At 41.9% G+C, this 144,179-nt stretch overlaps 1 pseudogene; it reads left to right on the plus strand.

Moving 5' to 3' along the window:
- Positions 1–10,620: 10,620 nt before the first annotated feature.
- LOC105615957 (hydroxyacyl-coenzyme A dehydrogenase, mitochondrial-like) lies at positions 10,621–64,325 on the plus strand (annotated as a pseudogene).
- The last annotated feature ends 79,854 nt before the right edge of the window (positions 64,326–144,179 follow it).

Genomic DNA, 144,179 nt, shown 5'->3' on the forward strand with positions numbered 1-144,179 from the left:
TTAAGAAAAAAAAATTAGCAAGCAAAGGAGCAGTATGGCAATGTAGGAAAGAAAAAAAAATTCACTAGGCTGAATATAAACTTGAATTCATTTTCCCCTTAATTATCTCTGTCGCAGAGTATAAGCCACGTTGCACTCTGTGCCTCCGCTTACTCATCTGAAATCTATGGGACTAGATCAGACCCAGAGCCAGGACTGGGGGGACTCAAGTGAGGTTAGTCACCCCCTGTGCAAAATGCACAGGACCACCAAAATTTCAGTGTGAAAGTGTTAGTCACTCAGTCATGTCTGACTGTTTGCACTCCATGAACTGTATAGCCTGTCAGGTCCCCCTGTCCATGGGATTCTCCAGGCAAGAATACTGGAGTGGGTTGCCCTTGTCTTCTCCAGGAGATTGTCCCCACCCAGGGATCGAACTAGAGTCTCCTGCATTGCAAGCAGATTCTTTACCACCTGAGCCACCAGGGAAGCCCGTGTATGCAAAAGATGCATGATGAACAAAATAGCAAATGCTTAAATAAAGACAGGCTGGGGATCGCTGATTTTCCTTCGGTCTCGGCACAGCTCTGTTCCTTGTCATGATTTTGACCATCTCTAAACTCCTCTCTCTCACATCCTAGTACCAGGCTTCTTGTCCCCACTGGTAGCCTGGACATGCATTACCACTGCCACCCCCAAACCTGGGAGAGTCACGCCATCGCAGCCCAGGAGGAGCATCTCCAGGGTGACTTGTGACAGTGGCTGGCGCCTTCCTTTTAATTCTCCTCTTGCTGTCCCAGAGACATGGTGACTTCATGTGGCTCCACCTCAGGATGTCTGCTCATGATCAAGATGGAAATCACAATCTCATTTCCCTAAGAGCCCCGGGAGGGCCCAGACTTCCAGCAAGCCGCCTTAGGCACCACCCCGCAGCCCAACCTGCTCTGACTGGATTAAGATGCAGCTTCAGACTGAAAAACCGTGGAAGAAACGCAGAAATTCTGGAAGGCTGTCCCCTACCTCCTCTGCCTGTTTCCCTGCCCACCCAGCTTCAGGAAAGGGTGACATCCGTCAGGGCAAAGCTTCCAGTCCTCCAGAGTACATCAAACCATCTCCTTTTGCTCCTGAGAGGGCAGGAGTGGGGATGGGAGTGATATGCCAGGGTAGGGACCCCCATAACATGACTCAAAACAAGTAAGGCAACTTCGTAGAGATCCCCCAAGCTCCAGAGGGTTCCAGAAAGTGGTAGGAGGCCTTAGAATGCCCTTGAGACTAGCAAAGGAGCAGTAAAATGATCTCCATGCTCCTCTAAGGGCAAGGGGGTCTCTGAATTGGAAATGCTGAGTTATTTGCCCAGATAAAGCAAGCTGCATTCTTTCTCAGGGATTTTAACAGCTTACTCGCTGTCTCTTCCCCAGCTCTCCATCAAACCCCGTCTACACAGCACAGTGTGGAATAGGAGTCCATGACAATCCGTTTTTGTATAGAAGTTTAGGGTGGATGAAGGCAGGAATCGGGAAGTACTCTCAAGGATGCTTCCCTGGTGGCTCAGATGGTAAAATCTGCCTGCAATGCAGGAGACACGGGTTTGATCCCTGGGTCAGAAAAATCCTCTGAAGGAGGAAATGGCAACCCACTCCAGTATTCCTGCCTAGAGAATCCCATGGACAGGGGAGCCTGGTGGCATACAGTCCTTGGGGTCACGAAGAGCCAGACATGTCACAACACAACTGAGCAACTTTCACTTCACTCAAGGATGCCAAGGTACCACTGTGCCTCTTCCAGGCTAGCACCGGTTTGCTGTTCTTCCAACAGAGGTGACTCTCATGAAACTAAAGATGTCACTTTTTTACTAAGACCATAGTTACTTAGATAACTTGATCTGCTCCCTCTGCTTCTCCAGTAGGGCTTCCCCGGCGGCTCAATGGTAAAGAATCCGCTTGCCAATGCAGAAGACGCAGGTTCGATCCCTGCGACAGGAAGATCCCCTGGAGAAGGGCATGGCTACCCACTCCAGTATTCTTGCCTAGGAAATCCCATAGACAGAGGAGCCTGGTGAGCTACAGAGCCTGGTGAGCTACAGTCCATGGGGTTGCAAAGAGTCAATCATGACTTAGCGACTAAACAACAAAAACAATAACAACAAAATGTCTCCAGTAGTGTTGTGCCTTGTGATTTACAAGGGCTTCAACATCCTTGTTTCATATTTAAACCCTTATGCAAATTCTGCCAGCAGCCCAGCAAACTAAAAGTTTTGCATTAATGCTCCATATTATTCACATACAAAAATTCCATTTAAATCTCATTAAGCTTGTGACATAAATCCAAACAAACTAGAAAATGCCCCATGAAGGTGGAAAAGTGACATATGTTTTCCAGTCCCCTGGCAGAACAAGGCAGAATGAAAAAAAAAAATGATAAAGGTGCTCCCCATTTGGGACAATACACCAATGAACACATATGTTACTCTTCCGCCTTTAACTGTTCACAGCCTTCCTGCTTTTATCTCAATACCATTTAAATGAAGTATTCGTCAGCAAGTGTTTCTGGTAATGTGACGTACGTGATTCAGTGAGACTGTGAGCTGTGTTTCTGGAAACACAGCAGTATCCTGGGAAAATCATAAAAGGTCTGTCTGCTAACGGCATTTTTTGATTTCCCCCTAGGCATTTCTTGGGGTTCGCAATATAATTTATCTGTCATGTAGTATTAACAATATACCTTTCAGGGACTTAAAGATTAGTGGGGCCCCTGAGCTGCCTGTCTCAACTTGCCGAACACTGAACGTCCTTCATGTCATCGTGTCTCATCTCTAATCCAGTTTTTCCTTGAAAAACAATTACAGTAATATCCGCGGGTTATGGCAGCTTTGCAGTAGTGCCCGGCACTCTTTAGGACCACTGCTAATTACCAATTATTCAACATTTTAATTCTGTAATGTGTTTAGCTTAGAGATTTGGGGGGTTGGGGAGGATCAGCTTTGGCCTTTTGCAATTGCAAATCTGAGTTATCTCCCCTCTTGATGTGAATAAGCATGAGTTCAGACTGGTACATTGAATGACACTATTACAATATCATAATCATTTACATATTTTCTCAAAAAAAAACTGGATTTGGACGTAACTTTCAGCAGCTGCAGGAATCTCTCAGAAGACTTAATAAGAGTCTCTATATATATATGAAAGACCCTGCCTGTTGAAAGTAGAGTGGAGTCTTCAGCCAATGTTTATAGCTCTCCAATCACTCTTGCCAAGCCTCCAGGGCTCCACCAGGAAAGATGACATGGTTGCTTCCAGCACCCACTCCCTTCATCTAGTTCTACACCCGGTGGTTATCAAGAGCTATGCATATACAGTTCCCCATCCCCATGCATTTTAGAGAAAGAAAAGTGAAGAGACAGAGCAAGAAAAATGGAGAAAGTAACCAGATAGGTAAATATGGGCATAGAGTCTCGCACGCCTACAGCCCAAAATGCACTGCCTTCCCCTGTGTGGCTCCTACAGGTCCCTTCTCCACTGCAACGCAGGTCCACCAGCGGGCCTCTCCTCACCCCTCCCATCGTACATTAGGTGACACTGTCTTGTGACCTGCCATCCCTGCATTGTGCACACTTCACACCCCTCACCTTGTCATCCTGAAGGCAGAACAGGGAGGACCATGACATCACAGCCACAGCGCCTGGGTTTGCATCTCAGTTCTGCCCCTTACTGAGTGACGCTGGACAAGTGACACTGGGCACTTCTTTCTCTTTGCCTCAGTTTTCTCATCAGTAAATAACTGGTTATATGTTGTTGTTGTTTTTTAATGTTCAGGAGACAGAAAGGTTTCACTAAGTGTTCAGTTCAGTTCACTTCAGTCGCTCAGTCGTGTACAACTCTTTGCGACCCCATGGACTGCAGCATGCCAGGCCTATCTGTCCGTCAACAACTCCCGGAGTTTACCCAAATTCATGTCCATCAAGTCGGTGATGCCATCCAACCATTTCATCCTCTGTCGTCCCCTTCTCCTCTTGCCCCCAAACTTCCCCAGGATCAGGATCTTTTCCAATCAGCCAACTCTTCACATGAGGTGGCCAAAGTATTGGAGTTTCAGCTTCAACATCAGTCCTTCCAAGATTGAGCTCCTTTAGGATGGACTGGTTGGATCTCCCTGCAGTCCAAGGGACTCTCAAGAGTCTTCTCCAACACCACAGTTCAAAACATCAATTCTTTGGTGCTCAGCTTTCTTCAGAGTCCAACTCTCATATCCATGCATGATCACTGGAAAAACCATAGCCTTGACTAGAGGGACTTTTGTTGGCAAAGTAATGTCTCTGCTTTTGAATATCCTGTCTAGGTTGATCATAACTTTCCTTCCAAGGAGGAAATATCTTTTAATCTCATGGCTGAAATCACCATCTGCAGTGATTTTGGAGCCCCAAAATATAAAGTCTGACACTGTATCCACTGCTTCCCTATCTATTTCCCATGAAGCGATGGGACCAGATGCCATGATCTTAGTTTTCTGAATGTTGAGCTTTAAGCCAACTTTTTCACTCTCCTCTTTCACTTTCATCAAGAGGCTTTTGAGTTCCTCTTCACTTTCTGCCATAAGGGTGGTGTCATCTGCATATCTGAGGTTGTTGATATTTCTCCTGGCAATCTTGATTCCAGCTTGTGCTTGTTCCAGCCCAGCATTACTCACGATGTACTCTGCATAGAAGTTAAATAAGCAGGGTGACAATATAGAGCCTTGATGTACTCCTTTTCCTATTTGGAACCATCTGTTGTTCCATGTCCAGTTCTAACTGTTGCATCCTGACCTGCATACAGATTTCTCAAGAGGCAGGTCACATGGTCTGGTATGCCCATCTCTTGAAGAATTTTCCACAGTTTATTGTGATCCACACAGTCAAAGGCTTTGGCATAGCCAACAAAGCAGAAATAGATGTTTTTCTGGAACTCTCTTGCTTTTTTGATGATCCAGCGGATGTTGGCAATTTGATCTCTGGTTCTTCTGCCTTTTCTAAAACCAACTTGAACATCTGGAAGTTCACAGTTCATGTATTGCTAAAGCCTGGCTTGGAGAATTTTGAGCATTACTTTACTAGCATGTGAGATGAGTGCAATTGTGTGGTAGTCTGAGTATTCTTTGGCATTGGCTTTCTGAGATTGGAATGAAAACTGACCTTTTCCAGTCCTGTGGCCATTGCTGAGTTTTCCAAATTTGCTGGCATATTGAGTGCAGCACTTTGACAGCATCATCTTTCAGGATTTTAAATAGCTCAACTGGAATGCCATCACCTCCACTAGCTTTGTTCGTAGTGATGCTTTCTAAGGCCCACTGGACTTCACATTCCAGGATGTGTGGCTCTAGGTGATTGATCACACCATCGTGATTATCTTGGTCGTGAAGATCTTTGTTGTACAGTTCTTCTGTGTATTCTCGCCATCTCTTCTTAATATGTTCTGCTTCTGTTAGGTCCATACCATTTCTGTCCTTTATTGAGCCCATCTTTGCATGAAATGTTCCCTTGGTATCTCTAATTTTCTTGAAGAGATCTCTAGTCTTTCCCATTCTGTTCTTTTCCTCTATTTCTTTGCATTGATCGCTGAGGAAGGCTTTCTTATCTCTCCTGGATATTCTTTAGAAATCTGCATTCAGACAGTTATATCTTTCCTTTCCTCCTTTGCTTTTTGCTTCTCTTCTTTTCACAGCTATTTGTAAGGCCTCCTCAGACAGCCATTTTGCTTTTTTGCATTTCTTTTCCTTGGGGATGGTCTTGATCCCTGTCTCCTGTACAATGTCATAAATCTCTGTCCATAGTTCATCAGGCACTCTGTCTAACAGATCTAGTCCCTTAAATCTATTTCTCACTTCCACTGTATAATCATAAGGGATTTGATTTAGGTCATACCTGAATGGTCTAGTGGCTTTCCCTACTTTCTTCAATTTAAGGCTGAATTTGGCAATAAGGAGTTCATTATCTGAGCCACAGTCAGCCCCCAGTCTTGTTTTTGCTGACTGTATAGAGCTTGTCCATCTGTGGCTGCAAAGAACATAATCAATCTGATTTCGGTGTTGACCATCTGGTGATGTCCATGTGTAGAGTCTTCTCTCATGTTGTTGGAAGAGGGTGTTTGCTATGACCAGTGCTTTCTCTTGGCAAGACTCTATTAGCCTTTGCCCTGCGTCATTCCATATTCCAAGGCCAAATTTGCCTGTTACTCCAGGTGTTTCTTGACTTCCTACTTTTGCATTCCAGTCCTCTATAATGAAAAGGACATCTTTTGGGGGTGTTAGTTCTAAAAGGTCTTGTAGGTCTTCATAGAACCATTCAACTTCAGCTTCTTCAGCATTACTGGTTGGGGCATAGGCTTGGATCACCGTGATATTGAATGGTTTGCCTTGGAAATGAACAGAAATCATTCTGTCGTTTTTGAGATTGCATCCAAGTACTGTATTTCAGACTCTTTTGTTGACCATGATGGCAACTCCATTCTTCCAAGGGATTTCTGCCCACAGTAGTAGATATAATGGTCATCTGAGTTAAATTCACCCATTCCTGTCCATTATTTTACATAAACAATTGTCTCACTCCGCATTTGGACTGGAAGGCAGTAATGTCAGGAACTCAGTTTTGCTCAGTGCCTAGCTTAAAAGATACTGATGGTGAATAGACAACAGTGATCTGAAAGCATTTTTGTAATCTGTTAAAATGCACATTTTAAATATTTCCCTACGACCCTTTTTAAATTTTTCAAAAAATGTTACTGAGTTCTAATTGACATGTAAAAACTACATACATTTAAAGTGTACAATTTGATAAGATTCGACATAGGTAAATATCTGTGAAAACATCATCATATCAAGACAGTAAATCCTGAGGGAGAATCCCAAATAATCCATGTTATTAATTTGCATTGTCAAGAGTTTTTTACATAAATGTGCTCATCATTATGTACTGATATTGGTGTGTTTCTTTTACTCAGCTTACTTATTTTGCAACTCATGCATATAGTTATGTACATCAATATTTTGTTCTTTTTATTGCTGAGTGGTATCATATTGTGTGAATTGTGACGTAATTTGTTTATCCGTTGTTGATAAATAATTGGGTTGTTTCTAGGATTGGGCTATTACAAAATATCTGCTAAGAACATTGGACATATACCTTGTTTTCTCTCAAATGAATACCTATTAGTGGAATGGTCCCATCATTCCATGGTAAATAGATGGAAAAACTGTGGAAACAGTGTCAGACTTTATTTTGGGGGGCTCCAAAATCACTGCAGATGGTGACTACAGCCATGAAATTAAAAGACGCTTACTTCTTGGAAGAAAACTTATGACCAACCTAGACAGCATATTCAAAAGCAGAGACATTACTTTGCCGACTAAGGTCCGTCTAGTCAAGGGTATGGTTTTTCCTGTGGTAGTGTATGGATGTGAGAGTTGGACTGTGAAGAAGGCTGGGCACTGAAGAATTGATGCTTTTGAATGGTGGTGTTGGAGAAGACTCTTGAGAGTCCCTTGGACTGCAAGGAGATCCAACCAGTCCATTCTGAAGGAGATCAGCCCTGGGATTTCTTTGGAAGGAATGATGCTAAAGCTGAAACTCCAGTACTTGGTCACCTCATGCGAAGAGTTGATTCATTGGAAAAGACTTTGATGCTGGGAGGGATTGGGGGCAGGAGGAGAAGGGGACGACAGAAGATGAGATGGCTGGATGTCATCACTGACTCGATGGACGCGAGTCTGAGTGAACTCCGGGAGTTGGTGATGGACAGGGAGGCCTGGTGTGCTGCAATTCATGGGGTCACAAAGAGTCGGACATGACTGAGCGACTGAACTGAACTGACCATTACATAATAGGTATAAGTTTTAACTTTTTAACAAACTGCCAGACTGCTTTCCAAAGTTATTCGGACATTTTACATTTCCACCAGCAGTGTATGAGAGTTCCAGCTCTTCTACTTCCTTGCTAATACTGGATATGGTCAGTCTATTTAATTTTTCATTCTAATAGGTATGAAGTACTATCTTTCTGTGACTTTGATTTACATTTCCCTAATGACTACTGTTGAGTATCTTTTCATTTGCTTATTGATCATCCATATATCTTCTCTGGTAAATTGTTCAAATCTTTGTACAATTTTTTAATTGGGTTGTTTTCTTACTGTTCAGTTAAAAGATAAATCTTAGGCATATTAAAATTTTTTAAGAGTTTATTTGAGAAAAAAATCAATTCAAATCAGGGAGCACTTTAACTTGAAAGTAGGAGCGCTCCCTCTGCAGAAATAAGAGGAAAGACTTTCATAGAGAAGATGCAGAATCAAAGGTAGGAAACCATTTGATTGGCTATCACTTAAGTGTTGGGTTTCCCTGTGGCTCAGCAGCAAAGAATCCACCTGCAATTCAGGAGACACGGGTTCAGTCCCTGGGTCACATAGATCCTCTGGAGAAGGGCATGGCAAGCCACTCCAGTATTCTTGCCTGGAGAATCCCATGGACAGAGGAACCTGATGAGGCTGTAGTCCATAGCATCACAAAGAGTTGGACACGACTAAATGACTAAGCATGCATGCACATGCAGCTTAAGTGTTTACTTTATTCTGAAAAGGTTTGTTGATTGGCAGTCCTTAGGTTTTTATTTCTTAACCTTGAGGTATTTGTAGGCTTAGGTTTTGGTTTGCTTACATAGGTTGCTAAGGTATTAGAAAGCACCTCAATCTAATGGCCTCCTTGTTCACTTTATTTAATAACTCCCCCATTTTGAACATCTTTGCATACATGAGAAATTGACCAAAAATTTGTTATTAGCAACATTCCCACTCAGCATCAGGGTTGTTTTTGTCTCATCATGAAACTCATAGGTTATAATGTCAGATTCATGGAAAAATTGTCTTTGCTGTTCATCTTGTTTCTGTTTGTCCAGGCACAGAAAGATCATCTGATTCACTGCTGATGGCTGCAAATGGGTATTTAAGACCCTTGAGAGAATACCATGCACCAGAGAGACTACAATAATGACTATCAGGAGAATAAAACCAACAGACTGAATTACTACTCTTAGCCAGAAGGCCTTATGAACCAAATCAGTTCATTACCAAATAAATCAGGAAATATACCTGAAGGAGTGTGAACTTGATTTAGCCAAATGGTGTGTTTGTTAATTTCTTGTATTTTGCTACAGTACCAGAGGTGTTGATGCAGGCACAGCAGGTGATATCTGCCACAGCACAGACTCCTCCTTGTTCAGCCAGTAAGTGATCTAAAGCAATCTGATCATCTAAAACCACCTTAGCAAGAAAGTCTAGTGACTTCTGTTGTACAGATGTGGCCTTAGCAATAGATTCAAGGATAATTTAGAGTTAAGGTATATTTTCTGCCCAAGCATTGACAAAGAGAAAGCACACACTGGGAAAAGGCAAAAAGAAATAAAGGTTTCATATTGAAGATGAAAATGTTGCTCTGAGATCTTTGGAAAGCTATCTACCTCAAGATGCCATCTGCATCTGAGGAAGAACATCTCTAGTCAATTTTAATATTAGATCTCTAGCTGGTATATAAGTCCAAGAATCTGGAGAAGCCATTTGTAATTAGGCCGTGCAGACACAAGGTTCAAGTCTGACTGCAGTCTGAATAGTGAGGAGGACAAGGTACAGCCCTTCCCAACAAAATTCAAGGGCAAATATTGTTCTTAGTGATTCCAAATCAAAAGGTGGGAGAAAAGTCAGACACATTAGTTTGGAGAGTCATAGCCAAATATTTAAGGAAATTAGAATAATTCAGGACCTAGTTTGGTGTACAGGTATATGACAAAACAATTGATAGGACCAGAATTTAATATCCACCAGACTGTGCTATAGTTTCCTACCGACACTTAATTTTCTTTTCTGTACAATCACCATCTTTTTTATCAGATACTCATAGTAAGACTAATTTGTTTTAAACTTGACCTGACTATTTGCATAAGTGAAGCAAAAATAGTGATTGACCCTATAGACTTTGTTTAAATCATCTTTGCTGGAATCTCAAAGGAATCTCCTCTCTTTTCATGAGGAATCTCAAATTGGACTTCTAAAATCTCTTCAGGCTAAGAAGCCAAGCCCAGAACACCATCAGACTTTGCCTGTGATCTCTATAGAGAGATACAGATAGAGAGATTTGGGTTAATTCCACTTTTCTCAAGGTCCCCAAAATATCCTGAGAGTTTTAGGGCTTCCAGGAAGTGACCTTTCTTCCTCACTTTGTAAGGCTCGGAATTCTGTAAACTAGTTTTCCAAGGGTCTTTATTGTTTCCAGAAATTCAACCTTAGTTCCTTTAAATTATCTGTACATTTGTGATTTTATGCACATCATTTACAGAGAAGACATTCCAGTCAAAGTCTTAGTAATGTAATCAGTGTTTCTAATTGTGTCCTGTTACAAGTAAAACAAGTTCCTATTAAACTTATGCAAATAACGATATTACCCTGAAAATAAGAATATTCAATAATTTCTTGAATTCTAGAGGGATCAGGAAGGTGAAAAAATAAATGTTTCAATTCTGTTAACAAAATATATATGCCAAACTACTATAATTCGTAGATAGATTAAGAGAAGAGGAATCATTCTCTGCCAGGTCTTGTCCCTGTTGTTGCCTTCACCATCTGCACTATGGCTTTCATAACCAGGTGATTCATGCATTCCATGTCCTCCTCCTCCACTGCCACAGCCTCAGCAAATAAAATCCTCGTCAAGCATGTGATGGTCATCAACGGTGGGCTGATGGGCTCCAGAATTGCCCAGGTTGCTGCAGCAACTGACCACACAGTAGTGCTGGTGGACCAAACAGAGGACATCCTGGCAAAATCTAGAAAGGGTATTGAGGAAAGTCTTCAGAAAGTGGCCAAGAAGTTTGCAGAAAACCCCAAGAGTGCTGATAAATTTGTAGCAAAGACCCTGAGCAGCATATCGCCCAGCATGGATGCAGCATCCGTGGTCCACAGCACAGACCTGCTGGTAGAGGCCACTGTAGAGAATCTACAGGTGACGAATGAGCTCTTCAAGAGGCTAGACAAGTTTGCTGTGGAACACAAGTCTTTGCCAGCAACACTTCTTCATTGCAGATCACAAGCCTAGCCAACTTCACCACCAGACAGGACCAATTCACCAGGCTCCACTTCTCCAACCCAGCGCCTTTGATGAAGATTGTGGAAGTCATTAAAACACCAATGACCAGCCAGAAGACCTTTGAATCTCTGCTAGACCTCAGCAGAGCCCTGGGAAAGCATCCTGTTGCTTGCAACAGAATAAAATACTTAGGAATATATTTACCTAAAGAAACAAAAGACCTATATATAGAAAACTATAAAACACTGATGAAAGAATCAAAGATGACACAAATAGATGGAGAAAATACCATGTTCATGGATTGGAAGAATCAATATAGTGAAAATGAGTATACTACCCAAAGCAATCTATAGATTCAATGTGATCCCTATCAAGATACCAATGGTATTTTTCAGAGAACTAGAACAAATAATTTCAAAACTTGTATAGAAATACAGAAAACCTCTAAAAGCCAAAGCAATCTTGAGGAAGAAGAATGGAACTGGAGGAATCAACCTGACTGACTTCAGACTATATTACAAAGCAACAGTCATCAAGACAGTATGGTACTGGCACAAAGACAAAAATATAGATCAAGCGAACAAAATAGAAAGCCCAGAGATATATCCATGCACCCATGGACACCTTATCTTTGAAAAAGAAGGCAAGAATATACAATGGAGAAAAGACAATCTCTTTAACAAGTGCTGCTGGGAAAACTGGTCAACCAACTGTAAAAGAATGAAACTAGAACACTTTCTAACACCATACACAAAAATAAACTCAAAATGGATTAAAGATTAAACATAAGATCAGAAACTATAAAACTCCTAGAGGAAAACATAGGCAAGGCACTCTCTGACATAAATCACAGCAGTATCCTCTATGACCCACCTCCCAAAGTAAAGGAAATAAAAGCAAAAATAAACAAATGGGGCCTAATTAAACCTAAAAGCTTTTGCACAACGAAGGAAACTATAAGTAAGGTGAAAAGACAGCCTTCAGAATGGGAGAAAATAATAGCAAATGAAGCAACTGACAAAGAATTAATCTCAAAAGTATACAAGCAGCTCATGCAGCTCAATACCAGAAAAAGAAAGGATCCAATCAAAAAATGGGCCAAAGAACTAAACAGACATTTTTCCAAAGAGGACATGCAGATGGCTAACAAACACATGAAAAGATGCTCAGCATCACTCATTATCAGAGATATGCAAATCAAAACCACAATAAGGTACCATCTCACGCTGATCAGAATGGCAAAGTCTACAAACAGTAAATACTGGAGAGGGTGTGGAGAAAAGGGAACCCTCTTACACTGTTGGTGGGAATGCAAACTAGTACAGCCACTATGGAGAACAGTGTGGAGATTCCTTAAAAAATTGGAACTCAAAGCCATACAACCCAGCAATCCCACTGCTGGGCATACACACTGAGGAAACCAGAATTGAAAGAGACATGTGTACCCCAATGTTCACCGTAGCACGATTTACAATAGCAGGACATGTAAGCAACCTAGATGTCCATTGGAAGGCAAATGGAAAAGAAAGCTGTGGTACATAGACACAATGGAATATTCAGTTCAGTTCAGTTCAGTCACTCAGTCGTGTCTGACTCTTTGCGACCCCATAAATCGCAGCACACCAGGCCTCCATGTCCATCACCAACTCCCGGAGTTCACTCAGACTCACATCCATCAAGTCAGTGATGACATCCAGCCATCTCATCCTCTGTCGTCCCCTTCTCCTCCTGCCCTCAATTCCTCCCAGCATCAAAGTCTTTTCCAATGAGTCAACTCTTCGCATGAGGTGGCCAAAGTACTGGAGTTTCAGCTTGAGCACCATTCCTTCCAAAGAAATCCCAGGGCTGATCTCCTTCAGAATGGACTGGTTGGATCTCCTTGCAGTCCAAGGGACTCTCAAGAGTCTTCTCCAACACCACAGTTCAAAAGCATCAATTCTTTGGTGCTCATCCTTCTTCACAGTCCAACTCTCACATCCATACATGACCACAGGAAAAATCATAGCCTTGACTAGACGGACCTTAGTCAGCAAAGTAATGTCTCTGCTTTTGAATATGCTGTCTAGGTTGGTCATAAGTTTTCTTCCAAGGAGTAAGTGTCTTTTAATTTCATGGCTGCAGTCACCATCTGCATTGATTTTGGAGCCCCAAAAAATAAAGTCTGACACTGTCTCCACTGTTTCCCCATTTATTTGCCATGAAGCGATAGGACCAGATGCCATGATCTTCATTTTCTGAATGTTGAGCTTTACGCCAACTTTTTCACTCTCCTGTTTCACTTTCATCAAGAGGCTTTTGAGTTCCTCTTCATTTTCTGCCGTAATGGTGGTGTCATCTGCATATCTGAGGTTGTTGATATTTCTTCCGGCAATCTTGATTCCAGCTTGTGTTTCTTCCAGTCCAGCGTTTCTCATGATGTACTCTGCATAGAAGTTAAATAAGCAGGGTGAAAGTATACAGCCTTGATGTACTCCTTTTCCTATTTGGAACCAGTCTGTTGTTCCATGTTCAGTTCTAACTGTTGCTTCCTGACCTGCATACAGATTTATCAAGAGGCAGGTCAGGTGGTCTGTATTCCCATCTCTTTCAGAATTTTCCACAGTTTATTGTGATCCACATAGTCAAAGGCTTTGGCATAATCAACAAAGCAGAAATAGATGTTTTTCTGGAACTCTCTTGCTTTTTCCTTGATCCAGGGGATGTTGGCAATTTGATCTCTAGTTCCTCTGCCTTTTCTAAAACCAGCTTGAACATCAGGGAGTTCACAGTTCACATATTGCTGATGCCTGGCTTGGAGAATTTTGAGCATTACTTTACTAGCATGTGAGATGAGTGCAATTGTGTGGTAGTTTGAGCATTCTTTAGCATTGTCTTTCTTTGGGATTGGAATGAAAACTGACCTTTTCCAGTCCTGTGGCCACTGCTGAGTTTTCCAAATTTGCTGGCATATTGAGTGCAGCACTTTGACAGCATCATCTTTCAGGATTTGAAATAGCTCAACTGGAATGCCATCACCTCCACTAGCTTTGTTCCTAGTGATGCTTTCTAAGGCCCACTGGACTTCACACTCCAGGATGTCTGGCTCTAGATGAGTGATCACACCATCGTGATTATCTTGGTCTTGAAGATCTTTTTTGTACAATTCTTCTGTGTATTCTTGCCACCTCTTCTTAATTTCTTCTGCTTCTGTTAGGTCCGTACCATTTCTGTCCTTTATCGAGCCCATCTTTGCATGAAATGTTTCCTAATAGTATGTCTAATGTTCTTGAGATCTCTAGTCTTTCCCATTCTGTTGTTTTCCTCTATTTCTTTGCATTGATCACTGAAGAAGGCTTTCTTATCTCTTCTTGCTATTCTTTGGAACTCTGCATTCAGATGCTTATATCTTTCCTTTTCACTTCTCTTCTTTTCACAGCTATTTGTAAGGCCTCCCAGACAGCCATTTGGCTTTTTTGCATTTCTTTTCCATGGGGATGGTCTTGATCCCTGTCTCCTGTACAATGTCACGAACCTCATTCCATAGTTCATCAGGCACTCTATCTATCAGATCTAGGCCCTTAAATCTATTTTTCACTTCCACTGTATAATCATAAGGGATTTGATTTAGGTCATACCTGAATGATCTAGTGGTTTTCCCTACTTTCTTCAATTTAAATCTGAATTTGGTAATAAGGAGCTCGTGGTCTGAGCCACAATCAGCTCCTGGTCTTGTTTTTGTTCACTGTATAGAGCTCTCCATCTTTGGCTGCAAAGAATATAATCAATCTGATTTTGGTGTTGACCATCTGGTGATGTCCATGTGTAGAGTCTTCTCTTGTGTTGTTGGAAGAGGGTGTTTGCTATGACCAGTGCATTTTCTTTTCAAAACTCTATTAGTCTTTGCCCTGCTTCATTCCACGTTCCAAGGCCAAATTTGCCTGTTACTCAAGGTGTTTCTTGACTTCCTACTTTTGCTTTCCAGTCCTCTATAATGAAAAGGACATCTTTTTTGGGTGTTAGTTCTAAAAGGTCTTGTAGATATACACAATGGAATATTACTCAGCGATTAAAAAGAACACATTTGAATCAGTACTAATGAGGTGAATGAAACTGGAGCCTATTATACAGAGTGAAGTAAGTCAGAAAGAAAAACATCAATACAGTATATTAACACATATATATGGATTTAGAAAGATGGTAACGATGACCCTATATGTGAGACAGCTAAAGAGACACAGATATAAAGAAGACTTTGGACTCTGTTGGACAAGGCAAGGGTGGGGTGATTTGAGAGAATAGCATTGAAATATGTATATTACCATATGTGAAACAGATCACCAGTCCAAGTTTGATACATGAATAGGGCACTCAAAGCCAGTGCACTGGGACTGCCCTGAGGGATGGGATGGGGAGGGAGGTGGGAAGGGGGTTCAGGATGGGGGACGCATGTACACCCATGGCTGATTCATGTCAGTGTATGGCAAAAATCACTACAATATTGTAAAGCAATTAGCCTCCAATTAAAATAAATAAATAAATTTTTAAAAATATAGAGAAGGGATCAGGTTGGGGAAAAAAAATAAATGTTTCAATTCTGTTAACAAAAGTATATATGCCAAACTATTATAATTCATAGATAGATTAAGAGAAAAGAGGAAAAGATTTCCTTAAACTTAGAAAGCCAAAACATTAAAGAAACAGCAATCTTTCTAACAAAAACTCATGAAAACTTACAATCATCCTTATCTATTCAATCCAGGGTTATTAATTCTTGTGCTTGAATCTAGTTTTTCCTATAAGGTTCTAGAAATTATTACCCAGTTCAGCGATATGATCATAAAGTTATCAGAAATCTGTATTCTAGGATATTTAGCAGAGTCCTTTCAGTAAATCTCTCTGAAAACAAAGTCTTCTACAAAAGCATGAAAATAAAACAATAACTGTCTACAAAAACTTTGAAAAAAACAGCAATGTTTAAACATATGATGAGAGTTTGATATAAAACTATAGTTATTTCTATAGCATACAACAGTTTAAAATAACAATTGACCAATGAGAGTATTGACCAATTTCTATGAACTGCAATTTCTGGAGTATCTATATTAGTAACATATATCTGTACACATATAACCTGAGGTTTATCATCACTTCTTATTTGATAATGCCTCTTTGGTAAATTATTAACATACCAAATAAACCTAATCAGTTCAATATCTGTCTTGCACAAGGTAAGACACAAATCCTTTGAGATTCCTCAGGGACCCCCCAGGAATTCTCAAAGTTAGTTTATTGTCAAAAAGATTCCATTTAGAATATAATTTAGGGAAGTTGTCAAGATGGCAAAAGGCTTCTATATATGATTATGTAAAACCACAGGTAATTATGAAATAAGACTCAATTATTTATTTAACCAAAATGACAGTGCTGCTGCTGCTGCTGCTACGTTGCTTCAGTCGTATCCAATTCTGGGCAACCCCATAGACGGCAGCCCACCAGACTCCCCCTGTCCCTGGGATTCTCCAGGCAAGAACACTGGAGTGGGTTGCCATTTCCTTCTCCAATGCATCAAAGTGAAAAGTGAAAGTGAAGTCACTCAGTCGCGCCCAACTCTTAGCGAACCCATGGACTGCAGCCTACCAAGCTCCTCCATCCACAGGATTTTCCAGGCAAGAGTACTGGAGTGGGGTGCCATTGCCTTCTCCAAAAGTGACAGTAGAAGATCTTAAAGGCAAATACAGAAGGTTATATGGTTGTTAAAAAAATTTTTTTTTCTCTTAATATTGAGAAAACTCAGTTCTCCCAAGTAATCCAAGTCTTGATAAAGATGGTATGAAGCCTAGAAAAGTTATTTTGGTAAGACATTCAAAATCTATGCTTTTCAAGCAGACTACTCAAAGGGTAAAGAAAAACCCTTTCAGAATCACTGTCAAGAGCAGACCAATAGTCCAAATAAACTATTCTTTTAACATAGAGACAACCAAATTCTAATTTTATACCAGGATATTTTTATATTAAGACTCATTCTTAAAATACTTAAACAAATCTAACCCAATCTTTGCCATCTTGACCATTCATAAAATTTCTTTTCCAAGACTCCTTTTCCATAAATCTTCTATAATCTTTTTATATTCATTCAGGTTATTGTCCTATATTTTTTCCTCCTTCTTAATCTGGAACAACAAGTCATCCTACTTAGGGCAAAACGATTTCTTACCTTAACAACAACATGCCGTTTATACCTTGGCTTATCCAAAAAATGTGTTCGACTTTTCTTATGTATTTTTCATACACAGTTACTTCCTTTTATCCTTTTTATTTCTAGAAGTTTTAATTACATGTATTGATTATAATTCTTGGCTGTCAGAAACAAAAATATCTTAAATTCCTCTAACAAAATACCAAAAGTAGATTAACTTTTGTTCAGTAATTAATGCTTCAGTATTTTATTTTTTTGGAAACAATCTAGACATCCAATGAATATGCTTTATTTAACTTAATATAACTTTAATGTTTCAAGTTACCAAAAAGATTTTGGAAACTATTTTTATATAAAGATACCATAAAACATAATTATTATTGTAAAGTTTTTAAATGAATGTTTATTTTATTTACTCTTATTTAAATTCTTATTCTTAACAATTACATTTGGGTTACTCATAAAAATTTCATGAGACAGTAAACCACCATCATCATAAGTAATTTTTCTTGCTGACAAACTTTATAACACATAACATGAGCTTATCTGACTTTTGGGAAATCCAAGTAGAACAAAAGTTTCATGTCTGCATTATATTTAATCTTGATAACTCTGAAGACATGCCTATTTTAATTAAAGCAACACCTAAACCAGTTTTTATTTGCTAAAGATTATTCCAAATCATGAGAACTTTAAAGTCATTTGAGTTATTTTCTATAATTCAGAGGGAATACTTAATTTATATACATGTTTATTTTTCCCTAAGCCAATTAAATAGAGCTCTTTTACAAATTTTGGAAACACTATCCATGGGTAGAAAAATCACACATCTATAACATACATATATAGACATACATAAACATATAGACAGACTCAAACAGAGATCCTACAGATTTCATTTTAAAATTTTAGTCATGAGACAAGTACAATAATGCAAAACTCACTAGTTTATAAAAGAACAGCTGGATCTGAATTATGTTTCAGGAAGATGAAAATAATTTGAAGTTTCCTGCTCAAAAGGCTTAAGCTTTCTACTAATATTTGTGGAGAAGACTTTTAACAATTTTATTCACCTAGTTTCCAGATAGCTTCCTTTTTCCTTCTGATAAGAATTACCCCCACAGAAGTTTGCATTTCAAAGAGATGGCTCTTGGTTCTTAGAGAAGACCTGGTAGAACATTTACACCTCAAAGGCACAGAGAAAGGATGTAAGTTCCTCCAAAAGGACTTTTGTTTCCTAAGTCAAGACCTTTTTTACAATATCTGCAGACCTTTGAGATGAATAGGGGATGTTTGGGGATTGGTAAAAAGGATAGGTGAGCTTTGAATTGCTCCTAGAGCTACAATTCTGTTCTTCTATAGAGTTAGTCCATTTGTAAGGCAAGTACTGCTGCTGCTACTGCTGCTGAGCCGCTTCCGTAGCGTCCCACTCTGTGAGACCCCAGAGATGGCAACCCACCAGGCTCCCCCATCCCTGGGATTCTCCAGGCAAGAACACTGGAGTGGGTTGCCATTTCCTTCTCCAATGCATGAAAGTGAAAGTGAAGTCGCTCAGTTGTGTCGGACTCTTCGCGACCCCATGGACTGCAGCCCACCAGACTCCTCCGTCCATGGGATTTTCCAGGCAAGAGTACTGGAGTGGGAAGGCAAGTACAGTTGTTTTTAATTCCTCAGAGACTTGAGTTGCAACCTGGATGATATCAAGGAATTGTCCCACCCAAGGAACTATATTATCTTCAATTTGCTTATATATAACATAAAAGAATTCCATCTAAGATGGGAATCAAAAGATTTCTGTGTTCTAGATTTAGAGTTATGTGTCTTTGGAATGCTTCAGTAAATTGTTTCACAATGGCTTCAAAAGTAAATTCTTCTTCAGTGGTTTTGTTTTGTTTTCCCCTTGTGGGCATGTAATTTCTCTCTAAGTTAGGGGGAAAGCCCTTTAAAATTTTTCTATCAAACTTTGAATATCAGTTTCCAGTTTGCCCAACTTCTGCCCATAGAATTCATGTTTAAAAAAGCTTTCAAATATGTTTTTACCAGGTTTTACTTGGGACAAACAGTAAATATTCCTGGCAGTATTGAACTTTTTTCTTTTTCTTTTCTTTTTTTTTAGTTTTTTATTTTTTAAATTTTAAAATCTTTAATTCTTACAGCATTCCCAAACATGAACCCCCCTCCCACCTCCCTCCCCATAACATCTTTCTGGGTCATCCCCATGCACCAGCCCCAAGCATGCTGCATCCTGCGTCAGACATAGACTGGCGATTCAATTCACATGATAGTATACATGTTAGAATGTCATTCTCCCACATCATCCCACCCTCTCCCTCCCCTCTGAGTCCAAAAGTCCGTTATACACATCTGTGTATCTTTCCCTGTCTTGCATACAGGGTCGTTAAAAAAAAAAGGTATATATTTATTAAGTGACCCAAAACCAAACCAAGTAAGGCTTATCCATGGATACAAGAGGCATTACCTAAGAGGGTGCAAAAGATGCAGCCTCCCCAAGATCCAGAACCACTGCTAAAGAGAACCAAAAGGAGGCATGACTTAGCCGTTTCCCATGAGATGGGCAACAGTTCACAGGGTACTAACCACAAATGGCAGAAAGCCAAGTTCTAAGGACACCAAACAATACAAAGAAGAAAAGATAGCCCTCCTTGGGAGGGAAAGAACCTATAACCAAAAGATACTCCAAAAACAAGTGTCGGGAGTCTGAATTTGAAAAGAAAAGGACAACATGAAATTTTACCTTCCTCTCTCAACCAGGCCCTATAGACAGAGATTTGAAACAGCCGACTTTCATAAAAGCTCTTACCCTTCACCAGCTTCTGCCAGTTTTCCTCGGATTCCATCTGCAAGCTCCAGACCAAGTGGGATGTCTCAGCAGGATCCATCTTGGTCACCAGAAACTGTAGAGGAGAAAAAAACATTTTTCTCTTTACCCTTTACATTGAATCCTTGGCTAAGATCCCTGTTTCTCTAGGGCATCAAGTAAATTGATAAGCTTATCTAGGTTAAAAGTTTCCTACTGTGGCTACTGTAATTAAGATTATCTTTAGTAAGTTTAATCTACTTGTTCAAACACAAGTGGAGCCATAATTTTTATACAGATAGTTAGCCAGAGTCCCAGCTGGAGGAGTCTCAGAGACTTTGTACTCATAGGAACCCATATTCTCTCTCTCTCTCTTTTTTTTTTTTTTTGCCCCCCTTGAAACAAAGTTTTGATTACCTGAGGCCTAACACTGGACCAAGTACATTTTAAGTTAGATGCAGCTCAATCTTGGATGCTGCTCAGAATAAGAAGTGTGCATATAAAGTCTGAGAGCTCAAAATCTGTGGGGCTCAGTGAAACCAATGACTCTGTGGGACCCTCCTAGGCACAAACACTTTCTGTGTCCTCCATTTCTTATTTTCAGGGAAACGATTTCAGCCTTCTTCCCTGAGCTCCAAAGGGCAGATTCAAAAGGCTGCTCATCAAGGAATGGAGTGAATGCAGGAACAAGGGAAGAGCAGCCAAGAAATAAAAGTGCAGCCTTGAGACAGGGTCCTGGTTTCTCTTCAAGGAATATAGACAACTATATCTTTGAGTTCTTCTGTTGGAACGAAGGCCCCCATCCAGGTCAAGGATGGTGACTTCAGGCTGAATGCAAGATTCTTGGAGCACAACCCTGTTAGCTCACCTCCAACCAATGAGAAGAAAGTTACACACCTTATAGCCCTCACCCCAAATTTTGCCTGTAAAAACTTCTCCCCCCAAGAAAAGGGAACCCTCTTGCACTGTTGGTGGGAATGTAAATTGATACAGCCACTATGGAAGACGATATGGAGATTCCTTAAAAAAAACTAGGAATAAAACTAACATATGACCCAACAATCCCACCACTGAGCCTATACCCTGAGAAAACCATAATTGAAAAAGACACATGTACCCCAATGTTCATTGCAACTCTAGGACATGGAAGCAACCTAGATGTCCACTGATAGAAGTATGGATAAAGAAACTGTGGTACATACAGACAATGGAATATTATTTGGCCATGAAAAGCAATGAATTTGAGTCAGTGCTAATGAGGTGGATGAACCTAGATCCTATTATACAAAATGAAGTAAGTCAGAAAGAGAAAAACAAATATCATATATTAAGCCATATACATGGAATCTAGAAAGATGGTACTGATGAACCTATTTGCAGTGCTATAATGGAGACGCAGACATAGAGAACAGACTTATGGACATGGGGTTGGGTGCGGGGAAGAAAGAGTGAGACAGATGGAGAGAGTAGAGTGGAAATATATACACTACCATATGTAAAAATAGAGAGCCAGTGGGAATTTGCTGTATGACTCAGGGAACTCAAACTGGGGCTCTGTAACAATCTAGAGGCAGAGTGGGATGGAGTAGGAGGTGGGAGGGAGGTTCAAGAGGAAAGAGACATATGTATACCTATTGATTCATGGCTGATTCATGTTGATATACAGCAGAAACCAACACAATATTATAAAGCAATTATCCTTCAAAAATAAATAAATAAATGATTTTTTAAAAAAACTTCTCCAAACTCACTGGGGAGTTAAGAAGTTTTGAGCACAAGCCACCCATTCTCCTTTCACGGCTCTGCAATAAACCTTTCCCTGTTCCAAACTCTAACATTTTGGTTTCTTTGGTCTCACTGCACATCAGGCACAAACCTGTGTTCAGTAGCACAAATATCCGGAAAGGACTTACTGTGATCTTCAAGAGCAGGAAGAGAACAGTGGGCACAAAGGGCCCAGGGACTTTCTTATGCCTGCTCTATGCTTGTTGCTGCTGGAGGCCATCAGGGCTCTCCACTTACGGCACCAGAACAATGAAAAGATGAACTGAAGCATACTAAACATTTTAAAGGTTTACTTAAGCAAAAACCTATTTAAATCAGGTGATGCCAAATGTGAAGTGCTTAGGAATATTCCATCAATAAGAGCAAGGGTATAGACTTATAGAGAAAGAGCAGAAGCAAAGCCATGAAATTACTTGATGAGACAATGGTTAAGCCTTTGCCTCATTTGGAAAAAGGTTAGTTGGTTGTTTGTAACGGGTAGTTCTTAAGTGTTGATTTCTTAACCTTGAGGCATTTATAGGCTTAGGTTTTGGTTTGCTTATGTAGGCTGCTAAGGCATCGAGACCAACTCAGCTTAATGGCTTTCTTGTTTAATTAAGCTAACAATATATTCCACTTACAAGTTCTTTATCAGATATGTGGTTTGCAACTATTTTCTTCTAGTCTGTGACTTTTATTTTCCTACTCTTATGAAGGAGTCAAAGTTTTTTATTTTGGTAAAATGCAGTGTTTTAATGGATCATGCTTTTGGTGATATATCTCAGCAATCTTTGTCTAACCCCAAGATCATAAAGATTTCTTACAGAAGTTTTATAGTTTTAGGTTTCTATTGGTATGACTTCAAGTTCATTAATCTTAGTTTCTTATTATCACTGCCATATCAAACTATTATATGTATAATGTCAGGGTAAAATAACAATAGATTCAGGAATGCAAGGAATCAGAAGTTTTACTTCCCATGCATCTGTGTTTAAGATGCTATCATAGGACATGGAATTCTGGGGAAAGGAGCCAACACAGAGTAAAAATAACAAAAAGTCCTAGATTAAGCCTTGTTCAAAAGACCTAGCCTAGATCAGAGCAAGAAGAAAGAGTGAGAAGGAAGGTTTCCAGAAGAAAGGGGGAATAAGGGAGTAGAAGGATGCTAAAAGATGATTGGACATACTGGATTATTTGAAAAATATTATAGTTATACGTTGGATAAGTTTTTATATCAAAGGAGAAAAGTTTATAAAGAACATAAAGAAAGAAAATTTAAAAACTGAGCAATAATTAACTGCACAAAAAAGCAAAATTTTGTACAAGAAAGGAAGTCTAATAATACTGTGACATATATTTTGACAATGAAAAATATTTACTAACTTGTAATAATATACAAACTGTCAGGTAATTAACCAAAAAATGTACTATAGCTCAATTTGGAGAATGGGTAAGTTGGGAAAGGAATTCTAGGGAGGTAAATCCTCAAATATCACCAGAGAACATGAAGAAATAGTGTCTAAAATTTTAAAAACAAACAATGTAAGTGTACTTCTTAGAAATACAGATGTAAATGCCCGAAGTTAACAGCCGGAAGTATCTGAACTGATTGCTTCCGGGCTATGGGATGGCAGGGAGGAGGTTTCTGTGGAAGGCTGGAACTAAGGAACTCTCTCAGAGAGTGAAGAAAGAAAACCAAAGACTGGAAGGTGCTTTATTTTTTCAATGGTGTACATATATTACTTTGTTTTCAAAAATTCATTTTTTAAAAGAGTGGCTAATTCAAGCATTTACTTTTCAACTGCTTGCCACTGAGTCTTATAAAAGAGCCTTTGGCTAAAGAAAATCAACAGGGCAATATGGCCACCCAGGGTGAAGCCACTTCCACAGTGTTCGCCTCTTCCTTCAACTTGTGGGAACATCTCATCTTCCATTTCCTCTTCTGGCCCTCTTTGACTTCTATTCCCATCTCTGCAATCTTCCCCACCCTAAAGGAGTCCCTGAGAGGCCACTCGGCTCTAAAATTGGAACAAATCACTGCCTTCAAAGGGCAAGTTATGCTTCTGACAGGGTGAACTGCACGAGCGCAGGGTGTGGAAGTTGTGGATTATACTCAAAATGCAGCCAGTTTATTGGAAGTGGTGACATCCCAGGAGATGCAGTTCTGCTGCAGGCAGATGCAGTTCTCTTAGGGTTGCTGGGTGATGGGAACTTCACTATGGTCTTGTCTGGCTACTCTGTTCAGGCGGGGTGGGGGTGGGGGGGTGGTTGGGAAAAACAGCCCAGTTCAGACAATGCAGCAGCTGCCTTGACTAAGAATAGAATCCCATGTTTGATTTGAATTAGCCATTTGAAACAAGAGCAAAACAGCTCTGAAAGTACTACCATCTGTTTTCCTTTAAGGCTGGGTCATAAATAACAAGATGAAAATATATTTCCTGTTCTGGATTTGTGACCTGAACTGCCTTCTGCTGTGTTGTCACTGACCGCTTCTGCTATCCACGCATATGACATTCAACAGGCAGCTGTTGGCTGTTGGCTGTAAGGTGGTTAGAATTTGTTGGTTTGTTTTTCAGTGTCTATATATGAAGACCTCCTTAGTTCACTCCTCACTTTTTAAATAAGGAAATATAAATAAATTGTCCTCTGTATATTTTTTAAAAAGCAATTCATACCAAATAGCCATGTGACCAAACTGCTGCTATTGCCAAGCACAACACTTTTGCTGAAGATTCCTGCCTGGTGGAAGGGTATCTTCCAGGTCAAGGTTAAAGTGAACCAGGAAGTAAGGGAGAAGACAGGGAACTCTTTTTGCATCTAGAACTCACTAGCATTGACCTGCCAATCCCAGTAATATGAGGATGCAGAGAACAGAGAAACATCAAGACAGAGAGAAAAAGAGGATTCAAAAAAAAAAAAAAAAACAAGAATATTTCTTCTTTCCATGCAGATCATCACATAGTATTTGTATCCTTCTTAGCTGGGATTTCCAGTAATTATAAACTGTGATCTACCAGCTCTTTCTCCAGTTATCTTTTTAATTTTCATACACACACACACAAAAAAAAAACCTACCTCTTGATTTTGTTTCTTTGATAATTCAAAGGAAAAGGCCATGAAGGCTGGCAGGCCATCCCATTTATGTGCTCAGCCTGGTGAGCTGCCAATATATTCTGGGAGGCATTTCAAATGACAGACACGCAAATATGAAATGTACCATAAAGGGCTGTGGTTTCTGCAAGTTTTAGATCGGCCAGCTGTGAAAGAAACTGTACCTAACAGTGAATATCTCCACATGTTTAAATGTCCTTTTTAAATGATTTCGAAGCAAAAGACTTTTTAGAAGACATAGAGCAACAGAAATGTTAGAGGGCATATCCCTGAGCTAACAAAGGCACTGAATTGCAGACCTGGTATAAATGCTGGGTGCCCTTGATGAAGCCAGACACTTGGCAGTGATGCATCCAAGCACAGCAGTCATCACACCATCATCAGCTGAGACTTCATAATAGAAAGACAAGGTTGGGAAACCCGGTCATCTGATGCTTAGACTAACCCCAAACCTTCTGATGAGCTTTTCTGCTGCAGACGTGGCCCATCCAGACCATTCTGGACCATGCTGTCAGACTGAAAAGTGAAAGTGAAGTCGCCTCAGTCGTGTCCGACTCTTTGTCACCCCATGGACTGTAGCCCACCAGTCTCCTCCATCCGTGGGATTCTCCAGGCAAGAATACTGGAGTGGGTTGCCATTTCCTTCTCCAGGAGATCTTCCCAACCCAGGAATCGAACCCAGGTTTCCCACATTGCAGACAGATGCTTTACCATCTGAGCCACCAGAGAACACTCTTGAAAAAAGAAAAATTCTGAAAACAAAACAACAACCCTCATCAACAACAGCAAAACCTTCCCCTTATCCGCTGTTTTGGCCCACAAGTCCCAAGTCTACCCTTTCCGTCTGATCTCCCGTGGGGCACCCTGCCCCAGCCACTACTCCCGTACCCTTGCCCCATCTCCCTCCAGAAAGCTGCCAGTCCGTCCTCCAGACAGGGTCCCACCACACTTTTCCCAGAGTCTGCTCCACCACCCAGCCTGTGAGAACTCCATGACAGAACAAAGAGATAAAAATGCTTGAGAAACACAGCATGTTGAGTTCCTTTTGGAGAGTTATTGTGTGTTCATCATAAAAAGACCCTGAGAAACAGCGCTGTGAAAAAACTCATTTAACCTTTCTAGCCAGTGATTCGGAGAAGGCAGTGGCACCCCATTCCAATACTCTTGCCTGGAAAATCCCATGGATGGAGGAGCCTGGTAGGCTGCAGTCCATGGGGTCGGTAAGAATCAGACATGACTGAGCAACTTCCCTTTCACTTTTCACTTTCATGCATTGGAGAAGGAAATGGTAACCCACTCCAGTGTTCTTGCCCGTGGAATCCCGGGGATGGGGGAGCCTGGTGGGCTTCTGTCTATGGGGTCGCACAGAGTTGGACACAACTGAAGCGACTTAGCAGCAGCAGCAGCAGCCAGTGATTCCTAAATGTCTCTGCCTGTAGGACCGTTTCGTGTATGTTAGCTGCTCAGTCATGTCCGACTCTTTGTGATCCCATGGACTATATCCCGCCAGGCTCCTCTGTCCATGGAATTTTCCAGGCAAGCATACTGGAGTGGGTAGCCATTCTCTCCTCCAGTGGATCTTCCCGACCCAGGGATCGAACCTGGGTCTCCTGCATTGCAAGCAGATACTTTACCATCTGAGCCACCAGGGAAGCCCCAGGATCATTTTACTCCTAACAAAAGAGGGATTATTTTAGAAACCACTCAGGAAAACATGAACTCAAACTCCATTTCTTTCAGAAAATAACTTCTGAATACTCCATCCCATTGCCCTCATCCCTCTGAACCTAGTAAAATTATTGTTTGCACTTCTAGTTTCATATATTTGTAATGGCTGGTTATGTATGGATGTCAAAATAATATTAATCATAACCATAATAGATACCATTTAAGAAGAACCCTTTACTTTCCAGCTATCATACCAGGTACTTTGCAGATATAACCTTAGTTTATTCAGCTCTACCTACCTGGAGGTAGGTGCCATTATCCCCATTTTACCGATAAGGAAACCAAAGCTCGGAAACTTCAAAGTCTGGGTCACACAGCTAGCAAGCCAGTTCTGGGTCTTCGTGTAATCCATACACCAAGCTCTCTTCTAGCATTCTATGCATTCAGCTGGATGGGTCATCCTTAAGAATCAGAGACTGCCTTGCTTTTCTGAGTATCAGGCATTTGGTAACTTCTCAGCATACATGTCCATTAATAAGATCCGCAATAAAACAACAGACTATTCAGATTTATGAGCTTTGTAGATTCAATGTATATTACCCTATTTCCTCTACTGCTCTTTTGAAAAAATCTTTTAAATGTTTATTGAAGAAAATCCTGTATCCCCTAAGGTAAATTCTTATTCTGGAATGAACTACCTAATTCTTAAAGGTGTTTGAAGCCATTACAACTTACTGGCATTCTTAGTAAGGGATAGACATCTTTTTTTAAAAAAAAACAAAAACAACTTTGAGCATCCTGCCATAGGCTGGTACCCCGTAATGGGGCATGCTCAGGACACTCAGTATAGACTAGGAGATGATGACTGCTAGCCTCCTTCCTCTCTGATACGGAGTAGAATCATAATTGGGTTAAATGCCTCAGTTATGGAGTTGGAGTCCTGGATGGCACAGAATGGTGACCAAAAGCCAGATACCAGCACCAGACTGCCTGGGTGGAAATCCTAGCTCTTATACACTGTGACTTTGCACAAGTTACTACACTTCTTTCTTGGCTTTCCCCACAGGTAACACGGGCAGAGCCATGGTGTGAGTAGTACATAAGGTAATATGTGCCAGGTACTCCCAAAGAATGTTTGGCATACAGGAAACAGCGGTGGTTGGATATTTTTACTCTATTCACGAGGTAACAGGAGCTCTTGGTTGATCAATCCCATAACTATTTTTACCAAAAAAAAAACAACAACAACAATAATAAGCTAAATAATATTGAATATTTCTACATGTCAGATACATTCTAAGTGCTTGCTATCAACAGATATCCTCTCATTCAGTCCTCTTCACAACCTCTAGGTAATCATTATTTTCGTTTTCATTCTACAGATGGGAACTGAAGGCCAGTGATTAAATAACTTGCCCAAGGCCATTTCATAAGTGACGGTGCTGGACTGAAACCAAGCTCTGACTTGGTGCAAAGCCCACACTGCTCATCACCATTTTGTATGTCAACATATACGTATACATACAAGGTCATCAGTTATAACAAAGCTATTGTGATGGTGCCTTTGGCCGTGCCCTTCTCTGGGCTGCTAAGCTCACCTTGTATTGTCCCCACCAACCCAGAATCTCCTCCTCAGTGAGTGAGACTCCTCCTGAGCACCTTCCTGGACACCTGCCTCTCATGTCTGAGCCACATTTAGCATCCCTGGACTCAAACACCCCATCAAGCTCTTTACTGGTTTCATGTCTCTCCAATTCCATGTTGCAACCAAGAGGGAAAAATATCAATACATTTCATATTTCTATGTCACACAGTCCTCAACAAATATTCATGGACTGATGAGCTCATTACTTAATATATTGAGTTTTAGCTTCCATTTGGGTTTAAGACATTGTCAGGGACAATATTTGGGAGAAATAGTCTTCCTTATCATTTCCGGAAAGACCAGTATAATAAGACCAAGTTGTTATACTTGTGGTTCATCTCTACCATGAGTATAACACCACCGTAGTCCTTTCTCTACATTAAATCTTCCTGTTTTGTTAGGAGGTGTTATATTAAGAGCCATGTGTCCTTCATATTCACTTTTTGTCCAGTTTAGTTTCATTTCAGCATATAAACTGCATCTTATATCACTGGTAAAAGAAAAAGAACAAAGTTATAGCAGTGTTATTTTTAAAGATAAAGAAAAAATGAGGATTTAAGGATAGGACTTCAAAGTTAATTTACCAAAATCCAACTACATCCTTGACCTGTACAGACCCCAATAAGGCATTAATTACAAAAGGATTAACACTTTTCTCCACTGTAATAATGGAGTCCTCTGTCAATGGAAGGTGATAACAATATTTGCATTCATCCATTAGCATGGGATTCATAGATTATGAGAAAGGTCTTAACACTCTTCCGAAATGAAGTTAAGCAACCGGTGAAGGGAAAGAGCTACTTTTATAGTTTAAACGGACTTAAACAATTTTGAAACAGTCTAGCAACACTTTGTGCTGTGCTCTCTGCAAAACTAGTAGGGGCAGGATGAACGTATTAACTGGCAATAGTTATCCGACTTGCTGGTGACACTGCACGGCAACTGAGTCCAGCGGTATCATACAAGAAACAATTTCCTTGTTCTTTTGCACTCTATACCCAGCCTTCCCCTTTCCTCTGCCCACTCTGATGACTATCCAAATTCAGACTGACTGCAGTGACTCAGTGAGCGAGATATAAATAAACAGTTTCTTCCCTGAATGATTCAACATGTTACAGCCATGTTGGAACAGAGAATGCCATCAGCGTGGTAAACTTGAGTTATAAACATCTAGAGTTATTTTTTCTTAACTAAATTCTGACACCAGTTCTCCTGCCTATCCCTTGAAATAGGATTTTGCACTTTTTGTGGAATGACACGACGCTTTAAAAATGTAACAAATATAAGAATACTTGGGCCAGGGAAAGAAAAAGGAGGATTTATGAATAGTATACACACCCTCAGTGGAATTTTTCTTACTCTTTGAAGTATGCCTTCCCATCTAGGTCAAGTCAGTAATGCTGCCAAAGTCTTTATGGGCATAAGGAAGCCTTTCACATGCTTATAACCTTGAAAGATGAATGGGAGGCTATCTAAGAACTTTCCTTACATGTTCATTTTTTCCTCCTTGAAAAAGATATTTGATTGAAAATAAAACAGAGTTGACAAAAGTGCCAAATTCCACCATATTTCTGTCTCTATTTAAACTAGGCTCTTTTTCCTCACGCATCTGAGTTCTTAGGTAACAGAAGGGGACGTGGCAGCAGAATGTTAGAGGCTGGGTGTGGGAGGCTGGGCTCTATGTTGACCCCTCACAATCTTCATCTCCTTGTGTTGTGAATGTGATTGTTACATTTCATGGAGAAAAGAGATTTTGCACACATAATTAAAGTCACTAAGCAGTTGACCTTGAATTAATCAAAAAAGGAGATTATGTGCAAGAGCCTCAACTAATCACAGGAGACCTTTACAAAAAAAAAATAATAATAATAAGTTTTCTCCAGCTGTAGCAGAAAAGGAAGTAAGGGAGATGCGAAGAGGGAGAGGGATTCAATGTGAGGGAGGCTGGCTATCCCTGTGATGGAAGGAACCATGAGGTGAGGATATGAGTGTGCCATCTAAGAGCTGAGGGTGGTACCTCTCCAGTAATTAGCAACACAACAAGGATTTCAGTCCTGCAAGCACTTGACCTGCAAACAATCTGAATGAGCTTGGACGTGAGATGGGAGAGAAGGAGTCAGGGCACAATCGGTAAAAGAATGACATGACCATTGAGGATGAGACAAACACTGGTTAAAACCAACTAAGGGCCAAGATGGCAGAAGATTCAAGTTCCAGCAGACCTTAAGCTTCATTGTACGCTTATTGTAACATATTAGCATGCTGAATGACACACTCATAGGTGCCACTGACAAATTCCAAGGCTGACCGTAAAAGGCCAAAAAGTGGGCAGCGGCCTGATTCCTGGAAATCTCTCCCTTCTTCCCCCAAATAGTTGAAATAATCCTCCCACTTGTTAGCGTATGAAATTACCTGTCCCATAAAAACTAACCATCCCACACCCCTTCTGAGACAGACCTCATTCTGCCTACAGAATGTGTATCTCTCTAAATAAACTTGCTTTCACTCTACTCTGGCTCTCTTGAATTCTTCCTTTGTGAAGCCAAGGACGCTTTCTTGGTGGCCTGTTCCAGGAACTCACCCAAGACCTGGGGTATGACTGCTTTCTCTCCGTTCTTCTGCAACAGAAGCATTCTCTTCAGAATCTCTGGTTTAGCCCACTTGGCCCCTTGACTTTGATTTTGTGAGACTCTAAGCAGAGAATCTAGTTGCACCTACACAGACTATTGACCTATAAGATTATGAGCTAATAAATGGGTACTGTTTTAAGCTTTTAAATTTGCAGAAGTTTATTACAAAGCAATAGAAAATGAATTCATGTGGTATTAATTGAGAATCTTTCTCCAAACATTCCCACTATTCTCCTGCTCCAAGTTTCCTTTCCAACCAAAATATCTTCTTTGCTTCCTGAACATACCTTTTGCTTTCTGCTAGGCAGCCTTCACACACATTAACTTGCTATCTTGAAAGGTCCCTTTGCTGTTTAACCAAGGCTTTTGAGACCAACTTGTAGCTTATAATCTGGAGAAAAGAGCCTGACACAGTTTTCTTTCCAAAATCAAGTCATCTTCACCTGAATAATTCAACTGACATTCAATCATGTCCTGCTCTGTGGCACCTTTTTCTGTGTGGTCTGTATTCTTTTATTTTTCCTGTTTATTTTCTTGTTAATTAGATAGTAAAGCTCTTAAAAGCAAGTGCTTCTAGTTTGCATGCCCTATTCTACCTAATACATCCCTTGTACATCACAGACACCCAATAAATATTTGTTCATTTGTTTTGTTTAAAGCATCTCTCTTTAATCTTAATGAGATTAAATGACACCAACAGTCCAACGAAAACCTCATTAGCTAAGCGACGGGAATCTCAGCAGTGACCTGCCCCACATTCTACTTGGCCTTTCACTACCATGAACCCCAAACACACTTAAACTGTCAAAATTAAAAATGTAAGTGCAAAAACAAGATAATCACAGAAAGTAATGTTTGCCAATTGATTTGTGCGACTTTCAATGACATTGTAAGCTCCCAACTATTCCCTGAGCAACCAATTTGCATAGAAAGGGTTGCTCTCTCCATGGACCATATTTACCATGAATACACTCTTCGCATGACTGTGCAGGAGAGGGGAAGACCAGCAGAAAACATGAAGCATGTTGCGCTGAACATTGTGAACAATTAAGAAGGATCTACATAACAGGCGTGAAGAAGCAGAGGCCGGAAGTCACCCACGGTGCTGCAAGCCAGGCAGATTTGTTTAATCCCCTGAAACACAAATAGGGCTTAAAATCTCAGCTAAGACATTTACTAAACTAAGTGAACCTATTTTAAAGTTTCAGGGAAAAGCAACAAGAATGCAATTTGGAAAAATAATGAAAGTCAACCTCATCACAGCCCAGCGCCCCTCCTCTGCTGTGACTATCCAACCCTAAGCAACACGTTGCTCTGTCACAATCTGAAAATTCGACTCAGACTTTGAAAATATCACTATATTTTTCTTTGTTTCTCAAAGGAAAATGTGAAATAAAAATCAATTTTACATGTAATTTATGTGCTCTCTGTTCTATATAGAATCATAGAACCTAAGGGCTGGCTAAGACTCTGACAAAGCTATTTTGTTTATTCTTCTCCATTAGGCAGGCCCACACTTAATCCTTCCTTGATAGGAAAATCTCTTATCATTTTTAAAGACTTTCAGAGAAGATTTCTTAGACTCTCTCTAACCCACTAAGGTAGTTAATAACTTTTCTTATTATCTAGCCTAAATCCTTCACACTATGCTCAAGACTCATTTCTTTTTGTCTGACTGTTCACTAGAGGTACAGGCAATAATTTATCACTCTCTTTCATATAAGAAATACTCACATACTGATCATAATTATGGAATTAACTCTGCAATCTCATAATGCAATATCCCAAGGTTGTTGTGGTTCTCTGCTAAACACTCTGCAACTTCCCTTGCTTTCTTTTACCTATCAACCTCAAAAATGGTTGCTACCCTCTGTTAAGAATTTAATTACTTGGTTCTGAAGGCCTTGGTAGTTCTTGCATGTTACACCTCGGGCATCTGTCCAGGACCATATCTCAGGACTATGGGATGAAATAAATCATCCAAGGCTGTCCTCATACCTACAAATAATTTTATGAAGATAATTTGGTTGGAATGAGTATTGAAGGCAGCTGTGAAAAGTGAAAATAAGTCACAGAAAGGTTGTCCATATAGGAAAAAAAAAAACTGAAAGGAAATATATCACAATGCTAATAGCAGTTATTCCTGGATGATGGTAGGATTCTGTGGGTACGTGTTTTGTCTTTCTTTACACCTTTCTTATTTTCCAAACCTCTTGTAATGCAGTATTTTTTAATGAGAAAAAAGAGTAAATGGTATTTGCAATGTGTGTGTGTGTGTGTGTGTGTGTGTGTGTGTGTGTGTTTGTGTGTGGTGGAAAGGGTAAGAAGAAGCTGCCTAATGGGCTTACATAGGGAAGAGGTGGTGAGCAGCCCACCATGCCAGTTTTCACACCAAAAACTGGTTGCAGAAAAGCCCTCGGTCCCAACCACATCTGGATGGCTGGTCACCCAATAGGAAAGCAGGTGAGGGGACGGCATAGATGCTGCTGGGAGGGGGAATCATGCCAATGCCATTATAGTTCTCACCAACTGGGAGCCACTTGACTCTTCCTGATGAGCTGCTCAGGATACTTAGATTTGTGGAATCCAGGCAACACCCTAGATGCATGGAAAGGTAAGAGCAACTCTATGTTCTCACCATATTCTTTTTTTCATATACAGAGGCATGTTGCTGATTCAGGGCATCTTTTATTCTTAAAGAGATGGGAATAGCAGACCACCTTACCTGCCTCCTGAGAAACCTGTGTGCAGGTCAAACAGTTAGAACTGGACATGGAACAACAAACTGGTTCAAAATTGGAAAAGGGGTATGTCAAGGCTGTATGTTGTCATCCTGCTTACTTAACTTTTATGCAGAGTACATCATACAAAATGCCAGGCTGGATGAAGCTCTAAAGGAAATCAAGATTGCCAGGAGAAATATCAGTAACCTCAGATATGCAGATGACACCACCCTATTGGCAGAAAGCAGAGAAGAACTAAAGAGAGTCTTGAGGTGAAAAAGGAGAATGAAAAATTTCACTTAAAATTCAATATTCAAAAACAAAGATCATGGCATCCAGTCCCATCACTTTGTGGCAAATAGATGGCAGTGGAACAGTGGGGGGAATGGAAACAGTGGCAGACTTTTTATTGGGCTCCAAAATCACTGTGGACAGTGACTACAGACATAAAATTAAAAGACGCTTGCTCCTTGGAAGAAAATCTATGACAAAGCTAGACAGCATATTAAAAAGCAGAGATATTATTTTGTCAACAAAGGCCCATCTGGTCAAGGCTATGGTTTTTCCAGGAGTCACATATGGATGTGAGAGGTAGACCATAAAGAAGCCTGAATGCCAAAGAATCGATGCTTTCAAACTGTGGGGCTGCAGAAGATTCTTGAGAGTCCCTTGGACAGCAAGGAGATCAAACCAATAACTCCTAAAGCCCAAAGGAAATCAGTAGTGAATATTCATTGGAAGGACTGATGCTGAAGCTGAAGCTCCAACACTTAGGCCACTTGATGCAAAGAGCCAACTCATTAGAAAAGACTGTGATGCTGGGAAAAGCATCACTGACTCAAAGGACATGAGTTTGAGCAGACAGTGAAGGACAGGGAAGCCTGGCATGCTGCAGTCTATGGAGTCACAAAGAGCTAGCTACAACTGAGTGATGGAATGACAACAAAGGATTTTAGATTGGATCAGAATAGTAGAGCTCAGACAGTAAAGCATCTGTCTGTAAAGCAGGAGACCTGGGTTTGATCCCTGGGTCGGAAAGATACCCTGGAGAAGGAACTGGTAACCCACTCCAGTATTCTTGCCTGGAGAATCTATGGACAGAGAAACCTGGCAGGCTACAGTCCATGGGATCTCAAAGAGTCGGACACAACAGAACAACAAACACACACAGAATAGAAGATTCTAGGCTTATGTGTTTGCTTTGCTTTCTCTTCTCCTCAAGGCTCTGGAACTATGAATGCCAGGCCCACACATTCAAGAGCCAACTTAAGACACAGGTGTGGCTTCAGGTCAGCAAGGTGACCTGGCACCACATCAGGTTCCACACTCAGAGCCACTCTGGGCAGAACTGTGGGGCAGGAAAATAGCGTTGGCTCTGAACGGGTCTCCACTCAGATCAGAATCACCCTTTCCTTCATCAGGAGCCTGCCACCATCCCAGGCCTTTGCTGCATGAAGTACATTTATTTCCAAGTGTTGTGTGGTTATGGTGGAGCCCCAGGAGACAGTGTAGCTAAGTTGCTTCAGCAGTGTCTGACTCTTTGCAGTCCCATGGATTGTAGCCCACCTGGCTCCTCTGTCCATGGGATTCTCCAGGAAAGAATACTAGAGTGAGTAGCCATGCCCTCTCCAAGGGATCTTCCCAACCCAGGGATCAAACCCCGCATCTCCTACAGCTCCTGCACTCCAAGTAGATTCTTTAATCACTGAGCCACCAGAGAATCCCTTAGGGGACAGTGTCATAGCATTTAAAAGCAGAGGTTTTCGAGTAAGGCACATGCAACTCAGCAAATCCACAGGCCAATCTTACCTTCAAGCCTTCATATATACCGTGTAACAGCAGTAATGATGGGATTATCTACCTCATAGGGAATGCATATAACGTGCCTAGAGCAGGGCCCAGCATTAGTGAGCAGAGGCACACACACACACACACATGTACCAGCAAGAAAGAACCTTAAATCTAGCCTTCTTTACAAAACCAGCCTCAATCATTCATTAAATATTTACTGAGCACTCACTGAGGGTCAAACTGGGCTAAATAACAGGATACAAGATAATTAAGACATGGCTTCTGTCCTCAAGGAGTTCACAGCCCAGCACACGGAACAGATGTGAGCACAGCCTGGACTGTTCTCTGAGCAACAAAGCACGTGAGTGGTGAGTGCTGGGAAGAGTCACATTAGGGAAACTTACACAGGGAATAGTGCTTTAGGATCAAATCTTTCAAATAATTTTTAACTTTTTAATTTTAGAAGTATTCCACTTCAGAATTAAAAAATTCAAAACACATAAGCAAAACAGAGAAAAATAAATTAAAACCATGTGTGATACCCAGTGCCAACAGATAAATGATTTTTAGCACTTTTATATACTTGCATAATCTTTACATATATATGGTATGCGTGGCAAGTTGCTTCAGTCATGTCACACTCTTTGTGACCCTATGAACTGCAGCCTGCCAGGCTCCTCTGTCCATAAGATTCTCCAGGAAAGAATACTGGAGTAGGTTGCCATTCCCTCCTCCAGGGGATCTTTCTGACCCAGGGATTGAACCTGGGTCCCTTATGCCTCCTGCCTTGGCAGGCAGGCTCTTTACACTAGTACCACCTGGGAAGCCATATATATATATATATATATGGAAAATATTTATGTGTCCCTAGTGAGGAATTGGAGAAAGAAATGGCAACCCACTCCAGTGTTCTTGCCTGGAGAACCCCAGTGGTGGGGAAGCCTGGTGGGCTGCCGTCTATGGGGTCGCAGAGTCGTACACGACTGAAACGACTTAGCAGCAGCAGCAGCAGCAGTGAGGAATATCAGAGATGGCAATGGCAAGCCACTCCAATATTCTTGCCTGGAAAATCCCATGGACGGAGGAGCCTGGTGGGCTGCAGCCCATGGAGTCGCTAAGAGTCGGACATGACTGAGCGACTTCACTTTCACTTTTCACTTTCATGCATTGGAGAAGGAAATGGCAACCCACTCCAGTGTTCTTGCCTGGAGAATCCCAGGGACGGGGGAGCCTGGTGGGCTGCCATCTATGGGGTCACACACAACTGAAGCGACTTAGCAGCAGCAGCAGTGAGGAATATATGATACAAACTATTTTGTAATCTGATTTTTTTTCACTTAAAAATATAGCCTGAACTGTCTTCCGTATCAAGAAATATAAAAATAAGTACAACTTTCAAAGTGACTGCATAGTATCTTACCATAAATGCATATGTAATTGGGGGGGTGTGGCTTCCCTGGTGGCTCAACAGTAAAGAACCTGCCTGCCAATGTAATAGGTGCAGGTTCAATTCCTGGGTCGGGAAGATCCCCTGGAGAAGGAAATGGTTACCCACTCTAGTATTCTTACCTGGAGAATTCCATGGAGAGAGAAGTCTGGCAGGTTGAAGGCCATGGGGTCGCAAAGAGTCAGCATTACTCAGTGACTAAACAACAAAAACTATCTTTCTTGTTGCCTGATTGTTTCCTTACAATAATATCATGCCACTCTCCTTCTTAAAAAGAAAACAAACCTTCTAGTTCCCATTAAATTAGAATGTCCAGCATAACTAAGTTGAAAACCACCAGAGGGGTTGGTTAAAACAAAAACTGCTTTTGTTGTTTAGTCGCTAAATCATGTCCAACTCTTTCAAGACTGCATGGACTGTATGTAGCCCACCAGGTTCCTCTGTCCATGGGATTTCCCAGGCAAGAATACTGGAGTGGGTTGCCATTTCCTTCTCTAGGGGATCTTCCCAACCCAGGGTTTGAGCCCACCTCTCCCGCTTGGCAGGTGGATTCTTTATCCCTAAACCATCTGGGAAGCCCAAAAAGGAGGATAAATCCCAGCAAAAAGAACTCCAAGGGCATCAGAATTCTAGTTGGAGTCAAAGAGGGGCTGAATTAAGGCAGCAGTGGCCAGACGGGGAAGGACCCAGCTGGAGACTCAAGGATTTGAACTTATATGACCTGGGGGCTGACCATGGGGCACTGAGTCAGAGGATGGTTGTGCCTTGATGGGGTGTTATCGAGAGAGAACCCAAGAACCCTGGGTTTGGGGACACATGAATATTATTAATTTCTTTTAGAACACATTGAGGTGGAAGAGCATGGGAGGTTCTGACCTGGGGATGATCTGTTGCCAAGCCAGTGTCTCCAGATCATGTCCAGGGTGAAGTGGCTTTGAAAATCTTCAATGGGATGTACACAGTGAAGCCTTGGGCATTAAGAAGACCATCCAGGAATGGTGTGTTAGGGTACTGACTCATAGGTGAGAACGGGTCATATGAGAGGAATGGTACAAGCTAAGAGGGACCTAGAGGTCCCTCAAACTCTGCTAGAGTGCACTCATAAAAAATGGGGGAAAAGACTTCTATAGTCACACAAATTTGAAAACACAGAGGTGAGATTTTAAGTGGGATTCTTTACTGTAGGACAACTCAGAGGCTTTGCTGCTCATTAGAATGGTGCTTCTTCAAGAGATAAAGGTGGTGGGTGGCATCTCCCAGACTTCTGCAACCACAGAATTCTTTCCACATAGGAAACCTGCTAACCACTGGGAGATCCCCTGCGTTCTGCAGAGGCATACAGAAAACGCTGACCAAGAGAACCACGGCAGGCACTACGCACAGCCCCAAGCTCAATTACTCACAGTAACAAAACAAAGCAGCTAATTTACTTTGTCTGCAGAATAGGTCAAATACCAAAGGGAGAAAAGCAATAAAGGCGAGGAGTCCTTTAGCGCCATATTTTCATTAGTTCTGAGAGTCACACTTCTTTACATTTTACTCCCTGAAATCCAAAATCAGGATGTCTCTAGGTGGTATCTAACAATCTCTGTCTGACCTGTGGCAATCATGACAGGGTTCTCATTGCCCAGATGTGACCTAACATCAACAACTTGGAAAAAAATTCCTGGAAAATGAGAAAGGCACTCTTGTAAAGAGCCTACAATCAAATGTTGGGGGTGAGTTGGGTCTGGGGTGATAACTAAATGATGAGCCCCATTCCTGACCTAGAAATCAAAGCCAGGTGAAGGGCCCTGCACCATGGCTTTGGGTTATCTTACAGATTCTTTAAGAAACAACAATCCTCAATGTCTTCCTCTTCAAAGGAAGAGGCTGATATACACACAAACAAGGACATTAATGACGATGAATGAATAGGGATGCAGAAGAACTGGCCTCTGGATGGGAAGAAACATCAGAATACCACAATTACTCAGTTCCCTTCTGTTTTCCTTCCTTCTGTAGGCAAAAGAGTGATAAATGATTAATTTAAAAAAAAAAAAAAACAAACCTATATCTAAGTCCGAAGACTTCAAATGAGTATAAAATGAATTCTAAGTGGTAAGAAAGCATTGCATCAGTGTTTCGTGTTTCTTTCCTTCTCAGTGGCATATAAAATAATGGAGAATTTTAAGTCAATTGTGACTTACAATTAATGAAATGGATAACTGCTTTTTAATAAGTGTATTTTAGCCAATCCTTTCTCTCTAAAACATTTTGCAATTCATTCTTAAATGGCTAAAATTCCCAAGGAATTTCAACTGACTACCTTTAGAGTGAAGTTTTGAGAATAGCCCTTGGTTCCCTTATTCTTCAGGATTTCAAAACCATCCATCTCCTCTTCCTGGAAACCTCAAGCCAGTGACCTCCTAAAGCAACATCTCTGTAACAGGCTTCTCTAAGCTGTCCTGGACAACAAAGCTCTGCGCTAGACCAATTCCCTGAAGAAAGCCCAGCTTCCCCTCCTAAGTTTTTGTTTTCCTCTGCAATTCTCTTTTTATAGTTGGAGTCCGTGGTAAGGCCATTCGGCTTCAGCTGATCTCAATTAAACCCTCTGTGTGAAGCAGGGGGTAGGGGTGACCTGGCGCTATCTCTTGCCTCTTCATTTCCTTTCTATAAAACAAAGGGATGAGATGAGACATTCTCCAGGTCCCTACAGCATTAACATTCTACACTTTATGTTGACTTCTCAAAACAATCAAATGTATTCTTGATATTTAATTTGCATTTATACAAACAAGTATATTATACTCACAATTAACCATTTTGCATTAATAAGCAGATACCATTCGTTAAAACTCTCAGAGCATACTGCCAAATATGGAAACACACTGCATATTAAGATTTTTCAGAAGGTCATGTAAGATATGCTAGTGCCTTTCTGAATTATTTGACTTCTGTGTTTTAAAATGGTATTTGTTCTCACCTTGAAAGTAACTGGAGTGCCAGGTCTTAACAAAAGAATCATTCCAAGTTGAGATGGGCAGTTATAATGATGTTAACTATTTACATGATTAACAGGCAATAGCCCATAAGATTGTGAAGTCAAGTTCTTGTCCATCTTCTTTGCTAGCACAGATCATGGTGCAATCATGTAGTAAGCGTCCAGTGTGTGTGCATCTCAGTTGCTTCGATGTGTCTGATTCTGCAGCCCCATGGACTGTAGTCCGTCAGGCTCCTCTGTCCATGAGGCTCCTCTGTCCATGGGATTTTTTCTGGAAAGAATACTGGAGTGGGTTGCCATTTCCTTCTCCAAGGAGTAAATGCCCAACACCTAGCTACTAAGTGGGGAAAAAAAAAGAATGATTCAGTGGCATTGAAACAGGAAATGATGGAAAAATGAAATTTTAAATGCCTATTACAGGTGTATTAATAGTATAAACTACTATAAATAAGAACAGATGATTTAAGGAGACTTATATTCCTTCTGAATGTTGTTCCCTTGGGACATAGTTCAGAAACATGGTAACAAAACACACATCATTATTGATCCTAGGGAAACAGGTGATTGATATTGAACTTTGTAGGACTATTTATCCCATACACATATAGGCATCTTCTCAATCACTAATTATAAACTGGACAGCCTCAACTGTAGCAAAAGGAAACTCCTAAACTGAATATTTGAATTTTTTTAATTGTTGAAGACTCATTAGCACCTTGGGAGAAATCCTGGAAAAATATCAGATGGAGAACTGAACCTCTAAAGCCCAGAATTAACTCTCCCAGTAAAATAATGTAAGCAGCTCCCCAAAGTCTGGTGGGAGGTGTCCTTTGAAGACAGAGAATTTGCTTTTGCTAAGGAATAAGATCTCTTCAAGAAAATTAGAGATATCAAGGGAACATTTCATGCATAGATGGGCACAATAAAGGACAGAAATGTATGGACCTAACAGAAGCAGAAGATATTAAGAAGAAGTGGCAAGAATACACAGAAGACCTATACAAAAAAGATCTTAATGACGCAGATAACCACGATGATGTGATCACTCATCTAGAGCCAGACATCCTGGAGTATGAAGTCAAGTGGGCCTTAGGAAGCATCACTGTGAAGAAAGTTAGTGGAAGTGATGGAATTACAGTTGAGCTATTTCAAATCCTGAAAGATGATACTGTGAAAGTGCTGCACTCAATATGCCAGCAAATTTGGAAAACTCAGCAGTGGCCACAGGACTGGAAAAAGTCAGTTTTCATTCCAATCCCAAAGAAAGGCAATGCCAAAGAATGTTCAAACTATCACACAATTGTACTCATTTTACATCCTAGCAAAGTAATGCTCAAAATTCTCCAAGCCAGGCTTCAACAGTACATGAACCAAGAACTTCCAGATGTTCATGCTGGCTTTAGAAAAAACAGAGGAATCAGAGATCAAATTGCCAACCTCCATTGGATCATAGAAAAAGCAAAAGAATTCCAGAAAAGCATCTACCTCTCCTTCATTGACTACACTAAAGCCTTTGACTGTGTGGATCACAACAAACTGTGGAAAATTCTTCAAGAGATGGGAATATACCAGACCACCATACCTGCTTCCTGAGAAATCTGTATGCAGGTCAAGAAGCAACAGCTAGAACTGGACAAGGAACAACGACTGGTTCCAAATTGGGAAAGGCTGTATATTGTCACTCTGCTTATTTAACGTCTATGCAGAGTTAAATAATATCATGCAAAATGCCAGGCTGGATGAAGCACAAGCTGGAATCAAGATTGCTGGAAGAAATATCAATAACCTCAGATACACAGATGACATCGCCCTTATGGGAAAAAGCAAAGAGGAACTAAAAAGGAAAGTGAAAGAAGAAAGTGAAAAAGTTGGCTTAAAACTCAACATTCAAAAAACTAAGATCATGGCAACTGGTCCCATCACTTCATGGCAAATAGTTGGGGAAACAATGGAAACAGTGACAGACTATATTTTCTTGGGCTCCAAAGTCACTGCAGATGGTGACTGAAGCCATGAAATTAAAAGATACTTGCTCCTTGGAAGAAAAGCTATGACAAAATTAGACAACATATTAAAAAGCAGAGACATTACTTTACCAACAAATGTCCATCTAGTCAAAGCTATCATCTTTTCCAGTAGTCATGTACAGGTGTGAGAGGTGGACTATAAAGAAAGCTGAGCACCAAAGAACTGATGCTTTTGAACTGTGGTGTTGGAGAAGACTCCTGGACGTCCCTTGGACTGCAAGGAGACCAAATCAGTCAATCCTAAAGGAAGTCAGTCCTGAATATTCATTGGAAGGACTGACGCTGATACTCAAACTCCAATACTTGGGCCACGTGATACAAAGAGCCAACTCATTGGAAAAGACCCTGATACTGGGAAAGATTGAAGGCAGGAGGAGAAGGGGACAACAGAGGATGAGATGGTTGTATGGCATCACCGACTCAGTGGACATGAGTTTGAGTAAACTCCAGAGTTGGTGATGGACAGGGAGGCCTGGCATGCTGCCATCCAAGGGTTTACAAAGAGTCACACACAACTGAGTGACTGAACTGAACGGAAAGAATAAGCTGAAGACCTTGAGGTCTTATCTGATGGGGAGAGATGTGTGTGGCACTGGGGCATGTACTCTAAGAGCCTCTATTCTGCCCCTGGAAGTTGATCAGGAGAGAAACAGGAAGGCTGAGATGCCTGCCCCATTGTAAGCAGAGAGCAAGGAGCCAGAGTAAAGCGGCCCAAGACTGTGGGGATGCCAAGACCATCAGGAAAGTGCCAAGGCACCCAGAGAAAAGAAGGACAAGGCGGTGTTTGAATTCCAGTACTTCCACTCGTTTGGTACTTTGAGGTCAAAAACCACCGGCATTTTTACTCAGGGACTTATTTATTCCTGATTTTGTATGTCTTGGAAAAAGGAGAATGACAGAAAAAATTACTTAACATTGGAGATGTACACTCAGATTTTTTTAATGTTTCCTGACTAGTTTGCTGAAATCCTAGAATTTTTATAAATCATCTTGCTCACCAAAGCTCAAGAAATTCCTCTACTGAGCTAATCTGGAGACTGTCAAAACAAGCTCCTTCTCATATGTCAGCAATCATAGGTCTTTCCATACTCAAAGTATATATATATTTAGGTGCAGAAAAATAAAAGAAATTGAGAGGTGGTGAGCAGAAGAGAATGTTATTTTGATATTTTTCTCTGAAGAAACATTTGAATTGGGAATACTGCATCTATCACAATGATAGAAATGCGTACCTTTCTATTTCTATAATGTATAATCTCTAAATTATACCAATATATTTACCATTTAGAGGTACTATCCTATAGACTTTTTGTCAGATTGGGTAATTTCATTGATCACATGTAATTAAATACTAGGGCTTCCCCAGTGGCTCAGATGGTAAAGAAACTTCCTCCAACATAGGAGACGTGGGTTGGATCCCTGGGTCAGGAATATCCTCTAGAGAAGGGAATGGCAATCCACTGCGGTATTCTTGCCTGGAGAATCCCACGGACAGAGGAGTCTGGCGGGCTACAGTTCAAGGGGTCGCAAAGCATTGGACACGACTGAGCAACTAACACACTGCTGCTGCTGCTGCTAAGTCGCTTCAGTCATGTCCAACTCTGTGCGACCCCATAGATGGCAGCCCACCAGGCTCCCCCGTCCCTGGGATTCTCCAGGCAAGAACACTGGAGTGGGCTGCCATTTCCTTCTCCAATGCATGAAAGTGAAAAGTGAAAATGAAGTTGCTCAGTTGTGTCCGACTCTTAGCAACCCCATGGACCACAGCCCACCAGGCTCCTCTGTTCATGGGATTTTCCAGGCAAGAGTACTGGAGTGGGGTGCCATTGCCTTCTCCAACTAACACATATACACAACTAAATACTACAAAGTTGAGTGACAGTTGTGACTTGATACTGTTATTCAAGTCATTGCCATACATCAGACAGTCATATATGAATATATGCATATTCAGGATCGTAAAGGCAGCAGCACAGATTAAAAATTATGAGGCTAGTGGTAGAGTTGGAGAGAGGTATGGGCTTCCCTGGTGGCTCAGCAGTAAAGAATCTGCCAGCCAATCTAGGAGACGTGGGTTGGATTCCTGGGTTGGGAAGATCCCCTGGAGAATGAAATGGCAACCCACTCCAGTACTTTTCCCTGGGAAATCCCATGGACAGAGGAGCCCGATGGGCTCCTCTGGAGCCCTCTGGAGACTCCCGTCGGACATGACTTAGAGACTAAACAACAACAACAAAATAGAAAAAAAGATTTATCTCATCGAACAACTCTAGTACTCATTCATCCTGAGGAAAAAAAATTCCACTACTCTATTGATCATTATTTCATAGGAGTCTAGGACATATATCTTCACCAAGAGCTTCCAATTCTTTTGTCGGAGTTAAGTTGGATAAGGGAAGAGATGCATGCAAGGACATGATGGCTTTCTGTCACATGTGTCACCTTTTCATCCTCCCTGCCCCTCTTCTGATGTGTGCCCTAGACAAGTTGGAACCCATGCTGTGCTGAGGGCTGGAGGAAAAGGTTTAACTGATGGCCTCAGATCAGCCCTACAGTCTTTTGTAAACTTGTCTCTGTGTCTCCCCACACATGTCAGCTCAGAGAGGAGGAAAAGGCTGGAGCAGAGCACACACTGAATGGAAACTCAGCATGCTAGTCTCTTTCGACCCTGGCCTCCACCGAGGAGATAAGGTAACCTTCCAAACTACCCCTGAAAAACAAACGTGATGAATACTAACACATCTGAGCTAGAATAAGTCAAACAGAAAGACTTCATCAGTTCTGAGAGACCAGGTATTTCTACACATAGCATCTCCTAAAGAGCTTCAAGTAAAGGCATAACAGATAAATGGGTAACCATGAGGCCAATATTATTTATCAAACTGGAGGAAGGGAAATTAGGATACAAGTCAGAGAGGAAATTGAGAAAATTCAGAGCTTAACTACAACTCAATGCAGAGAGATTTATTTCTTTGTTCCCCCAAAATCATAGCTTAACCCAGTAATGGATTTTGTACACACATATATAAAATGTACTTCAACTGAGTAAAGCTTTTCAAATATGCAAATAAATCATGTCATTAAAAATAAACCCCTCTAGGTGCTCAAACCAGGAGGAGAAGATTCCTAATCACTGATGAAAGAGCATTCCATGAGTCAGCAATAGCTATTCTTTGGGCAAAAGATTAATTAAAGGTAAATAAAAGTCCTGACTAGCTGCATGTATATGCATAATTATATATTGTTGTATTCTACATTATACAATTATATACAATTACACAATATACAATTATACAATAATTATATACAATTACTTTATTATACTATTTATATATTAATATTATAATTAATATATTGTTTATTATATATGATTGTATATAGTACAATTGCAATTGTATAATATATATTATATACACAATATGTCTTTAAAGGCAGACCATGCCCAGAACAGTGTGGGAAATCATATGACATATGAATGTCACCCACTTCCCTCTAGTTATGTTGTTGCATGCTTGTGCTAAGTCACTTCAGTCATGTCCAACTATTTGCAACCATATGGACTATAGCCCACCAGGCTCCTCTGTCCATAGGATTCTCCAGGCAAAAATACTGGAGTGGGTTACCATTCTCATCTCCAGAGGATCTTCCCAACCCAGGGATAGAACTTGCATCTCCTATGGCTCCTGCCTTGCAAACAGATTCTTTGCTGCTAAGCCACTGGAGACACCCAGTCAACTCAATATAGATTTGGGACACTTCAGGTTCTTTGGGGGCTTCCCTGGTGGTTCAGCCAGTAAAGAATCCAGTCTATTTCATATTTAATATTACTATTAAATATTACCATGATTGAAAAAAAAGATATTTTACATTTCAGTTTCTTTAATCTTTCAGGGATTTTCAAAACATCTGAACAAAACAAGCAAAATGATGAAACACTTCAAAGAAGGCAAGCTATAGCTCCCATTTCTTAAAAATATCACATGAGGAGCTCTACACAATGAAGCAATTAATTTTTGGAGCAGCCTAGTTCAAAAAAATGCAACTGCTATAAAATGTGCAGTGATGTTTCTCTTCCATTTATTAAAGAGAAACTCTTGTGAAATGAGAATTAGATTATCGAGCTATGAATGTAAAAAGGGAGGTGGAGGAAGATCTGAGCATGCATATGATCCAACGTGACTCTTGATATCAGATGACTATGTGAGCCTAGAAATGGCAAATTGTTCTCACTTTTTTGAATGGAGTTTTTTTAATGTCACGTATTAGAGCAGCAAAATGCAAAATGAATGATGTTTTGTATTTCTATATATATTGGCTCCTAATAAAATATAAAGGATTAAATTTACCTAAATTTTGGGGTTTTTGTTCTATTTTGATTAATTCAATTTTATTTCTTACAGCAATTAATTTATGAGAAAGCTTTTATTGGTATTTTAATCCAAACTCATATTGTATCTAATGAACTCCTACTGAAGTTCCCGCAGTAGATTATAATTTTAAAACTGCATCATATTCACAATAGTGAGTCATCTTTGCCTTGAACACATAGCCAAAGTAGCTGTGTGTGACTCCAGCAAGTAATTAAAAAGTCCACAGGACTATTGGTTTCCAGTCTAATTTGTAAGGAGCTTGGTAGGTGTCACTTCCAATAAGAGGTCAGAGACCTGAGGTCACAGTGCAAACTGCTGTCTCAAAAATGGGAAAGATGCTGAAAATCACAACTTACAGAGCAGAAAATTTCACAGCAACTATTACCGGGTTAGAAAAGCCTGATTAATCATTGAGAAATTGCTGGACGTTCATTGTAAACAACTCTGAGAGACAGAAACTCTAAGGGGGCTCAGTCATGGAGGGGCTCCACATTTTTGTGAGTTTTACCTCCAAAAGATGGACCAGGCTCTGACTATCAGAGGAAAAATTCCTTGTATCTGGGAGGTGGAGGGAAGAAGAAACCGTTTAGGAACATGCTAGAACATTTTGGCTTTCTTAACAAAGCCTTTCCTCAAAAGAAAACTATGTAAAGATCCTAAAATACTGGGGTTTGATCAGAGCTTAAGTGACCTGGGAGAAGGGAAGTACTAGCTCATTCAGGCTATCACATCCCATCAAAAGTGGTAGGAAATTAAGAAGCACTTGTGAAGTTCCCAGCCCAGAGGAACAGGCTCACTGAGAGACTAAAACCTAACCAGAGGGCAGCGGAACACTGCCCTCCCTACACCTCCCCTCCACATCACTAAAGGTCCATCTGCCACAGCTCCTCCTCCCTAATACACTGCCATGTACAGTCATCAAAAAATACTAGAAAACTGAATCCAATAATGTGTAAAAAGGATTATACACCATTCCCAAGTAGGATTTGTTCCAGGTATACAAGGCTGGTTCAACATTCAGTTATCAACTAATGTCATCTATAACATCAACAGGCCAAAAAGGAAAAATCACATGAATGGATCAAAAAATTCATAACAAGCATTGAACAATATGCAACACTCATTCATGATAAAGATTTTCAATAAACTAGAAACAGAGGGGAAATTTCTCAACTTGATAAAGATATTTCTAAAAACAAAAAAAAAAAACCTATAATTAACATCAGACTTAATTATGAGAAACTCAAAATTATCCCACTAAGTTCAGGAACAAGGCAAGGATGTCCCCTCTACAGCTCCTTTTCAGTACCATCCTGGAAGTACTAGCTTAATGCAATAAGAGAAAAGAGGAAGATAAAAATATACAGATTAGGAAGGAGGAAATAAAACTTTGTTCACAGATGACATGATTGTCTATGTAGAAAATTTTAAAATTAATAATAGACAAAAAGTACTCCTGGAGCTAATAAGTGATTATAGTAAGGTTGCAAGATACAAGGTTAGTACACAAAAGTCAACTGCTTTCCTATATACTGACAATGAACCAGTAGAATCTGACATTTAAAATATAATATGTTTTACATTAGCACTCCAGAATTGAAATACTTAGGTGTAAATTTAATAATCTAACAAAAATTTCCACATTCACAGAAATAGATAGAAAGGCAATATTGTCAAAATATCAGTTCTTCCTAATTTGACCTATAGATTCAATGCAATTTTTCCAGTAGTCATATATGGATGTGAAAGTTGGACTATAAAGAAAGCTGAGTGCCAAAGAATAGATGCTTTGGAACTGTGGTGTTGGATAAGACTCTTGAGAGTCCCTTGGACTGCAGGGAGATCCAACCAGTCCATCCTAAAGGAGATCAGTCCTGAGTGTTCATTGGAAGAACTGATGTTGAAGCTGAAACTCCAAGACTTTGGCCACCTGATGCGAAGGGCTGACTCATTTGAGAAGACCCTGATGCTGGAAAAGATTAAAGGCAAGAGGAGAAAGGGATGACAGAGGATGAGATGGTTGGATGGCATCACCAACTCAATGGACATGAGTTTGGGTAAACTCTGGAAGTTGGTGATGGACAGGGAGGCCTGGTGTGCTGCAGTCCATGAGGTTGCAAAGAGTCGGACATGACTGAACTACTGAACTGAACTGAATCCCAATCAAAATCACAGCAAGTTATTTTCAAATATTGACAAAATGATGCTAAAATGTATGTGGAAAGGCAAGAGATCCAGAATAGCCAACACAATATTGAAGGAGAAGAATAAAATTGTAGGACTGACACTACTCAACTTCAAGACTCACTTCATTAAAGCCACAGTAATCAATACAGTATTAGCAAGAGAATAGACAAATAATGAAACAGCTCAGAGAACCCAGTAACAGACCCACACAAAATGTTATTCAACTAAATGTATTTATAGAAATAAAGAAAGAAAAGTTACCACAATGGAGCAAAGATAGTCTTTTACAAATAGTGCTGGAGGAGCTGGAAATTCAAGTGCCAAAAAAAAAAAAAAAAAAAAACCCTCTAGACAGACCTTTCATTCTTCACAAAAATTAACTCAAAATGGTTCATAGATCTAAATGTAAAATGCAAAACTAGGAAACTGCTAAAGTATAACAGAGGACAAAATCTAGGTAAGTTAACTTTGGATTTGCCAGTGACTTTTTAGATACAACCCCAAAGGCATGATCTACAAAAGAAATAATGGATAAGCTGGACCTCACAAAGTAAAATCATCTGCTCTGCAAATGACTGTGCTAAAAGAATGAGAATACAAGCCACAGACTGGGAGAGACTATTTGCAATCGATGTATGTGATGAAGGACTGCTATCCAAAATATAGAAAGAACTTTTAATTCAGAAATCAGAAAATGAACAAACCGACTTTAAAATAAGCAAAGTACCTGAACTTATGTTTCACAAAAGAAGATATACTGATGGCAAAGTAAGCATATGAAAAAAATGCTCAATATCATATATCATTGTGGAAATGCAACTTAAAACAACAGAGATACCACTACATATCTACTAGAATGACAAAAATCCTAACACCACCAAATGTCGGTAAGGATGGAGTAGTAAAAACTCTTACTCATTGCTGGTGGACATGCAAAATGGTACAAGCTAGAATCAAGATTGCAGGGAGAAATATAAATAACCTCAGATATGCAGATGACACCACCCTTATGGCAGAGAGCTAAGAGAAACTAAAGAGGCTCTTGATGAAAGCGAAAGAGGAGAGTGAAAAAGCTGGCTTAACACTCAACATTCAAAAATCTAAGATCATGGCATCCAATCCCATCACTTCATGGCAAATAGATGGGGAAACAATGGAAACAGTGACAGACTTTATTTTCTTGGACTCCAAAGTCAGTGCAGATGGTGACTACAGCCATGAAATTAAAAGATGCTTGCTCCTTGGAAGAAAAGCTATGACAAACCTAGACAACATATTAAAAAGCAGAGACATTACTTTACTGCCAAAGGCCTATCTAATCACGGAGAAGGCAATGGCACCCCACTCCAGTACTCTTGCCTGGAAAATCCCATGAATAGAGGAGTCTGGTAGGCTACAGTCCAAGGGGTCGCAAAGAGTCAGACACGATTGAGTGACTTCACTTTCACTTTTCACTTTCATGGAGAAGGAAATGGCAACCCACTCCAGTATTCTTGCCTGGAGAATCCCAGGGACAGGGGAGCCTGGTGGGCTGCTATCTATGGGGTTGCACAGAGTCAGACATGACTGAAACGACTTAGCAGCAGCAGCCCATCTAGTCAAAGCTATGGTTTTTCCAGTAGTCATGTATGGATGTGAGAGTTGGACCATAAAGAAAGCTGAGCAACAAAGAATTAATACTTTTGAACTGTGGTGTTAGAGAAGACTCCTGAGAGGCCCTTGGACAGCAAGGAGATCAAACCTATCAATCCTAAAGGAAATCAGTCCTGAATATTCATTGGAAGGACTGATGCTGAAACTGAAGCTCCAACACTTTGGCCACCTGATACGAAGAACTGACTCATTGGAAAGGACCCTGATGCTGGGAAAGATTGAAGGCAGGAGAAGGGGACAACAGAGGATTAGATGGTTGGATGACATCACCAACACAATGGACATGAGTCTGAGCAAGCTCCAAGAGTTGGTTATGGACAGGGAAGCCTGATGTGCTGTAGTCCATGGGTTCACAAAGAGTTGGACACAACTGAGTGACTGAACTGAACTATATAGCTATTTTGGAAAAATACTTTGGCAGTTTCTTACAAAACTAAATATACTCTTACCTCACAATCCAGCAATCACACTTCTTGGTATATAACCAAAAAAGTGAAAAATTAGGTTCACACAAAAACATGGGCATGAATGTCCATAGCTTTATTCATAATTACCAAAACTTGGAAATAACCAAGAGGTTCTTTGATAGGTGAATGGATAAATAAACTGGTACATCTATACAATGGAAAATTATTCAGTACTAAAAAGAAATGAACTACTGAGCCGTGAAAAGACATGGACAAATCTTGAATACATTATCGGTAAGTGAAAGAAGCCAATGTGAACTGTAATGTATCGCCATTATGATGGCGATAATGCAAAGATCAGGAGCTGTAAGAACTGGGGTTGGGAGACGAATGAGCAGACAAAGCACAGAGGATTTGTAAGTGAAATCCTAAAAGCTTTCATTTTTATTTTAGTGAAAATACTCTGTATGATACTATAACAGTGACTACATTTGCCTACACCAAGAGAGAACCCTAAGGTAAACTACGGACTTCGGGTGAGAATGCTGCATCAGTGCAGTTCCACCAGCTGGAACAAATGGAACACTTGGCATAGGATGACAGTAGTGGGGAGGGCTGTGTGCATGCATGACCAGAAAGAACGGCAAATCTCCGAACTTTCCACTTGATTTTGCCATGAACCTAAAACTGCTCTTTGTTGTTGTTTTTTAGTCGCTAAGTTGCGCCCAGCTCTTTTGCAACCCCATGGACTGTAGCCTGCCAGGCTCTTTTCTCCATGGGATTTCCCAGGCAAGAATACAGAGTGGGCTGTATTTCCTTCTCCAGGGGATCTTCTCAACCCAGGGATCAAACCCATGTCTCTTGCACTGGCAGGTGGATTCTTTACCACTGAGTCACCTGGGAAGCCCAAAACACTGCTCTGAAAATAGTCTACTTTTTAAAATTTTCTTTCAATAAATGTGTGGTTTTTTTTAAAGGGGGGACCCACCATGAGCCCTTGACCTTTCTTTCACTTTGATCTAATAAATGCTTATTAAGCATGTGGTATTAATTTCTTAGAGCTGTCTTAACAAAGTTCCACAAATTGCATGGCTTAAACAGCAGAGTTGTTTTCTTTTGGGGGCTTTCAACTTTTTATTTTGTATTGGGATATAGCCAATTAACAATATTGTGGTCATTTCAGGTGAACAGTGAAGAGCCTCAGCCTATACATGTATCCATTCTCCCCCTAACCCCTCTCCTCTCCTGGATGGCACATGACACTGAGCAGAGTTCCATGTGCTATATAATAGGTCTTGATGGTTATCCATTTTAAACATAGCAGTAGGTACATGACCTTCTCAAAGTTCCTAACTATCCCTCCAACCCTGACCCCAGTAACCATAAGTTGGTTTTCTAGGTCTTAAACAGCAGAAATTTGTTGTCTCTCAGTTTTGGAGGCTAGATAGTCCAGATTAAAGTGTTATTAGAGCTGGTTCCTTCTGAGGGCACTGTTCCATGTCTTCTTCCCAGTTTCTAGTGGTCTAATGGCAATCTTTGACATTCCCATTCTCTGATTTCATGTTCACATGGTATTTTCCCTGTGTATGTGTCTGTCTCCAAATTTCCCCTTTCTCTAAGAGCATCAGTCACCCTGACTGAGATTCAAATACTACTTACCTGCAATACCCCTATTTCCAAACATGGTCATGTTTGAGGTGCTTAATGTTAGGACTTCAACATAGGAATTTTGCTGAGACACAGTTCAGTTCATAACACTCTATGTACATAACACTGTGCCAGGCTCTGTTGGGAATTCAAAATATTTTGAGGTCGTCTCATAACATTTGTCATACTTGAGAACATGACAAAACGTATGCATAACCATAGCCAAGTGCACAACTGATATTACGGCAAAGTAAGAGAGTAAGGGTCAACCGAGAAGTACTTGTACCTCTGGCACAGCTTCAAAGGAGCGGTGTGCGACCACTCACCGGGTGGGTTGCACCACTCACGGGTTGGAAGTTTATGGACAAGCTCCCTAGAAGCAGGAGGGATCAAGCAGAGGCGCAGCTGAGATCAGTAAGTGGGAACAAGTGAGAAAACAACGGCTCTTGGCCTGCACTTCCTTCCAGGAGTCTGTGAGGAGCTGGACGTCTAGCACAGTAGGGGGCAGACCTAGAGAAGCAGTTGAGCAGGTGGTCAAGCTAGAAAATCAGAGTTGGAGCCAAATTGCACAGAACCATGAAAGATAAATGTGGGCTCTGGGTGAAGTGAGGCCTCTGAAGTTTTGAAAACAGGAAATGAAGTAATGAAAGCAACATTTAAGAATGGTTTTTCTGGCAGAGGGATGTAGACTTCACTGGAGAGGAATTCATTCATTCCACATACACCTGCTGAGTCTGCTCTCTCGGCGTGAAAAGAGCTAATATACAACAAACATACTTTCTAGAGTAAACGATCAAGTACACTCACAATACCCATTAAGGGAGACAGGTAAGACTGAGATTTGCCTCTGTCTGTGGGATTTCCCAGGCAAGAATAGTGGAGTGGGTTGCCATTTCCTTCTCCAGGGGATCTTCCTGACCCAGGGATCAAACCTGTGTCTCCTGCTTGGCAGGTGGATTCTTTTACCCCTGAGCCACCCGGGAAGCCCGGGATATGAACACTTTCAGGAGACTAGCTGGCTGGTCTGCTTTTATCTGTTTGTGGTTTTGGGGGTTTTTTTTTTCGCCTTTCCTGAGTGTCATGTGCTGCAGTTTTATTCATGAGTAACCCTTAAAACTCACTTCCATCTTTACTCTCCAGCACACTACATGCTCTCACACTCAGTGGACCACAAACACAATTGTGATAGATCCAAAACTGCTCTCCAAAGAGGAACCAGGATGGAAGAAACAGGCTCTGTTAAGAGTCACAGCCAACCCGTCATCAGAGACGCAGGCTCTCAAGGAGGAAAACCAAACATAATTAAGTAAAATTGTATTGCTCAAATTTCCAATTACATAAATCAATGATATTTTCCTCAATACCATTTTGTATACTGTATATCACATGGATTTATAGGCTTCAGGATTGATTGAGCCAACTACTATCTGTGTTATATCAGCAGGTTCTGTATCTTTTGGTGTCAGCAGAAAAAAAAAGTTACTTTTACATTCAAGATGAAATCACATTGTATTTTCAAAGCACATGTCATCTCAAAAAATTATGCTTAGGCAGGATTTTTCATATAAATAATTCTCTACTGGGCAATCTATCAGAGGCTGGTTTTTCTTTTTCCTCTTTTTTTAAAGTTGGCTTTGTGTGTTTAAAAAAAAAAAAGAAAAGGATAAGCCTTAAAACCTCATCTCTAATAGCAAGCTTGGGAAGAAAAAGCAGAGAACTTTTTCTGAAAAAATAATAATCTTTCTTAAACAAATATAGTTTATCATCCAGGTTCTTGATTCAATAGATGAAAATTTTTAACCTTTATCTTTTATTAATATATATTACCTACAGTTGTACATATGAAGATTGTGTTTGTAGATGGCTATAAACAATCTATTGGCTTATTCATCCTTTCATCTTTTTCAGACATTTTTACTTCATTTTACGAAGCCACAGAATTTTAAATTTGGACTATTAGAGATCTGTTTTTGGTCCAGAATTTAATGCAAAGTTAAAACTCATTACTTGTCTTTTGTTTCAGTGTAATTATCAATGCAATATAAGAATCTAACAGAAACATAACGAAAGAGAGAATCTCCGATTGATTTCTACCTTCTAATATCACCAATGTGTTTTAAATATTTATTTCTAGTATTTCCTCATATGTAAAAATTACAATAATTATAAATGTTGACATCCTACTTGTTTTTTTAAGTTATGAGAGGTTTCCAGTAGCAATAATCCTTCTTCCTAACACAAGCTTAGGGCTGCCCCAAGTCAAGTGGAAAGAACAGAAGTCTGGCCTTTGGGCAGGAAGCAAGGTGGCTTTGGGAGCATCTGCGTCTTTGGGGGAAGAAATAAGCCTGCTTGGATCAAGAGAAGCACAAGAGGGAATGCTCAAAATTAGCCCTGGAAGAGCAGCACGGATTGGATTTGGAGGGTGGGGTTCTGGGGTGAGGCCAGAGGAGGAGTCTGGACTTGTTGCAGCAAAGCACATGAAGCTGCCTTTCCGGCCAGGAGAGAAACAGGAAGAAGGCGCAGCTTCGGAAAGCACAGCTAGCTACTGAAAAGGGGCGAGCCGAGGAAAAGCAGGTGGTCACCAGTGGTTCCCTGGTAGCCAAGGGAGAAAAATACATAGGGAAGTGTTGTGGGGTTTCTTGTGGTTCTTTCTGTTTGTTTGTTTTGGGGTTTTTTTAATTAATTTATTTATTTTAAATTGAAGGATAATTTACAATATTATGTTGGTTTCTGCCACACTTCGACATGAATCAGCCATAGGCATACATATGCCCACTCCCTCCTGAACCTCCCTCCCACCTCCCACCCCACCCCACCCCTCTAGGTTGTCGCAGAACACGGGTATGAGCTCCCTGAGTCATACAGCAAATCCCTACTGGCTCTCTATTTTACATATGGTAATGTCTATGTTTCCATGCTACTCTCCCTTGTTATTTTTAGTGGTGGTGGTGGTGGTGGTGTGTGTGCTTGCACATTAAACCCATAGGAATATCTTCATTTTCTTGCAACACAGACTCTCTTAATCTACCTTTCATGTGTTCGCTTTTCCTAGAGACATGGGTGTAAGAAATATATCCTTCTCTTAGTTACTGTAAGAAAATCACCAAAAGTATTATGACAATATTTTTGTTAGTTATTTCAAATCTATATATTCTGCTGTACAAAAATTGAGATGTTGGTCAATACTTGCATATTATAGAACATAGCTAGGCTGGCAGGGTTAGTTACCATAAAAATATTAGTTACATATGCCAACCACCTGGCCAGTAGTATAGAGGCGTATTACCAATGCCTATTTTCGATGGCATGTTATTAGGGTCCTAGAGCCTGACTTGTCCACACACCTTCAGACTGTGTTCCCTGGAACTCTAAACATTTATCAGAGAAGCTTCTGGGCCATTCACCTCCTTCATTCAGCTAGACCATTCCACCATTATCTGCTCCAACCTTACAGAATTTCTTTAAGTCTGAAGCCTACTAAACTAGTCCAAGCTCCTCATTTTGTAAAAAAAAATAATAATAATAATAATAATGAGATTTTAGAGCTCTGAATTGACTTGCCTCAACTCATACACAGCAGTGAGAGGTAGAGTTAGACCTAAAACCCTCTGAAGTGTTGCCGAGGTTAAGGCAGATGCTCTCAAGTCTGAGGTCATAACAGGAGCAGCAGGAAGTGAGGAGACAATGATGCAATTCTGCCTTGTGTCAGGCTCTGTGGTTCCGCTGGTGAAATGCTTCTCTTCCTACTATTACACTTGATTATGTGTCCGGAGGATCTGAAACTTAAACCACTCATTTTTTTCTAGGAATGTTAAGGAGCTTTCTTTTTAACATGATATATTCACTTATTCTGATTTTCACTCATCCCTGAATTCTACAAAATGCCCATTCCTTTCCAAATATGGCAGTAGCTTCCCCTGACCATAAAGTCTGGTGAGACTTATATGGGGAGGGTGCCTTCTATTGAAAGTAGCATTCCGTGAGCAATTAGGTAGTAAAAAGTAATCTGGAATTTAACCAAGTCATACTCTTTGTACATCCATAGAATATGCATGCTCAGTCACCCAGTCATGTCTGACTCTTTGCAACCCCAGAGACTGTAGCCTGCCAGGCTCCTCTGTCCATGGAATTGCATAGGCAAGAATGCTGGAGCAGGTGGCCATTTCCTACCCCAGGGGATCTTCCTGCATCAGCGTTCAAACCCACATCTCCAGTGTCTCCTGCACTGGCAGGTGGATTCCTTACCACTGGGCCACCTGGGAGGCCCATCTAGATATAAATAAAAAAGAAAATTCAGAGGAAGGAAAACATCTTTAATTACTTGGAAAAATTATCAAATATCAAAGCAATTGTAATAAGATACTTCATAATGTTTAAATGTGATTGTTATGTATCATCATGATGAGTGCTGTATAAAATGTAATGTTAATTTTGACCAAGGTCAAATATGCAATTTAGTAATTCTAAATATCAATGCAAAGAAATAGAGGAAAACAGTAGAATGGGAAAGACTAGAGATCTCTTCAAGAAAATTAGAGATAGCAAGGAGATATTTCATGCAAAGATGGGCTCAATAAAGGACAGAAATGGTATGGACCTAACAGAAGCAGAAGATATTCAGAAGAGGTGGCAAGAATACACAGAAGAACTGTACAAAAAGATCTTCATGACCCAAATAATCACAATGGTGTGATCACTCACCTAGAGCCAGACATCCTAGAATGTCAAGTCAAGTGGGCCTTAGGAAACATCACTACGAACAAAGTTAGTGGCGGTGATGAAATTCCAGTTGAGCTACTTCAAATCCTAAAAGATGCTGCTGTAAAAGTGCTGCACTCAATATGTCAGCAAATTTAGAGAACTCAGCAGTGGCCACAGGACTGGAAAAAGTCAGTTTTCATTCCAATCCCAAAGAAAGGCAATGCCAAAGAATGCTCAAACTACTGTACAATTGCACAGTTCTCACAGGCCAGAAAAGTAATGCTCAAAATACTCCAAGCCAGGCTTCAGCAAACTGTGAACTTTCAGATGTTCAAGTTGGTTTTAGAAAAGGCAGAGGAACCAGAGATCAAATTGCCAACATCCCCTGGATCAAGGAAAAAGCAAGAGAGTTCCAGAAAAACATCTATTTCTGCTTTATTGACTATGCCAAAACCTTTGACTGTGTGGATCACAATAAGCTATGGAAAATTCTGAAAGAGATGGGAATACCAGACCACCTGACCTGCATCTTGAGAAACCTGTATGCAGGTCAGGAAGCAACAGTTAGAACTGGACATGGAACAACAGACTGGTTCCAAATAGGAAAAGGAGTCGGTCAAGGCTATATATTGTCACCCTGCTTGTTTAACTTATATGCAGAGTACATCATGAGAAATGCTGGACTGGAAGAAGCACAAGCTGGAATCAAGATTGCCAGGAGAAATATCAATCACCTCAGATATGCAGGTGACACCACCCTTATGGCAGAAAGTAAAGAAGAACTAAAAAGCCTCTTGATCAAAGTGAAAGAGGAGAGTGAAAAAGTTAGCTTAAAAGTCAACATTCAGAAAACGAAGATCATGGCATCCGGTCCCATCACTTCATGGCAAATAGATGGGGAACAGTAGAAACAGTGGCTGACTTTATTTTTTTTGGCTCCAAAATCACTGCAGACGGTGATTGCAGCCATGAAATTAAAAGACACTTACTCCTTGGAAGGAAAGTTATGACCAACCTAGACAGCATATTAAAAAGCAGAGACATTACTTTGTCAATAAAGGTCCGTCTAGTCAAGGCTATGGTTTTTCCTGTGGTCATGTATGGATGTGAGAGCTGGACTATAAAGAAAGCTGAGCACTGAAGAATTGATGGTTTTGAACTGTGGTGTTGGAGAAGACTCTAAGAGTCCCTTGGACTGCAAGGAGATCCAACCAGTCCATCCTAAAGGAGATCAGTCCTGAGTGTTCATTGGAAGGACTGATGTTGAAGCTGAAACTCCAATACTTTGGCAACCTGATGCGAAGAGCTGACTCATTTGAAACGACCCTGATGCTGAGAAAGATTGAGGGCAGGAGAAGAAGGGGACGATGGAGGATGAGATGGTTGTATGGCATCACGGACTCAATGGACATGAGTTTGGGTAAACTCCAGGAGTTGTTGATGGACAGGGAGGCCTAGTGTGCTGTGGTTCATGGGGTTGCAGAGTTGGACATGACTGAGCCAGTGAACTGAACTGAACTGAATTCTAAACATGCATGTATACTTTTATTTTTGAGTTGACCCAAAAGCAGTCTTTTTCACAACTTTGAAACTGGTTCAAAGCCACAGTATCATAAGGATTAACAGTGTCCACTCTGGTGATCCGGAGCCCAAAATATTCATGATGCCCCAGACTTGCTGCACTCTTATGGCTTCTGACACATCTAATGAAGTTAAGATTCTTATATTCCTATAGTATTTTATTAAAATCCTTTCCACCTTTTACCTGATGCTGTATCAGATAAACAGTCCAAAACACACACACACACACACACACACATATTACATAAATAAAGGACATGACTCAGAAGCTGTCCTCACTAAGCTACCAGTTCTCAGCCAAACTGCTAAATAACCCCCAAACTGCCATCTCAACTACTAGGTAATTCCATTAAACACCTGATGCCCCTGTCCTAGGGCTTCACTGGTGTCTCCATGGTAAAGAATCCGCCTGCCAATGCAGGCCATGTGGGTTCGATCCCTGGGTTAGGAAGATCTCCTGGAGTAGGAAATGGTAACCCATGAGTATTCTTGCCTGGGAAAGCCCATGGACAGAGAGCCTGGAGGGTTACAGTCCATGGGGTCACAAAGAACTGGACATGACTTAGCAACTAAACAACAATAACAAAGCTCCTGCCCTTGTGAAGCAGTTATTAAACTACATTGATCAAATCTGTGGCCCAGTGTGGCATCACATGACTTAAGCTCTAGTGCTTATGGAGTAACTTAGAAACTGAAAACACATTCCATTCTCAATAAACCTAAGGGGTGAGGGTGTCCCGTTACCTATTAGGTCAGTGTCCACAGCTATTATGGGAACATTTTAATGACACCCAAATTCCTAGGAATGATGCTAGAAATCTAAATAGATAATACACATCAGGACCTGTTGATCTGCTGAAATTTTTATCACCTGGGCATGGAAGGAAGGGGGACCTTCCTTTCCCCCATTTTCTGTTCTCCCCTTTGCCTGCTGATGAGAGAAGAAACCCGCCACCTCCTCAGCTTTGTCTGGGCTGTGGGTGAGGCCAGTGAGCACAAGGGCTGAGAAGGGGATCCAACAGGACCAGGTAGTTCACTAGGGTGGGGGTTAACCACTGAATAATTTCTAGATATGAGGCTTGAGCAACTCTATAGATGCTGATGATACTTGTTCACAAGTGGAACACAGGGAAAGCAAAAATATCTATCTTTTTTCCATCTCTGTCTCTATAAATGTGTAATTCAAAACATTTACTCTCAAAATTTTTAGTTTTAGGACTTTTTAAAATTCTTAAAATTTATTGAGGACCCCAAAGAATTTTGGTTCATGGGGATTTTATATATTGATTAATACATAATAGAAATTGAAACTGGTAATTTTTAAATATTAGTTTACTTTTTCAAAAAATAATAAGTCCATCACATACTGCCAAAATTATTTGATTTTATGAGAAAACAACTATTTTCTAAACAGAAAATAGTGACAAGGATGACATTGCTTTGCAGTTTTGCAAACCTCATTAATATCTGGCTTAACAGAGCATAGCTGAATTCTCATTTCTTCTCTGCATTTAGTCTGTTGAGATATTTATTTTGGTTGATGCATATGAAGAAAATACAATCTGACAAAGATGTGCAGTTGGAAAAGGGCAGAGTATTTTATAGCCATTTCAGATAATTGTGGATATTCTTCAATACTGTGCCGAAACCCAACAGTGGTCATTTCTTAAAGGTTAGTTGTGATAGGGAATCCAAAACCATATTGATGAACTTTTCCCTGTGTGTGTTTGTATTAAATCCATTCATCACACTTCAAATGGATCTTTTACTCATGTACTGATCATTTGGAAAAGATCAGTTTACTGATTTATGCATACCTTCCAGTTGTTGGCTCTGTTATTACATAATATCAAAAAGGCATAAACACATGAAAAGGTGCTCAACACCGCTAATCAGTACGGAAATGCAAATCAAAACCACAATGAAATATCACCTCACACCTGTTAGGATGACTATCCTCAAAAAGAACACAAATAACAAATGTGTGGAAAGGGTGTGGGGAAAGGGGAAATTTCACAAACTGTTGGTGGGAATGTAAATTGGTGCCACCACCATGGAAAACAGTATAGAGGTTTCCCAGAAAAACTAAAAATGGAACTACCCTGTGACTCAGCATTTCCACTCCTGGGTATATATCTGAAAACAAAAACACTATTTCGAAAAGATACATGGACCCCAGTGTTCATAGCAGCAGCATTATTTACAACTGCCAAGATATGGAGGCAACCTAAGTATTTACCAACTGATGCATGGATAAAGAAGACGTGGTGTATATATACACAATGGAATATTACTCAGCCATAATAACAATGATATTTTGTCATTTGCAGCAACATGGATGGACTTGGAGGGCATTGCGTTAAGTAAAATAAGTTAGAGAAAGATAAATACTGTATGATATCACTTATATGTGGAACATAAAAATATCAATATCACAAACTAGTGACTATAACATAAAAGAAGCAGATTCACAGATAGAGATAACAAGCTAGTGGTTACCAGTGGAGAGATGAAAGGAGGGAGAGGTAGTATAGGGTAGAGGACTAAGAGGTACAAACTATTAGACATAAAATAAGCTACCAGGATATACTGTACACCATGCGGAATGTAGCCAATATTTTATAATAACTATAAATGGAGTGAAATTAAAAGATGCTTGCTCCCTGGAAAGAAAGCTATCACAAACCTAGACAGTGTATTAAAAAGCAGAGACATCACTTTGCTGACAAAGATCCATCTAGTCAAAGCTATGGCTTTTCCAGTAGTCATGTACTAATGTGAAAGCTGGACCATCAGGAAGGCTGAGCATCAAAGAATTGATGCTTTCAAACTGTGGTGTTGGAGAAGGCTCTTGAGAGTCCCTTGTACAGCAAGGAGATCAAATCTATCAATCCTAAAGGAAATCAAACCTGAATATTCATTGGAAGGACTATGCTGAAGCTGAAGCTCCAATACTTTGGCCATCTGATTCAAAGAGCCAGCTCATTGGAAAAGACCTTGATGCTAGGAAAGATTGAAGGCAAAAGGAGAAGGGGGTGGCAGAGGACGAGATGGTTAGATAGCATCACCCACTCAATGGACATGAATTTGAGCAAACCCGGGAGATAGTGGAAGACAGAGGCGCCTGGTGGGTTACAGTCCATGGGGTTGCAAAGAATCAGACATGACTTTAGCAACTGAACAACAACAAAATAAAATGGAGTATAACCTTTAAAAATTGTGAATCACTATATTGTACACCTGTAACTTATATAATGGGCTTCACTGGTGGCTCAGACAGTAAAGAATCCGCCTGCAATGTGGGGAGACCTGGGTTTGATCCCTGAGTTGGGAAGATTCCCCTCAAGGAGGGCATGGTAACCCACTCCCGTATTCTTGCCTGGAGAATCCCCAGGGACAGAGGAGCCTGGCGGACTACAGTCCATGGGGTTGCAAAGAGTCAGATTTATATAATATTGTATAACAACTATACTTCAATAAATAAATATTTTTAAAACTTCATTAATATCACCACGAACATCACCAAAAATGTCTATAAGCATTGGGAAGCTGTCAAACTCATAGAGGCAGATTCAAGTTTCCAAAAATTCTAATTTTCACTTGAAAGCTCAGATTTTATCATTGGCAACAAATACTGTTAGTTATTTTCCTAGAAGTGACAGGCTCCCTTCATTCATTTTTGAAAGAAAACGTCTGCCAAATATCCAAGTCTGAATAACCAGTTTGTCTGTCAGACATTTTCAAGTAACAGTGTTTCAGGAACAAAGCAGCTAGTTCAGCCCAGAACTCAATCACACAACTGCTTTTCCTACAGACAACCCTGGGGCTCCGCGGTGTAATGGAAGTGCTTTATGTGTGCTTCCTGCTTTGTCACACATAACACTAAAGAGATGTGTACCGAGGGCCAAACTTTAATAAAGTTAGTAATTTTTTAATGCCATATTAGTGGCCTCCCTGGTGGCTCGGATGGCAAAGAATCCACAAGACGTTTTCACATGAAACTGGGATTTCTTTGGTTCTCTAGATTTGTTTTTAATTTCTGGCATTGAGTGTTTGGTGGTGAGGAATGGGACGAATACCAGCACACTTTGGGGCCACAGCCTTGATTCAACTGTTAGACACCAACAGTCTGTCTCATCATTGCTTTGGCACCATTATTGCAAACATTGTAACAGTGAGAAAAAGCAAATGATATCTAATGTTATTATGAAAACAGTTTTGACCCCACAGACTTCCCAAAACAGTCTTGGGGAGTCCCAAGGGTCACACTTTGAAAATCAACCTATCCAGGGCAAATTTATATTGATGAAGCTTATATATTTAGAGATACGAATTCCTTGGCAGATGCAACTGGTTAACTCGGTTGTATTCCAGCCACATCAAGCTAATTGGGATTTTCCAAACACAGGGGTTTTCTGACCTCTGAAACTGAGGCTAGAATGTGAGGACATACCCTCTTCCCAAGAGCTCCCCAACTAGGCCTACCGCCTCCTTCCTTCACCTCTCAGTTCACTTGTATACTCTTCCAGGAGGCCACTTCCTGAGCACTGCCGTGGCCAAGCCCCAACCCACATGCTGAAGTGGCCTCCTCTCCATTATCCTACAACCCCCTGTGCCTCTTTGGGGACCTTGTTCTCTAAGAGTGGTCCCTGGCATCTCCAGGGATTCTGTTAGGAGTGTGGAATCTTGGGTCTTACTCCAGACCAACTACCTTGGAAGCTGCATTTCAACAAGACCTCAAGTGATCCCTATTCTCATTAAGGTTTGCCAAGCACTACAAGTCAGGGGACTGGCCAACTTAAAGGCACGGCAATTGCTTACTTACCGATCAGTCTCCTAGAAGACAGGCAGTTGGTGTTGCTAAGTTTCTTAGGAGGGCCTGTGACTTACTAGGTGTTTCAGAGATGCCTCCTGAGTAGATGAGGAGTGATGAATATGTTGAAGGGTATTTGTTCTTACATATTTAGGAATGATTTCTAAACCAGAACTGAAGCAGTTATCTGGTAAAGGATTCATTTTATCTTTATCAGCAGCAGAAAACTTTCAACATATAGATAGTAAATTAATTCACTTTAAGGTACTTATTTTTAAAAGTTACTTATTTATATCAGTTACACATGCTCCTGTATTGAAAACTCTAAGGTTTTACAAGGAAATTAAAATATCCCAATAGTTTTAAAAAGGCAGATGCTCAAGGAATAAAACCATCAAAATATATATTTTTTAATTAGGCCCTAAATGTTGACCAATGAATCTTTATGACAATTATTGACTTTGTAAAGCTCCCCCTAGATTAATGTGCAATAGAATCTGTGCATCTAAATTTTTTTTCAATCAATGTTTTCATTTGGGTTCCCCACACACACACACACAACTTTTTTTTCTACCTTTTCAACAAACAGAAACCGTGGTAAGAGCAGTTTGTCATTTTTAAGGCATGAGGATTAGGCTTTGACTAATTGGAAGATTTGCCCATTATTTAAATGAAACTTGTTTGCAGTTTCATCATCCGCGTGGATCTAGAAAGGCGGTCGACTGGCCCATCAATTTGGTTAGAAAAGAATAAATGAATATGGAGACTGACAGTGTTCTCTCGTGGGAGGCTCTGTGTCGCTGCATTGTTTCTCCAATATTAATTATCCACGTAAAAATAATTCACGACGCTGCAGTATTATCCGCCCGGCTCCCAGCTCCCCAGCCGGCCTGCCTCTCCCCTCTCCGGGCACGTTTACAGCTCCCGATGTCAGCAAGTGCTGGGCACTCATGTGTTCACTGTCAACAACACACCAGGAAATCAGGGCTCCGGGCAGCCCAGCGATGCTGGCTTTCGGCTGCCTCTGGAAGCGAGGCGAGCTCTCTCCTCCACGCTGCAGGAAAGGCTTGTTTACCAGGCCGGCACCCGTTCTCTGCTTAGGGTTTGAAAAGGCAGCGCCAGCACCTTGGGCATGAAGCTTCGAGATGAGGAGCGCAGGGAGGGAGGTGTCATTGGTAGGTCAGTGAGGAGTTCAGACCAGCGAGACTGCAGAACTGAAGAAAAGGGAGAGAGGCAGAGAGAGGAGGAGCGGGAGGGAGCCATCTCATCTGAGTCTATGGAAGGGCTCCACGCCATGTGCATTAAAGGCTCGACCTGGCCTCCCACGCACTGTGGCCGTGGTGGGCGAGGAGCGGATGCTACCGACCCGCTGACCGGGAAAGGCAGGTCTGACTCCGGACACACACAGCAGAGATGCAGGAGCTCGCAGTACAGGGTGGGGGCAGTTCGACTGGGAACTGTTCAGATGAGGTTCAAAGCCACAGGGTTTCAGCACTGGGGACATCCAGGGGCTTCTTCTCTCTGCCCATTCAGACAGATCTGGGCATTCTCCATTACAATCTGAGCTCTGCATTAGACCCAATTCACAAACCGCTGGGGGGATCAGTAACAAAATGTGTTAACAGACATTTACCTCTCACCAGTCTGGAGGCTGAGGGGTCCAAGGTCAAGGTGCAGGCAGACACGGTTCCTGGCGACAGCCCTCCTCCTGGCTTGCAGACAGCTGCTCTCCCCCTATCCTCATATGAGAGAGAGAGAGAGAGGGTGCTTCTTCTAGAACACTGACCTCCAGCCTCACCTCATCCAAACCTAACTATCCCCAAAGGCCCCATCTCCGAATATCATCACATCAGAGGTTAAGGCTTCAAAATATGAATTTTGAGGGGATACTACATTCAGTCCATAATACCCTGTTAAGAGTTTGCCTGCCATTAGACAATATACTGGAACAGTCTTGCTTTTTGCCTGTAATCTAAGTCATCTGATATCTCTCACCATCACCCTCTTGACGGAAGTGGACCTTCATCACCCGGATGCCATCCAGGCCTCCTCCTCCAGCCTCAGGGGCTGCCCACTGCCCCCGCACCCTACACTCCACGCACCGGACACACGCGCTGTCCCTTCACACGGGACGACCCCTGCCTCCTCCTTCACCTGGGTACTCCTGCTCACAACTCGGGCCCCTGCCTCATCCACCAGATGGACATACACCCTCAGGGCTCCCAGCACCGGGCCCTCTCCCATTCAGACCTGCACCCTCTGTCCCTAACACCCCTCTGAAGGGGCGCTAGGCCCCCTTGCCTCCCAACACACAGCAGAGTGCCTGCCTCCTCTTCAGACAGCCTTCAAGCCAGCTCATGAGATAATGAGGGTTGCCTCCTGCAACCCAGTTATAATAAAGGAAGGGAAAGAGGCGGTGGGACAGACTCCTGTTTCTCTTCCCCTCTCCCTGGAAAAGGATGGCAGGCTTCTGATTTAGAGGGAAGGAGAGCAGAGCAGGGACAAGCAGATGGAGGACTCAGTCCTAGTCTTGGTCGCCCTCTGTGGTCCTCACTCTTGCCCCCCACTTCCAGTCAAGGGGAAGAGGAGTTTCTCTGCCGGGGGATCCTTGCCCGCTGTTCCTCCCTGTCGTCCCCACCAAACCACAGCAGGAAGTTCAGAAGCTGGTATGGATCTTGGAGGATTCCATTCCCTCCCCCTGCCTTCCTTGGGGGTGTGTGTGTGTGTGTCTGTTGCTCAGTCGTGTTCGACTCTTTGTGACCCCATGGAGGGCCCTCCTCTGTCCATGAATTCTCCAGGCAAGAATACTAGAGCGGGTGGCCATTCCCTCCTCCAGGGGATCTTCCCTACCCAGGGATCGAGCCTGGGTCTCCCACATTGCAGGCAGATTCTTTACCATCGGGAAGCCCCTTGTCTTCCTTGGTGGCACACCACACGTCCTCTGGATGTGGGAATGCCCAGGGAGGGAACCTTTCTGGAGCCAAGAAACCAGTGACTCCAGCCCCCGCTGCTCTCAGCTTCCATTCTGCTTTGGGATCACAGCCGAACAACCCACCTCTACTCCCCATTCAATGAATTTCAGCTGTTGTTTTCGCCAGCTCTTTCCTTTTAATCTCCAGATGAGTGTGTTTTCTTGCCCACTCCGCAACTTTCACTCAAAAGTGAAGTCTCGCTGCCCGGTGCTATAGAGTTGGTGGGGTTTTTTGTCCATGCTTTCTGTGCTGGACTCTGGCACAACTCAGAGTCTTCTCCCATTGGCCCACCACCTGGCCCCCAGACACCCTGTGGTCTTACATGTAGTCATGCTACTGTACTGTACACTTCAAAACGGTTAAGATGGTAAAATTTCTGTTCTGTGTTTTCTGCCACAATTTTTAAAATATAAAAAGTTTTTCAAGTAAAAACAAAAAAATCTTGTGTTCAGAAATCTCCATGGTCACCCTCATGGGAGCAGACAGTAATTTTCAGTGGACTATTCAGTGAATGATCTCTATGTATTACCGGCTGAATTGTGTCCCCCAAAAATATATGTTCAAGTCCTGGGACCTCTGAATGTGATCTGACTTGGAAATAGAGACATCGGAGATACAATTAGTTAAAAGAAATCATAATGGAATAGAGTGGGCCCTTAAGCCTATATGAGTGGTGTGCTTATAAGAAGAGGAGACGCACAGACACACACAGGGAAGGCGGCCATGTAACGATGGAAGCAAAGACTGGGGGATGCAGATGCCAGTACAGGGACGCCAAGAATTCCCGGCAACCACCAGAAGCTGGCAGAGACAAGGGAGTTTCTCTCTTAGATCCTCCAGAGAGACCTTGGTCCTGCCAACACCTTGACTTTGGACTTCTAGCCTCCAGAACTATGAGATAATAAATTTCTGTTGTTTTCAGCCATCCATTTGTGGAATTTTGTTAAAACAGCCTTAGGAAACTAATGCATTTAATACCATGCATATAAACCCTAGAATCATCGGGAATTTGCTTGGATTTAGCACAAAACTTAATTTCTGCCCCCTGCATGATCCCTTCTCTCAGGAGCACAAATGCAGTATCTGTGCAGTGGTGATTCATCACGTTCTCAAAAGGGTTGCCTACACCTCTCTGACATCACCTTAGTTTCAACACAAGCCTGGATTCTCTGACTTTTCCATCTGACCAGGTTCCTCTTGTCCCTGAATCATTTTCATTGCTTTTTCTTCACCTTCTCCTTCAATACAACATCCTTTTTACACCAAAGTGATAAGAATTGAAAATGATATTCTAAATGAGACTCCGCTAGTCCTTTTACATAATGGTAGAAGAATTCCCTTTGACTCAAATTCAATACACTCTATTCACACCTCTGAAAGCTGTTGGTACGTTTCTGTATGGCTTTATCATCGTGGTTTCAAGTACTAGCTATTGTCACATAGGAACCACAGACTGTTGTAGGTTTAGAGGTTATAACCCATTTACTGTTTGCCTTTCACTTCATCATTTCTGAAATCACACACTAATGATATACATTTAATATGCACTCCACTCAATATTGCAAATTTTCCCTAGTCATTAGGTCAGGTACACAAAGGGGAAGCCCCTTCCATCTCAAGGTTAGGTCAGGAATGAAAACTAACATTTATCGAACACTGACTACGTCAGCCACTTTACATATATCATCTTCACACCCCTAGGAGTGAGATGTTCTCGTTTTGTTTATTTCCACTGTATACATAAAGACTTGCGAGGAGGAAGATAACTTGATTCAAAGTCACTGTTAGTAGATAACACACCCATGGCTAGAATCCAAGTTAGCACAACTACAGGCCTACACTCCTCTGGCCCACACCACCAAAAAGCAGATACAGGTGACGTTATTCTTTTCTGCCTGGGAAACACTGAGATGCAAAAAACATAAATCATAAGAGAAAAAGGCAGTGTGTTACCTTGGAAAGAGCACTGCACTAGGAGTAAGGACCCCCAAGCTCTAGAATCGGCCCTTCTCTTAAGCTTCTCAAAACCATAAGCTTCTAAAGACCATGAAAGTGAAAGTCACTCAGTCATGTCCGACTCTGCAAGCCCATGGCCTATACAGTCCATGGCATTCTCTAAGCCAGAATACTGGAGTATTCCCTTCTCCAGGAGATCTTCCCAACCCAGGGATCAAACCCAGGTCTCCTGCATTGCAGGTGGATTTTTTACCAGCTGAGCCACAGGGAAGCCCCCTAAAGACCATGGTGCTGCTGCTGCTGCTGCTGCTGCTGCTAAGTCAATTCAGTCGTATCCGACTCTGTGTGACCCCATAGATGGCAGCCCACCAGGCACCCCCATCCCTGGGATTCTCTAGGCAAGAATACTGGAATGGGTTGCCATTTCCTTCTCCAATGCATGAAAGTGAAAAGTCAAACTGAAGTCGCTCAGTCGTGTCTGACTCTTCGCGACCCCGTGGACTGCAGCCCACCAGGCTCCTCCGTCCATAAGGTGCCTTTATTTATTTTACCCACTGCTGTGTGATGTTGAGCAAATCACTGACCCTTTCTGGGCTTCAGACTTGTCATCTGTAGAATGAGGGGTGAGGAGGCGGTCCCAGTAGCTCCCAGGGAGCTTTCAGCTTGATTAGCTCTGAAGCAGGGGTGCCAGGCTTGCCCCTCCCTCTGTGCCTTCAGTTCCTACCCCCATTATGTGCTCTGTGTTCATCGTGCTTAGCACAGAATACTTTCAATTTCATATTGTTTTCATTTCAGTTTTTTTAGATTCCGGGTTTTCCCCAGAATGAAGGACATACAGCAAACAAGGAACAAGAAGGCTCCAGTGTGCCTCTCTGTCAAATTCCCCTGTGGGCGGAGCCCAAGCCGCACTCACACTGCTGTGTCAGCGACAGCAGGGCCATTGGTCCAGCTCCTGCGGCTCAGTTAGTCACCCCTGGCCATGCACAGCTGTTACCATGGCAACCATTGCACTGTGCTCCGTGGAGGCCACAGGTCACCACTGCAGATGCCACCACCAGCAGACCCAAGCCTTTCTCCCCTCCTCAGCACGCCCTGACTCAGCATCGGAGGCCACGCATCCCAGCCACGCGCCGCCAAAAGCAATCAGTCAGATTGAGGCCCAGAGTCAATGTAGGCGAGAAGCTTCTTTCCCTGTCTACCACACTGAGATTGAGCACTGCACACAGGGTGGATACCTCTTCCATGTGGTGGGAGAGAACCCATCAGATGTTGCTCAGCTACACAGCAAATCTGTGCCCCAAGGAGAAAATTAGAAAAATGCCAACATTTCTTCCTTGTGCTATGAATTAAGCATTGTCCTTTCTGCAGTTTAAAGATAGGGGTCTAAGCCTGCAGATGCTGCCAGGGTCTTTAATATGTTTATAAATGACATGCAGTTCTTGTTACAAGGCAGCTTCCGGGTCAGAGGCTGGGGGTGGGGCCTGGGAGTCTGAAGCCTTTACAAGCTCTCGGGTGATGTTTCTGCTGCTGATCCATGGACCAAATTTTGAGTAGCAAAGCCTTAGATGGCACCAGCTCCTATTGCACATAAAGTGGACCTTTCCCGATCACTGCCATTTATCATTTCAGTAAGGAATCAGAGTAAATATTAGCTGGTTCAGAGAACACATTTCCACAGGGCAGAGGCTGCATCTGCTCAGAAAAAAGATAATAGCTACAATTTATTGAGAGCTTGCTGTTTGCCAACACACACACACACACACACACACACTCCATACAATAGCCTTTTCAATACAGTTGTTACTTAATTAAAATTTTAACATAAGGGAACAGAGGCTCACACCTGTTCTGTGACTTACCCAAAGCCACACTGTCAGCAAGGAGTCAGGCCGAGACTCAAATCCATCTGTCTTTCTGCAGACCCGTGTGCTTCCTCTCACCACGCTGCTCCTCTGCTAGGCTCTGCTGCCCAGGGCAGCACACAGAAGGGCTTCCCGAAAGCAATGACCTTGTCAGGATTTTCTGGGTCCCCGATCGCCACCGCTTCAGTGCTGGTTGTCGGTCACTAACAAAGCCCCAGACAGGAAATCCCGGTATTCACCTCTGGTCAGCCCCACGGCTAACATCACAGGGATTTGGGTCCATTCACTGAACAACAATTTATTGAGTGCTTCCCACAGAAAATCAAGTGAAGATGAGAAGAAGCAAAAGATAAAGGCTCTGGCCTCTTCCTTCTAGCTCCCATGCCTGATTTTTCATCTCTTCTTTTCTGAGTCTCCAGCAGCATCAGAGTGTTTGCCCTGGTCTAGGCCAGACTCTGCCTCTATTGTTGTCAGCTGAGAAAGCTGGCTATCAAAACCAAGCTTCAAAGGTGATACTGATAAAGACAAATTCCAGGGTGGGGGTGATGGGGTAATGAGGGTTCATGGCAGGCTGATCCGAACTGGGATAGAAAAGGGCAGTGTCTGGAGTTAAACATCTGGCTCAAAGTTTAACTCCAGCCCTCACTAGAAGGGTGACATAGAAAAACAATTTAACCTTCATCTGGGTCAGGATTTTGGTGTGGTTTTTTTTTTTTTTCCCTATTTTCCTCTGAATGGGAGTATTAACACCCATGTCAAAGACTGATGGTATGACGATGCCAGTTTCACAGAGCCAGAACATGACAGGTGCTCAGTGAGGACTGGTTTCCTTCTTTCTGCCATTAAACTAGTCCACGTGTGAAAATGAGAAATTCAGGGTGAGATCCAGGAGAAGAAAAGGAGCTAAGGGCAGTACAGAGCTGGGGCAGAAATTATGTCTGGTGCTTTGTGTGAGACACAGCAGACAGGCAGACAGCAAGCACAGGACCAAGGCCACGCTTGACAATCAGGAAGGACCAGAAGCCAAAGACTGGCCAGCCTGATTCGGCCACGGGGATTCTCCTGGGCAGCATGCTGGACCAGCCAGCTTGTTGGAAGTCATTCCTCCCCACCTTCCTCCTTTCCTCCTGTGCCTCCTGCCCTCCTCTGACTACTGAAACACATAGACGATCTTCTTAAAGAAGGCCCACGCAGTGTGTGGCCTCTTGATTTTAAAGGGCATGTCAAAGGGCATGAAGGACGCTAACTGGGTCCCTCTCTCTTCCTTCAGGTCTTTGGATGAATTTCCCAGGATGTAATCTTTATCCATCAGTTGTAGGACATTGTCAAATTTGTTTTCCCCACACTCATTTATATAGAACACAGGCAGAAAAATACATATCATCTCAGACAAATGGGTTTCACCTGAACAAACACAGGGAGAGGAGGGGACTTTTTTCATCACTTTCCCGAGGAGTGAGGCAGTCCTGGTTCCTCTATGAATTCAGACAAAGGCAGATTTCTGCTGGATGGCCACCAAGCCAACCTGCTCTCTGCCATTTCCCCAGGCTCTCCTGTAATTTTGTAGAACCAGATGACCAAACTCTGGATGATGTGTAGGTTGCAGCCACAGATGCCAATTCAGGTCTGATTCATGAAAGCATCCCACACAATCCTGTCTTGAGTTCTGAATGAGGTCAAGGAGGCCTGAAGCCAGGAAATGGCACAGCCACAGAGAGGAAACAGTCCTGGTCCCCAGTGTGAAGCCTGGGCTAGCCACCTGACCCACGGTAGGCTGGGACCCAAGCAAGAAGTAAACTTCCATTAGGTTAAACCTTGACAAGAGGGAGTGTCTGTTACAGCGGCTAGTTTGACTCATTCTTCCCACACCAGCCATGTGAGCTCTTGACTAATGCTCACCAATGACTAGAGTCAGCCTGGCCGGTCTCAGTTCCACTCAGCTGCAGGTACTAAGGGCCTGCCTTCTTTGTGATGATTTATTGCTAATGAAGCAGCCAGCGTTTTTGCAGGTTCAGACCAGATTCCACCTGGGTTTGCTGTTCAGACACTGAAAAGTGACCGACAGCCACGGTGATACCCTGTTCCCTTGCCCTGCTGCTGCTGCTGCTGCTAAGTCGCTTTAGTCGTGTCCGACTGTGCAACCCCGTAGATGGCAGCCCACCAGGCTCCCCCGTCACTGAGATTCTCCAGGCAAGAACACTGGAGTGTGTTGCCATTTCTTTCTCCAATGCATGAAAGTGAAAAGTGAAAGTGAAGTCACTCAGTCGTGCCTGACTCTTAGTGACCCCATGGACTGCAGCCCACCAGGTTCCTCCATCCATGGGATTTTCCAGGCAAGAGTGCTGAAGTGGGTTGCCATTGCCTTCTCCGCCCCTTGCCCTAGCCAGTCCCAAACATCTCATCTTCCTCACTGAGCCACCCTTATATCGCAGCATTGAATTCCACATCACAACAACCAATCTGGGCATTCCAGAAAGTCTCTGCCTATGGATTAGGACGATGGAAGCAGAGGAGGAAAGGAGGGGGACTGCACTGGAAGATAAACTCTATCCTTGGTATTGTTAAGCTTTACACCGTAAAATTCATTTGGTTTTGTGGGACAATCTGATATCTAAGACAAATCTACCACTCTCTTGTTCTATCAGAGGTTTCTGATTCTACATTCCAGTCTTTTTCCAGTAACTGTTACTCAAGAGCAAGAAATCTCAAACTTTGACATGTGTGCAAATTTCATGGGAATCTTTTTAACATGAAGATTTTAATTCCATCAGTCTAGGGTAGACTTCAGATTCTACATGGTTAGATAGCATTACTGACTCAATGGACATGAATTTGAGCAAGCTCCAGGAGATAGTGAAGGACAGGGAAGCTTGGTGTGCTGCAGCCCATGGGGCCGCAAAGAGTCAGACAAGACTTAGAGACTGAACAACAACAAGACTTCCACTCTCCATTCATTCAGGGCAGTTTGCAGAGAAACAGGGTAATAGAAAGAGAACACAGGCTTATGTGCAGGTAGATCTGGATCTGGATCATGACTTGACCACTTGTCATCTACCTGACACTGAACTGGTTACTTTCCTGTTTGTACTTCCATTTTCTCATGAATAAACTAGAGTAATCCTGAGTTGCTGAGTAGACAAGACATGAACTTGAAATCCCTCTGTTACAAAGGCTGGTCAACAGCAGGCACTCCAAAATTGGTGATACTGATTTAGAGTCCTCATACTAATACACTTGACTGTAAAAAGCAGGCACTCCAAAATTGGTGATACTGATTTAGAGTCCTCATATTAATATACTTGACTGTTAAAAAAAAAAAAAAAAGTCTCAAGTTTCACTCAATTTTCTTGGACCCCGGTCATGCTAAAGAAAACCCAACCTCAGATATAGAGAAGTTTAGCATGGACTGAAGGGGGCTAAGATCACGCATCAAAGAAAAGCCCAGCCCATGTTCTCAAGCCTAAACATCTTTGAGATCTACACATAAAGGACCAGTGACGTCACTCATGGTAGTCAGTCCAAGGACCAGCAGGGGAGTCAGTTCTGTTAGGCATCCCCCCACCATGCCTGGGAGAACCATTTGTTGATCTTTTTGAGTTGTGTCCAACTGTTTGTGACCCCATGGGCTGCAGCACACCAGGCTTCCCTGTCCTCCACTATATCCCAGAGTTTGCTCAAGTTCATGTCCATTGAGTTGGTGATGCTACGTAACCATCCATCTATAGTATGGGAGAACCATACTATTGAGAAAATTACATTATTGCCCCCATTTTGTGTTTCATAAGAATTTTAGTGAGGCCTCTGTACAGTTTGTCCAACCATGGTTTTGAAGAGAGGCTCATCATTAAGGAATTGGGGGGGAGGTTGGGGACAAGGACTTGTTTTATACTCACATGATACACAGCTTATGACTCAAGACAACCACAAATGTCATAGAAATACACAACAGATATGGGCTCAAACCCTGTCCTGCAGAAACAGCCAGATGTTAAAAATAAAGTTGAATGTGGGATAAGAGAACAGCTTGCAGATCTTCGTTTGGGTGATCAGCCGTTTCCCCTCAAAGTCAAAGACCCACAGGTGCTGCTACACTTTCTCTGCTCGAGGTTGGAGAACCAAGGCCATTGGAATAGCCTGGATGCCCATTGCAAGACGCAGATCCTGGGCCCTTGCAGATGGGCTGAGTGGATCCACAAGAAGGGCAGCCAGGAAGCCACAAGTCAGACCAGCTTGTGAGGAATTCCTATGTCGACACACAGACTTTGGAAGGTCTTTTGTTGAGAGGTCGTGGTTATTTACTCTTTAATGAAGATGCATCTACAGGGCTTGCCATAGCTTTGATCTAGGTACCTGGGTGTTCTGGAGACACGTTTGTGACGAGGGTCATTTGGGAATTGGGGGCAGCCATAGATCTTCTGGAATGAGGAGAAGGGTGCTGCATGGAATGAGAAGCAGTGAGGGTGCGGGAGCAATGAATGCTCTCAGCCCTCAGGTTCAGAGACCCCCAGCCCTCCCCCAGCCTCTCCGGTGCAGCCCCCAGGGAAACCACACCTGCTAGATTCTCTCTCCTCATCCCTCATTGTCCTCCTCCATCATCCTCCCCATGGAGCTCAGGTGCCCTCTTAAAGTCCTTAAAATCCCAGCTTCCTAAAGAACAGACTATGGAAGCCAATTCAGTTCTCCATTTTCTGTTAGGTGTCGGGGTTTTTTTCCTTGCCTCCGGACAGAGCCAGTCATCCCCTCAAAGCACGACTCTCCACAAACAGGTACGCTCACACCCGGACTGTTCTCCTGCGTGGCCCCCACAGCATTCTGCATCAGCGGTTCTTAACCTTGGCTGCACAACTGAATCATGAAGGAGTTTTAAAAAATAATGATTCCTGGATTTCAACTCCAGAGGGTCTGAATTAATTGGTCAGAGGCATGCCCTAGACACTGGCATGTTAAAAAGCTGGTACAGGTGATTCTAATGTGCAGCCAAGGTTAAGAGTCACTTCTCTAGACCCAAGAACTGCTACACCGCCAGGAAACAGATGGGACCAGTGCCACTCAGAATGGACCACACATTAGAATCACCTGGGTAACTTTAAAACCCACCCAGTCCTGGGCCCCACTCCAGACCAAAGAAGTCAGAATCTGCCAAGGTGCCAACCCAATGTCAGTATTTTTTAAAACCTCCGAAGTGAGGCTTACATGCAGCCAGGATTGAAAACCACTGGTGTAGACCAAAGGTGTGCCCAGAAGTAATCACTCAAGAAAGATGACCAAGGAGTAAGGTAGAAGCAGAGGAATAAGCAAAAATATCCTCTGCTTACGTGGCTGTAACAGTGAAGATCTTTTTTTCAGACTGATTCTACTTCATCTATTTGCCTACCTTTTCCAGCTGTTAGCTGGTTACCTGCCTGCCAATATTTGTGCGTAGGTTCTAGGAGTTTACAGTCAATAAAGTGACCCACCTGCAGACTTAAACAGGGCTATTATCTGGCACAATGTTGGTGTGATTGCTTCTGTATTGCAAAATGATTTTATCTGCTGGTCTTTCTCTCTCTCAGTCTGTGGGGAAAAAAGAGAGCTCAGCAAACTAGGAGGAAGTTAACAAGCCTGGCTGAGGAAATTTATTTGTGATTTCTGAACATCCACTGCCTACTGTTCTTCTTTTCTGAACATTTGAGATCATTACCTAACATAGTTTTTCAATATATATATTTTATGGTGGATATTTAGGACTTTCGATTTTTGAAATCTCTAGAACTACTTTATTACATGTTTATCACATGAACCAAGAGCAATATATTGTTTTTAGAGGGGGAAACATCTGGCTGTAAAAACCAAGGTATATATGTTAAGAAGGATAAGAAGAGATTTTTACTCAAGACTACAGCAAGACTAAGACCAGAATAACAAGAATGACCTGCAACTCTTTAATTCCAAGATTCACTCATTATCTCAACTGCCCTCATATTTTTTGGTTCAAATTTCCTGACTACAACACCTGTCTATTTTTTAAACTCAACTAGGGTTTAGTTTATTGACTTTGCAATTTCCCCTAACCTGGGGTTCCCTGGTGGCTCAGATGGTAAAGAATCTGCCTGCAATGTAGGAGACCCAGTTCGATCCCTGGGTCAGGAAGATCCCCTGGAGAAGGGAATGGTAACCCATTCCAGTATTCTTGCCTGGGAAATCCCATGGACAGAGCAGCCTGGTAGGCCACAGTTCATGGGGTCACAAAGAGTCAGACACGACTTAGTGACTTGCATCTGATTTCCCTTTACCTGCAGCCTTCTTATTGCCTAATGTCACCTCTGTTTTCATAGGGTGAGTGATGAAAGGACAAAAGGAATTTCTGGAACTGTCAGTCCCTTTTTTATGTAGTGACTACTCTGATGAAGTCTCAATACTGGGGAACTAAGAAACACTGCTTAAACTAATTTGGAGAATTATCTTTAGAGTCTAAGTATAATTAGGTCCAAGTTATGTGAGTACTGTATTTTTGAATGCCTCCCTCTAATCCATCCCTCTTCACCACCAATTGCATGCTGGCTTCCTGTTGTTGGAGTTTTCCTCTCCAGTATCATTCTATCAGGTGCAGAATAGCTGAGTCTGAACAAAGAATTACACAAACAAGCCATATTTGCAGGAAGCAATCTGTCAAAATGATACGGTGATGGAGAAAGTCAGATTGTAAACAGGCTTATGATTACCAAATTCTGCTAGCTTAAGAGAAGTAAGGAGTAAAAGAATCTCCTCTCACACACGACCTTATGAAATGAGAATTCCTAATAAACATGATTCTGACCTCTTCACTTGATTCAACTCTTTAGTCATGTCTTTTACTCTGTGATCCCATAGACTGTAGACAGCCAGGCTCCTCTGTCCATGGGATTCTCCAGGCCAGAATACTGGAGTGGGTAGCTATTCTCCTCTGCAGTGTATCTTCCCAACCCAGGGATCAAACCTGGGTCTCCTGCATTGCAGGCAGATTCTTAATTTCTGAGTCACCATAATTTCTTACAAAGAGTTAAGCACAATTAAAAAAAAAAAAACAAAAAACAAAAAAAGAATCAGCATAGAAGCTATACAGAAAATAACGAAGTAGCAAAGAAAAATAAAAGAATCAAGAAAAAGCAATGCCAGGAATTAAAATGACCCAAGAGCAATTTTTTTAAGGGCTTCCCAGGTGGCGCTAGTAGTAAAAAGAAAATCTGTCTACCAATGCAGTGAGATGCAAGAGATGCAGGTAATTTTTAATTTCAAAAATACATTTAAAAAATTTTAAGTATAAATTCTCACAGAAATATTTTTGAATATTTCAAACTTCAGTGAGAGGGGATACAGTGTTTTAAAGGCATCAGTCCTACAAAATTCTTCTACCAAATATAGCATTTTGATCTGCTCCAGGAGTGCACTAAATGCTACTTGATACAACCTCAGTGGAAGAAGGTGGTCATCAAATTCAAAATTCAGAATACCTCCAGTATCTACTTAAAAATACTTCTTTCTTCCTGTGCCAAGATTAGAAACTTCTATTTGCTGTACTGGGAATTTTCATACTGTAATTTGTTTTTCTTCCTCTGAAAGAAGGGAATTATGAGAGAACTGAAAATGAGTAGAGAATGAGATCTGTTCATAAGCCCTGTATTCAGTCGTTCAGCAAGTAATTCAGCAAGTAAACTGCCCTTGTCAATATGATCTGCAGTGCTGGCGTTGTGACCGAGCCTCCAGCACAACTACTTCCAACGTAAGAGTGAAATTAGCATAGGAAGGACCATGCCAAGAGTGTCTGATCAACCCACTCCTAGATTAAGCTGAAACTAGTAACACTTACAGGCTTCCCTGGTTGGCTTAGTGGTAAAGAATCTGCCTGCCAATGTAGGAGACTTGGGTTCTATCCCTGGATCAGAAAGATACCCTAGAGAAGGAAATGGCAACCCACTCCAGTAGTCTTGCCTGGAAAATCCCATGAATAGAGGAGCATGGGGTCACAAAAGAGTTGGAGACAACTTAGCAACAACAACATTTACAGAACAAAGAGAAAGTGAATTGATCCTTTAACTGATTTTATTAAAATCTTGCTTTCAATATATCATTATTAAACTCAATCTGGAAATATTGCTATCTCCATAGAATTTAAATTCTGCAAATAAGCTCTGGAAAATTCATGGGTGTGAGAGTAGTGAGGTTGAATAGATATCTGAGACAGGAATCTTAGCATCCATAATTATACGTTCTATTATTTAAAGAGTGAATAAGCCAATTCAGATCATTTCAACAAACATTTATTCAGATCACTCAATACGAAGAGATTTATGATTTTACAAAGCTAAATATCCATATGATACTGAATATTATTCTATATTAAAACTAGAAGGGGCTTTAAACCCAGAAAATACATTTTTTGAAGAGGAAAAGAGATGGAAAAAAATGAGTTTTTGCTGAATTACTGCCACAAATACAGTCAGTTATACTATAGGGTGACACGCGTGAATGCTTAGTTGCTCAGTCAAGTCCAGCTCTTTGCAACCCCACGTGCCGTAGCCTGCCAGGCTCCTCTGTCCATGAGATTCTCCCGGCAAGAATACTCGAGGGGGTAGCCATCCCTTCTCCAGGAGATCTTCCCGACCCAGGGATCAAATGTGTGTCCCTTACGTGGCAGGCAGATCCTTTACCATCTGAACCCCCAGGGAAGCCCATAAGGTGACACGTGCTCCTAAATATCACCATGTAATCATACTACGCAAAGTCATACAATAAAAAAATATAAGGTTTACGGAGAAAATGAGATTAGGGCACAAGACTCAAAAACTGAGTGACATGTTTTTCCAAATTTGAAGATAAGAACCTATATAAAACAGTAGTATTTATGTTAAAAGGTTAATAAGTTATATATACAATAAATATGGCACACTACCAACCTAAGGTTTTGTGCTTCATGAGGCTGCTGTTTGTGAGTTGTTGTGAAGTGGTGTCAGGGAGGTTATCGGAACAAGATGGAAAGTTGTGACACGGATCACCTTGTGCATGGCTGTGGCCCATCACACACGTGGCGGACAAGGTTGGCTGGCCACTTTTTGAGGCATGTGCCTTTTGGGTCTAAGGCTTGGTTCAGTTGGGTGCAGCTTTCTGCATTCACGTAGTGTTTCTTCCTGATGAAATCACACTTAAGCCGACATGAACGAAATTCACTTTGTGTTCAAATCACTCCCTAACAGATCACTAGCACTGGAACAAACTCATGATTTCAACATAAATCTTATAGCAGAACTGACCTACAAATATTTATATTTTAGTCTTTTGCAAAACAATGTTCTTCCTCCAAGTTTATCGAATTATTGTTCTTGTCTAAGCAACTCAAAAAAAATGATATTCAAAAAATTCATTGGTGATTTTAAAACAAGGACAATAATACCAATTGCTTGGACTGCAAGGAGATCCAACCAGTCCATTCTGAAGGAGATCAGTCCTGGGTGCTCTTTGGAAGGAATGATGCTAAAGCTGAAGCTCCAGTACTCTGGACACCTCATGCGAAGAGTTGACTCATTGGAAAAGACTCTGATGCTGGGAGAGATTGGGGGCAGGAGGAGAAGGGGACGACAGAGGATGAGATGGCTGGATGGCATCACTGACTCGATGGACGTGAGTCTGAGTGAACTCCAGGAGTGGGTGATGGACAGGGAGGCCCGGCGTGCTGCGATTCATGGGGTCGCAAAGAGTCAGACACGACTGAGCGACTGAACTGAACTGAACTGAAAGCTGAAAGCCTGCCCTGCCCCCAGCAGCAGAGTCTGTGTTCAAGCAGCATGTTCAGGCTCCAGAGAAACCTGGTTTACAGCCTGTGGATAGAGAACCAGGCCCTGGGCCCCCGACCCAAGAGAGGTTCCCTTTCTCCCTGACAATGAGTGCCACATACCTAACTACCTGGAAAAGCACTCCTTCTCAAAATACAGTGGCTCCCCCCTTATCCTTGGTTTTGTTTTCTGAGGTTTTAGTTACCCACAATCAACCATGGTGTGAAAATATTAAATGGAAAATTCCAGAAATAAACAATTCATACATTTTCAATTGTGCATGGTTCTGAGTAGCATAATAAAATCTCATGCCCTCCCACCCAGGATGTGAACCCTCCCTCTGTCTGGTGCATCCACACCCATCAGTCACTTAGCAGTCATCTCCATTATCAGAGCCCCTGTCACAGGACCGAGGTGCTTGTGTTCAAGGAACTCTTATTTTACTTAATAATGGCCCCAAAGCACAAGGGTGGTGATGCTGGCAATTTGGATATTATCATTCCTAATTTATAAATTCAACTTTATCATAAGTATGTATCTACAGGGGGGAAAAAAGATATAGTATATGTAATGTTTGGTACTATTCATGGTTCAGGCATCCACAAGGGGTCTTGAAATGTATACCCCCCTAGATAAGGGGGACCACTATAGCATCGCATATTGGGGGAAGGGGGCAAACACAGCATCCTGCAATTTATCCTTCTTTCATCATCCCTTGCACAGCCCCTCAGAACAAAAGTCATCATTTGCCTTGATTTATCAGTTTAACATTGGCCACCCCTGTCTCATTTGCCATGGGCATTGTGGCACAACAAGCAGTTAAATAAAGCAGGCCCTTTAATATTTATGTAAAAACCTAGCTTTCCCTGAACTGGCTGAATTATTTAACCTGAGTAAGTGCTTAGGTCCCAAGCTAATGGCTGACACACTTTTTCATATGGACTCCTATCCCAATAAAGTATCATAATGTCTGGTGGAGGTGAGTCCTGAGGGTGAATGAGTCTGTCCATTCTCTGTAGGAGCCAAGCTTTCCTAGGTTATACCGTAAAGAGAACCCAGAGCAAAAACTCCAAGAATATTCTGTACACATCTCTCTTCCAAGGAACACACACCGCCCAAAGAATGGCGCACACCGCAAACACCATTTTGACACTGACACCAAGGGTGTTTGCCTCAAGATAACTCCACCAACTTCTCTTTATGTGTTTCGACTTAATTTTGCTTGGCTCTGCATAAATTATTCTATGGGGTTTAATTCCTACAAAAGAGAATATAATCCAACCTTCTGCTATAAACGCAGCTACAATTTCATTCCTCTGCCAAGCAGCAGGGAGAGAAATCAAACAGTTGGCCCCCAGTGAATTAATCTATACGCCCCAGTTTCCTAACAGTAAGCCCGCCTCAGACAATAGATGGGGATTTAACTCTTTCTTGTCAAGTCATCATCATAGGCAGGCAGATTGCACTCTTCTTCTCGCTTCTCACCCCATTACTCACAAAGAATATCTTTTCCCATGAAACCTGAGCTAACATTCTCGGCAGCCAATGTAGGAATTTGCAGTAAAAAGTCAGGTTTCGCCTTCAGAAGCACATTAGCATACAAAATATGTCTATAGGAGAAAAAAAAAATCTGTCAATTGCAGGAGCTGCACTCCATTGTCTTAAACATTGCCTTCCTCCGTTAGAATGCTCACTCACCCCACCTTGGAGATAATGAAAGCTCAGATCATGGTACCATTTGAAAGCAATCATGGGCCCTGTGGAAGAAGGACATGCCCAAACTACATCCCAAGTAGATGCTACAGAAATGGAGGGAGGGTGTCTTTTAGACAGAAATTGCGATCAATGGGGCGCTGGGAAACCATTAATGACTGTACACTTTGCAAGAACTGTTAGAGTCAGTCAACCTCACTCAGGAACAGATAAACCCCAACACTAACCCTCACTCTGATGTCGGGAAGAAAACTGGGTAACAGAATCCGAATTAAAGGGAAATAGGAGTCATCGTACAATATCCTGAATTTATCGCATCCCGCCCAGCGGTCAGTTAGGCAGGCAAATGAACAGTTAAAAGGCTCCACTGAACCATAATCCCCAATCGTTATACTTAAATGGCTCCTCTCAATATAAAGGAGGCTCTTCAATAACCGTAGATCTAATTTCTGTTAATTTTATGTAACTCTAACGGAGTCATTAACATTCGTGGAACCCACTCCACATGCAGCCCCTCCCTCCCCAACTCCCCTCATTTCTCCTACGAGCGTTTCTCTTGAAAATTTAATTATTACCAGTGGAATTCCTGCACTAACTAAAGGCTTTTGCAATCAAATCAATAGTTGATGAAAGAGTGGTCCGAAAAAGCCATCTTAAATGCAGCCTCCTCCTTCCTTTTCCTCATCATCCATGTGGCTGTTTTTCTGATGTTACCGTTGGAGACCCTCAAAATAACATCTCTTTCAGGGAGTTAAAATGTCTATGTGTTATCCAGAGGTAGCTATTATGTATTTATAAGGGCTCCCCTATAAGCCTCTTCTGGATTTATTAAGGGCTCTAAGGATCTGTTTGGTTTATACCAACAACCACAGACTGAGCTGAGAAATCAAGGAGGAAACACTCAGTGCAGATCTGGGCAGAGAAAGAAATGTTCACAGGTATCGTAGCTACTGCAAGGAAAGGGGCCAATTTTCTGTGTTATTTAGAAATGGAAATAAGTCGTCTCAGCACCACCCACCACCCCACCGCCCCCCCCCCCGTTCTTGCCCTACTCCTATACCCCCCACCGTCCTGCTCTAATGGAAGAGCCCAAATGCCGTGCTGTCTCTCTTTGTGCTTTTCCACCTATGGAGAGTCTCCAGCACAAAATAACATGCCTTTGGGGAGAAAGAGATGCTTCAGTGTTGTGTCCTTTGCAGCTATTGGTGGGGTGGGCTCTGGTGCCTTAATTAGACAACGATTCTTGCACTAGAGATGGTTCTATAAAGAAAGCATTTTATCCAGGCCGTGTGTATTGTAGCTCATGGCATTTTGCAACACTTCCCATGTACAGATATTTTTGAGACACGTGGGACATGTATATTTAGTTACGGTTACCAGCTTCTCGAACAGGGTGGTCAACGGGAACTGCAGACAACGTGACATGTGATCACACTGTGTACATTGCTAGACTACCAGAGGCCAGGCACGGGAGGTGCATTTAGACGCATTCTCGGGATGAACATCCAGAGTTGTCTCCTAAAGGGCTGAGAGCTGACTCCTAACATATAGACCCAGGTGTGCAAACAGGATTCAGACTCTAATCTCAGTGAGATGAGCCGCAGTCACACATTATCTGGAAAATTTCGCCTGCCACTATTTTTCCTGCTAAATTGTCCAGATAATTACTTCAATTTTCCATTTCACTTTGACTTAGAAACCTAGTCACAGAATAATAACAGGTCATTGTACAGGGCAGAAGTTTATTTGCTTATTTATTTATAATGCTCATCTATTGATAAGCAGCTCCTATGGGCCTCACACTGGCCTCAGGAAGTTTTATTCTAATTGCAGTCAACACGTGGACTCTAGAAAGATCAGTAAAACGTGAACAGGGACCCCTCAAGAGCTGGATTTGGAAAGAGGGAATATGAACATAATGCTATGATTGCTGAGGAGCCAGAATTCTATGAAAGCTTTCTGGAGGAGCCAGGCTTGACACAGAGCTTTTCCCCCATCAAAACAGAGACTGCTGTCTGCGTGCTCACCAAAGGATGCTACTCATGGCCAGTGACAGCCAGAGCCACCAGCTACCAGGGACAGGGGAGATGGCTCACTTATCACTGCTGGTCACTCGTTCGAAACCCTCCAGGTCAGACACTGTGCTTTCAAGCAGGCACAGACTGGGATCTAATTATATGGAGGGAAGGTTGCGAGAGAAGAAACAGGTGATGCAAACTAATGTGAGGGCTTCCCAGGTGGCATCAGTGATAAAGAACCCTCCTACCTCTGCAGGAGAAGTAAGAGACACGAGTTCAACCCCTGGGTCGGGACGATCCCCTAGAGGAGGGCATGGCAACCCATTCCAGTACTCTTGCCTGGAGAATCCCATGGACAGAGGAGGCTGCCAGGCTACAGTCCATGGGGTTGCAAAAAGTCGGACACAACTGAAGTGACTTAGCATGCCTGAATGAAGCGACTTAGTACACAGGCACGCACACACGCAAACTAATGTACAGTTCTTTGAAGAGTTATAGCTTTTGCAAAAGAGAAATGTGACCCAGAGACAAAGCCTCAGAAGACAGTGTAGTTCAGTGGTTAGTTAGGCAGGCTTTAGAATCAGAAAGTTCTGAGTTTAGACTCTGCCTTTCCACAACCTAGGTGTGTGCCCTTGGGCAAATTAACTTCTCCAGGCTTCATTTTTCTAATCAGGACAACAGGGATCAAATAATCCCTATCTATTAATATAATTGTTCTCATCCACCTATGTTGTGAAGAATAAATTAGATACTGTGAATAAAACACTCTGCACAGAGCCTGTGCATGGAATGTTCAATAAAACTAGCTGGATTAGTAATACAAGTATTGCTACTGATGTTGCTAAATAATGTCTGGAGCTAAAGGTCAGTGCTTAGAGGTTAGAAATGAGGGATGAAAATGTGAATTTTTCAGAAAATGCGGATAAGCAAACATTTTGTATGCTTGCTGATACAGAAAAAATAGAAAAACTAATCATTTTGAACACAGAAGCCCTGGTCAAAGGAGAAGATCAAAGAAAGTTTTTAGCAGCTATCTAGGGCCAGCTAGGATTCCAGCTCAGAAGACACATTCACACCTTTATCTCTGAAGTAGCCCATTTTCAATTCTTCCACTGTGTTTGTGGGTTCACTTTTGTGGCTGTGCAGACAAGCAGATAAACGTTTAATGCAACTACTAAAGGGGCTACCCATCACTGTCTTTCCAGCTGCGCTGTCTTCACCAAGGGATCTTCCAAGCACCGTCAGATTAATGTGAGGGGAAGAATGCTGCTGCTGGTGTTTAATTACCAAGTCGTGTCTGACCCTTTGCAACCCCATGGACTGTACCCCACCAGGCTCCTCTGTCCATGGGATTCTCCAGGCAAAAATACTGGAGTGGGTTGCCATTTCCTTTTCCAGGGGATCTTCCCCATTCAGAGATCACACCCACATCTCCTGCTTGGCAGGTGGATTCTTTACCGCTGAGCCACCTGGGAAGCCAGAAGAGAAGAATAATGGACCATAAATATTTGAGGACCACCGAGCAAAAGGGCAAGAAATTATCTATTACCCATTGTGTAACCAAACCTAAGTACAAGTTAGTTATGGAATCTGAGAGAACGTTGAATTTCCCTGAAATATCAAAGCATACAATTTGCTGCCTAGTTACTTGTGACATGTAAATACACGTGATCTCCAAGAGGACAAAGTAAGTGATGCATTTTCAATATCTAGCAGGGCACCAAGTACAACGTAAGTGATCGATTTAGATTGGTGATAGATGGTAGTCCCTATTTTTAACATATATTCATCAAAAATTTCTCAGGAAAAAAAAAAAGGTGTGCCACTGGAAGATGTCATTAATTGTACATTTCATCTTGTTATTTAGAAATAGGCATATCAATGCCTAAAATGAAATGTCCTTATAAAATACACTTATAAAGCACTTCATTTGCATGTTACTGTACATCTATATATCACTTTGAACTTCTCCATCATCCAGAGAAATCTACAAGAGCATTTTTAACTCAATTTTACAGATGCAATCAAACATAAGAAATTTATAGGCAAAGACCGACTCTTTGCAACCCCATGGACTGCAGCACACCAGGCCTCCCTGTCCCTCACCATCTCCCAAAGTTTGCCCAAGTTCATATCCATTGCGTTGGTGATGCCATCCAGCCATCTCACCCTTTGATGCCCTCTTCTCCTTCTGCCCTCAATCTTTCCCAGAATCAGGGAACGACTCATGACTTTTCCCGCGAGTCAGCTGTTCGCATCAGATGACCAAAAATACTGGAGTTTCAGTTTCAGCATCAGTCCTTCCAATGAGTGTGTATTCAGGGTTGATTTCTCTTAAGACTGGTTTGGTCTCCCTGCTTTCCAAGGGACTCTCTGGAATCTTCTCCAACACCACAGTTCGAAGGCATCAATTTTTCAGCACCCTGCCTTCGTTACTGTCCAGCTCTCACAACCATACGTGACCACTGGGATTTGGAAAGTATGGGATCAAGACTAGAACCCAGGTCTTCCAACCAGTATCCACTCTTCATTGTATTCTCTTCTATTAAGGAGTCATTATTCTAGGCGCAGCAGGGGTCAAGGCTGAGAGTATTAGTACAACCGTCCCCACACAGCAGCTGGGGACACCAATCCAAGCCAAGTAACACTTTGGACCAAGTTCAGGAGCAGGAGCGCACAGGCACAGTGGCACTGTCAGGTGCACTGGCTCCAACTCGTGCTATCGGAGGAGGTGTGGAATACGAGCTCTGAGGAGCCCTATACGACACACTAAGGAGAGCGGGATTTACTCCATAGGCGACTGAGAACTGTCAAAAGGGGTTTTAACCAGGGAGTGATGTAATTAAAAATGTGTTCCAGGTCTGGCCCGGTCCAGCCTGGATTTCAGGGGGGAGTGCTGCAGGCGGTCTTCAGGCAGGACCACAGGTGGGAACAGCTCCCCGGGAACATCTTCTGTGACAGCTCAGGGCCAGCCTTGTCATGCATTCCTCTAGGACGTGAACACTAACTCCTCTGCCAGACTGTGACTTCTCTGCAGCAGCTCATGTTTTATTTACCCTCATATTGCCAGGCGGCATGGTACTGTGAGACTTTGCCCACACTGCCTGCAGGAGTTCCCCTCCTCCATGGTCCAGCACCAACAGGGACAAAACTAAGCACATTGCTCTGCAACCAAATATGGCTTCTCTTCCTATTTCTCTCTCCTGCTGAATATGACACTACCATGGCTCACGTTTGCCACTGGAAAAGACCTGATGCTGGGAAAGATTGAAGGCCAAAGGAGACGGGGCAGCAGAGGGGAGATGGTTACATAGCATCACCAGCTCAATAGACATGAATCTAACCAAATTCCAGAAGATAATGAAGGACAGGGAAGCCTCACGTGCTGCCGTCCATGGGTCACAAAGAGTCAGCTGGACACGACTTAGTGACTGAACAACAACAGCAACTTCTGAGAGAGCTTAACTCAAAGAGTCACCACCGCTCACCAGGCCCTCAAGGCAGGAAGTCATCTCTCTCCTCCCATGAAAACACACTACCCACTGCTTACCTCTGCACGAGGCCTTATCACACGGTATTAAATGCATTTATTTTCATGATATTTGAGGGCAGGGATGCTGCCTAATTCATTTATCGTTCCAACATTCAATACTTAGTATTTAATAGGTACCTTTAAACATTTATATGTGTATTAATACATACAGATTTTTTAACTAAATGATTAAATGAACAAATGGATAAATGTAGACAGATTTTTTTTCTTCTCTATCATCAACAGCATGAATTCAGTAACACTTATCTATAGAGTCTGACAGTAGATGTTTGAGAGATATTGAAACGTGTGTGTGTGTGTGTGTGTGTGCGCACGTGCTCATGTCTGACTCTTGGTGACCCCATGGACTGTAGCCCACCAGGCTCCTCTGTCCATGGAATTTTCCAGGCAAGAATACTGGAGTGAGTTGCCATTTTCTCCTCCAGGGGATCTTCCCAACTCAGGGATTGAACCAATGTCTCCTGTGGCTCCTGCATTGGCAGAAGGATTCTCTACCACTGAACCACTCGGGAAGCCCTATAGAAACACAAAGATTAAGGAGGGTGTGTGTGTATTCTAGTGTTTCACAATCAATTTCATTATGTATGGTTCTACTTCACACATAAAAAGCATCTTAGCACTTAACTCTGGATGTGAATATATATGTAGTGAGATTTAGAGCTTATCATTAAAATGTAAATCTCCACATTCCTTAAGTGAATTAGAAAAAAACTTCACTGATATTGATTTTATTTCTCTTCCCTAGATCAAAACTTTAAGATCTTAAAAGCAGAAGTTAGAGACTTCTTTGGCGAATGGGTTAACATATAGCCATCAGCTTACTAACCAACCAAATACCAGTTTACCAAGGTAGACTGTATTTTGTGGGGTTATTTGGACAATCAAGGCTAATTAAGCCTATCATAGTAACTTTCAATGTCTTTATTTTTCCTACTTAAATCTTCAAATTGGACATTTTGTTAAGTTTACCTGGAAATACTCTAAATAAAATACAGCTGCTACTGTCTTAAATAGTGCAATGCCTGGAACAAAGGAGACACTTAACAAATACTTGTTATTGTCAAATAACTCCTCCCTGCTTGATTATATAATCCCTGAGAGCAGGAAGAGTATCTTATTAACAGCACAGCCCCATTGAGCCAACCACTCTGCTCAATGTTGGTTGAATAAGTGTGTGCTCATGGGCATTTGAAATTGGGCAAGACAGACACATTCTTCAAACGGTATTTGTGTTGGTTCCATTACCTTAAGAATTGAGTTCATTGGTCTCTGTAGGTACCAGTCATTATTAAATTGAGCACTCTACTTGACTATTACAGGTACAAATCAAGTCCATGCACACAAACGCTAGCTTCCATCTGGCTCCAGGGACCTAAATGTGAAGTCTGAGGTATCATCTGAGGAGAAGTCAGCCTCCAAGTCAGGGAATAGAAACAATGGTCCCTAAATGCTGTTTTTTCATCTGCAACAGCAATAACTCACAAATAAGTAAAGTGAAGAGTATTATCACTGTTAACTGTTTCGGATCACCATCTGTGGAAAGAACACAACAGAATGGAAATTGCTTCTATAAACTATTCAATACAATTTAAACATCTCATGATATGCAACGGGCCTCTCCGAGATGTGCCAGATGCTATTACATACAGCATGCTCTATGGGAAAATCATGCAAAGTACATTCACCAATTGAATTCTATTGCAGGGCATAAAGGGCCAAATACATAAATGAACCCCCATTACTTTGGTCCGTTGGGCATTTTTCCTTGTGGCTTTCAGATACAGAACATGGAAAATGAAAATAAGAGCAAATATAATGCCTTTGTTTTTCAGTCAACAATATGCTTTCAGAGCCTGCCACAGTTAGAGCACAAAATACACCACAGCATGTACCCATCTCTCGTTTAACAAGAATGAGATTTTCTATTCGCATTTATATTGGTTTTGCTTAGTACAGCAGCCTTGGGAATTGTTTACTGGAGGAGACACAATGAGAAAGATGCACAGTAGCTAAAAATAATTATAGGCACCCATTCATTTGTTAAAACCATTTTAAAAGTCAACAGATACTGACTAAATTCAGGGAAGTTCTTTTAATCCGAATGTGGCAATTAACGTTTGCAAAACTTTTTCCATCTTGCAGAGACTTTTCACTTTTTTCATATTGTCCTTAAAAATAAAAGTACCTTACTTGCAAGATCAAGGTAGGATTAGGTAAGGCAAGTATTATTTAATAGACATACTGTAAACAGAAGGAAAGTAAGGTTCCCAGGGACTGATTGCTTTACCAAGGAAAACCAAGGAACAAGAACCTCACACCCAAGGGCTCCATGTATACCTTCTCCTCACACTTTGTATATTTTCAAAACAACCCTCAGGGCCTCTTTGAGAGCTGCCCACAGGAGAAGGGAGTGACTGGACTGGACTCCCTAGGTCCCCAGGCTCTGAGTACATCTCTTTTATGTATCATTCACTCGAAAACAAAATCTTTTCGTTTAAAAAAAAATTACTTTTTTTAAGCTTAAAAGCCTAGTCACTAAACAAAGCTGCTATGAAAATCAACCTTTGCATTAAGAATATAGAGAAGAAAATCCACGTGTTGAAATTATAAGGCTGGGGAGGTAAAATCCAAAATATAGCATCCTGAGAAGAGGTCAGCTGTGAGAACAGGAGAGAAAACAATGAGCCAAAATCAGGGGACACGGCCAACGTCTGTCAAGAGGACTTAGCATCAGGACCCACTTCCATGAGAGCCTCTCAACAGGGGTCTATTCTTCCAGCCTGGCATATAATGGATGCATCAGAACTGGTTTCCCTTAAGTGGGGTTAGAAATCACTCATGAAGCTGCTGACATCTTTCTGTAGAGATAGACGGGAGATTATTTTTCAAAGTTGTAAACATTTGTACTTAAGACCTGGCCTGGCTAAGGCTCCTGCTGACAGACCCATAGAGTTGAGCTAAAAGGCTCTTAAAAATGGAGCAGCCATTTGGTGACATCAAACACAGACGAATATGAGAGCCCCCTCTATGACAACAGTGTATTTTATTCATACACCCTAAATCATCTTTCTGGTGAACAAGAAGCTAGCAGAGAGGCTGTGAGAAAAAGAAACAGAGAGAGTGAAGCAGAGTGACGGCAGCAGAAGAAATGTGTTGAAGAGACAGAATTCACAGGGGCAAATCGGTGTAGAAACATCACTGATAATGCGGAGGGCAGAGCCAAGTGGAGCCATTAACAAAGGTAATGCTATCAGGCTGGTAATACTGTAAGTCCCTTACATACGAACCCTCAGGTTGCAAACTTTCAAAGATGAGAATGTGAATTCACATGTCCAGTCACGTAAGTTAATTCACACGTCTGGCTTGCACGGTCACGTGTGTGTGCCCTCTGCAAGAGGTTGTGCTTTTGTGCACGTACTGTTGTGTGTGCATTGTCTGGATGGAACTCATCGGGGGTGTTAATCGGCATCCACTTGCGCTTCCCTTGAGGCTCAGCTGGTAAAGAATCTGCCAGCAATGCAGGAGACCTGGGTTCGATCCCTGGGTTGGGAAGATCCCTTGGAGAAGGAAAAGGCTACCCACTCCAGTTTTCTGGCCTGGAGAATTCCATGGACTGTATAGTCCATGATGTTGCAAAGGGTCGGACATGACTGAGAGACTTTCACTTCACTTCACATTGTACTATGGAGTCAGTAGTGTGAAATGGGAAAAGGGTACAGGAGTAGTCACAAGCTAGGGATGAGCTTCAAAGCCTGGGAAGAGAGAGAGAATCTAGAAAACCTGGAGATGAGAAGAAAAGAGGACCAAGATGGTTAGAAACTTGGACTTTCTGAGTCAGAATGCCTGAGTTTGAATCCCAGCTCCACCATTCACTAGCCCTGTCATCTTATCTTGATCAGTCGTTTAGCCTCTCTGTCCCTCAACAGTCTCATCTGGTAAATTAGAATAATAGTAGTTGCTGCCACTAGTGATAATCATTAGTCATGTTAACACAGAGAAGGCACTGGGAAGGACAGTGGATACTTAGTGTTCAAGAAAATAATATTAGTGTTAATAATGATGGCAAAAGTTATAATATTGTATATAAATATAACAGATAAATAGATGTTTACATTTGAGGAAGAAGAGGAAAGAGAAAAGAGTAAAGGAAGAAGAAGAAAGAGAAATCAAAAGGGGGAGAATCTGTAAAGTGAGTTGTCATGGAAACAAAGAGTTGAGAGGATTTCAAGCTGGAGAAGTCCATGAACAATGTTAAATGCTAGAGCAAGGTCAAGGGAAATTATACCTGAGAAAAGTTCCTGGATTTCGGAGGTTGAAGGTCATTGATAACCTTCCAGAAAGAAGTTGCAATAGAATATTGGAAACAATGCCAATGTTGAAGGGACAAAGAGCGGAGTATAGCATAAGAAGCAGGAAGTACCGACTACTAGCTCAAGAATTCCAAAGGTAAAAAGAAAGGGAGTTGTTAATGGGGATAGCAGAGTATGGGGGATATGTGTTTTAAGATTGGAAAATATTAATATATCAAAAGACAGAAAAGAGAGCCATGGAAAGAAAGAGAATGCAGAAAAATTTAGAAGTGTAGAAAACTGATGATGCTAGACGTGTGAGGAGGTAGAAGAGAATTCAGCCCGCGGCACAGATGGAGGAACATAGAGGGGTAAAGGGCAGTTTCTTTCCTTGACACAGGAAAGGAGTAGGAAAGCAGAGCGGAAATACAGACGAGTGTTGCAGTGGAGAGGAGGGACGTTCAGGGAGCCGAATTTAAGCGGAAACACTCTTCACGTGAAAGTTGAATCGAGACCATCTTCCTTGACTGCATGAGGAATATTGGATTGAGAGTTTGACTCAAATAGAATTAACTGAAGCAAAACCCCACTCCTCTTTTCTGTGTGATGTGTTTAATAAATACACAGGAGATCCATCAACACATCTTTGTGTGTTGGCAACTCTTGTTTGCACAGAAGCAGGAAGCAGCGTGGCAGCTGGTGAGGAAGGCGTGACTGAGGTCTGGAGAATGGGTGCGCCAGGACACGAGGGAGGACGTGGCTGAGACACCAAATCAGGATGCATGGGACGACTGTGAGCCTGGCGGGCTGCAGGGGCCGGAAGGGCAGAGGCAGCATGGGATTGCATGCTATGTTAAGAATGCTAAGATTTGGGGGATGAATGATTGGGAGGATGGCTCTGGCTGGGAAGAGAGGTGTGGGGGGCGGGGGGAGGGACCACAGAGCCAGAGACCCTAGGACCTGAACTACCCATCGGCAATGGCCACGCATCAGGCAGATGAGTGAGAGGGCAGTGGACGCCAAAGAGTTCTCAGGCCTGCCCTGCCTCCTCCAAGGAGACATACCTACTAACGCTTTTCCTATTTTTTATTTGTTTTTCTCCAGTTTCAATTCAGGAATCAAAATGCAACAGTAAATGGTAGAGGCATAAAAGGGAATCCCAATATTTTGTCATTTTCCTTATTATTACTATTATCATTGTTGCTATTATCCCTTCACTCTCATTTTAGAGGTCATTTTTGGAGTGAAGAGAGAGACATGCATGGGCTCTGAGCCCATCTTAAACTGGGACCACACATTTTTATTTTTACTATAGAGTCAGCTCAGTGGTGCTGGCCAGGTGACTCCCACCAACAAAACTAACTCTTGTCCAGGACTTCCTGAAATAACAGAGACCAAAACACTCTTTTCTTGCACTTGCCAAAAAGCCTTGTGTGCTTCTATAGCTTACTTGTGCTTCAGCTCTTCCTACTCCTGTATACTCGGAAAACTCTAACTTACCCCTCAAGTCCCCACTTAAGAATTACTGGTTCTATGACGTTCCCCTTGATTCTCCCAGATAACAAGTACCACAGGAACTGTGCTTTATAAATATTTCCCTATATATGTCCTGTTGGCCTGAAACAGACTGCTGCTAAGTCACTTCAGTCGTGTCCGACTCTGTGCGACCCCACAGACATCAGCCCATCAGGCTCCGCTGTCCCTGGGATTCTCCAGGCAAGAATACTGGAGTGGGTTGCCATTTCCTTCTCCAATAGATTAAAGTGAAAAGTTAAAGTGAAGTCACTCAGTCGAGTCCGACTCTTAGCAACCCCATGGACCACAGCCTACCAGGCTCCTCCATCCATGGGATTTTCAAGCCAAGAGTCCTGGAGTGGGGTGGATACTTTTTCCAGCAAAGATAGTTTGTTGGGTTTTTTTTCCAGCAAAAATGGTTTTATTCAAGATCAGTAGACAATTGCAGTTCAGGATCTACAACCATGGCGAGTCCTGCAAGGCAAGGAAGGAGAAGGCTTTGTAGAGAGGAAAAGGAAGTTGGGAGGGCTGGAGTAAACAAGGATATGTGATCTTTCATTGGCTGAGTCCTTGCTGGACAGATACCAGGAAGGAATGAAATGACCTGTAAGAGATTTTATGTGCAAGAAGAGAGTGAGATACTTTACCAAACATTTGGCATTTAGTTTACTAACTAAATTAACTAGCTAGATCAAGATAACTAAAGCGAAAGTCACTCAAGTCATGTCCGACTCTTTGTGACCCCATAGACTATATAGTCCATGGACTTCTCCAGGCCAGAATACCAGCTGAACCAGAAGGGAAGGCCAATTATACTGAAGTGGGTACGCTATCCCTTCTCTACGGGATCTTCCCAACCCAGGAATTGAACCAGGGTCTCCCACATGGCAGGCGGATTCTTTACCAGCTGAGCCACAAGGGAAGCCCAAGAAAACTGCATTGGGTAGCCTATCCCTTCTCCAGGGGATCTTCCCAACCCAGGAATCGAACCAGGGTCTCCTGCATTGCAGGTGGATTCTTTACCAGCTGAGCTACCAATTAAAGCCCAGCATACACTCAAAACACATCGAACTGGGTGGGGACTGCATTAGTCAGGGTCCTCCAGAGAAACAGAACCAACAGGACAAATATATAAGTAAGACACCTCCTGCAGGAATTGCCTCGCACAATTATGGAGGCATGGAAGGCTCACGATCTGCTATCTGCAGGCAGGAGAACCAGGAAAGCTGGTGTATAATCCAGCCCTAGCCCAAAGGCCAGTGAACCTGGGGCCGTTGGATAAGTCCCAGTCTAAGTCCAGAAGGCCGAGAACCAGTAGCCCTGATGTCCAGGAGCAGGAGACACTTATTCCCAGCTCAAGCAGACAAAAGAGTGAATTCGCCCTTGCTCTGCTTGTCTGCTCTATCCGGGCCCTCAGAGGCCTGGATGATGCCTGCCTCACTGGGAAGGGCCATCTGCTCTCTCCCTTCACTGGTTCAAATGATCATTTCATCCAGAAACACCTGATAGACATACAGTCATAATGTTTGACCAGCAATCCAGGCAGCCCTCAGCCCAGTGCAGTAAGTCATAAATCAACCATTGCAGGGACTGCCAGAGAAGACCGCTATGGAATGTAGAAAAGATAAATTCCCCCGGCTTGAAATACTTGTAAATTTGTGACCCAGCTATGCAAGACTCACACTACATCCTAATTACATATGGCTATATCTATTTCCCACATTAAACTAAAGTTTCAAGAGTTAAGACTCTGTATTTTCATCTTCCAATTCTAACACAATCTCTGGCACACCCTAGGCTCCTAATAAATATTTTCAGGATGAAGGAATAGGAGAATCAGAGCTGGTAAGGCAGTGAGAGAACGACCATGAGCATTCCTGTCATGCATGACAGCAAAGCAGATTCAAGTATGCACCCCAGGAATCTACCCCTGTCTTCTGGGTTCTGATGAACTTTAGGTAAGTTTTCTTGGTCTCTCTTCTCCTCTGTTTATTCTTCCTTTCTTGCTTCACCAAGCACTAAGAGAAAGGAAAATAAGAGAGCTGGCCTTAAAAAGTATTTCTGAACAACACTTTCCCATCTCTGTGTGTGTGCTGATGTTGCAGTGCAGGTGAAGGACTACTGAGGGGAGCAGAGGACTAGCAGAGTGTAAGGAGCCAAGAAGTAAAAATAAAATACACACACAGTCACACCAGAGGAGTTTGGAATTTAATTAACTAGCAAGAGCATTTGTACTTATATTTTGATGAATGCTTAGATATATAGATAAAATATACAAGGCAAGTACAAGTGAGTTTCTGTAACCCAATGAGTTATTTCATCAGACTTTCTGTCCAGTCTTGCTCCATAATAGGAAATAATAAGGAACGCTGCTAAGTGGTCTTTAACATTAAATTATTCTTTGCAACTGCTTATGGGAATGCCATGGTGGATTTTGACCAAACTCTGCTAAAAGGAATCTTATAAAATAGGGCACGGATCTCTGCAGGAATGGGAATTAAAGGGAAGGGAGGAAGGACGAACCTGCAGGAGTCAGGCTGTCTACGGATTGCTCAGCATCATTTACCCCTGCTGTAACCCACCCTGTGTTGCGGAGCTGGTGGTCTCACATCCACCACTCCAGAACCTCTGCCTGCGGGACTCCTTGTCAGACCCCACACAGAAGGGGTCACACGTGCTCACACATGATCGGAGGCAGAAGAGAAGCCATCAGGGGGAGCGCTCCTCTGGGGAGGAGGTGGCCAAGTGAGGGTGTTGGCAGCCCAGGGGTGTTTCAGTCAACCACCATCTGTGCTGGGGGGCAGTTCCATCTGATGGCTTCCTGGAGACCTCACTACTTCCTGTCTCTCTGAAGGCTAAGTATTCCCCTGTACTGAGTCCCTTTCTTCTTGACTACCTGGAGTGTTTTTATATCTCTGGCCATCGTGATGATGCTGTTGTTCAGTCACTCAGTCGTGTCCAACTCTTTGTGACCGCATGGACTGCAGCACTTCAGGCTTCCCTGTCCTTCACCATCTCCCGGAGTTTACTTAAACTCATGTCCATTGAGTTGGTGATGCCATCTAACCATCTCATCCTCTGTCAGCCCCATCTTCTCTTCCCCTCAATCTTTCCCAGCATCAGGGTCTTTTCCAATGAGTCAGTTCTTCACATCAGGTGGCCAAAGTATTGGAGCTTCAGTGTCAGCTTTAGCCCTTCCAATTAATATTCAGAGCTGATTTCCTTTAGGATTGACTGGTTTGATTTCCTCGCAGTCCAAGGGACTCTCAGGAGTCTTCTCCAGCACCACAGTTAGAAAGCATCCATTCTTTATGGTCCATCATCGTGATGATATGAGAACTCAAGCAACAGTACATGTTATTATTCTATGGGAGAGAGAACACACTTTGAGGATGTCCTGCTGCAGGATCACCTTTTACACACCTGCCCCTCCCCTCCCACTTGGAGCCATTAGCAAGGCCTGCCTCATCTTACAGGTCAGCTCGCATCCACCTCCTGATCCCACGGTAATCAGTCCAGGGTGGTCCTCTCTGTGCCATACTCCCCCATTCCCAGCACCCACCTACTCCCTATCTCCAGCACAAGGCCAAGGTTCTCTGTCACCTCCTACATTGCTCCTGTCCTCAAATGTCTTCCAGGGCTATTTCCTTCCACCTCCGAGCTGATCCTCTCATGGTCCAGTCTTTCTGAAGCTTAGCCACACACCTACCACCTTTGCTGAGTGCCAAAGAATGGATGCCTTCAATACTTGGTGCTGGAGAAGACTCTTGAAAGTCTCTTGGACACCAAGGAGATCAAACCTTCCCTGATACTCAGTTGGTAAAGAATCCACCTGCAATGCAGGAGACCCTGGTTTGATTCCTAGATCAGGAAGATCCCCTAGAGAAGGGATAGACGACCCACTCTAGTATTCTTGGGCTTCCCTTGTGGCTCAGCTGGTAAAGAATATGCCTGCAATGCAGGAGACCTGGGTTTAATCCCTGCATTGGGAAGATCCCCTGAAGAAGGGAAAGGCTACCCACTCTAGTGTTCTGGCCTGGAGAATCCCATGGACTATATAGTCCATGGAGTCGCAAAGAGTCAGACATGACTGAGCGACTTTCCCTTCACTTCAAACCAGTCAATCCTTAAAGAAATCAACCTTGAATATTCACTAGAAGCACTGATGCTGAAGCTCCAATATTTTGGTCACCTGATGCAAAGATCCTACTCATGAGAAAAGACCCTGATGTTAGGAAAGATTGAAGACAGAAAGATAAAGGGAGCAACAGAGGATGAGATGGTTGGATGCATCACCGACTCAATGGACATGAGTCTGAGCAAACTCCGGGAGATGGTAAAGGACAGGGAAGCCTGGCGTGCTGCAGTCCATGGGATCGCAGAGAGTCTGACATGAATGAGCGACTAAAAGACAGCCACCTCTGCAGCCCTGCGCAAGTCATCATACCTCCAGTCAGACTACACAGAGTGTAGTCAACAGCACATACCTACACACCATGTGCACACTCACCCCAGTTCCTCCCTTCACGCTTCCCCCTCCCTAGAATGTCCTCACCTATCTGTCCAAACCCACTGCCTCTTTCAGGGACACCTCAGGTCTCAGCTCCACCAGGAAGCCTTCTTCAACCACACAATGTTTCGTTAATGCCTTGTTCCCCTGAACTGAAATAGTTAAGCATGGTGGAGACTGCCTGCCAAGTCCAGCCCAAGTTGCTGACCCACAGACTTATAAGCTGAGCACAAGGCTGTTGCTTTAAGCTACTACATCTTAGGATGGTTTCTCTGCAAATGCTAATGGACAGACATGGCTCCCTCTTGGGTCAGCCTGCAGCATGCTCTCTCCACAGGGCAACCGGTGATCTTTTGAAACTGAAGACCAAAGCACACCTCTGCCCCCACCAGCTTCCGCTCCATCATCAGCCCACCACTCACGTTCCAGTCACATTGGCCTTTTGCTGTTCCCCAAATAAGCAATGCATATTCCCAACTCAAGACACCTGTATTTGCAGTTCCCTCCATCTAGAAAGCTCTTTTCTTAGAACCACACCTGATTTCCTCTCTCACTGCAAGGAGGTTCTCTACTCAAACGTCACCACCTCCAGGAAGCCTTCTCAGGTAACTCACTCTCAAGTACCCTCTCTCAGTCTCTGCCCCCTTTCCCTCCTCTGCTTTCCTGGGTGTGGCACTTATGTTACATCTGCACTGGTTCACTGGTTTCTTGTTCACTGGTTTCTTTTCCATCACTCTGAACTGGAGCCTTCTGAGAGCAAGGGACCCAGTGCCACACGGTCCTCGTACCTGTAGTGCTGAAAACCACGCCAACCTCAGAGCGAGTGACTCAGGAAGGAGCTGAGGATTGAAAATAGGATCGATTCAGTTTCAATGTCTGTGCTATACCAAGTCTGGTGTTTTAAGAACTCCAGTGGGGCATGTACGATTCGAAGAGGTTTCTGTATCTAAAAGCTTGTTGCCAATAATGAATGAATGAAATCAAATTTACAGGTGTATATATGAAATATATAGGTTCTTCTTTTATGTAGCATTATAGTCATTGTGATGTGACTCTGACAGAGTTCTTCCTAAGTTGTTTCCTTTTTGTAGCACAGTTTGCATAATTTAAGGACAACTCCATAAGATTTGTACAATCGAAGGCAATGTCAGAAAATGTGTTTCTATAGTCTCAGGATTTGCAGAGCTCGCCAGCTCCAAGTAATGGTGATGTGCCTTTGTGGTGAAGGTGTGAGACAGGATGCCTACATGACATGCAGTCCACTCTAGGAAGAGGAACTGGGGCCAATGTTTCATGTCCAGACACAGAACGAAGCACCGGCTGTTCCTTTTCCTGCCCTCAGCAGTAATCAGGAAACACAAAATTAAAGGGAGCCCAGCCTTCCTCTAGCTATATCCTATCTAAACTGGCCATCTAAAGATTTAGAATCCTTTATTATAGCTCTTTTAAAAACCAAAGTATGCAAATTCTCATTTTTCTGAAGCTAAAACTGCCCACCTAAATGAGGTTGAAATGTGTTCAGCTCAAGTAACATAACTGAATTTAATCTGAAATAACAAATAAAGGACAACAAAAAGTGGAGTTTGGGGAACAAAACTGCTTAGAATTATATCAATTCTCTATTCACTGTTAAATTTCAGTCCAGTCCTCATAGCATATTCTATAGACAAACAGTATTATTATTTGATTTTTTCAATGTTCTATGAATAAGCTAAAAAACACGTATAGAAAATTTTTGTTAAATAAAAATACAGTTAACAATAATCAAATGTCTCCTAGTTAAAATAGGAGTAGAACTCACTTATGTTGCAATAAAAGATTAATAAGTGATCTTAACATTAAGAACACAGGAGTTTTGCAGAATTTTAAAACACTGTTTAATTGTTCCATGAGTGTAATAGCACTATTTTTAATTATATGATGAAAGAGTCTCTAAAAAACAAATTTAGGAATCCCTCCTTTCATACTACGAGGTTTGCGAGCACAGGAAAGACACTGCACAGATGTGCTCAGATGGGTGAGGCTGGGAGGGAAGCAGCATTCACACTACTTCTTCCTTTAAACACTCTGCCCTCATTAATTTCTCTGAGTCAAGAGCCTATTAAAATAGCATTTGCTTTATTGTTGGGTATTAAAATGACCTAGATGTGACAAAGAGAATTGGTCAAATGCCACAAAAAGCAACCAGATCTTAACATAAAGAAGCTAAGGGTTATGGAAGGATCTAGAGTTAGTGCCAAAAGACTGTACACACTTATGCCTTCTCTTTAATAATGAAGAATGTGAAATTATAAATATAGAGTTGCTATTGAAGTACAGAGCATACTTCATATATACTTGAGAAAGGGAATCTCAAAAAATTATAGTTAAAACTGACCAAAAAAAAACCACACACAGAGCATAAAATGCAACAATGCCATAATATTTTTACTAACTGAATAATTAACAAAGCTCTATAATATTTTTTCTTCATTTTTGGCTGGATGTTATTTGAGCACCTCTTCATCAGGCAAAAAAAAAAAAAATAGTGTTGTGTATGTTCTACACAGAGAATCAAAAGATAGCTCAGCCTGTTGTCTTGCACAGTTGACAGAAAGATGCTGCATTAACAATTATATTCCTGACAAAGAGAGAACTTCCACTCAACTAGGTGTGGATGAAAACCAACTTACAATGTCATATAACCGATGACACTTTCACACATTGGCCTCTGGCTCCATACATTTCAACCCTTGTTTCTCCTCCACCTCCAACACACTTCGGAGATCAGCTGATGAAGAGCACCAGCTGCAGGCTGGCCTGTGACTCAGCACCTCTGAGCCATGACGTTAGGGGGGCTGGTGCAGTGAGTGGTACAAGCATTCCTGGAACTGTTCCTGCACGGGGATAACTAGTGATGCTGGACGAGACATGGAAGCGACTACGAATCACAGACATGTATCCCACTAAACCCAAGGTAAATACATGCCTGTCTCGCCTTTCCTGAGTTATCTCAAAATCGTCCAGGGCTTGACAGCAGCTTTCTTTACAATTGCCAAAATACAGAAGCAACCAAGATGCTCTCAGTAGGTCTCTCAGTAGGTGACTGGATAAACAAACTATGATACATCCAAACAACGAAATATGGTTCAGCATAAAAAAATTAAATGAGCTCTCAAGCCATAAAAGACATGGAGGAATCTTAAATGCTTATTACTAAGTGAAAGAAGCCAATTTGAAAACGCTAAATGCTCTATGATTCCAGCTACTTGATATTCTGGAAAAGGCAAAACTATGAAGACAATAAAAAAAAATCAGTGGCTGTCAGGGCTGGAAGAAGGGAGGGAAGAAGTAGACCACAGAGGACTTTCACAGCAATGAAATTATTTTGTATGAAACTGCAGTGGTGGATACACATCATTATACATTTGTCTAAACCCACAGCATGTTCAATACCAAGAGTGGAAGACAGAGGAGCCTGTCATGCTCCAGTCCATGGGGTCACAAAGAGTTGGACACAACTGAACAACTGAGCACACACATACACAATAATATAAATAAATACACACACATATATATGTATATACATGTGTGTGATTATATATATATATATATATATATATATGCAGACACACATCATTGATTTTCCCAGTGTCAGCTCATTCTTTGGAGATTCAGAACTTCCTTGTTGGGAGAATCCACATAGCCTTTATCCCCACTGAGGTTCTCTTCTGCTCTTAAGTAGGTTAACTCTCCCAGAACCTCATTTGTAAGTGGCATCAGATAAGCTTTGAACTGTTCTCCAACATCATTTTCACGAAGTTCATGAAATCCTGGCTCCTTTGCAAGAATTCAGTTCCACTTTGTAGTTGAAATATTTTGTTCTGTCATATGTTTACAATTTGGTGCAATTGGAGACAATATAGACCAGAAAAATACTGAGCCTTCAAAATGCATGGATGAGATGGAGGCAGATAGACGTGGCGTCACGTGTAGAAGGACGTGGAAAGGGGGCTGGTGCTGTGCAGTGAGCCAAAAGCATGGTTTCCCAGGTAACCTCATGGTGAAAGGGGCTCTGAGAGCCCTCCCATATCTTTGCTTAGAACATCATTTCCCAAAGTGCATTCCAAGGAATTTTAATTCATAGTTGATGCTTATATGCAGGGGCTGGGGAAGAAAAAGGAGGAAGGGATAGGGGAAGTTATGGTTAAGCATATTTAGGAAACACTGAGTTAAACAGAGTGAAATAAATTTGAGCTCTTCAAGAGTTCTCTGAGACTATAATGTACCAATAATGTACATCCTGAGTTCTTAAGAGTCAGGCACAATATATAGTATTTTCCAAACATTATTTATTTGATGATAAAACTGTCTTTTCTAGCATTTACTAGGATCAGTGTCCAGAAAAGCACACTCTAGAAAAGCTGAATTAGGAGACTCTTTATGTAGATCTGGCACAAGAGCCAAAGGAGAAAAACCATAAATTCCAGCTCTAGGACATCCATGTTAGTGTGACTTCGTCCTGTTAAGTAATAACAGCAAGAACACAGCTTCACAGTGTTTTGAGGCCAGGCCCATGAAATATTATAGGAAAAGCACTAGACTAAGGAGAGAATTTACTCTAGTCCTCACACATGTTTTGTTATCCAGCTGAGTAGGAGGCGTAATCCCTAAGGCTCCTTGTGGCAGGGAGAACCAGAATTCATAGAAAGAGAAGATTCAGCCCCGGTAGATGCTAAGGACAGAAAGGGAAGGGCCAGTCAATGCTGCATCTTTCAAACCAATCATCTCAGAAGTCAAGGAACTGCACACCAGATTTCGGCCCTCATGTAATGTTGGGCTAGTTTGTAACAGCATGTCACATGCACATATGCTCAGTTGTGTCCGACTCTTTGCAACTCCACGGACTGTAGCCCACGAGGTTCCTCTGTCCATGGAATTTTCCAGGCAAGAATACTGGAGTGGGTTGCCATTTCCTACTCCAGGGAACCTTCCCCACTCAGGGACCAAACCCACATCCCTTGCATCTCCTGTACTGGCAGGCAGATTCTTTACCACTGGCACTACCTGGGACATCAGCATGCTGCTGCTGCTGCCAAGTCGCTTCAGTCATGTCCGACTCTGTGCAACCCCATAGGAAGTCAGCATAGGGACAGCCAATAGGCAGACTTCTGTGCAAAGGGCTTCCCTGCTGACTCAGATGGTAAAGAATTCGCCTGCAGTGCAGAAGACCTGGTTTCCATGCCTGGGTCAGGAAACCCCCTGGAGAAGGGAATGGCTACCCACTCCAATATTCTTGCCTGGAGAATTCCATGGACACAGGAGCCTGGTGGGCTACAGTCCATGGGGTCACAAAATGTGGGACATGACTGAGCAACTTTCACTTTTCTTTGCAAAGAAATTAACTTTTTTGAAGTTTTTTTGTTTGTTTTTTAAGATTGTCAAGAGGGTCAGACAAATGTAAATGCAGAATTGGAGAAGGAAAAAGAGGCACCAACAGGAAGGACAGTGGAGGATGCCAAGTCCATGAAGGATGAACAAACAAAGCGAGCAAGTAGTACTGGGGAAACCATCCACATCCAAGGCAACCACCACACCCTAAACAAAACACCCAAACGACTCATCCCACAGTCAGCAAAGGTACTTTGTGAGTACAGCGTTATTAAAAAGGCATTAACATTAAAACTTCTTATCTATTTTTTTACCTGTTATTTATCATTTCTACCCTGCTCACATCCCAAGGAGGGTGAGTTGTATTACATTATTAAATCATATAGAAAAATTCAAAGTAAAAGACAGATAAAAACCAATTCAGAGGCAGGCACCTGGGTTTAATTAGTCACTGCGACTGTGCACTCCAACAGGCTTTCTGTTAGCCCACCCTGGCTCCCTAATGAAGGGAAGAATCAAGTTCATTGAAAAGAGATTACTTTAGCTTCCAGGCTCTATATTCCAAGAAGACTATGTTGCTAGCCTGTTTATATAAGAAGTGGCAGGTTAGCAAAGTCTTCACCTCTGATGCAGGTGTGCCCCCAAATCCTCATTGCCCTTCAGCCCAAACTTCAACGTGAAGGCCTCTCAGGGGGAGCATGGCCTGACGTGCGCCTATTCCACCTGCAGAATTTCTTCAGACAGGAGTTCCAGGTTAAAGAAACTTCCAGCTTCCTCTGCCATCGCTCTGGAAGGTGAAAGTTGAGATTGAGGAACCAGACTCATAAGAGGAGCTTTGGGTCTGTACGCTAAGCCAGGCCAGCTCCTGGAAGTGAGGGAGTGGGGGAAAAGAGGAACTGAGCTTTAAGCTGGCTCTGGTCCAGTTTATGAAGCCAACTGAGGCTTCTGTGTCACCTGGGGAGATTCAGTAAGAGGAAAGCATGCTGCAACTCAGGCCTGGTCTCCTTGCGCCGTATGTCTCAGGGACTTAACACTGTTAGGTTGTAGGATGTATACGTGGGATGGATAAAGTCACAGAAATACTTGTCATGTGAATGACTTCTAAATAACACCACCTAAAAAAGCTACAAGAAAAATGTCAAATCAGCAGCAGCAGCACACTTACATGACACACCGCAGTGTTCTTTCATGAACTCAACCCATCCCAGGAGCTTATCATCACATCACTTCCATTAGGAAATATCTGAGAAACTAAGATAACAAAAGGCATACACATTGAGTTTGTTTGCTTGTTTTTATTTTTCTCAACATCTAGTCTACTCAATGCAGGGAATGATTTTAGAGACTGGAGATAAATGAATGGGCAAAATTTCCCTTGCATTGTCCCCCTCAAATCAAAACTCAGTTGACCTTTCAGTTACTTCCGGGTTGTTTTTAGAGTGGACATCCCCAAAAAGGCCTCAGTAATTAGTAAGTCTTAGAGTCTACTAAAGAGGAATTTCTGAGTCTTTGATGTCAAATGCTATGGTTTGTCCGTAGTCATGTATTGATGTTAGAGTTGGACTATAAAGAAAGCTGAGCACCGAAGAATTGATACTTTTGAACTGTGGTGTTGGAGAAGACTCTTGAGAGTCCCTTGGACTGCAAGGACATCCAACCAGTCCATCCTAAAAGAGATCAGTCCTGGGTGTTCATTGGAAGAACTGATGTTGAAGCTGAAACTCCAATACTTTGGCCACCTGATGTGAAGAGCTGACTCATTTGAAAAGACCCTGATGCTGGGAAAGATTGAGGGCAGGAGGAGAAGGGGACCACAGAGGATGAGATGGTTGGATGGCATCACTGACTTAATGGACATGAGTTTGGGTAAACTCCAGGAGTTGGTGATGGACAGGGAGGCCTGGCATGCTGTGGTTCACGGTGTTGCAGAGTCAGACACGACTGAGCGACTGAACTGAACTGATGTCAAATGCAGACCTGAAGTCCTCTGAGAAGACAGAGAAGCCTGGTTCTCACCTTCATGGGATGTCAGCCCAGTACCACACCAGGATGGTCCCAGCAAGGCCCAGAACAGGGATTCTCAACCTCAGCACTATTGACACATAAGAGGGATAAATGGTCCCTGGGTATGTTCCTGTGCCACCTAGCTTATAGTCTATATTGGGAACTTGGATAGAATTTGTATCCTACTGTTACATGAAAATTGCATAAATCTTAATTGTGTTTGATTGGTTCATGGTGTTTTTCAGGTCTATTATATCTTTCTACTTTTCTATATGTTCATTCTATTAATTTTTGAGAGTTTGATATTGAAACCCCAACTAAAACTCTTAATTTATCTACTTAAAAATAATTGTAATATATAGTAGAAAAATAATTGTAACACATAGTGGGCCTGTATGTAACTTTGTTATGTATTTTCCAAGTCTCCAGTAAATGTATTGTCATACTTTCATAATTTAGAAAGAGAAAAAAAGAGGGCTAAATGCTTTCTTGTGGGGGAGGGGAGAGGCTGTAGAACACACAGCAGGGTGTTTAGCACCCTGCTAAATGGCCCCTACATGTCAGCAGTACCTCGGCCCAGGTATGACAAACATGTCATGCAGCACTGGGGGCAGGGAGGAGAAAAGACCCAGCTAAGCACTTGTGGCCCAGATGTAGGGCCAAAGGCTTTCACAAAAATTGGACTTTAAATCTGCCAAGCGCTCAGACAGATTTGGGGTTGCAACTCCCAGATTTCTAGGTCCAAAAAGGAACGAAATAATTTCAAAATTTTTTAAAGTTAATCTTACTGGTTGGCTATCTCAATAATTTTTAAATCCCAATATGGCCCCAAGTGAATTTCTGATTTTCAATAGCTCTAAATCCTGATGAGCTTACCAGGATGTTAGCTGCCATAGGTAGCCCCAAGAACACAAAAACAGTCTTTAACATGACTAAACCTTCACATTTTACCCAGAACATTCATTATTTTATGTAACTCTGAATGAGTTTTTCCTTTAAAACCATCCAGCTAAGACAAAATCCAACTCAACTCTGAGAAATCCTAGCCAACTGGAGTAATTTTAGTTTATATGATCCTTTCTGATAATAATCAGGCAGGGGATTCATCAGTGTCTTATGGTCATTCCAATATGTAATATTAAGATTATGCCATGGGGGAAACGGGTGGGCAGGAGACGGAATGGGAGCCTGGGATTAGCAAATGCAAACTATTATATGTAGAATGGATAAAAAAAGGTCCTACTGTACAGCATAGAGAACTATACTCAGTATCGTGTAATAAACCACAATGGAAAAGAAAAAAAGGATTTTGTCAGAAACACAGAAGTGGATGTGTATCTTCCTAGTTCCCATGACAGGCAGCTGTTGCTGCTAAGTCACTTCAGTCGTGTCCAACTCTGTGTGACCCTATAGATAGCAGCCCACCAGGCTCCTCCATCCCTGGGATTCTCCAGGCAAGAACACTGGAGTGGGTTGCCATTTCCTTCTCCAATGCATGAAAGTGAAAAGTGAAAATCAGGTCACTCAGTCGCGTCTGACTCTTCGCGACCCCATGGACTTCAGCCCACCAGGCTCCTCCATCCATGGGATTTTCCAGGCAGGAGTACTGGAGTGGGGTGACATTGCCTTCTCTGATGACAGGCAGAGAAGCACCCAAATTATCTAACTGCTGTAATATGACTTTAAAACACATTTAATAGAAAAATGTTTCTATTGTTTCCCATCATGTAAATTGGATTTTGACTTGACAAAAAAAGAACATTTCTTTGCCTCTTGGAGTTTGACAATAGTATTGTGAATTAGACTTTGAGAAACACTAATGGCCTGAGAATACACAATGAGGTTTTATAGATTGGCCCATAAAATATTCCTGTCTACATGTTAAAGGCCAATGAAACAGACATGAACTTTGAGAAATCTTTTGTGTTTTTCTTACATCATTTCATCAGTGTCCAGAAAGAGCAACGACCAATACTAAACTAATTTTGCAAAAATATCTAAATTGTTTTAGGATTAGGTTAAACACAGGGCTACAGATTACATAAATGTCCCACAGATTGCTGCCTCTGTGGTTTGTAAGGGATCTAGAGCCCCCTCTTTTTGAGTCTATCCTGATGGAAATAACACCTGAAGAGTTAATTTAGCCAAGACTGAGGCCCATTTCTCAGCAGAGGCTCTAAACTCTGCAGGACAGAAAGAAAGAGCCTCCTGGGACATGTTTAAAGGGAGCAAAGGGCTATTAACAGGCAGTTGGTTTACTGCGGTCCAAATAAGAGGCCAGGCATGTGCGTGACCCTCACAGGACCCTTGCAGAGAAATCCAGAGCAACTAGTCATCTGATCGTCAGCCAAGATCTGTGCCCCCCAAGATGATAGCATCCACTGTTGGGGTGTGGCAATGTCCCTAAATCTGCCATCTACCTGCCATTGTGTCTGACAAGCAAGCCCAAAGACTCCCTACGAAATCCATTATAACCTGATTTTTGGAAAGGATAAGTTGCTTATGAAAACATTGGAACTTAATAAGTTTACATATGAGTCATCTGGGTTCCGTTCACAGTATTATCTCCATAACACAGCCAGGCTGCATGGCTTACTGGCAGGTTTTATCAGCAAGGAGACAGGCAGGTCCGTCCACTGCCCAGAAACAACAGCCTTCTAGGTCAGCAGTTCCCAAGCTGGATTCGCTACATTAGAATCGCCTGCGAGCATGCTCAGTTGTTCAGTCGTGTCCGACTCTGCAACCCCATCCACTGCCGCCCACCAGGCTCCTCTGCCCATGGAATTTTCCAGGCAAGAATACTGGAAAGGTTTACCATTTCCTCCTCCAGGGGATCTTCTCAACCCAGGGATACAACCTGCGTCTCTCCTGTCTCCTTGCTTTGGCAGGTGGATTCTCTACCACTGAGCCACCCAGGAAGCCCAGAATCACCTGGCACCTGCTAAAAACACAGATGCCAGGTCCCCAGCCCAGAAGACCTGAATCCAAATCTTGGGGAGAAGAATTCCTGGAATATGTGTTTTAACAAGCATTCAAGGATAATTCTCGAGCACCCTGGAGTTTGACCCTCAAAAGAGTGATAACTTGACTTCCATCCTAATTTCCTTGTGTCCCTGGTATCACAGCTCTCTGGCTGTGTTTGGTCAGTCATGGTGACCAAGGTTGATGCCAGGTTCAGTTTAGGAGGGGCTGATGCCTCTAAGACCCAGACATCCATAGCCCCTCCTAGTTCCCACTCTCCATCACAGCCAGGCTTACCCGAGGTGCTATTTTCCATATACACATATGCACGCACACACTTATAACACATAACAGAAGTGCTCACCTGACTCTCTTCTCAGGATGAACCTGTGTGTGACTTTTCTAGAGATACTAGTCTGACTCTCTGAATGAGTGCTGCATTTACCAGGGAAACACCAGAGCCTTGTCTCTTCTTTTCCCCCCTTGCCACTGTGATAATCATTTCATCTTTAAAAGAGTCTCTCCACCCCTCTGTGAAAGCCTTAAAAAAACTACTTACGGTCTGTACTTGACATTAGCCCCCACTCTCAAGCGTCTGCTTATATGTTCTGATAAATAAGTAGCATCTTCTCATGCTACAAGCTACAGTTCTTGTGGCCAAACAGCAAGCTCTATAACCAAAAAAAAAAAAAGAGAGAGAGAGAGAGAGAGAGAAACCTTTGAGAAAAGAAAATGTGTACAAGGAATGAAGAGAGCTAAATGCGTCCTTATTACCAAATCTTGGTCTTACATCACGTGACACAGGTCCTTTGGTTAAAAAGGAGACAGAATCCTTCTGAAGGACAACACATTCCTCAAGGAAAAGAGACTTCAGACACTTCTACTCAAAGCAGTGATGACAAACCAGATCTTTTCTGAGAGAGATGCCTACTGCATGCATATCTAAGTCTTCCTTTTAATTTCAGCCAGGTACCAAAGTATTGTGTCCACCTTCTATCCTACAAATCAAATACCATCTCTGACTTCCAGACAATCCCAGCTAAGATTGTGCTGCTGTACGAAATAGAAATCAGAGTCTTTGACAACTTATGAGCAGGACTCATCATACGTTCCAGCTCGTTAGTACATGAACGTGGCTATGAGACAGGGCAGAGAGCGATGGAGCTCACAGGTGCACAAATGTGTGTAAATGGCTGAGCACCCAGCACGACCAGTGTGTCCCTGGGAGGCGTCTGCTGTGCCCAGCAGAGCTGACAGCACTGTAGCCCAAGGAATGAAATTTTGTTGGTAAAAGAGAGATTGTGCCGTCAAATTCATTCACAAAACTACACCCCATCCCCTATATTCGTTTGCCAGGACGGCCGTAACAAGGTATCACAGACTGGGGAACCTCAACACCAGAAACTGATTTTCTCACACTTTGGAGACTAGCAATCCGAGATCAAGGTACAAATGGGGCTGGTTTCTTCTGAGGTCTCCCTCCTCGGTTTGCAGATAGCTGTCTTCACGTGGTTCTTCCTTCTGTGAGTCTGTGTCCTATTCTCCCCTTCTTATAAGGACATTGCTGCTGCTGCTAAGTCGCTTCAGTCGTGTCCGACTCTATGCAACCCATAGATGGCAGCCCACCAGGCTCCACCGTCCCTGGGATTCTCCAGGTAAGAACACTGGAGTGGGTTGCCATTTCCTTCTCCAATGCATGAAAGTGAAAAGTGAAAGTGAAGTCACTGAGTTTTGTCCAACTCTCAGCGACCCCATGGACTGCAGCCCACCAGGCTCCTCCATCCATGGGATTTTCCAGGAAAGAGTACTGGAGTGGGGTGCCATTGCCTTCTCCATATAAGGACATTAGTCCTTTTGAATTGGAGCCACTATATGACCCTGTTTGAACTTAACTGCCTCTTTAAAGACGCTTTCTCCAAATGCAGTCACATTTTGCAGGGCGGTGAGGACTTTAACATATGAATTTATGTTCATAGGGAGGCCCTGGATTTTCTTATTTTTTGTTTTCCCTGGGATTGGACCCATCCTCTGAGAGTCAGGACCTTAGTGAGAATCTACAAAGTACTCATGTTTCTTGTTTTCCCATCATGCCACTGATAGGGAAGAGAGAGTCTCTCTCCATAGCTTTAGAGGAGAAGCAGTTCTACCACTCAGTAGCTTACAATCAGGGCACTGCGTTATGAAAATTAGTATGAATGAATGCTGATAGGCAAAACTCAGCAGTTCTTCACTACAAATGCACTGCTTTCCCTCAGATTCAGCACCACGCAACCAAGATGGTACTTGATGCTTTGGTTGGGGGCATGTAGATTGCATCCAACACAATTCAGCTTGTAACCCCTTTTGTGCAGACTAAGAAACTTCAAGGTGCTGAAACTTCATACAGTAGAGAAAATAACCTTGTCTGAGGTAGCATTCCTGGGAGCAATTGTGGGAAATAATTTCCCTCATTTCCATAGGGCATACCACTGGGCAGCTGTCAAGCCCAAGGCTTGCCCAAAGTTCCATGCTGACTGCGGAAAATCCCACCCCAGCACACCTCCATGGGGCCTGGGAGCTCCCTCAGTCAATGGAAGATTCAACTGTGTCCCTGCAGCTCAGACAGCTTGTGGTGGGTCGTGTGGGAAGATTCAGGTAAATACCAGAGTGCCCGGAGGCACACAAGCTAAATCCAGTTAAGCAGTAAAAGTGGGAGAGGAAGTAAGGCAGAGATAAGCAACGGTATGAAGCAGCATATAATAAGCAATGCCCGTGAACGCTGGGCATCCTTGTTATAGGAATTGAGCAGATGAATTCAGTATAGACCCCAGTGTCAACAGAAGGCTACACAGAGCAGGTGGGGCTTGTACTGAGCTGGACCAGTGAGTGAAGCATCAACATGGATGGAATGTATTGTAGGACCTAGTAGGGGAATGCAAAACAATAGATTTGAATGCTGAGATTATGAACTCAGAATATGGGAGAGTGATAACTGTTCCAGCAGAATTAGTAAAGTCAGAACCAAAGCATCAAGTACCATCTTGGTTGTGTGTTGATGAATCTGAGGGAAAGCAGTGCATTTGTAGTGAAGAGCTGCTGAGTTTTGCCTATCAGCATTCATTCATTCTTATTTTCATAATGCAGTGCCCTGATTGTAAGCTACTGAGTGTGGTAGAACTGATTCTCCTCTAAAACTATAGAGAGAGGCTCTCTCTTCCCTATCAGTGGCATGATGGGAAAACAAGAAACATGAGTACTTTGTAGAGTCTCACTAAGGTCCTGACTCTCAGAGGATGGGTCCAATCCCAAGGAAAACAAACAAAGAAAATCCAGGGCCTCAGTCTATCATAGGAGTCCCTGGATCAAACCATACCTGAAGCCACATATTCTGGATTTTTCAAATAATGAACTTCCCCATCATTTAAGCCTGTTTAAATTGTGTTTTCTATCATTACAGCACATATGCACATGTACACACATGCACAGTTGTTAACTGACAAAATATCCAAGAGTTTGTACATACTGATAGGGTGGTGATATGGATTTGAGAAACCACTCAAAGAGGTGATAAGTGGACCAGGGAGAGAGGACCAGGGAGAGAGGAGTGGGAGAAAAAATGACAACTAAGAATGGGATTAGGATGAGGAATGTGAGTACATTGAAGAATGCTGGTAGAAACTCATTTAACCAAAACTTTATCTCTTATATTCAGTCTGACTTGGATGCCTGAAATTCTGCAATTTTTTATAAGCATTATTCTTTTTTATGGTGTTCTGTTCAAATGTAAATAGATGAGGGACAGACAGCTTATTCAGTCATTCACATCTTAGCATGAATTAGTTGGAAAGAAAACTTTCTTATACCAGTAGAGCAATCTGGGCCCATACAGATTTGTTCAAAGCATGATGTGCTACAAGTCAAATAGCTCAGAAGAGAGTGCTGAGTACAAACTCTACCCTTTCACTATTCTTCTGTGAATTAAGATATTTTCCCTCCTTTTATCACCGAGCATAGGTTTTAAAAAGATCATTGTAAAAGCCAGTCTTATTGTCCATGAGCTCAGACCCACAAGATAGTTTTAGAAACCCACAACTGCTCACTTAGGATGAAGAATTCTAAAAGTAACAAAACTTTTTAAGTAAAAACCTCATAGGGCAGATTTTCCAAGTAAATCATCAAAGGCAGAAAATATACATGAATATAAATATTTATAGATTTTACTAATTGAAAAATCTTGAGATGTCAGCATAAACCATGAGCCAAGGTTTGTTTTTTTGTTTTGTTTTGTAAAGGCAAAGAACCAACTAAGGAAAATGTTCCTACACACCTGGAACTCCATCTGAACCTGGCTGAGCCCTCTTTCCCCAATTTCTCTTCACTCATCATTGCCTCTGGAAAGTCTTCCAGGATAGCCCTGTGATCCTCCTTTATTGAAGGTTAAAATCATTTTTTTCTGAATCTCCATTTTCCTCCCTGAATCTTGCAAACATGAGGGCAAGGACTGGAACTATCTGTTCACCACTAGCACTTACCCCAGCTCTGGGCTACAGAGCTGGCTCTCATGAATTAATAAAGGAAAACAGAGGCTGCTACTCTGAATGTATGAATATTTCTACAAATCATTGATAAAGAGGCAAAAGGTGTAGCAGAGAAGCAGGCAAAGTGAGTAGGTTTATAAAAATAAATGCAAAATAAAATGATGACACAATTTACACTCATTTCCCCTCTCCTTTAAATTCAAAAAAAAAGGAAAAAAAAAAACCTACACCCTTTAGATGCGGGGAAGGTCACTACAATTTTTCTGCAGGAGACTTGCGCTCTATGTATTGACATCTTTAAAATATATGTGCCCTCTATTTAGCTCAGCAATTCTGCTTTTGGGAGTATGTCCAAAAACTATATACAGATATGTACAAATATTTATCTATAAAACAATCAGTGCAGCACTGTGTATAATAGCGAAGAAAAATCCAAATAAGCAGTAATAGAGGATTGGTGAAATTACGCACATTAGTAAAATGAAATGATACGCAGCATTTCCAGTTACCGTTTACTGGGCCCTTACTGTGGGCACTTACCAGGCACTGCACTGAGCACTTAACACGCACTGTCTGATTTTCATCGTCAGAACGCTTTATGAAGTGGACATTACTGCCATGGCCATTTTCTGTGGGAGGAAATTGAGATTTAGAGAGGTGAGGTAATCTGCTCAAGGTGACACAGAGAGTACGGACCACAGCCAGAGTCAGGCTCCAAGGCCCAGCTCTTGATCACTAAGCACTCCACCCCCAAGTTAAAGGCACCAAGTGTGCATTTAGTGGCATGGAAAGGTGTTCCTCTGTTCTTGCTATATTAACTAAAAAGACAGATTACAGAACAGTACCCAATATGATCACCTTTCTACTGAAATATACGCATTTGCATATTTATGTGCATACATGCATACCTGTGTTTATCTTTGCACAAAGATGAAAACAATTTATATCTAAAGGTCATCTCAGGGTGGTGGGGTCATAGGATAATGAACTTTTCCTTTTCTTTTTACTTACTCCCAAGTTTCATAGTTTTGTACAATAAATCACTTGTATCATACTGTAAGTTTTGTGTTATTTTAAGCTGAAGTCAAAGCAGCCTTAGAACTTCAGAGGAACTTACACATCACCTAATCTAATCTTCTTAACAGCAAGAAGACCGAAGCCCAGAGAAATTAAGTGAGCTAATTTAACAAACAGGTTTCCCAGGTGGTTCAGTGGAAAAGAATCCACCTGCCAGTGTAGGAGATGCAGGTTCGATCCCTGGATCAGGAAGATCCCTTGGAGAAGGAAATGGCAACCCACTCCAGTAATCCTGCCTGGAGAATCCCGTGGACAGCAGAGCCTGGAAGGCTACAGCCCTCGTATGGGGTCACAAAGAGTCAGTCATGACTTAGCAGTTTCTTTTTTTTTTTTTTTGATTCTTTTTAATTTAACAAGCAGAGCCAGGAGTGGAGTTGGCTCGTCGCCGCCCACAGGCCCTGGCATTGCCCTCCCTCATGAAGGCAGCTCACTACACTCTTTTGCACAGTGAAGATGACAGAACAAGCCATGCAGTCATTCTCCTGAGCCCCCAAAAGCTCAGCCTCCCCCAGACGTGCATTCTGAGTGATACCTCAGTGCCCTATAAAACAGTGCTCACTGCAGATGAAAGGCCTGAAGGAAACACACCACAGTTTGGCTGTCAGATGGCCTCCAAAGAACCAATCATTTTTTCTGAACCGGTGGCTTTTACCTAAGATGTGTGTCAGCATCCCCTGACGACTTTTTCCAACAATGAGGCCCCCATGGAGACTGACTCAATGGATATAGACCAGGGCCTAGGTCAGACTATTTCAAAACACTTTCCCATGTGATACTCATGTTGAACACCAGGCCCCCGACTAAGGAACCTTGGTCTATGTAAATCTTCAGGTGCATGTCTTAACCAGGAACTAGACCTTTGGTTGGTCTGGACAATTGGCTGGAACCACTGGTTGTACCTTAATATAAAGCTCTTCCTGTCTGCTGTTAGCAAGAACAGAGGCAACCCCTTCCAGTGGCTTCCTCCAGATGCCTTGTAACAGATCTGAGTTTCCTTTAGGTGTCCTTTTTAATTCTACAGATAAGAAGGTTATGGAGAGCAAAGGAAATGGTGGCACCATCCACTGTGTTGCTCCGATAGATCTGGCCAAACTCTGGATCGGGGGACACAGGGCTCTAGAGCCACCTGTATAGTTCTGGGGACCAAGGCACTGTCACCAAAGGAGGACAAGTCTACAGGAGGACCAGCCACTGCTGCTGAAACAAGGGCTGAGGTGTCACATACAAACCAAGACCTTTATACTGAAGTAGCCAGGCCCAAGGCAGACAAGGAGCTAACACAAAGGCACAGAGAGATGGCCCCATCCAGGACAGAACAGAAAATTTCTCCAATGCAGTGAGATGCAAAGGTGAGAAACAGAAGGAAAGAAACATAAGAGAAATTAAGATGCACTTGTAAAACTGCAAAATACATTATGCCATATTACCAGTAATTTTAGTGACTGCTCACTAAAGAAAGGCTTTCTTTAAAAAGAAAAATAGAACAGCTTTGTCTTAGTTGAATAATAATAGGGAGAATTTTAAATACTTGATTGTGTTTCTTGCTTTTTGACATTGTTTATATTTGCTATTTGTATATATTAATATGTAAGTAGATTTTAAATAAATCCTACCCAGGAATCATTTTTAGAAATTTTTATTTATTTTTTTTGACATTCTTCTTTTTAACTAGACTACTGAACTCTGAAAAAAAAAAACTGCTTAGGGATACATTATGATTGTAAAGAATATTACAGCTAACAACGAAAATTAAAATAATGAGTGTTTTCTTCTAAATTATATAAAATCCCTCTAACAGGGGAAGTGCTAATGGTTCTTTCAGTTAAAAGACTGTGCTGCCCTTGCTCATTAACATACACAAGTTGGGGTATTTTTAAATCCTTCATTACTTCACAATACCCAGGGCTGCTGCTGCAATGGCCAGGAATACCCAAATCCCACGGAATCTTGTGCAAAGGATGTCAGCTCAAGCCCAGCTGTGGGTCTCAGCTACCTACAAGTATTCGAGGCTGAGTTACTGAATGTCCTCTGGTCTGCATAATCTCCACGAAACATTGAGTCAATCCTTTGGATAGAAGCCTAAGACCTCCTTCTCTTCCCCTTCTGCTGACATCTCCACTGACATTCAAGAAAGTTCAAACCCAACCATCTCAGCCTTTCTCTGACTCAAAGCTTTTCTTTCACAACTAAGAAGCATTTGGATTATATTATGCCAGCAGTGTCACAAAAAGAGCACTGGGTGTGGAGTCAAAAGGCAAAGGTTCAAGACACAACGAAGTCTCTGACTTGCATTTGTGATGAGAAGACTCTCTGAGCCATAATCTCTCCCCTGTTCACGTTAGCTCCACATCGTCCATTGAGCTGGTGGAAAACAAATCCACCTTAAAGCCCCAGGCACCGTGCCCACCAGTACAAATGAGGGAGAGATAAAGGGAGACAAGACACCAGGTCGACACTGGTCCAGAGGCTTGCCTGCCACAAGAGAGCCTCTGTCCCTGCCCAAGCGGCCCGAGACCATCTACACGGAACTCTGAGGAGGCAGCTTTCCTGGCTACGAACCTGCATGAGTGGCTGTTGAAGACCCGGTCTGCTGAACCCAGGCAGCGAACACCCAGCTTTCTCGACGTGAGATCGCCAGTGAGCAGTGCTCCTGTTTCTGTGGATATTTATTCATTGTATTCCTTGCTTGCTGCAGCTGGGACTGGTTTGGTCAAAAAGAAGGCTCTGCAATACCAGTGTTAAACAAACAGCACTAGGTCTGGTACTTTCAGATACATTAAAATTCTGTTTAAGCACAGTGTGAGGGCCTGAAAAACTCAGGTCGTTTCCTATGGCTGAGCGAACGCTGATAAGAGCTTTATCCAATTTATAAGGCAAGAGAAGGAAATAATCATGTGTGATGGAATTGGACAAATAATCCAGCTCCAAACAATTATGAACTATAATGCAATTACAGAACACTGTGCCAGGATCCTGGCAGTACCCAGACTCTCCCCCTTTTAAGAGTCAGTGATAGACCTGCTTCTGGGTCAGGGTTTCGTATGTAGCAGAACAGCTCCCTTGCTGCGATCTATTGAAAGTCAGCCTTCAATACAAGGGTTTGTAAAAAGAAAAAAAAAAAAAAAAGAGTGAGGGATAACCTAGAATTTTGGCACTCACAGGAGTCATGAGTAGCCAAACAAAGGAAAAGTCAAGACCAAACCAACTGAAACGTGTGTGGGGGGCAGGCGGGGGGGGGTGGGGGGGGGGCGGCGGCAGCTCACACCCTTTCTTTTATGTTTGTGTAAACCAATTTCACAACAGTTCATAATTGGACACAGCCTACATTGCCCATCAAGACAGAAAGATTACTTCAATTGACATGCTAAGTTGCTTCAGTCATGTCTATTTGCAACCCTTATGGGCTGAAGCCCTCCAGGTTCCTCTGCCCATGTGATTCTCCAGGCAAGAATACTGGAGTGGGATGCCTCCTCCAGGAAATCTTCCCAACCCAGGGATCAAACCCATGTCTCTTACTTCTCCTGCATGGGCAATCGGGTTCTTTACCACTAGGGCCACCTGGGAAGCTGTCAATTAAATGACAGCTCCCTACAAAATTGCAATTCTTTGGAGGAGAAATTCACATTCTACTGCTAGTTTCTTGGAGAGATAAGGAAGAGCTTCATTATAGAATTCACACGGCAGAAACGGATAAAAGTCTTCAGTGGACTTTGTTCTCCACTCAAACGTCTCCCCTTTCCCACCGTTAACTTCGCCTCTCCCCACTCCCCCTTCCTCTTTGGCCCAGAGAAGTGGGCTTTTCTCAACCGCAGAAGTTAGGTGACAAAGCAAGAGTTCCTCCCTCCAGTAACTGCTTGTGAGGCCCTACCTGTAGAGGTCAAGTTTAGAGGAAAGGCTGAATCCTTTGTCTCCCTGGGTTGTGGTCTGGACCATGGTTTGAAGAGTGGAGGAGACTGAGCGGGAGGGGAGAGAGGGGCCATTGGGGAGCAGACCCATCTACTTCTTCACTACCCTTGACCCTCACCTAACATTTAAGACAACCAGTAGGCCAGGTTTATGGGCACAGATCATTTTGTTCATCTCTCTCCTCTTGTCTCCAGCCTATAATTCAGGGAGACTCAGGTTTTCATTCAGGCTCCTGGACTCACTGGGACCCAAGGGTCAGGTGGCTTTCCAGGTCCCCAGGGGAGAGAGGAAGACACTGAAAGGACCTGGCCAACAGCCCCAGATCTGAGGTGCTGGCTCCTGACCGAGGTGGTTCTTCATTCTTGCCTGAGCTTCTTCTGGACGAGCCCCACCCAGAGGATGGCCACGCCAACCACACCACATGCCCGTCACACTCTTCCTTCTTCACACAGTTGTCTGGGAGTCTCTCTAAAATTAAACCTCTCTCAGACACACGCGCGCACACACACACACACACACACACACACACACTTTGCTTTAAATGTCTTCAGAATAGAACTCCTCTTTGCTTTCAGGGAAAATTTCAAAGCTTTAAATGGCTTGCAAAGCCCTTTGGATTTGACCTCTGCCCTTAACACTCTCCACACCCCAGCCTCTTGGTGCTTCTTTGGGTCCCTTGAGCAACGAAGCTCTTTTCTCCTCAGATCCCAGCAGGCTGGGTCTCTCCCCCTCCTCATCCTCCACTCTGAGCAGAGTCCGCTTCTTACCATCCCTCAGGTGCGTACTCAGTCGCTAAGTCATGTCCGACCGTTTGCAACCCCATGAACTATAGCCCTCCAGGCTCCTCTGTCCATGGGATTTCCCAGGCAAGAATATCGGAGTGGGTTGCCATTTCTTTCCCCAGGGGATCTTCCTAACCCAGGGATCAAAGTCAGGTCTCCTGTGTCTCCTGCATTGGCAGGCAAACTGTGCCACCTGGGAAGTCCCAATCCTTCAGGTGTCACTTCAGTATTGTCTCCCCAGAGAGGCCTTTGTGACAAACCTAAAAATCAGGTTTTCTACACGCAAACCTACCTGGTCCTAATTCTCTGGCTCAGCATTTCACGGCAGTTACTGAAATTTGCAATCACCAATTTCTTTGTTAACTTTTTTACTGTCCCTCTAGAAGCCTACTGTTAGCCCCAAGATGGTGGAGTAGAGTCATTCACCTAACTCCAGCACTGTGCACACGGCAGGTTCCTGGAATCACATCATTAAAGGTGTTATCATTACTTATACTACTGTTCTATCTTTCAAACAAACCAAAGAAAGAAGAATTATCATTGCTTTATTTAAATGGCATTGAAGAGATAGCTGAAACTGGATATTTGTATGGTGACGTCCTAGAAGCAAATATGGTAGATACCGTAGACAGGTTGGCAGGGTAGCTCTTGAAAACCCAGATGATAAGTCTGGGCTTGACCTTTACACCTTGAGAGGAGCAATGACCAACTGAAACGTTCCCAGAGGTCACATCCCCCAAATAGTGAAAGAGTTCTAAAGCTTGAACTGGTGAAGGAAACCATGACAAAGTAATGTCTTCAAACACCATGCCCAAAGAGAGAAGGAGAGAAAATGGCAACCCACTCCAGTATCCCTGCCCAGAAAATCCCATGGACAAAGAAGCCTGGTGGGCTACAGTTCATGGGGTCACAAGGAGTCGGACACACTGAGCACAAAGAGAGCGGGTGATTTGGTTGTGATTGTTCTCATGGGCAAAATTGGGTCCAATAGGTGCTTGCTTCAAGGAACTGATTTCACCTCAATCAATATAAAAACAATCCTGTTAATACCTCAGACTGGCCAATAATGAAACCCATCACTTCATGAGGCAGTGAAGTCCCTATGGCTGGAGCGATAAGCAGGAAACCAAAGAAGATTATTGGGAGATAATTTCTTTATCCAGCAAGAGACTGGATTTGTGTGATCCCTTTCCACTTCAAGACTCAAAGGGCAATAGAGAGCCATCAAAAGTTGATGAGCCATCAAAGGTGATGAGATTTTTTTTAAAAAAATATAGTGTCATACTAGAAAGATCTGTGAAAGGTTTTAAAAATAAAAACTTTTTCAGTACCAAATAAAAGGATCAGAGGTACCTTGAGAAGCACAGGATCAGGATGGAGCATTATTACTTCAGATGAAATCTGATTTGACAAAAACAGTATAAGAAAATAGTGTTCACAAGATCTGTCACAGGTATCAAAGTCTCCAAGATAACAACTTTCTTCATGACCAACATCTTTAATGATAAGCAGATAAAGGCTTCCGCATCAGAGATTCTGAAACATATTTCAATAACAATGACCCCACACCTTAACATTCTATGTGGGATACTCAATTACAGCAGTGTTCAAGATCAAAAACTTGTGGAATGTCTGATCTGTTTACATACATTCCAACCAGCAGTGGAAGAGATGTCTTTACTATAAGTAATTAAAGCTCTCTTATCCCACATTTAAATATAAATTTCTAAAGGGGTTGGAGACTATCTGGGTCACATTTAACACTGTGAGCACCAAACTCTTACTTACAATTCCAAAGATACCAGCCTCTTTTTTCGCTTCAGCATTACCTGACAGTTCTTTACCTATTCTAGTCATGAAGGAAAAGCCATCATTCCACAAGTACCCAAATGGCCAGTCCTCCAGGTGTTCACCCCTGGGCAATAATCAATGCATCTGCTTGACTGTCTCCCCTTTCCCTTTCTTCTTGTGAGTAAGAGAAGGGTCTCTGCAGTGGAGATGCCATCTGTGAAACCTTGGGTAGTGATTCAAACATTTGCCAAATTATCCAACTGCTGGAACTAAATGGACTCTGCTCGGGGGTGGTACGGTTACAGTTCGGGCTTGCCCAGATCCACAGGCACAGATCCACATCATCTGGCACCTCCTCCACCCACAGGGAAATAAGCACCTGTTGCCAATTGACTTAATTTTCACCATTTGAAAACAAGCAAGAAACACGTTTTTCTCTACTTGCTGTTAAACAAAATGCTTTGACTTCCATGCTGGAAGCGGTTATTAGGGAGGAGAAAGATGGCAACAGCTGTAGTCAGTAGTCTATGTGGCTTCCTTTGGTCTGGCCATGACCAGGTCAGGCAGCCCCATAGTAAACGGTCAATTCAAGTCTGTGATGCCAAGCAGAGCCATCATTAATCAAAAACATAACCTCACTGGCGGCATACTGAAATCTGTGTCAACACCTTTACAAGGGTTAAAAAGAGAGAATGAAAAATAAAAGGAAAGCCCGAGCCTCTTGCATTTCCATTTTGTATGTCAGTCAGCAAAGGGTTGTGTTTTTTCATCTTAATATACGGTGACACTAGATTTATTTAGTCTGGAGGGAAAGTCAGCCCTTAAATACATGAAGTAATACTGTCCAAACCACAGCACAGGTGCCTCGTTTGTCTGAGGCAATGGATTTTTGGAAAGAGCAAGAGGGCTATAGGTTAAACATCTGAAAATATTCCTATCTGTAAGACTTTTCTGTAGCCACTGAAAAGGAGAGCCATTGAAAAGGGGTGGAGCTAAAACTGTGGCAAAACCAATATGCAAATTAAGCTGGTGATTTCTCTTCAGAGTTTGGTCGGAGCGGTTTAGCAGCTTCATCTCCAAAGCCCTGATTCAAAACCACAATATTCAGCAAGTCAGTGAGATTTCATGCTTTTCCTCTGGAACCCACAACAACAAAGCATCTACTGGTGCAATTCACACTCTTAGAATTTTCACTGAAGAACCAAACCAAACCATGGAACTCCATCTCAAAGCTCTGCTTCAACCCACAGGAGCACAAATTCAATTTAAAGGTTCAAAAAAAAAAAAAAAAAAGAGATTAGAGGTGGGGAATGCACATTAACTGCTGCATTTAAACCCCCACCACAGAAAGCCTCTTGATCAAAGTGAAAAAGAGTGAAAAAGTTGGCTTAAAGCTCGACATTCAGAAAACGAAGATCATGGCATCTGGCCCCATCACTTCATGGGAAATGGATGGGGAAACAGTGGAAACAGTGTCAGACTTTATTTTGGGGGGCTCCAAAATCACTGTAGATGGTGACTGCAGCCATGAAATTAAAAGACGCTTACTCCTTGGAAGAAAAGTTATGACCAACCCAGATAGCATATTCAAAAGCAGAGACATTACTTTGCCGACTAAGGTCCATCTAGTCAAGGCTATGGTTTTTCCTGTGGTTATATATGGATGTGACAGTTGGACTGTGAAGAAGGCTGAGCCCCGAAGAATTGATGCTTTTGAACAGTGGTGTTGGAGAAGACTCTTGAGATCCCTTGGACTGCAAGGAGATCCGAATAGTCCATTCTGAAGGAGATCAGCCCTGGGATTTCTTTGGAAGGAATGATGCTAAAGCTGAAACTCCAGTACTTTGGCCACCTCATGCAAACAGTTGACTCATTGGAAAAGACTTTGATGCTGGGAGGGATTGAGGGCAGGAGAAGAAGGGGACGACAGAGGGTGAGATGGCCGGATGGCATCACTGACTCGATGGACATGAGTCTGAGTGAACTCCAGGAGTTGGTGATGGACAGGGAGGCCTGGTGTGCTGCAATTCATGGGGTCGCAAAGAGTCGGACACGACTGAGCAACTGAACTGAACTGAACTGAACAGTATCTGAATGTGATTGAGCTTTCAGAGGGAACCCTGCACGGTATGAAATGTAGCAATTATTGGTCTATTAATCTAGGATGGTGGTGCTGTCAAGTGCTTTCTCTAAAAGGAAGGTGGGGGAAATTCTTACTGCAAGGGTAAGTTGTATTTTTTTCCCTACTAGTAAAGAACAAAGTTAAGAAACTGAATATCTGCTGGAGAAGGAAATGGCCACCCACTCCAGTATTCTTGCCTGGAGAATCCCATGGACAGAGGAGCCTGGTGAGGCTGCAGTCCATAGGGTCGCACAGAGTCAGACACCACAACCTAGCCACGACCTAGCCACCAAACCACAACAACATCTCAAACTATCTCAGATGAGAAAACTTTCGAATGGACCCCAAACAAAAGCTGGCAAGACAAGAGTGATGTCAGTGATTCTCGCCGGCCATTTCAAGCTTGGGAATCAATGAATTTCTCAAATCCCAGGATTAGTGAGGGACAGAGAAAGAAAATGGGGGGGGGGAGGAAACTAAGAAATAAAATTTTACAAAAGATTCCCATCTTAGTGACCTTCAGACACCAGGTCTGGAGAAAAGAGGTGGCCGCCAGCCGTGCGCTCTAGAGCTGCAGGTGAGGCACCTCCAAGCCCACTACCCCCACCTCTATCTCCCCGCCTGGGATGCCAGGGAGGTCGGGCAGGAGGTGGTCCTTGTGCACCAGGTGAGCCGCTCCCGGATGGTGCTGCCATCCCCTACCCGCAGCCCTCCTCCGCTGCCTCAGTTTCTCTGTTTTCTCTGCACAGCCTGGGCGCCTGCCGCTAGTAGGTACTGTCTCCTTCACCGCAGCAGCTAGTTAAGCCTTAGGCATTTTTTTAAACGCCCTCAAAGTGTGAACAGCGGAGAGCCCCATGGAGTAACACCAGCCTAGAGAGATCCCGGGAGGCCAAGACTGCTCCCCACCCCCACCCCAACTCCTACAGGGAGACGGGAAAGAGGGCCCCTCCGAGGACTTTTCCTCTTTAAAAGATGTTCGCTAAGTCATGTCCGACTCTTGCAGCCCCATGGACTGTAGCCTGCCAGGGCCCTCTGTCCATGCGATTCTCCAGGCAAGAATACCGGAGTGGGTTGCCATTTCCTTCTCCAGGGTTTTTTTCCTGATCCATGAATACACCGGGTCTCCTGCATTGCAGGCAGATTTTTTACCAACTGAGCTACAAGGGAAGCCCTTAAAAGATGCAGCCTGACTCAAAGATGTCCAGGGAGAAGAGCCAGCTCAAAACGGGGTCCAGACATTCGCCTGTGTTTAAGCAAAGAAAAGACCAGCTGGAAAAAATGGTTCACTCCTCAGATGGCTCTGAATCCCAGCAGAGTCGGAGGAGGCAGAACAGCTGAGAAAGAGAGAAAAGGGAACAGGATGTTGGTCTGCAAGTATTTATACAAATGGGGCTCCCCTTGTGGCTCAGCTGGTCAAGAATCCGCCTGCTTATGTACACCCGTGGCGGATTCATGTTGATGTATGGCAAAACCAATACAGTATTGTAAAGTAAAAAAATAAAAAAAAAAAAGAATCTGCCTGCAATATGGGAGACCTGGGTTCAATCCCTGGGTTGGGAAGATCCCCTGGAGAAGGGAAAGGCTACCCACTCCAGTATTCTGGCCTGGAGAATTCCATGGACTATATAGTCTATGGGGTCGCAAAGAGTCAGACATGACTGAGCGACTTTCACTTTCACTGGGGTTGGGCTTTGGGTACTAGCCAGAGAAGGTAATTCTGCCAAATGGGAGCATGCAGGCACTGTATCTGTAGGCAACTTGACAAATGGCACAGTCTAGGAACCTGAAGAGAGACTTGTCCCCTGTCTCTCAGCCTACTGACCCACTTTCCCTGGGCTACGTCTCCCCCAGATCCCCGCCCACCCCCCTGCATCTTCCTATTAGCCAACAGGGAGGAAAAAGAAGCCCCCTGGATTATAATGTGGGTGGAATAAGCAACATGGGCCTGTTTGACATCTTTAGAGGGGCAAAAGTCCTCTCTTTGCCCAGAAAATGCTCTCAGAGCCAGCCCTCACTCCCACTTCCATAGACAGGCACCTCAAGTTTCCTCCTCCAGCTCCCTGTCAAGGGCCTGAAATTCTACAGTTAATCATTGATTTTGTGTGAAGCACTGAAAACATCTGCACCTTAAAAAAGGTAAGTGTGCTATTCTGGAAAGAGAACACTTTAATCCATTCTTAGTATACAAAGTGCTTTCTTAACAAGTATCCAGTCAGCAACCAGACTGAGGCAGAAGAAAGTAGTTCAGTTCAGTTCAGTTCAGTCGCTCCGACTCTCCGACAGTCGTATCCAACTCTTTGAGACCCCATGGACTGCAGCACACCATGCTTCCCTGTCCATCACCAACTCCCAGAGCTTACTCAAACCCATGTCCATTGAGTCAGTGATGCCATCCAACCATCTCATCCTCTGTCGTCCCCTTCTCCTCCCACCTTCAATCTTTCCTGGCATCAGGGACTTTTCCAATGAGTCAGTTCTTCAAATCAGGTGGCCAGAGTATTGGAGTTTCAGCTTCAGCATCAGTCCTTCCAAAGAATATTCAGGACTGATTTCCTTTAGGATGGACTGGTTCTATCTCCTTGCAGTCCAAGGGACTCTCAAGAGTCTTCTCCAACACCAACAAAAGAACCTAAGTTGAGTGAATAATGAGAGAGAGTTCTGGGGCAAGACACAGTGCCCAGCAGGAGTCCATGGAGGAAGCAGCACCATCCAGGTGTGAACACTCACATGCTTTTGGACGCACAAGTTCTCTGTGATTTTCAACTGGCTTCAGTCACTTTCCAGAAGCCCAATGTAGCTGCTGGTAATTTTGTTACATCCACTGGACTGATTACAAAGACCCCAACTCACATGATTGTTGAACAGTATGGTTGCCTCCACCTTCCAAGTGTCCATGGACACAATGAGCCACAGCCGTACGGCCTGAGCTTTAGCATTGAGCATATTTGGTTTGTGGCTTCCCAGGTGGCTAAGTGGTAAAAGAATTTGCCTGCCAATGCAGGAGATGCGGGTTCAACTCCTGAGTCAGGAAGATCCCTGGGAAGAGGAAATAGCAACCCACTCCAGTATTCTTGCCTGGAAAATCCCATAGACAGCAGAGCCTGGTGGGCTATATAGTCCATGGGGGTCACAAAGAGTTAGACATGACTGAGCGACTAAGCCCACATGGTTGTTTGAATCCTAATTCTCCCATCTTTCTGCCGCAACGGGCTGAATTCGAGTTTCAGCTTTCCCTCTCAGCAGCTATACGACCTCAGGCAAACCATATGCCACCCCTGTGGCTCTTTTTCCTCATCTGTAATCTGAATACAGTCCCATCAAACAGTCCACACAAAGCCCTCAGCACAGCGCCAGGCACCTGGAACGGTACATCCTCAGTCAAGATGAACTATATTTCCTTTTACTTATTATTGATTGAGATTTTAGCCAAGTGATTTTCCTTCTTTAAGCCTCAGATTCCTTATCTGTAAGATGCAGATAATCAGATGTATAGAACAGTCTTTTGGACTCTGTGGGAGAGGGAGAGGGTGGGATGATTTGGGAGAATGGCATTGAAACATGTATAATATCATATAAGAAATGAATCGCCAGTCCAGGTTCCATGCATGATACAGGATGCTTGGGGCTGGTGCACTGGGATGACCTAGAGGGATGGTACGGGGAGGGAGGTGGGAGGGGGGGTTCAGGATGGGGAACACGTGTACACCCGTGGCGGATTCATGTTGATGTATGGCAAAACCAATAAAATATTGTAAAGTAATTAGCCTCCGATTTAAATAAATACATTTAAATTTTAAAAAAAGATGCAGATAATCATATCGACTTATACATGAGTGTTGTGAGGTTTGAAAGAAACATATGTAAAGTGCCTAACACAGCATCTGAGATAAAGGAGGCACCCAGCAAAGACAGCAGTGATGAGGGTGAGGAGGATTTCGGTGTTAATGATGTTCAAGTTAAGCTAGAAAATTCACAGGCATCAGTCCTAACCATCTGTTCCCAGAAAAGGTAGACCTCCCACGCTTCACTCCCACTAATGCTTAGACGGAGATGATATTCATCTCACCACGTTATTTTTCTTTTGCCAAATCAGTTTTAAACCACAGTCACAAAGATCAAGTGGTCTAGTGTGAAACTGCATAGAACGTAACCCAAATTCAGGAATCTCAGATGTTTAATTGTTGCTTCCTCTTCCCCTTTTTTCTAAGCCCTGATGTGAGGCAGTATCTTACAGAATGGACTCATCTGCCCGTATGTATTCATTACAGTGGTTGCTAGGAAGTTATTAAGTAAATGGCTCTGCTCCTCACTCTCCATTATGCTTTCTTCTTGTTATTGTGAGACGGAATTAAGTGCTAGCCCTGTGCCGAGTTTTCATTAGAGTCGTTCTATACTCTTTGCTATTTTTCTCTCCCCCCTTTATCAGTAACTTTAGAAGTTAATCCTTTTATATTTTAAGGGCTTGAAAGCAGATGTGAAAATTCTTGAGTATCTAGGGGGGCCGAGCTGGATTTCAAAGTGGAATCAGCCTCTCCCTCTTCACTGTGTCCATAGTTAGTGCATGGCTTTTTTTAATTTTCAAAATCCAAATTAAAACATCATCATGCTCCTATAAGCTTCACTATCTCTAATAATCAAAGAACAAGTTGCAACTTGACACAGGGATATGGCACTCCTGAGCTGCATTCACTGCCACTCCTTTCACTGGATTAGGTAATCATGTGTAATAAAAATGAAAATCTCCCAAGATAAAAGGAAAATAGCAAACACTAGCACTAATAGTAAAAAAAAAATTAAGTAAATATCCCACAGTCAATTTGGAAAACACAGGACTAGGTGGTGGTTATATTTTTTGCCACATTCCAAAAGATATTTGTTACATGTTCCAGAGTGCAGAGTCAATATAATTTTTACCCCCTGAAGGTGTACCAAACATGTATGAAGATTTCAAAACCAGCCCAGCAGGCTTTTCAACAGATGGAAACTGAAGTTGCACATTTCATTTCAGATACCTGTTTCTAAATCATTGATTTTTGTAGAAATGTCACACTGTACTGAAGAGAAGTATCTTTCTCAATAAACATACAGCAAACTTCCTAGAAAATGCCAACATTTTTAGTTAAGAGAGAAAGCTGAAGAAAAGCCCATGAAATTCAACTCACTCTCTCATCTCATGCGCACAATATCCAGTGACTTCAATTACACACCAGCTTTCATCTGGCACTTCAGGAGGAGTTTCAAGCCTAAAACAAGCAGTGAATTGGCCCTACCCTGCTGAAAATTTGTGGGAAGAACAGTGGGAATCAACTACTTACTCTTTAGTTTCAATACACCGAGGAAAAAGGGTTAGACTTATTGCTTGGGGTAATAAGGCCAAAGCTATAAGGGGTAAAAAGACTGCAGGTTTATACCTGTAGTTTTATTTTTCATGATGCTTTAACCTTCAGACTAAATCTTCAAAGATTAGAACCAGTCCTCTAAGATAAGAATACGGGTTCAAGTTCAGTGTCCCCACCAAAACTATCTACATGTAACCTAATTTTCTGCCATTAAAACAAAACAAAACAAAGGAAAGAAGGAAGAGGAAGAAGAGGGTGAGAGTAAAAGGAGAGATGGAAACTGTCAAAGTAGAAGGATTCTCACAAGTCCCCAGTCACAGTGTGGTCAGATCCCAAACAACACTGAGTTTCCAGCAGGGAAATTGAGGAGACAGACCAAAGGACATATGTGGTTCTTGTTTAATTTCTTATCCCAACAAACAGTAACAAGATGTTACTTGAAGCAGCCCCAAAATTTTAAATATAGACTGATGATACTAAGAAATTATCATCAGTTGTGCATTTTGATTATGTAAGAAAATGGCCATATTTTTTAGAAATGTATACTCACACACGGACAGGTGTGAAGGGAGATGATGGCTGGGGTTCCAGTATTGTGAAGTAAAATAAAGTAAAACAATAAGAAAAAATAAATAAATAAAACACACAAAAAAGTAAAGACATGAATAGAGGAAACAAGATTAGGAAATTCTAAATAATTATTGACTGTGCGTGAAGGAGAGGATGTTTGAGGACTTTGGAGTATGCACGCTAAGTCGCTTTAGTCGTGTCCGACTCTGTGCGGCCCTATGGACTGTAGCTTGCCAGGCTCCTCGGGCCATGGAATTCTCCAGACAAGACTACTAGAGTGGTTTGCCATGCCCTCCTCCAGAGGATGTTCCTGACCCAGGGATCAAACCTGCGTCTCCTGTGGCCCCTGCATTGTGGGCAGATTCTTTACCATTGAGCCACCTAGGAACTTCCCAGGTGGCTCTAATGGTAAAGAATCCACCTGCCAGTGCGCGGGACATGATACACAGGTTTGATCCCTGTGTGCTTAGTAAGTCCCTGAAGTGCTGAGATGACTTATTAGAAGGAATAGTGGCACGCAGAGGGGCCCTGGTACCTGGAGAATCAGAAAGTGTTTCATAAAGGAAGTGACTTTTCAGCACCTCCCTGTCCACATGGCTGCACCTGTCCTCAATCCCTGGCATAGTACAGAAGTGAAGTGAAGTGAAGTGAAAGTCACTCAGTCATGTCAGACTCTTTGCGACTCCATAGACTATACAGTCCATGGAATTCTCCAGGCCAGAATATTGAAGTGGGTAGCCTTTCCCTTCTCCAGGGGATCTTACCAACCCAGGGATCAAACCCAGGTCTCCTACATTGTTGAGGATTCTTTGCCAGCTGAGCCACCAGGGAAGCCCAAGAATACTGGACTGGGTAGACTATCCCTTCTCCAGCAGATCTTCCTGACCCAGGAATTGAACCAGGGTCTCCTGCATTGCAGGTGGATTCTTTACCAGCTGAGCTATCAGGGAAGCCCTAAGGCATGGTGTAGACTATCAGCAAGTACTTAAGAATGATCAGTGAACACTCTTGCCACTGCCTCCTCCAAGACTGTCAGTGATTCAACTCTGCATGCAAGTGCTTCATCCAGTCATTTCTGGCCCATCAAGCTTGGGCCCCACCCCCCTCCCATCTGTTCAACCTTCCCCTTCAAACCCATTCCAGTGAATCCACCTCTCCAAACCTCCTCCAGCCTTGATCACACATGTCTCAGATGCACCTGTGCCCGGGTCAACAACTCCAGAAATGGGAGGAAAAGAGATGGATGCAGGAGCTTGAGGTAGAGGCAGGGGACAATGTCAGCAGCCACAGAGGGTGTCAAGGGGGATCAAAGACAGAAGCCACAGGCCCTGATCAAACAGTAGGCAGATCTGTCCATAGTTAATGTCAGTCTCTCAGTCATGGCCAACTCTTTGCAATCCCACAGATTGCAGCCTGCCAGGCTCCTCTGTCCATGGGATTCTCCAAGCCAGAATACTGGAGTGGATCGCCATTCCCTTCTCCAGGGGATCTTCCCAACCCAGGGATCAAACCCAGGTCTCTTGCATTGCAGGCAGATCCTTTACCATTTGAGCTACAGCAAAGTCCATAGTTTAAAGAAAACTGGTTTTTGTTATTGGGTCTCTGCACCCAAATCAAGTCTGCAGAGGAGGGATGCCCTACTTTGAGAAGGTTTCTCAGCAGCATCTCTTAACCAGGGGTTTCCAAGTAATCATATAGTGAGTTCGATTTATGTCCTCCAGGCCCCTGACACTGTTTAGTTTGCATGCTTCCAGAAACAAATGTTAATACACAGGTTTGAGTACATGTAGGGGATTGGGAGGTGACCATGGACTTGCAGGTGAAGGCCAGATGTCAATAAGAGTGTGTTGGGATGAAAATTAAAACTTCGGGCCATTGGACTCAGTCCCGTGAGCAACTCAGAGACTGTCCATTGATCCCATTCTGAGAACCCCAGGGGGCAGTGACTGGGATACTTGTCCACCAACTTCAGTCAATAGTTGACAGGACTTTGAGAAGGGGAGGGCCATATTAATTCCCCAGCAACCTGCCCTGCACTGCATGCTTGGCCTACCAGCTCTGTCAGCCAGGGAAAACCTTCAGACAATCAGTCATTGGTGTAGGAGCTAGAAGCTGCGCCAGTTTGCCTGGAGATTGTAGTGCTATTGGGATGTGAGCACCTTTCTGATAAACATCCCCAGGTTTATACCTACACATGCATATATTAATCCTGAAGTCATGTTTATTAAAACTCCAAGATGGAAAAAAGCATCCATTTTGCATATGGCCTTTGTATAGCAGGAGTCAACAAACAAGACTACAAGCCAAATCTGGCCTGTTTAGCAAATAAAGTTTTATTGGAACACAGCCATGCCCCTTCATTCACTATTGGTGGTTGTGTGCTGCAGTGTCAGAGTAGTTACCACAGAAACCATATGGCCTGGAAAACCAAAAATATTTACTATCTGGCCCTTTATGTAGTACACCTTTTTCCCGTTGGCCTTTTTTTCCTGGACCATCATACAAGAATAAGTTCAAAAGCAATCTCCTTTAACTCCCTCTCATTAGCGCTTCTACCCTTAAAAGAAATAGCTTCCTAACTTGTGTGTCCATCATGCCATATCCATTCTTCAATATGTCTCTTACCACACTGCTTTATAAATATTCACATTCATATTTAGCCCACCACCACCACAAGAACTCAGCTTTATTCACGTTTAGCTACCTAATGTCCAGACATTTCAACAAATGCATAAATAAGATGAATTCATTTGGGGAAGTTCATCTCAATGGTCAGCTTCCCAGGTGGCTCAGACGGCAAAGAATCTGCTTGTAATGCAGGAGACCCAGGTTCAATCTCTGGGTTGGGAAGATCCCCTGGAGAAGGGAATGGCAACCCGCTCCAGTATTATTGCCTAGAGAATTCCACAGACAGAGGAGCCTGGCAGGCTACAGTCCATGGAGTGGTGAAGAGTCAAACACGACTGAGCGACTAACACACACACACACACACACACACACACCACACACCTCAACATCCATTGATTCAGCACTGTTTGGGTTTCAGAAAGTACAGACCACTTTCTCAGGATTCCCTATGTGGCCAGCATCTGACCCAGGTAGGTCCCTTTGTTCCTCATCCAGGACTCTGCTATATAAAGACAAAATCAGGCCACATTACTGCCCCTGCAATGCATGTGCTACATTTAACACAGCGTTTTTAGAAGAGCAACTCAAGGTGATGATTTAAAACCTCACATTCTGTGATTGACCAGGACCTCCACACCTGGTGATTCCCTTCTCTATATGTGCCTTGCAGCAGCCACCGCCAAGATCCACATCTCTGAAAATCCTTCTCCACCTACTAACCCACTGCTCCCCAGGAATCAAACCTCAAAAGTCTCTCACAGGTAGGGCTCTGTGACCTGTTATCTTTCAAAACCACCTTATGTGTCAGTAATAAATCTTTCACTTTCTGAAGAGGGTAAATCAAACCTTTGGACATCACTAGCAAAAAAAATGGCTTTTCATTATTTCTGCCTATTATAACCACAAGTGTTCAGATGGCACCTTTCAGAGCTGCTGAGACAGTAAACAGTAACAGAACATCTTTACTGCCTGATAACGAGAAGAAACTTACCTTCATCAAAATAAATCTCAGCAGATTTCAACACCCTTGAAAGAGCTAGAGAGGATAAAAAAGAAAAACAAACCCTAGTGGAATGATATTTTATTTATATCTTTTATTTATGCCCTGCTTTTTAAAAATAGGCTCCTCACACCCTAAATACAGGCAAAATCTGCTTTCAAACGGCTAAGGAAATTTGTTACCTGCTTTAGCAATATTTTTTATGTAATTCAGAAAAAGTTAAGGCAAACTACAGACTAAAACCTTCGTCACAAACTTAACAGCCCTAGCACATCCTGAGGCCCACCTAACCAAAAAATGAGAATTTTTTTTTTAATATCCATGTCCTAAAAAGTTTTAAGAAGTTATCTCCCCCTCCTCAGGAAAGATAGGGCTTACTTTTCAGGACTTCCAAAAATAGCTGTTTCTCCACTCTTCATGTCAGAAACCTACCATAATAAAAGGTGGTAACAATCTATGTCAAATGTATTTGTATTTCATAGATATGTGCAATCTCTAGATATTTTGATGAATACTTTTATAGTTGTTTCATATCTTTAAAATAATCCTTTATTGTAGAACACAAGGGGAAGAAAAGTTGGGCAAATGGTCTAGCTCAATTCACAGGTAAAGAAACAAAGTTCATAATGGGCAAGTATTATCATCTCCACTTTTCGAATAAGGACGACACAGTCCTGAAAATGTTAAGTGACTTCCAAGTTCGTGATGAGCACAGAAAAAAGGCAGTCCAGACTTTCTGCCTTCCTATAAACGTCTTTCTTTGGTGTTTGGCCGACAAGCATCAAATAAGTTCTCTTAATTATATTCTCTATGCATTTCATATATTTTAATTAAACGAAAACAATGACAATAGACTATTAAGCTATTATATGTTAAGCAGCTTAAGGTTATCACAAAAGGCACAAAATGAAATGACTGACTGGCATTTTAAAGGGAAGTACTCTGATTTTCAACAGCTTTCCCCCAAAACTTATTAAATATCTTAGTCTGGACTTTGCAGGAAGGGTGTACAAAAAACAATCTGAACAGGCCTGCATAAAGTTTCAGAGATTGATAATGTTAGAAAGTTCAGGCAAATATGGTTTCTTAGATCATCTTTTCCCCACCCCTCACTGAGGATGAACTCTGTTATCATTTAAGGACCCACCAACAGCACTCATAAAACTGAAACAAAAAGTTTCCAGAAAAAAAAAAAAAAAGTACAGATACACTTAAAATACCTTTGTCATATATTTAGTCAAGAATCACCACATGGACAATGGCTAAGCCAACATGTCAGGACAAATGTATGGAGAAATTTATGTCACAGGAGAAAATTACAATATCCCAGTGGGAATTTTTTTCTCTATCTTTGGAAAAAGGTTTTTATCTGTGGGATTGAAAACAAGAAATGCTTATCCATGCATTAATAAGGATAGGCAGAACCCACTGTTAACTCACTTAGCTACAGATAGTAGCCCCCGAGAAAATGATCCATTCAAATAATAATCTCTCAAAATGATATTTGACTATTATATACCCAATGTGGTTTGTGTTGGATTTAATTTCCATCTAAATTTAAAATATAAGAGACATCTAAAGCCATTATTTCATTTGGAGTTGAATGAAGTAAGTCATTTGGAAGTACAGTTTAATTTTTTCAAGTCATAGCATAACTAAGGGAGTTTTTATCATTTCTGCTTTGGAAATACACAAGAGCAGCCTGGGATACTTAAATGTAAAATGCTATATTATAAAAAGGAGCAAAATTAAGTCGTCAGATGTATTTGCTACATTAAGGCAAAATGAAAACTACTGTGATTAGAGCAGTTTGAGAAAAATGGATGCAAAACACTTTCCGTTTAAATTATAGCAACAGCTACAATTAAAAGAGCACTTTGCTACTTGCTGGATAACAGGAAGTTTGTTTTTGCATGCTGTTTGGTGGTTCGGGGTTTTTTTTGGAATTATTTTTATGTTATTTTTTAATATAAATTTATTTATTTTAATTGGAGGCTAATTACTTTACAATATTGTATTGGTTTTGCCATACATCAACATGCATCCACCACAGATGTACACGTGTTCCCCATCCTGAACCCCCCTCCCACCTCCCTCCCCACACCATACCTCTGGGTCATCCCAGTGCACCAGCCCCAAGCATCTTGTATCCTGCATTGAACCTGGACTGGCGATTCATTTCATATATGATATTATACATGTTTCAATGCCATTCTCCCAAATCATCCCACCCTCTCCCTCTCCCAGAGTCCAAAAGACTGCTCTATATATATGTGTCTCTTTTGCTGTCTCACATACAGGGTTATCGTTACCATCTTTCTAAATCCATATATATGCGTTAGTATACTGTATTGGTGTTTTTCTTTCTGGCTTACTTCACTCTGGATAATCGGCTCCAGTTTCATCCACCTCATTAGAACTGACTCTAATGTATTCTTTTTAATGGCTGAGTAATACTCCATTGTGTATATGTATCACAGCTTTCTTATCCATTCATCTGCTGATGGACATCTAGGTTGTTTCCATGTCCTGGCTATTATAAACAGTATTGTGATGAACATTGGGGTACACGTGTCTCTTTCAGTTCTGGTTTCCTCGGTGTGTATGCCCAGCAGTGGGATTGCTGGGTCCTAAGGCAGTTCTATTTCCAGTTTTTAAAGGAATCTCCACACTGTTCTCCATAGTGGCTGTACTAGTTTGCATTCCCACCAACAGTGTAAGAGGGTTCCCTTTTCTCCACACCCTCTCCAGCATTTATTTCTTATAGACTTTTGGATCACAGCCATTCTGACTGGCGTGAAATGGTACCTCACTGTGGTTTTGATTTGCATTTTTCTCATAATGAGTGATGTTGAGCATCTTTTCATGTGTTTGTTAGCTATCTGTATGTCTTGTTTGGAGAAATGTCTATTTAGTTCTTTGGCCCATTTTTTGACTGGGAAGTTTATTTTTCTGGAATTGAGCTGCAGGAGTTGCTTGTATATTTTTGAGATTAGTTCTTTGTCAGTTGCTTCATTTGCTATTATTTTCTCCCATTCTGAAGGCTGTCATTTCACCTTGCTTAGAGTTTCCTTTGTTGTGCAGAAGCTTTTAATTTTAATTAGGTCCCATTTGTTTATTTTTGCTTTTATTTCCAATATTCTGGGAGGTGGGTCATAAGAGGATCCTGCTGTGATTTATGTTGGAGAGTGTTTTGCCCATGTTCTCCTCTAGGAGTTTTATAGTTTCTGGTCTTATGTTTAGATCTTTCATCCATTTTGAGTTCGTTTTTGTGTATTGTGTTAGAAAGTGTTCTAGTTTCATTCTTTTACAAGTGGTTGACCAGTTTTCCCAGCACCACTTGTTAAAGAGATTGTCTTTTCTCCATTGTATATTCTTGCCTCCTTTGTTGAAGATAAGGTGTCCATAGGAGTGTGGATTTATCTCTGGGCTTTCTATTTTGTTCCATTGATCTATATTTCTGTCTTTGTGCCAGTACCATACTGTCTTGATGACTGTGGCTTTGTAGTAGAGCCTAAAGTCAGGCAGGTTGATTCCTCCAGTTCCATTCTTCTTTCTCAAGATTGCTTTGGCTATTTGAGGTTTTTTGTATTTCCATACAAATTGTGAAATTATTTGTTCTAGCTCTGTGAAAATACCGTTGGTAGCTTGATAGGTATTGTATTGAATCTATAGATTGCTTTGGGTAGTATACTCATTTTCACTATATTGATTCTGCCGATCCATGAACATGGTATATTTCTCCATCTACTAGTGTCCTCTTTGATTTCTTTCACCAGTGTTTTACAGTTTTCTATATACAGGTCTTTAGTTTCTTTAGATAGATATATTCCTAAGTATTTTATTCTTTTCATTGCAATGGTGAATGGAATTGTTTCCTTAATTTCTTTTTCTATTTTCTCATTATTAGTGTATAGGAATGCAAGGGATTTCTCTGTGGTGATTTTATATCCTGAAACTTTACTATATTCCTTGATTAGCTCTAGTAATTTTTTGGTGGAGTCTTTAGGGTTTTCTAGGTAGAGGATCATGTCATCTGCAAACAGTGAGAGTTTTACTTCTTTCCCAACTTGGATTTCTTTTATTTCTTTTTCTGCTCTGATTGCTGTTGGCCAAAACTTCCAAAACTATGTTGAATAGTAGTGGTGAAAGTGGGCACCCTTGTCTTGTTCCTGACTTTAAGGGTAATGCTTTCAATTTTTCACCTTTGAGGATAATGTTTGCTGTGGGTTTGTCATATACCTTTTATTATGTTGAGGTATGTTCCTTCTATTCCTGCTTTCTGAAGAGTTTTTATCATAAATGGATGTTGAGTTTTGTCAAAGGCTTTCTCTGCATCTATTGAGATAATCATATGGCTTTTATTTTTCAATTTGTTAATGTGGTGTATTACATTGATTGACTTGTGGATATTGAAGAATCCTTGCATCCCTGGGATAAAGCCCACTTGGTCATGGTGTATGATCTTTTTAATGTGTTGTTGGATTCTGATTGCTAGAATTTTGTTAAGGATTTTTGCATCTATGTTCTTCAGTGATATTGGCCTGTAGTTTTCTTTTTTTGTGGCATCTTTGTCAGGTTTTGGTATTAGGGTGATGGTGGCCTCATAGAATGAGTTTGGAAGTTTACCTTCCTCTGCAATTTTCTGGAAGAGTTTGAGTAGGATAGGTGTTAACTCTTCTCTAAATTTTTGGTAGAACTCAGCTGTGAAGCCATCCGGACCTGGGCTTTTGTTTCCTGGAAGATTTCTGATTACAGTTTCACTTGCTGTGCTTGTGATGGGTCTGTTAAGATTTTCTATTTCTTCCTGGTTCAGTTTTGGAAAGTTGTACTTTTCTAAGAATTTGTCCATTTCTTCCACATTGTCCATTTTATTGGCATATAATTGCTGATAGTAGTCTCTTATGATCCTTTGTATTTCTGTGTTGTCTGTTGTGATCTCTCCATTTTCATTTCTAATTTTATTGATTTGATTTTTCTCCCTTTGTTTCTTGATGAGTCTGGCTAATGGTCTGTCAATTTTATTTATCCTTTCAAAGAACCAGCTTTTGGCTTTGCTGAGTTTTGCTATGGTCTCTTTTGTTTTGGATTATTTCTGCCCTAATTTTTCTTTCCTTCTACTAACCCTAGGGTTCTTCATTTCTTCCTTTTCTAGTTGCTTTAGGTGTAGAGTTAGGTTATTTATTTGACTTTTTTCTTGTTTCTTGAGGTATGCCTGCATTGCTATGAACCTTCTGGTTTGTTTTTTGTTGTTTTTTTTTAATCTGGGTTGCCTCCCTGGAGAAGGAAATGGCAACCCACTCCAGTATTCTTGCCTAGAAGTCCATGGACAGAGGAGCCTGGTGGGCTACAGTCCAAGGAGACACAAAGAGTTAGACATAACTTAGCGACTAAACAACAACAAATCCTCAGAGCAGGTGGGTCATGCAACCCTGCTCCAGCCCATGTCCAGTCTTCCTGGATGGCTCTCCTGAGAAGCCAGGGCTCTGCAGAGCTTCGTGAAAAGGCCACAGGAAAGAAGAGACCCAAGAAACCTAATCACACCTGTATGGCCAGAAGGAAACAGATACACAAATGAAAACGTCTGTCAGATTCATGGAGGGGTGGCCTCAGCCCCTCTCCATTATCAGTCACACATGTCTATGTTCAGGTGGAGAAACTTTAACCCATCATACTGAGAAAGGCAATTTATTTCATTCTTATTAGTTTTAAAAAGTAAAGATAATATTTTTTGCAAAACATCGAATCAGTCAAGACCAAAATATCTAGACTGAAAAACCACACCCATCCTTTACCCCTAAGAGCTGGTTGTTTCTCACAGAGCTTTCTAAAATTTTCACAAATGTAAGAGAAGACCATGCCAGGCATAGTGTTCTGCCCTTTTCTTACCTAATGGCCTCCAGAACTTTTGAGGAAGGGTAAAGTCTGTGAGCAAATATGTGAGCAATAGTAATTCTCTATCACATTACATTTTATGATTTTATCTCTATTATATCATTATACTTTTCAGTAAAAAATTATTTTCTAATGTTTCTTTTGAACTAGGAAAAAAAAAAAACTTGTTTGAATTCCTGGGCAAACTCACCTTTATCCCACTCCCCAAAGATCCCAGCAGGACATGGAAAATTGGAGATGGATTTTTACTTGGCACTATAGTCAAGTCACTTGCCTGGGAAATCCCATGGACAGAGAAGCCTGGGAGGCTACAGTTCATGGGGTCACAAGAGTTGGACATGACTTAGCAATTAAACCATCGCCACCACAGACAAGTCTGTATAGTGTTTCCCAGGTTTGTCTGATAATGTAAATTACCTGAGCAATGATTTAAAACACAATCAGGGTCTCTCCTCTGGAGACTTTTACTTTTTATATCATAGATAGGGCTGTTTGATCCATCTTTTCAAAGAACTTCAGGTGATTCCTATAATTGGGTGGTTTGGTAAACTTAAATTCAGGATTCACTAGTCCTAAAAGAAAAAGAGAAGGTTATGGACAGAAATAACTCGAAAGAGAAACACATCATAAAGCAAAAGACACAAGCTAAGAAATATCCTGCCTCACTCTTTCAAGTCATTTCTGTGCAGACAGGGAACAAGGGTGACCATAACTCTATCTTTCTTAGATTTCTTACAAGGTCCCTGTTTGTCATTTTGCATTACACCTACCTCTCTCCAGGTAGGGGCTTTCCTAGTAGCTCAGATGGTAAAAGAATCTGCGTGCAATGTAGGTGACCCGGGTTCGACCCCTGGGTCGGGAAGATCCCCTGGAGAAGGGAATGGCAACCCACTCCAGTATTCTTGTGTGGAGAATTCCATAGAGAGAAGAGCCTGGCAGGCTACAGTCAATGAGGTCGCAAAGAGTCAGACACTACTAAGTGATTAACACTTTCTTTCTCTCTGGGTAGTTATTAGCAAAACAACTTTTACATATCCCAGACTGGGAAGTCTGAATAGTTAAGAGTAGGAGACAGTGTGTCCTTCTGTACAGGCCCTAGAATGAGGAGGTCCCTGGGTTCAGAGGTCGGCAGAAAAGAAGCCCTGAAACTGATTCAGGGGATTAGTGTACTGACCAAAGTTCTGGAAAGTTGTTGCAAAATGGAGTGCAAAGGGGAAGAAAAAATGGATGGAAACTGTTTCTCTTTGCCGTTTATTATGATGTGACTGATAGAAGTCCCAGGAATCTCTCCTCACTATCCTAGGGCCTCTTGGGGTGGGGGGAGAGGTGGGGATGAGACCACACTGCCTTGACTAGACTTGTGACCAACGGTGACAAATCAGTGTTTCTGAAGGACTTGCTCATCTCCATCCCAGGAGAAGCCAAGAATCCATTTCCTGCATTCACATGGACACTTGCTGGATGTTGCACCTGTACTTCTTATAAATGAAGATCCCTCTTTCCCTTGTTATTTGCATGGGGGACTGACTCCACACGGCGCCTTTCAAGCTTGAAGGTCTAGGGTATAATTCATTTTATGATAAAAAGGAATATCTGTTCATTTTAGCACTTGCCGCTGCAAGGAAATATTTCAAACACATTTGTAGTGAATGATCACACTGTATGGCACAGTCATATTGATATGTGAAGTTCCCAGAATAGTGAGCAATTAATACTGAACATACTGCAAATCACAGAGCCCAGGCTGAAGACAGAGTGCTGCCTCCACACCAGGAAATGAATGTGTATGCCAGACTGTAAGAGAAATGCACCGAGGATCTGGGCAGTGGCTGCAGCACTTACGTGTACACGCAGCACGAAACACTGCTACCCAGAACAGGACAGTCACCTACAGGAGAGGTGAGACCCAGAGGAAAAAGTGAAAGTGTCAGTCACTCAGTCGTGTCTGACTCTTTGCAACTCCACAGACTGTAGCCTCTGTCCCTGGAATTCTCCAGGCAAGAATACTGGAGTGGGTGGCCATTCCCTTCTCCAGGGGATCTTCTCGACCCAGGGGTCAAACCCACGTCTCCGGCATTGCGGGTAGATTCTTTACTGTCTGAGCCACTCCGGAAACCTGAGCTCCAGAGGGTGACTGCCTCATGCCCTATGTAAGGTGATATGTGGGGAACACAAGGTGGCCTTTGGCATCCCTCAAGCTGCCCCAGAACCCAGGTTGTAACAGGGCTCAACTTGAGAGAAAAGATTTTGTGCTTTTCTTGAAAGGCTGTTGGGTGGTTCCTTTAACACTTACCTGTCTTATGACTTTTAAATTTTTAAGTAGGCCATCTTTTAAATGTAGTTTGCTGTTTATCTAGAAACTCTGCCTCAAGTGTCTCTTCTATCTATGCTACTGCCCAGGACTAACAGAATTACAAACACAGCAAAAGGAAAGCAGGATTATTTTATATTAAATAACGATTGCTTAATGTGATAATTTGGAAGCTAATAATTAATGCTTATGACCTTAATAATACACTGCATAATAGTGATTTAATAAATATCCTGAAGGAAAAAATACTTACTTTTCAAGAGCTTAACCCACTATCATGAAGTAACTACCTTTAAATAAGCTAGCTAGATATATGTAGTAAGCTATAATGAATAATCAAAAAACTATCTTCTCTCAGTGACAAGACATAATCATTAATGAATTCCAACACTGAAAAATAAAATGTTTTAGAATAATAAGGTACAAATATATCATAAAGTACTTATAATTACTCTATTCATATAAATAATCATTTTTAAAGATAATTGTTTTTCTATATATGAAATAGATTTATTTATAGAATATAAAATAGGTTAAAATTGAGAGAATGGTTATAATAAATATTGATATGATAATGATATTGCTTTTTTCTGTTTTCCATCCTCAAGAAGACTTACCATAGTTTTAACTTATCTGTTTAATCATTTTACCTTAACAGGAATATAATGAATTTAACATTTATGCAACACATTTTTTTAAATATACATAATATTGTAGAAAAAAATATAACATTTATGTACATGCCACTTAAATGTTAATATATTTAAGCTATCTATCTATCTACACACACACACACACACACACACACACATATATATATATATATATAGTCTTTACAATTACAAAGCAATACATGCTCATTGAAAAAATATTTAAAAAACAGAAAAGAGCAAAGAATAAGAATCTGCCACAGTCATCACCCGGAGGTAACCAGTATTAATATGTTGGGATACAACTGACCCAATCTGGATGGAAATAAAATACATCTTTATATCCTCACTGGAATTTTACATTTTCTTTAACCATCAAAGTAGACAATAAACCACAGTACTAGCAACAGGCAGGTTATCTTAATAGAAAAGGAAAAATTTAAAAAAAAAAAACTGGTATTTCTAAAACTGAAAAATGCAATATCTGAAATGAAATTTCACTGAATAGCCTTAACAGCTGATTAAACACTGAATAAGAAAAGATCAGTGAACCAGAACCCAGGTAAAATAGAAATTACAAACCACAGTAATATGAGCAATGCTTGTGGCCTTATCATCAATAAGAATCACACTACAGTTACTGAAGATGAATTAGCACATCATTTATATTCATCAATACTTTGAAATTATATTATTAGGCCTGTCACTAAATGACATGTGACCTCTGATCATGGAATCAGAGGTCCAAGTGGTATAATTGTTGGTTTTGAAGAATGAAGGAGGCAATGAGCCAAAGAATATAGGCAGCCACAAAAAGATGAAAAAGCAGAGAAATGGATTCTCCCCTCAAGTCTGCAAAAGAAATGTAGCTGTCCTGCTGACACCTTGATTTTTGACCAGTAAGACTCACTTTAGACTAATGACCTCTAGCACTATAAAATAACAAATTTGTATTGTTTTAAATCACTGGATTTATGGTAATTTGTTATAGATGCAATAAGAAACTGATTACAATGATATAGCTGAAAAGTGATAGAAGAGATTAAATGATATATAAAAATTTAGATTAACCTTAAAAAAGCAAGAGAGCAAAAAACAGAATAAATAGGAAAGACAAATTTCAATACTTTTCAAAGGACTGAAATCATACAAAGTATGTTCTCTGACTATACTGTAATTAATTTGAAATCAATTTTAAAAATCTAGAAATTCCCCAAATATTTGGAAATAGTGTATCATACTTTCAAACAACCTATTGAAGAGGAAATCACAAGGGAAATTAGAAAATATTTTAAATTGAATAATAACATATCTAACATACCAAAATGGATGAGATGTAAATAAAGCAGTGCTTAGAGGAAAAATCTTAGCTTTAAATATTTATATGATAAATGAAGAAAGGTTTAAAATTCATTATCTAGATTTTCACTTTAAGAGCTAGAAGGCAGTGAATAATTTAAACCTGAAGTAGAAGGAAAAAATCATAAAGATCAGAACAAAATGAAAAACAGATAATAAACAAAGTTAACATGGTAAAAAGGTCTTTTCCTTTAAAATATTAGTAAAATTGATTAACCCTTAGCAAGACTGAAGAACAAAAATGAAAGCAAGAAACAAAAAATAACATACGGAAATTGCCAAACTGGCAGTTTTTAATATAAACATAAATTTATCCTGTGACCCAGAAATTACATTCCTAGATATTTATCCAAGTGAAAGTAAAATATATTTCCACAAAAAGACATACAAGAAAGATAATAGTAGCTTTATGCATAATAGTAAAAAACTAGAAACAATAAAAAATCCCATCGACAAAGAATGGATAAACCATTTGTTTATAATGAAACACTACTTAGCAATAAAAATGAGTGAACAGCTAATATATACAATTAGATATTGATCAAAGACAATAAACTAAGCAAAGAAGACAAATAGAAAATAGTACATACTACATTACTCTATTTGCATAAACTTTTGAAATAAGCAAAAAGTAAGCTATCGTTCGAAATTCAAAAAATCTGAAAATATTTGAGGTGGGAGGAAACAGGATTAGGCATTAGTCAAAGCTCATTGAACTCTACCTTAAGATCTGTGATTTTCACTATATATAAATTATACTACAATTTTTAAAAATCTAAACAACATTTAAAAAATCAAAGATCTAGAAAGAGAAAAAGGTTTGAAGAATTCTTGTATTCCTTGACAGAGCCTACTGTCATCTTCTAAAGCAAGCTATGGAAGTAATTTGTTCCACTTACAAAGGCAGACTTTTGTACATTTAGGTTTCCACTACTTGTAGTTATCACAAAGAAATCAAAATTGATTGGATGTTCAACATGAATGAGTGTTGCCTTGGTAAAGACCATTCCACAATTTAATGTTCTTATTCAAGCTAAGCTATCACAGCTTTCACACTGATTTGTCACTAGAAAGTAAAACTTAACTTTAGCATGACTGTATTTAAGTGTCTTATTATTCAGAGTGATAATTAAAAATACATATATAGTTACATCAAAATTTTGTCTTTCAACATCTTGAGAAGTATATTTAAATATAATGTTCCTTTTGTTATCCTATTTTTATGCAATTAAAGACATTAAGAAGAAATTCATAGACTTTATGAGATTCTATGGAACAAAATAGGTGAAAAACTCATAGAATTTTTTTAAAAAAACCAACAAAAATAATCTTAAACTTTATTTGAAATACACATACAAAAATGGAATCTTTTTATACTAATAACTTTTTTAAGTTTTCTTAATAATATAAAATAACATAAATCCACATCATTAATTTTTTCCAAGACAAATATTTTTATTTAATTGCATCATTTTCCATTCATCAGATAGCCCATAATTTTACTGGTTTCTTGTATCCTGATAACCAGATTGCTTCTAGTTCTATAACTCTTTCAAAGAATAGATTTTTTGGTTAATTCCAGCATAATATATTTGTATCTCTGTGTGGCTGAATCCAATCTTTCTTTCATGATTGATGAGAAATTTGACCCTCAGCAAACAGAGTAACTACAAATCCTGTATGCTTAAGGAGAAAGTATTCCTGGGTTCCTATGACACTTCAGTTAGACATTTTCAAAGTTCCAGTTACATTCCAAATAATATATTTATTCACTATCCAGCAAATATTTGTGTGCCTTTTATGTGCAGGCATATGAAAAGTACAAGAGATTACAAGTTTTGATAGGATGAACAGTGGAAAATCTCACTACAGAGGATAAAGCAGAAGACCATGCAAGGTTATCTCAGAGTCTTCCAAGCCTGAAGAATAGCAAATACAAAGGTCCTGAGGTAGGAATGTGCCTGATATGTTCAAGGTGGAGCAGAAAGACCAATACAATTGGGATGGGAGAAGCAAGGGGAGAGAGGTTAGAGTTTATGTCAGAGAAATAATAGCAGCCAGACTGCAAATGGCTTTACTGGTCATTGAAAGGACTCTGGCTTTTATACTAAGTTCAGTCATTGGAGGGCTTAGAACAGAGAAGGGACTCAATCTTCTTACAAATCAACAGAATTACTTGGGTTCTGTGCAGAGAAAAGGCTGTAAGTGGATGAGGGGAAAAGCAAACATACTGGTTAAGAAGTTATGGCAAACCAAAGTGAACTACAGATTTAATGCTATTCCTATCAAACTTCAAATGGAATTTTTCACAGAAATAGAAAAATTCTGCAATTCACATGAAACCGCAAAAGAAACCCAGAATAGCTAAAGTAAATCTTCAGCAAGAAGAGCAAAACTGAAGACTCCTCATGTCCTGATTTCAAACTGTATTACAAAGCTACAGTAACCAAAACAGTATGGTATCTGCATAACCTCAGATCAATGGAATATAATGAAAAGCCCGTAAA

This window comes from Ovis aries, chromosome 8 (assembly GCF_016772045.2).
Source record: "Ovis aries strain OAR_USU_Benz2616 breed Rambouillet chromosome 8, ARS-UI_Ramb_v3.0, whole genome shotgun sequence".
In the NCBI taxonomy this organism is placed as follows: Eukaryota; Metazoa; Chordata; class Mammalia; order Artiodactyla; family Bovidae; genus Ovis; species Ovis aries.